Consider the following 132,403-nt stretch of genomic DNA (forward strand, 5'->3'; position numbering starts at 1 on the left):
TGTTCTCCCTGCAGGTGGGAACAGGGATCTCAAACCTGGGTCCCTGTGCACTGTAACATATGCGCTCAACCAGGGGCGCCACCACCCAGTCCCTAATTATTATGTTTTTATTTCCACCAGACTATCGCTGGGGCTCAGCACTGGCACTAGGAACCCCCCACTCCCAGTGGTCACTTTTCCTGTACGTTTTTTCTTTCTAATTTTCATTAGGACAGAGAAAAAGTGAGAGAGGAGGGGAAGTGAGAGGAGAAAGAGAAAGACATCTGTAAACCTTCATTTACCCCCACACCCCCCAACAGCTGGGGAGTGGGGGCTTAAACCTGGGTCCTTGCACTTAACTGGGTGCACTTAACAGTGTGCATCACTACCTGGCCCCCTAATTCTAAAGAAATAAAATTGGACTGTGGAGATAGCATAATGGTTATGCAAAAACACTTTCATTCCTGACACACCAAGATCCCAGGTTCAGTCCCCAGCACCACCATCAGCCTGGGCTGAGCAGTGCTCTGGTAAAAATTAATTAATTAATTAATTTAAAGCTTCAATGCTTCACATTCCATTATTTAAAAAAAAATCTAATTATTTGTTTATTTGAGGGAAAGAGAGAGAACCAGGGCATCATGCTGTCACATATGATACCAGGGATGAACTCAGGAAGTCACATTTGAGAATCTAGTGCCTTACCCACTATGCCACCTCCCAGCCACTCAACACTTTTCAAGAGCTCACCAGCCATATTTACTCGTGATTGTCACAGGGCATGGCATAGGCTACAGGACACTGCTGTCACCACAGGAAGTGCCGCTGGATGGGGTCAAATCCAAACATTGCTTTACAAAGAATTACAATTATTCTTCAGTTGGGGTGGGGCGGGGGCTAAGACAGCCTGAAATTTATTTATGTGTTTATTTATCTATTTCTCATCACCACTTCAAGTCAACTTTTCCAGACAGAGACAAAGAAGTGTCTGATGGTGGTATACCTGGTAGAGCACACATGATCTCTTACACAAGGACCCAGGTTCAAGTCCCCAGTGCCCACCTGCAGGGGGAAACTTCATGAGTGGTGAAGCAGTGCTGCACATGTCTGGTTTTTCTCTCTCCCTCTCTGTCTTCCCTTCCCTTTCAAATTCTCTCTACCAACAAAGAAAGGGGAAAAGAAGAGAAAAAATGATTGTAGGGAAAGGTGGATTCATTGTGCAGGCAGAAAACCCCATCAATGACCTTAATGTTGAGAGAGAGAGAGAGAGAGAGAGAGATGCATCACAGACAGCACCAAAGCCTTCCCCCAGGGGGCAGAGCTGGACTCTGGGTCAAGTGTAGATAAAGTAGGTTTACTATCCAGCGAGCTATCTTCTCAGTCCAGTCTAAAGCATTTTTAAATTTGCACTTTTTACTTACTTCACATGAAATAGATCTAGCTCTCAAGCATTCCATGAGTGAGAATCCAGAGCATCATTTTAGTAAGGGTGGTGCTGGGGGTCAAAATAGTAGCCTGGAAGCATAGGAGGTGCCACAGAGGGTGGAACATAAGACTTGTAAGCAGGGATCCTGAGTTCCATCCCCAGCACCACATATGCTGGAGTAGGTACTGGTCTCCCAGTTCTCTCTCTCCTTAATAAGTAATTTGTTTAAAGAAATGGAGCAGAACCTTATTAAAGTAAGGAGAACAAAAGCTGAATAAGGGCAAGAGGCTGGCATACGTTAATGATGATTCTTTAGTCACTATCAGGCCACCCCATCAGCTGGGGCCCTAGTCGGGGAGTCCTGGGATTCCCACACAGACATGATGGGCCTAGACCTTTAACAGACCCCTCTAGACACTGTCACTGGTCATCTCCATCAGAAACAGCACAATGGGCCCCTTTGGGGGCCCCTATAGGACCTTTCCCTCAAGGTGGATCAACAATGGTAGAGAATGTTCCATCCTCCCAAAGGAGGTTGGATAATATACTCTATCTACCACCTGAGGAAGATGGGTCCTGAAAGTGAGGCAGCTTGGAACGTTCCTACTCATGACCACAAAATGTGAGCTCAGACCTACAGGGATGCAGAGGTCACATAGGCTCCTAAGCTGAATATGGGCCCCAGATCAGATCAAATCAATGGGGTTTACAGTCAACAATATTTATACACCTTTCCGACATTTGGGAGCTACTCTTACCTGATCCAGCTTTCTAGTCCTTTGCCCAGCCATGGCATCATCTCCCCAGATAATAACTTGGGTCTACCTGCATATCAGATGTCAGGCTCAGGAAAAAACCTAGTATAGCCATGGGCCCTTTGGAATATAACTAAAACAGACCTACTGTCTCCAAAACAAAGACCCAACATCTTCAATAAATATCTTCAATATTCTTGCCTTTAGGTTCATGATTAGTCAACAATTTATTTGGCTTTATATCTTACCTCTTTTTTCAGCTACCAGGTTCCAGATGCTACCATGATGCCAACCAGACTTTCCTGGGCAGATGACCCCACCAATGTGTCCTGGAGCCCCACTTCCCCAGAGCCCTGCCCCACTAGGGAAAGAGAGAGACAGGCTGGGAGTATGGATCAACCTGTTAACACCCATGTTCAGTGGGGAAGCAATTACCGAAGCCAGACCTTCCACCTTCTGCAACCCATAATGACTCTGGGTTCATACTCCCAGGGGGTTAAAGAATAGGAATGCTATCAAGGGGAGGTGATGGGATATGGAGTTCTGGTGCTGGGAATTACATGGAACTGTACCCCTCTTATCCTATGATTTTGTCAGTGTTTCCATTTTATAAATAGAAATTAAAAAAAAATTGGAACAGGACCAGGAAATAGCTCCCTTGGTAGTGAACACACTTCACCATGTGCAACAGCTCAGGCTTGAATCCCTGGCCATCGCATGGGAGCACCATGCAAAGGAGAAGCTTCACACACAGTGAGTCAGTGCTGTGGTGTCTCCTCTCTCTCTCTCTCTCTCTCTCTCTATATATATATATATATATATATATCAGGAAGAAAAGAAAGAAAGAAAACAAGTCCAACAGGAGCAGTGGAATCACACAGACACAAAGCTCCTTCAGGAAGGAAGTAAGAAAGGAAGGACAGAAGGAAGAAGGAAAGGTGAGGGGACAGAAAGGAGAGGAAGTGAGCAGTGGAGAGGGGAGAGGAAGGGAGGAGGGGGAAACAAAATCTGGAAAAAAAAAAAAACAATAGCAGCAGCTGGACTGCTCACACCCCCCCTCTCCCCAGCCTGTGCTGCTCCAGCCTGACTTCCCTCCTGCAAGGCCCAGCAGAGCACCTGTCACCGCCCCACTCTACAAATGACACACAGTGGCCGCACAGGGGAGGGGACCACGCAGACCCACACTGAGAGCAAGAGCTTGGCTCTGCCCCAATCCAGTTCTCCTGGGAATGGATCTGCTTACTTGAAGGGATGGAAGGAGAGACATCTTCCAGTGGAGTTCTGACTCAGCTCACAGTCAGAACAGTCAGGATGGAGAAAGAACGAAAAAACGGAACTCAGGCCAGTGAGGCCAGAGGTAGGTGGAGACCAGGAAAACAACCATGAGGGCAGATAATGGGTGTTTTGTTTTGTTTTGTTCTTTGCTTTTTATCACCAGGGTTTCACCACCACGGGTCAACTTTTTCCAAACAGAAAGGGGAGGGGGAGCTAGCACAGCACGAGATCTGCCCCCAGTGCCCCAATAGTCCCATATGCTGTGCCTGGGCTCAAATCCAGGCCTCATGCATGACAAAGCAGGTGCCCTCCCAGGGAGCTTGCCAGCAGTCTAAAAATATGTTTTCTTTTTTTTCCTTTTTCTTCTTCAACCAGAGCACTGCTTAGCTCTGGCTTACGGTGGTGCTGGGGCTTTGGAGTCTCAGGCATGAACGTTGTTGTACAGAACCATTATGCTATCTCCCTTACTCTGGCATTTTTTTTTAAATTTGTTTTATTATTTTTTTCTTTTTTATTTAAGAAAGGATTAGTTAACAAAACCATAGGGTAGGAGGGGTACAACTCCACACAATTCCCACCACCCAATCTCCATATTCCACCCCCTCCCCTGATAGCTTTCCCATTCTCTATCCCTCTGGGAGCATGGACCCAGGGTCATTGTGGGTTGCAGAAGGTAGAAGGTCTGGCTTCTGTAATTGCTTCCCCGCTGAACATGGGCATTGAATGGTCAGTCCATACTCCCAGTCTGCCTCTCTCTTTCCCTAGGAGGGTGGGTCTCTGGGGAAGCGGAGCTCCAGGACACATTGGTGGGGTCTTCAGTCCAGGGAAGCCTGGCCGGCATCCTGATGACATCTGGAACCTGATGACTGAAAAGAGAGTTAACATACGAAGCCAAACATATTGTTGAGCAATCATGGACCCAAAGCTTGGAATAGTGGAGAGGAAGTGTTAGGGGGGTACTCACTGCAAACTCTAGTGTACTTCTGCTTTCAGGTATATATTTTGCAGTAGTTTACGGATACGTGTGAACATATGCTCTCTCTTACAGAAACTGGTGTCTATCTAGGTTTTGGGACTTTGTTAGAAAGTGAACCACCTGAGATGGAATTAGAGTATACTATGAAAGGAAAGGTCTCACCCGAGTAATGAAGCTGAAGGGTTGTCATTCCACACATGAAGTCTCTGGATACAGTCTGAAGTGAAGCATGTTGAGGTGGCAATCATTGTGTTGGTTAGGTTGTGATCGGCAGATGCAATATTATTTGATATGGATTGGGAGAGGCATACGGGAAAGTGGGCCCTATCCAAGGGTTCCAGGACTGGAGGAAGTAGAGGCTCTATAGTGGAGATGTGAGGTTCCTGCTGTCTTAGGGTTCAAAAAGACAATTGATAGTTAATGTTATCATCACATTATTTGGTAATTGAGTTAACTCTGAAAAGTCCTTTTGTTAGGGTTTGCTGTACAGTACCCAGTATTTTGTATATAGCTGTGCTATTGGTTGCTTCTGATCTACTTGGTCTAGGCTTTTGAGAGAATCTGCATATCAATTACACAGCCTATATATTAAAAAGATTCAGTCTGTGTTTTAAAAAACTTCGAGGCATACAATTAATTTCCCCCCTCTCATATTAATTAACTAGTGATTTTTTTTAAAGATTTTATTTATGAGGAAGATAGGAGGAAAGAGAAGTAACCAGACATCACTCTGGCACATGTGCTGCCGGGGATCGAACTTGGGACCTCATGCTTGAAAATCCAAAGCTTTATCACTGTGCCACCTCCTGGACCACACAATTAACTAGTGATTTATATGACTACATTTTACTAGGAGTGTACATAAACACCATTCCCACCACCAAAAGACTGTGACCCATCCCCCCCACCCAGTCCCACCCCCCACTGGCCCAGGAAGCTGCATGTCTACCCCTCACCACAGGGTTTTTACTTTGGTGCCCTACTTATAATTTAGTCAGGTCCTGCTTTTAGTTTCCCTTTCAGATCTTCTTACTCAACTTCTGTTGATGAGTGGGATCATCCCATACTCATCTTTATCTTTCTGACTTAGCTCACTTAACATAATTCCTTCTAGCTCTGTCCAAGATGGGTCAGCGAAGGTGGGTTCATTGTTCTTGATAGCTGCATAGTATTCCATTGTGTATATATACCACAGCTTTCTCAGCCACTCATCTGTTGTTGGGCACCTGGGTTGCTTCCAGGTTTTAGCTATTATGAATTGTGCTGCTATGAACATAGGAGTACACACCTCTTTTTGGTTGGGTGTTATGGAGTCCTTGGGGTATAACCCCAGGAGAGGAATACTGGATCATATGGAAGGTCCATGTCTAGCCTTGTGAGAGTTTTCCAGACTGCTCTCCACAGAGGTTGTACCAATTTACATTCCCACCAGCAATGTAAAAGGGTTCCTCTGTCCCCACAACCTCTCCAGCATTTGTTGCTGCTGTCCTTTTTGATGTATGCCATTCTTACAGGAGTGAGGTGGTATCTTAGTGTTGTCTTAATTTGCATTTCTCTGACAATCAGTGACCTAGAGCAGTTTTTCATATGTTTGTTAGCCTTTTGGATCTCCTCTGAGGTGAATGTTTTGTTCATATCCTCTGCCCATTTTTGGATGGGGTCATTTGCTTTTTTGGTGCTAAGTTTGCTGAGCTCTTTATATATTTTGGTGATTAGTTTCTTGTCTGATGTATGGCATGTGAAGATCTTCTCCCATTCTGTGAGGGGTCTCTTTGTTTGTGTGATAGTTTCTTTGGCTGTGCAGAAGCTTTTCAATTTGATGTAGTCCCATTGGTTTCTGCTTTAGTCTTCCTTGCAATTGGGTTTGATTCATCAAAGATGTCCTTGAGGTGTATGTTGGAAACTGTTTTACCAATGTTTTCCTCTAAGTATTTGATTGTTTCTGGTCTGACATCTAGGTCTTTGATCCATTTGGAGTTGATTTTTGTTTCTGGTGAGATAAAGTGGTTCAATTTCATTCTTCTGCATGTTACAACCCAGTTTTCCCAGCACCATTTATTGAAGAGAGCCTTCTTTTTCCATTTAATCCTTTGGGCCCCCTTATCAAAGATTAGATGTCCATAGGTGTGGGTACTCTGGCATTTAAAAAAAATTTATTTATTTATTTATTCCCTTTTGTTGCCCTTGTTTTATTGTTGTAATTATTATTATTGTTATTGATGTCATCGTTGTTGGATAGGACAGAGAGAAATGGAGAGAGGAGGGGAAGACAGAGAGGGAAAGAGAAAGATAGATACCTGCAGACCTGCTTCACTGCCTGTGAAATGACTCCCTTGCAGGTGGGGAGTTGGGGTTCGAACCGGGAACCTTATGCTGGTCCTTGCGCTTTGCGCCACATTCTAGCATTTTTTAATTAGTGTGTGTGTGTGTGTGTGTGTGTGTGTGTGTGTGTATTCATTTATTTATTTATTGCTAAAGGAAAGAAGAGGAAAAAGCCAAAACATCATTCTGGGGGTTGAACTGCGTACTTCCTGCTTGAGAATCCAACACCCTACCCACTGTGCTGCCTTCTGGTTGCATTTTCTAAATTATATACACGGAGGAAATAGTCATCTGGCTAGACTGCTCCCCAATATGTCACTGATACCTTATCTGATCAAACCCCAGTGCCCCCCATCTCCACCCCTGCATGAGATGGACCCACAGACCTTTACTCTCTTACCCACTGGAACCCTTCTCATGGCGATTTCTCTCCTCTCCTCTCCTCTCCTCTCCTCTCCTCTCCTCTCCTCTCCTCTCCTCTCCTCTCCTCTCCTCTCCTCTCCTCTCCTCTCCTCTCCTCTCTTCTCCATTCTTTTCATGGAGTTGGGGCCTCAAACATGCATAGTTTCATGGCTCCCAGGTGGCTTCTTCATTCTAAGAGACAGAGAGAGAGAGACTTCAGAACACCAGAGCTTCCCTTGCTGTGGGGCCAGGAAGATAGCTTATTTGTTATGCAAAACACTCTTATGCCTAAGACTCTGAGATCTCAAGTTCACTTCCAACATGGAACCTCTGTAGGCCAGAGCTGAGCAGTGCTAGGATATGATGATGATGATGATGATGACAACAGTAAGAATAGCAAAGAAACAAAATGCTAATACTGTTGTATTATAAGACTGCCAGTGAGCCAACTAGGAAAGAAGTAGTAGAGGCCCAGAAGCCAACAGGAGAAGGTAAATAATCAAAATCAGAGCAGAAAATAATGAAATAGAAACCAGTAAGCTGAATCAAAGGATTAATGAATCCAAGAGTTGTTTCTTCAAAAGGATAAATAAAATAAACCAATTGACTAGACTTCTCAAAAAAATTAAAATAAGAGAGGAAGAGAGAGAGAAAGGGGAAGTTTTGAGAAAAGCAATCAGGAATGAGAGAAGTAAAACCACAATGGAAGATGGGGAGATACAAAGAATCACACAAGGCTACTTTGAACCCATCAATTCAAATAAATTTGACAATCTCGATGATTTCTTTTCTTTTCTTTTTTTGCCTCCAGGATTATTGCTGGGGCTCAGTGCCTGCACTACTAATCCACTGCTCCTGGAGGCTATTCTTTCCCCTTTTGTTGCCCTTGTTGTTGTTATTATTATTGTTGTTATTGCTGTCATTGTTGTTGGATAGGACAGACAGAAATCGAAAGAGGAGGGGAAGACAGAGGAGGGGAGAGAAAGACAGACACCTACAGATCTGCTTCACACAACCCCCTGCAGGTGGGGAGTCGGGGGCTCGAACCTGGATCCTTACTCTGGTCTTGCTCTTCACGGCATGTGTGCTTAACCTGCTGCAATACCACCTGGCCGGGAAAAGGATGAATTTCTAAAATCATACCACCTGCCAAGTTTAACCCAAGAGGAAGTTGACAGCTTAAATAAGCTAATATCTAATACAGAAATTAAATCAATAACCAAAAATAGAAGTCCAAGTCCAGATAGTTTCACAAATGAATTCTATAAGACTTTTAAAGAACTAATACAATTGTCCTCAAATTGTTTCAGAGAATTGGAGAGGGGCGACTGTTTCCAAACACACTCTATGAAACTAATATATTAATCCCTAAAGCAGGAAAAGATTCTATCAAAAAAGAAAACTACAGACCTATCTCTTTGAACACTGATGCAAAAAAAATCTCGACAAAATCTTGGCAATTGAACTCAACAACGTATAAGAGAATAATTCACCAAGATCAAGTGGGATTCATCTGTGGGAAACAGGAATGGTTTAACATCCAAAAATCAGTTTAGAATTGTACCCCTCTTATCCTATGGTCTTGTCAATACTTTTTATTTTATAAATAAATTAATTAAAAATGAAAAAAAGAAGTTAAAGACATAAATAAACATAAAGACATTTTGCATAAAAAAGAAGAAAATCAGTGTAACCCACCATGCCAATAAAAAGAAGGATGAAAACCACATGATTATATGAACTGATGCAGAAAAGGAATATGACAAGAGCCAACATCAATTTATAGTAAAGACCCTCCAGATATAAGAACAGAGGGACAATTCCTCAGCATTATAAAGTCCATGTATAGTAAACCCATGATTAACATCATCCTCAATGGGGAAAAACTGAAAGCTTTTCCCCTAAAATCTGGAACCACACAGGGTGTCCTCCATCACCATTGTCATTCAGCATAGTCCTGAAGGTCCTCACCACTGCAAGCATGCTAGAAGGAGACATCAGTGGTACAAAGATTGGAAAGGAAGAAACCAAACTATCATTATTTGCTGATAACAAAGACGTTAGTAAAAATAAATAAATAAATAAATTCAGTAAAGTAGCAGGATACAAAATCAATACCTGTAAGTCTGTGGCATTCCTATATACAAATTATGACTTAGATGCAGGGAAATGAACTTAATCCCATTTACAATAGAACGAACAAACAAAAAGAAAAAGCAACCTGTAACACCTCAGAGTGAACCTCACAAAGGAGGTGAACAATCTTTACAAGGAAAAATATAGAACATTGATAAAAAGAAAAAAAAAAAAGAGGACACATAGAAATGGAAGGACATTCCTTGTTCCCGGACTGGAAGATCAAACATTATTAAAATAGCCACTCTACCAAAAGCAATCAACAATTGTATGGAGGCCCTATCAAGACCTCAATGGCATTTTTCAAGAAAATTGAAAAAATTTTCCAAAAAAAAAAATCTGTGTAGAGCCACACCAAAAACAAACAAACAAACAAACAAACACGATTAAATAGCCACAGCTCTTTTGACAAAAAGGATAAATGGAGGCATCATGTTCCCCAACTTCAGTTTATGTTACAAAGCAACAGTGATTAAAACAGCATGACACTGGAGTAGAAACGGGCCCCGGGATCAATGGAACAGAACTGGAAGTCCAGAACTGAGCCCACACACGTGAAGTCATCTAATATGTGGCCAAGGTGCCACAGCCATACAATGAGGGAAATGAAGGCCTCTTCAACAAATGGCGCTGGGACAGCTGGGCAGCCACATGGAGGAAATAAAGCTACATCATCGGCTAACTCCATACACCAAAGTCAGGCCAGAATGGAGCAGAAATCTAGATATTGGGCAAGAAACTATTTTTTTTTAAAGAAAATGTATTAGTGATTTACTAATGATTAACCATATTGTAAGGTAACAGGGCTACAATTCCACACAGTTCCCACCACCAGAGTTCCTTATCCCATCTCCTCCACTGGGAGATTCCCTATTCTTTATCCCTCTGGGAGCGTGAACTGATATCAAATATCCATAAAGAGCTGCTACATGGACATGGGGGCACAGTCCTTTGGTGACGGGAGTGGGGAAATACATAAAGAACTGGTACAGTTCAACAAAGAAAAATAATAACTCAAGAAAAAGTGGGACAAAGAACTCTATAGACAGGGCAGGTGGTGGCACACCTGGTTGAGCACACATGTTGCAATGCTCAAGGACCCAGGTTTGAGTCACCAGTCCCCACCTGTAGGCGGAAAGCTTTTCGAGTGGTGAAGCAGGGCTGCAGGAGTTTCCTTGTCTCTCTCCCTGTCTTCCCCTTCCCTCTCGATTTCTGGCTGTCTCTATCCAATAAATAAACAAATAAATAAATGTTATTAAAAATAAAATTAGCTAAATAGCCAGATTTTTAAAAGCTTTTTAAAAATATTTTTTATCTTTATTTATTTATTTATTGGATAGAGACAGCCAGAAATCAAGATGGAAGTGGGAGAGGGAGAAAAGAGAGGGAGAGAGACACCTGCAGCCCTGCTTCACCACTCTTGAGGCTTTTCCCCTGAAGGTGGGGACCAGGGGCTCCAACCGAGTCCTTGCGCATTGTAACATGTGCCAGGTGTGCCATCGCCTGGTGAGCCACCGCCCGGCCCCAATAGAGAGATTTCTAAAGAAGAGATACACATGGCCCACAGAAATGTAAAGGAATGCTCCACATTACTTATCATTAGAGAAATGCAAGTCAAAACTATGCAGAGATTCCACCTCACGCCTATGGGTTACATCAGCAAAACAGGGAACGACAGGTGTTGGCGAGGACGTGGAGAAAAGAGGACTCTGTTACTCTGTTGGTGGGATTGACTGCAAACTAGTACAGCCCCTTTGGTAGACAGTATAGAGAATCCTCAAAAAAATAAAAACGAAGTTACTGTGTCACCCAACAATACCACCCCTAGGCATTGACACAAAGGAAATTTTCTGGTGGTTATCTCTGGGACATGGGAGGTGGGAACACAGAATTCTGGTGGTGGGTGTGGTGTGGTGTGGAACTATACGCTTTTGGGGTGGGGGAGGGGGGGTGCCAGGCACGTGCAAGGTGACTGCAAAGAGCTTATCACAAAGCCCAGCGATAGCTCACCTAGTGGGGCGCCTGCATTGACATGTGCATGGCCTAGGTTCATTGAGCCCAGGCACCACAGGGAAATGCCACAGTCCTGGGGGGAGTTCCAGTGCTTGAGTGTCCGTCCTTTCCTCTTGGCCTCTATTTCTCTCACTCTTTGTGATATTTAGGGTGGGGGCCAGGCGGGGGCCGGGCAGTGGCGCACCGGGTTAAGTGCATATGGTGGTTGATGCCGTGAAGGGCAAGGACCTGTGCAAGGATCCCAGTTCAGTCCCCCACTCTCCACCTGCAGAGGGGTTGTTTCCTAAGAGGTGAAAACAGGTCTGCAGATAGATGTCTCTCTTCCTCTCTCCCTCTCTCCTCCTCCTCTCTCAATTTCTCTCTGCCCTATCCAATAAAATTAATACCAGGAGCAGTGGACTCACAAAACCCACACCAAGCCCCAGTGATAACCCTGGAGGCAAAAAAGAAAAGAAAGAAAAAAAAGAAAGAAAAAAAAGAAAAGAAATATTTAGGGCCAGCAGAATGGTTCCCTCCCTTTGGTGGTGCATTGCTCTAACATGAGTGCAGCCCAGGTTCCAGCCCAGTCCCTATGGCATTGATGAAAGCTCTCTTGCTCTAAAAAAGGAAAAAGAGGGAGTCGGGCTGTAGCGCAGCGGGTTAAGCGCAGGTGGCACAAAGCGCAAGGACCGGCATAAGGATCCCGGTTCGAACCCCGGCTCCCCACCTGCAGGGGAGTCGCTTCACAGGTGGTGAAGCAGGTCTGCAGGTGTCTATCTTTCTCTCCTCCTCTCTGTCTTCCCCTCCTCTCTCCATTTCTCTCTGTCCTATCCAACAACGACAACAACAATAATAACTACAACAATAAAAAAAACAACAAGGGCAACAAAAGGTAATAAATAAATAAAATAAATATTTTTAAAAAAAGAGTAAAAAGGAAAAAGAAAAAAAGGAAAATATTTAGTAACTCTCATATGTACTACTTTCCTCTCACTCTCATTAGATTTACACTGTCCTCCTTTAATGAAATGAATCTTGTGTGGTCTGAGAGGGTGGCACAGTGGATAAAGCACTGGATTTCAAGCATGAAATCCCGAGTTCAATTCCCAGCAGTACATGTACCAGAGTGATGTCTGGTTCTTTCTCTCTCGCCTCCTATCTTTCTCATGAATAAATAAAATCTTTTATAAAAAAATGAATCTTGTTCTCACATTTAACCAGTAAAGAATCTATGCCTCTACTTTGCAAAATAATCACCGAAGAGTAGAAAGAATCCAACTGTATTAACACTCATCATTATTTTAGTGTTTTTTTTTTTTTTTTTTTTTGCCTCCAGGCTTATCTCTGGGGCTCAGTGCCTGCATTATGAATCCACTGCTGGTTCTGGAGGCTATTTTTTCCCTTTTGTTGCCCTTATTGTTTTAGTTATTATTACTATTGTTATTGCTGTCATTCTTGTTGTTGGACAGGACAGAGAGAAATCGAGAGAGGAGGAGAGACAGAGGGGGGAGAGACACACAGACACCTGACCAGCTCCCCCATTGTGAAGACCTCCAAGGCAGGGAGGTGGTTTTGCACTGTGGTCCTACATGTGGTGATGTGGCGCTGAGTTGACTGTGCCGTCACCCAGCCCCAAAACTCAATTATTAATTATTATCATTGTTCTTTTCTTTTTTTCTTTTTTTTTTTTTTTTTTACCAGAGCACCACTCAGCTCTGGTTTATATTGTTGCTGGGATTGAACCTGGGACTTTGGAGCCTCAGGCAGGAGAGTCTCTGCAGAACCACAATGCTGTCACCTGTTCCTCTTTGCTGTTTTCTTATTCAGTCAGCAGGGTTGTCTCTGGGACTTTGTGCCTGCAGTGCCACTGCTGTGCTGACTTTTTTTTTTTTTTTTTTTTTTTACATCCAGAGAGAGGGAGCAAAAAGAGGGAGGGAGAGGAGAGGAGAGGAACCTGTAGCCCCCACCCCCAATCCCTATAGGTGCCAACTGGGCTGGAACCCTGGGCCTCAACATGTGAGTTGTAAGAAGCTCCACCACCCAACTCTACATGTGGAATATTTTTCTTTCTTTCCTCCTTTTTTTTTTTTTTCCTCTTTAGAAACAAGAGAGTGTTGGGGCTGGGTGGTGGCACACCTGGGTGAGCACACATGTTACAGTGCCCAAGAACCTCGGTTTGAGCTCCTGGTCCCCACCTGTAGGGGGAAAGACCTGCGAGTGGTGGAGCAGGTCAGCAGGTGTCTCTCTGTCTCTCTCCCTCTCTATTGCCCCCTTTCTTCTCAATTTCTGGCTGCCTCTATCCAGCAGATCAAGTAAAAAAGAAATGAGAGAAAGTGGCGCCAGCACCAAAGTGCTAAGTTTTGCTTCTGAAACCATACCTATTACATACTGAGACCGACATAGGAAATAGATGAAATTGAAGTATTTATTCACACAAGCACAAAGAATAGCCATTATTACAAACTTACACATATAAAGACACAGAAACTGACAAAAACACACACAGGGACCTCAGGGAAGCTCAGGGGTCCGTCTCCCCCCCAAGCAGGAGTGTCAGAAGTGGCCCCTTTGCTTCAGAGAGAGAGCCCCAGAATTCTCAAACTCATGTCTACTTATAGTGGTCAGGAACAGGATGGTGACTCTTTTTAAAAAATATTTATTTATTTTCCCTTTTGTTGCCCTTGTTGTTTAACATTGTTGTGGTTATTGATGTCATTGTTGTTGGGTAGGACAGAGAGAAATGGAGAGAGGAGGGGAAGACAGAGAGGGGAAGAGAAAGATAACACCTGCAGACCTGCTTCACTACCTGTGAAGTGACTCTCCTGCAGGTGGGGAGCCAGGGACTTGGGATTCTTACGCTGGTCCTTGAGCTTTGTGCCACGTGCGCTTAACCTGCTGCGCTTCCACCCGACTCCCAGGATGGTACTCTTAGCAAGCAGAAGCCAGCATGACTGAGTTATCTTAAAAAGCCAAAATAAATAAATAAATAAAGAAAGAAAGAAAGAAAGAAAGAAAGAAAGCCAGTTGGGCTTTTAGCAAGAGGGAGATTCTCAACATTTGAAGAGCCAGTTGGCTTTGGGCGTTCAGCAAGGGGGAGTTTCTCAACATCTGAAAAAACAGGTGGCCTCTGCCTGTAGCTGCCTGACTCTAAAAGTAGAGAACTTTTAAAATGAGAGAGCTCTGAGAAAAACATCTGGGTTTTTGACATCAATTTAAAATGCAACATTTTCAAGATGTTATGTATTACCTATCACACACCAATTAGGAGAGAGGGAGTGAGAGAGAGAGAGAGAGAGACAGAGAGAAGGAATGACAGGATTTCTTGCTCAGACTAAGGACAGAGGAACTCAGACATCACTAAACTAGGCCCTGTGCACTGACCCACCTCCACAGACACCAGAGACCTTGGAAGCAATGAGGGGCTGGCTCAGAGCCTTTCTGGGTCAACAGCAGTAAATAAATAAGTCCCCTTGAAAGATTGCTGCTTGTGTGACCTCCACCCTAGTGCCTCAGTCATACAAGCCTGGTGCTTTGCCCAGTCAACTCTGTCTCCTGCCTCTCTCTAGCTCCTGGCCAAGGAAGCTGCCAAGAACAGATCCTGCGAACAGACTGCAAACACCCTCCCCACATGAACACTCAAGGGGAGCAAAGCATGCCCACCAGTAACACTGCTGTGAAATGTCGCCGCCTTGTGGACATGAGTAGAATGCACCTGAAGGGAGTCTAAAGCCAAGCCAAGGGCTCCTGACATACCTCGAATATTCTCTTCATTTTCTCTTTCTCACACACATCCAGTGAGAAAAACACACAGAAACACACCACAACACCACTCAACTCAAGCTCAGGATGGTGCTGGGGATTGAGATTGAGTTGGCAGGGGAAGATAGCGTAAAGCATATGGAAACAGATTCTCATGCCAAAGTCCCAGGTTCAATCTTACACCCTATTATAAGACAGAGCTGAACAGTACTCTGGTAAAAAAAAAAAAAAAAAAAAAATCAATCAAACAAACAAAGAAAGAAAAAGCTGGGTCTTGAAGCCCCAATTGTGAAAGTCTTAGGAAGAACTCCACTCATACCTCCTAAGCCCTACTTCTTCTTATTTTAAATATTTGCTTTGTATTGAAGTGTATTAAATGTAGCTACTGATAGAAAAATAGAGAATGTTGCTAGCTAGTAAGCTGGCTCCCAGCCCATGGAATTCTTTTTTAAATATGTTTATTTTACTTTGGTAGTAACTTTAGTAATGAGAGATAGGCTTTTTTAAAACTAATTTTTCCTATTTATTTATTTCCTTTTGTTGCCTTTATTTTTTTTTTATCATTGCAGTTATTATTCTTGTTATTGGTGTCATCGTTGTTGGATAGGACAGAGAGAAATGGAGAGAGGAGGGGAAGACAGAGGGGGAGAGAAGGACAGACACCTGCAGATCTTCACAAGCAGTGAAGCAACTCCCCTGCAGGTGGGGAGCCAGGGGCTCAAACCGGGATCCTCACACCGGTCCTTGCACTTTGCGCCAAGTGTGCTTAACCCTCTGCGCTACTGCCCAACTCTGGAGAGATAGGTTTAAACAGAGAAGGATAACTAAGAGGCAGTTGCTTCTGCCCAAGTTCTTTCTGATTTACTATTTCATCTTATTTTATTTTACTGTTATCTTTAGGAATGAGAGCTAGAGACCCATGAGAAAGATACAGAGACACTGACATGGGCAAGGGCAGATATCATAATGGTGACACAAAGAGACTCTCATATCTGAAGCTCTGAGGTTCTCACAGCTACATGAGTTGGGGTTGATCTAGGTATTGGTAAAAAAAGAAAAAAGAAAAAGAAAGAAACATTCCAGATTGAGGACACACCACTGCTTGGATCACACTTACACTGGAGAGCTGGGAATTGAACCTCAGGTCTTTGGACATCAAGCATAGAACTTTTAATGTCATCATTATGCTATCTCCACAGCCCCTAAGATGGTCTTTGAACCTGAGCCCACAGATTGTTGATTCAGGCCAAGAGTGGAGCAGCCTGCCAGAGGGCTCAATGCAGGTCAGAGATTCTCACATCTCAGAGCTCAGTTTGATTCCCTGCCCTTACCAGGCCTAACTGTTCTGATCCCCTCTTTACTGGCTTGGCTAAATACACAAACCTGTTTTCCCCCTGAGAAAAGTATGAATTCCTGGGCAGCACACAATGTAAAATCTCCAGATCCCTGGACAAAAAGGAGACCTTTGTTGGGCATTACGCCAGCTTCCCCCCCCCCCCCTCCATGCTGCATTGCTTGATGCTGTGGTCTATTTACATAATCATTGTTTTGCCTGAGACCTGCCCTGCCTGCAGGGTATTATTTAATTCCACTGGTTAGAACCTTTTTCGAAACAGCTGTTATGGAAGCTTTCTACCTTCATGCTCTTTTCTCCACCCCCTTTCCTAGCCATTTTCTCTTCTGATTTGCCACTTCCAGTTTCTAAGATATAAAGGCATAGTCTCTGATCAATAAAGGATTGCATTGTGTTCCCAATCCACCATGAGTTCCTGGTCTCTCTCCCATGTCACTGAGTAAGCAGCAGCTCAGGTTGGCTCCGGTCGAGTTCTCTCCAACCCAGAGAGCACGTGCCCGGGAAGAAACGCCTGCGAAGCTAGCCCAGCAACCTTGACTCACATCCCTCTTGTAGTGGACAAAGTTCTGCTCCTGCTAGGTGGAGTTTCCATTTTCCTAGCACTGAGCAATCCCCAAAGCCAACTGGATTTCCATCCCCCCTCCCCAGGCCTCCCCCCCCCATCTTTTCTGTAAAAATGCCACCCATTGTGGGCCGGGTGGTAGCACAGCGGGTAAGCGCACATGGCACAAAGCACAAGGACTGGCTTAAGGATCCCAATTCAAGCCCCCATTTCCCCACCTGCAGGGGAGGTCATTTTTCTGGCAGTGTATCAGGTGTGCAGGTGTCTATCTGTCTCTTCCCCTCTTTGTGTTCCAATCCTCTCTGGATTTCTCTCTGTCCTACCTAACAACAATGACAGCAATAACAACAGCAATAATAACAATAACAACAACAATGATAAACAACAAGGGCAACACAAGGGATAAAATGACCTCCAGGAGCAGTGGATATGTTGTGTAGGCACCGAGCCCCAGCAATAAACCTGGATGCAAAAATAAATGACATCAATTTAGAATGCAACATTGTAAAGTGTACCCCGGCAAGGGGTGAAGGGGCCTTGAACCCAGATCCTTGCATGAATCATGTGCTTAATACTATATGCACTTAACTGGGTGATCCACCACCTAGTCCTCCCACATTTTCTATACATTTTAGACTTTCTGGTCTAATGTCTAGATTTTTGACACATTGATCTTATTTTGGTGCAGGTTACTAGGTGATGATCTAGTTTTATTTTTCAACATGTGTCTGTCCATTTGTGTCAGCACCATTTGTTGAAGAGGCCTTCTTCTCCCAGGTTGTTAATTTCCTTGAAAAATGCCATTGGAATCTTGATAGGCATCACATTGAAATGTTTTATTGTTTTTGGTAAGTAAATTGGCCATTTTAATAGTGTATATTCTTCCAATCTGGGAACAAGGAATGTTCTTCCATTTCTGTGTGACCTTCTCTAATTCTCTTATCAGTTTTCTACAGTCTTCCTTATAAAGGTCCTTACCTCCGTTGTGAGGTTCACTCTGAGGTATTTTAGTGTTTTTTAGCTTTGATTGCACATGGGATAAAATTCTTTGATTCTTTTTTCTCTAATTTGTCTTTTCTATATAAAAATGCTACCGATTTATGGGTGTTAGTATTTCATCTTGCTACTTTACTGAATTTATTGTTCCCAATAGGCTTTTTTTTTAGCGAGCAAAATCAAACCACCATCCACTGCAAGGAAGCAAAAGATGTTTATTCACGAATTGCAATCCGGGCCGAGATGGTGACTGGTGTTAGTCTACCAAGCTCGACCCTGAACAAGGCTCAAACCACACAATTTATAGGAATTCAGACTCCACTCAGGGAGGGGGGAACACATCACCTTATTAGCCTATAGCCAACCATTTCAAACTTATCAATAGCCTGATCCATTCAGAATAAAGCATGGGCTAGTTCTAAACATCACACCAGACCAATAGGTCCCGGCCAAAGTGGGAGGGGGTCACCACATTCCTTTGCTCTTTGTTGGGACCACCCGGCCATCTGTTTGTAATTCATCAGGCCATCTGTTTGAACTACCTGGTGACAGTATCCCTATGCAAAGGTCATGAGGAGGTCTGTTCACTGCAGGGTCTGTTAAAATAATTGATGGCCTTTTAAGTTCTGTTGAGGGGAAAAGGGCAAGGAATTTCCCACCTCACTGGGCAGGAGGGCAAAAAGCAACTATATTTAAACTATTCTTAAAACTCAAAAGCGATTATACTTATAACTATTCTAAACTATTCTTAAAAAGCGATTATACTTATAACTATTCTATAGTTACTGCCTCTAACACTTTTGAGTGGAGTTTTCGGGATTCTCTAGGTGTACCTATCAGGCCATTCGCAAATAGTGATAGCTCTATTTCTTCCTTTCCAATCTGTCTAACTTTGTTGACCCTTTCTTGCCTGGTTGCAGTGGTGAGGACCTCCAGGACTACATAAAATAACGATGGTGATAGTGGACATTCTTGTCTGGTTCCAGATTTTAGAGGGAAAGCTTTCAGGTTTTCCCCATTGTGGGTTTTATTATATATGGACTTCATTATGCTGAGAAGTTATCCTTCTATTGCTACTTTTTTTTTTTCTGGAGGGAGGGACTTTATCATAAATAGATTTTGGATATTGGCAGATGCATTTTCTGCCTCAATCCATATGACCATTTTATTTTTATTTTTCTTGTTGATGTGTAAATTATATGGATTGACTTACAAATGTTGAACCAACCCTGCTTCTCAGCCCCACTTTGTCTTGGTGAATTATTCTCTTGATAGGTTGTTGAATTTGATTTGCCAAGATTTTATTGAAGATCTTTGCATCAACGTTTCTTGTAACTAAAAGAAAAGGACTTGCTGCTGCATGGCACGTAAGGAGGTGACTGCGGGGCAGATGAGGACCCGTTTAAACAAGTGTAGGCTTTATTAAGGTGATATAGGGGTAAAGGGCAAACAGTAGCAGCATATGGCTCAGATGTCCAAGCCTCAGTGGAGGCCCTGGCCCCTCTGGCTGGGTCTTCTCTGTTCCAAACACAGGCTGCTTCCCCTGCCTAAGAGTCACCTTTTCTCCCCTCCCTCTAGTGCTGCCTTTCTTTTCTTTCTTTCTTGCTCTCTCTCTCTCTCTCTCTCTCTGTCTCTCTCTTTTTTACCAGAGCACTGATCAGCTCTAGTTTATGGAGCTCTGGTTTATGGTGGTGCAGGGGGATTGAACCTGGGACTTTGGAGCCTCAGGCTTCACAGTCTGTTTGCATAACCATTATGCTATCTACCCCTGCCCTCTTTCTTGCTCTCTCTTCTTAAAATTATTTTCCTTTGATGAGAGAAAGATACAGAGAGACCAGAACACTGCTCAGCTCTGGTTTATGTTGGTGCTAGGGATAGAGCCTGGGACCTCAAGCCTTAGGCATGAGAGTCATTTGCATAACCATTATGCTGTCTCATTTGTCCCCAGTGCTGACTTCTGCTTGAGCCTCCAGCTCTCCACCTGCAGGGGAGACATCTCACAAGCAGCAGAACAAGTCTACAGGTGTGTATCTTTCTCCCCCTCTGTCTCCCCCTCCTCTCTGTGTCCTATCCAATAAAATGGGAAAAAAAAGGCTACCTGGAGCAGTGGCTTCATAATGTCAGTACTAAGCCCCAGTGATAACTCTGAAGGTCAAACAACAGCAACAACAAAAACTAGTACCAATTTACCTCAAAATGTTCCAGAAAAATCAGTGAGGGGGAACCACTTCCAAATACATTCTAGGAGAGACTGATGACACATTAATCCCTAAAGTAGAAAAAGACCCTACCAAAAATAGAAAAAAGCAGGGATGGTTCAACATTTGCAAATCAATCAGGACCTCATGCTTGAGAGTCCAAAGCCTTATCCACTGTGCCACCTTCCGGACCACACCACCATACATATTTTTTCTTTTTTAAAATTATCTTTGTTTATTGTATAGAAACATCCAGAAATCAAGAGGAATGGGGGCTAGAGAAGAAGAGAGACACATGCAGCCTTGCTTCACCACTCCTGAGGCTTTACTCCTGTAGGTGGGGACCAGGGCCTTCAACCTGGGTCCTTGTGCACTGAAATGTGTGCACTCAACCACGTGCTCCACTCCTCGGGCCCACAAAAAAAATTTTTTTTTAAAGATTTTATTTTAATATGAGGGATAGATATATAGAGAGATCAGAGCACTGTTCAGCTCTGGTTTATGAAGGGGGTGGGAATTGAACCTAGGATTTTAAAACCTCAGGCAAGAAAGTCATTTTGCATAACCATTATGCTATCTCCGCTACTCCCATATAAAGATTTTTTTTTTTTTGCCTCCAGGGTTATCACCGGGGCAAGGTGCCTGCACTATAAACTACAAATTCACTGCTCCTGGAGGCAATATCTAGGTAGGCTAACTCTATACCACTTAGGGGATGATTCTTTTGGCCTCTGGCCACAGATTTTTCTTCTTCAAGTTCCACTGATAAGTGTCTTAGGCCCAGGCCCTCGTCTAGCTGGCTTGTGGCCACAGGCTTTACTGCTAATTCCAATGGAGGGTGGTAAAGCCAGAACCCAGAAATCTTTTTTTTTTTTTTTTTAAAGATTTTATTTTAATATGAGAGATAGATATAGAAAGAGATCAGAGCACTGTTCAGCTCTGGTTTATGGTGGGGGGGATTGAACCTAGGATTTTGAAGCTTCAGGGAGGAAAGTCTTTTTGCATAACCATTATGCTATCTCTCGCAAGGGACCCCTGGTTGCTGCGAGGGGCCCCCGGGTGCCGCGAGGGTCCCATACATATTTTTATTTATTTTTAAATATTTACTTATTTGTTTATTCCCTTTTGTTGCCCTTGTTGCTTTATTGTTGTATTTATTATCATTGTTGTTGTTAGGACAGAAAGAAATGGAAAAAGGAGGGGAAGACAGAGAGGAGGAGAGAAAGATAGACACCTGCAGACCTGCTTTATCACCTGTGAAGTGACTCTCCTGCAGGTGGGGAACCGGGAGCTCGAACCGGGATCCTTGTGCTTTGTGCCAAGTGCCCTTTTTTTTTTTTTTAAGATTTTATTTTTTATTAATGAGGAAGATAGAAGAGAGAAAGAACCAGACATCACTCTGGCACATGTGCTGCTGGGGATTGAACTCAGGGCCTCATGCTTGAAAGTTTAGTGCCTTAGCCACTGCGTCACCTCTCAGACCACTTTTTTTAAAAAGAGATTTTATTTATCTATTCATGAGAAATGATAGGAGAGAGAAAGAACCAGACATCACTCTGGTACATGTGCTGCCAGGAATTGAACTCAGGACCTCATGCTTGAGAGTCCAAAGCCTTATCCACTGTGCCACCTTCTGGACCACACCACCATACATATTTTTTCTTTTTTTTTTTTAAACTGTCTTTATTGGATAGAATCAGCTAGAAATTGAGAGGAATGGGGGATAAAGAAGGAGAGAGACAGAGAGACACCTGTAGCCTTGCTTCACCACTCCTGAAGCTTTCCTCCTGTAGGTGGTGACCAGGGGCTTGAACTTGTATCCTTGTGCACTGAAATGTTTGCACTCAACCAGGTGTTCCACCCCCCAGGCACATAACTCTTTTTTTTTTTTTTAAAGATTTTATTTTAATATGAGGGATAGATGTGGTCCGGGAGGTGGTGCAGTGGATAGGGCATCAGACTCTCAAGCGTTAGGTCCTGAGTTGAGTTCCTGGCAGCACATGTACCAGAAAGATGTCTGGTTCTATTGGTATGTTTCTATTTCTGCTTCTGGGATCCCTTCTGTTACATTGCTTGACGTTGTGGTCTATTTACATGGTCATTCTGTTACATTGGTTTGGTCTCACTCCCCTGCCTCAGGGAGATTTTGGTTTAGTCTTTGCCTTTTCGCGCTTCTTGCTTCTCCCCGCCCCCACCCTAGGTACTTCCTGGGTTCCTGATGCTGCCGCCGGAGGAGGATGCAGGACAGATTTGGGTTATTAGATTAGATTAGTTTTTTGAACCGTTCGCTTGTGAATAAAGAAATATTGCTTCTCCGGTCAGCCTTGTGTCCCTGCTTGTCTGTCTACTGCCGTGAAGCTAGCCCGGCCTCTGGTGCCGTGAACTCTGACGACATGGTTCTTTCTGCCTCTCCTCCTATCTTTCTCATTAATAAATAAAATCTTTAAAAAAATATGAGGGATAGTTAGAGAGATCAGAGCACTATTCAGCTCTGGTTTATGGTGGTGGGGGCAATTGAACCTAGGATTTTTGAAGCCTCAGGCAGGAAAGTCATTTTGCATAACCATTATGCTATCTCATCTACTCCGATATACAGATTTTTTTTTCTGCCTCCAGGGTTATCACTGGGGTACAGTGTCTGCACTATGAACTGCAAATTCACTGCTCCTGGAAGTTATTTTTCCCATTTCTGTTGCCTTTGTGATTGTTGTCATTGCTGTTGTTGTTGGACAGGACAGAGAAATCTAGAGAGGAGGTGAAGACAGAGAGAGGGAAAGAAAGATAGACACCTGCAGACCTGCTTCACTGCTTGTTAAGCCACCCCTTTCCCCCCTGCAGGTGGGGAGCTGGGGCTCGAACCAGGATCCTTATGCCCGTCCTTGTGCTTTGCACCATGTGTACTTAACCCACTGCACTACTGCCCGGCCCCCAACAAATCTTTTTAAAAAATTTATCTATTTATTTATTTATCTATTTTGTTATCATCATTATTATTGTTTACCACAGCACTGCTCAGCTCTGGCTTCTGGTAGTGCAGGGCATTGAACCTGGCACTTCTGAGCCTCAGGCATTAGAGTGTCTTTGCATCACCATTTGTTATCTACTCCATCCCCTTTTCTAGTTTGGATACCACAAGGTGGATTGCTGAGGCTCTTTGCCAGCACTAGGAACCAAGGGATGCTGATGGCTCACTCCCCTCTCAACACCTAACCACCTCCCATTTGTTATTTCTCTCTGACTTAAAGTTCAATGAGAAATTGAGTGGAAGGGGTGAGATAGAGATGTGGAGAGAAAGAGAGACCCCCGCAGACCTGCCTTACCTCTCCTCCTCATGCAGGTGGGGAACAACAGGGCCCCAACCCTGCTCCTTGTGCATGGAAGTCTGGGAACTCCATCAGGTTCCTTACCAAACAGCAGCCCAGAACAGGCTCTCAAATCTTTTTTCCCCAGAAGGTGGTTGGAGCAGTGTAGGAGACAGATGGGGACTGACTCATGGCAGGGATGGAGGAGCAAAGGTAGAGTTCCAAGGCCCTTATCTGTCTCTGTGGCCACCCCACCAGGCCAGGGAACCTGGAGCCTCACCCACATAAGCCTGGTGCTCTGCCCAGTGAGCCCTGTCTCCTGCCTCTCTCTAGCTCCTGGAAAGGAAGCTTCCACAAACAGATCATGGGAACAGACACCCTGCCCAAAGTAACAACTAGTCCACACCAAGGGGCAGTGCAGTGGGAACAAGGCCCACACAGCAGGGGCCCTTCTGGGTTATGTCGCTGCCTTGTGGACACAGAGCAGAATGCACCTTATAGTAAACTAGAGCCAACCAAAGGGCTCCTGTATTTCTCCCAATATTCTCTTCATTTTCTTTTCCTGACACATTTCTGGGGAGAAAATCACACAGAGAAACACCAGAACACTTCTCAGCTCAAGCTAAAGGGGGTGCTGGGGAACTGAAACTGGGTTCTTGGAGCCACAGGCATGAAAGTCTTTGGCAGAACTTCTAAGATAGCTCCTAAGCACAAGGTCTTTTTATTTTATTTTATGAACTCATAAAGTTTCATACCACATTCAAATATAGGTCACACAAGGTATGCTTCTTCTTCTCCTTCTCCTTCTCCTTCTCCTTCTCCTTCTTCTTCTTCTTCTTCTTCTTCCTCTTCCTCTTCCTCCTCCTCCTCTTCCTCCTCCTCCTTCTTCTTCTTCCCAGGATACTGATCAGCTCTGGCTTATGGTCATGTGGGAGTTTGAACCTGGGATCTTGGAGCCTCAGGCATGAAAGTATTTTTGCATAACCATTATGCTATCTACCCCTGCCCTCTTATTTTAAATAGCTATATTTTATTGTATTATTATATTTAGCTATGGAGAGAGAGAGATACAGATGTCCAAGCTGTCTCCCAGCCCAGGGGCTTCTTTTAAATACATTTTTTATTTTTCATTACTTTTTAAATATCTTTTGTAATGAGAGATGGGTCCTTACCTGCAGGGGGAAGGCTTCACGAGTGGTGAAGCAGGACTACAGGTGTCTCTCTCTGTCTCTCTCTCTCTCACACACACACACACACACAAATAAAATAAGTAAATCTAGTTAAATACTAAGAAAATTCCATTGCTCTGAGAAAGAAATTAGAGACTCACAGATGGGAATGGAAGACTTTGCCTTCCCTTTTCTGAGGCTCCTCTTGTTCCCTGGAATTGCCTTTCTGGTCAAGAAGATCAGGACCTGAAGAGATCTCTTGAGCAGAAGTTCCCCATGAAGGCTTGCCTTCATGCAGCCATCTTGGCTCTGTGCTTGGGGATGGGAGGCTTTGCTCTCTCTTTTCTGTGTGATCTTGGACGAGATATGTGGTTTCTTTGAATTTCATTTAATGAGAGCTTGGCAGCTGGTGAGGTGACTCAGCAGGTAGAGCACAGGACTTGCAGGGGTGAGGGCTCTAGTATGCCTGGTAGCACATATGCCAGAGTGATGCTCTAGCTCTCGCGCTCTCTCTCGTGAATTAATAAGTCTTTTTATTTATAATTATTTTAAAAAGATTTTATTTATTTATTTATTTATTTATTTATTTATTAATATGGGGGGTCAGAGCATTACTCAGGTACATGTGATGCCAGGGATAGAACTCAGGACCTCATGCTTGAGAATATATCTCCTGTACCATTATTATTTTTGGTATTTATTCTTATTTATGTATGAGAGGGAGGAGGAGGAGGAGGAGGAGGAGGAGGAGGAGGAGGAAGGGGAGGGCAGGGGAGGAGAGACTGAAAAATAGAGAACCAGACCATCACTCTGGCATATGTGGTGCCAGGAATTGAATTTACCACATGCTGGAGAGCCCAGTGGCTTATCCACTGTGCCATCCCCCATGCCACAATGAGAGATTGCAGCTCTTTTCATTAAAGAGCCCCTCCCCCCAGCCCCTGCTTGAAGAATCAGGAACATCTTCAGTCACTGGTCTACAGCCAGGTATGCTGGGGGTTTCTGGTTCCTTGGTATTTGTGACAAACAGAGGAAGACAACCCAGTTCATCCTTCCTTCCTTTCTTCCCTCCCTTCCTTCCTTCCTTCCTTCCTTCCTTCCTTCCTTCCTTCCTTCCTTCCTTCCTTTCTTCCTTTCTTCCTTCCTTTCACCAGATCACTGATCAGCTGTGGCTTCTGGTGGTGTGGGAGATTCAACCTGGGTCCTTTGGAGCCTGAGGCATGAGATTTTGCAGAGCCATTATGCTATCTCTCCAGCTCTGTTCTTTAGTTTAGAGTGAAATACAGAGAGTGTGAGAAAGGGAGAGGAGACGACAGACAGAAAGGAGATGCACCACTCCACTTTCCATCGAGTTCCCCTGGGCCACTCAGCTGCTCTTTAAGGCTCGGCTCAGCTGTTCTCTCCTGCAGGAAGCCCTTCCTGACTGCCAGTCCAGGTCAGGTACCTCTTGAGGAGGGAGGCGAGCCGAGACACCCCAAATACCTGGAGGGCTCTTAGGTGGATGCAGGCATCCTTCATTCTTTACTTCTTGACCTGTATGGTTATTGGATATTTGGAGCGCTAGCTAGCTAGGCCAGCTCTCTACCACTTAGAGGATGACTTCTTTTGGCCTCTGGCCACAGGTTTTTCTTCTTCAAATTCCACTGATGGGTGTCTTAGGCCTAGGCCCTAGTCTAGCTGGCTTCTGGCTACAGATTTTACTGCTAATTCCAATGGAAGGTGGTAAGGGCAAAAGTGGGTCTGTGAGGGCAAATGGGGAAAGAGGGGGGAGAGGGGGAATCCTTTCATTTCCTCCCTCCCTCCCCTCCCCTCTCCTCCCCTCCCCTCATTCCTTTCCCTTATTTCCCTTTTCTTCTTTCTGTTTTTCCCTTTATTTCTAGTGTATTATATATAACAAAGGGAAATTGAGAGGGTAGGGGGAGTTAGAGAGGGAGAGACAAAGACACCTGCAGACCTACTTCATTGCTTGTGAAACATCCTCCCAGGTGGGGAGCAGGAGCTTTAACCTGGGTCCTTGCTAGTGGCAACATGTGTGTTCAACTGGGTGTGTCACTGTCTGTTCCCCCTTTCCTCCTTTTTATTGGTGATTTAACAAAGTTCTGCAAAATTATAAGATTTTTAGGCGTACAATTTTATACCCATACATAGAAAATGTAAGTCATGGTACCTGCCATAATAGTTCTGTGTCTCACCCTCCCCCCAAGACCTCTCCACCCCCTCATTTTGCACAAACTCCAAGAGACAAGTTTTTTACTTACTTACTTTATGTATTTATTGTCACTAGGGTTATTGTATGGCAAATCCACCACTCCTGATGTCCATTTAGTTTATTTTTATATTTTCTGTCTTTTATTTGATAGAACAGGAAGGAATTGAGAGGGAAGGGAAAGAGAGAGAGAGAGAGAGAGAGACAGACAGACACCAGACGGTGGTATATATATCACAAAGTCCAAGGAACTAGGCAAGCTTCACTCTCCACCTGCAACAGTGATACTTCAAGAGCAGTGAAGGAGGTCTTCAGGTCTCTCTCTCTTTCTCTCTATCCCTCCCCTGTCAATTTCTCTTGGCCCTGTCAAATAAAATAGAGAAAAATGAAGGCAGGGTGGGGGGGATGGCCTTTAGGAGCTGTGGATTCATAGTGCCAGCATGGAGCCCCAGCAATAACCCTGGTGGCAATAAATAAATAATAAATAATAAATAAATAAATAATAAAAGAGAGAGAGAAAGAGACCTGCAGCACTGCTTCACCACTACTGAGGCTTACCCCCCTGCAGGTTGGGGACTAGGAGCTTAAACCCAAATTGTCATGCTCTACTGGGTAAGCTATCTACTTGGACCTATTTATATATCCTGATGGTACTTTTTCTCTGGAGAACTCTAATACAGTAATTGTCACCTTGGAGTTAGATTTCAAATGCCTTTTCATGATATTGAAGGTATCCTTGTTCCTCTGTCTAGTCTAGTCATGTGAGAAAAGTATTACTTTTTTAAAAAAATTACCTTTATTTATTTGACAGAGACAGCTAGGAATTAATAGAAGTGGGGAGATAGAGAGGGAGAGAGACAGAGACACCTGCAACCCTGCTTCACCACTTGTGAAGCTTTCCCTCTGCAGGTGCGACCAGGGGCTTGAATATGTGCGCTTAACCATATGTGCTACTGCCTGGCCCCAGAAAAAATGTTACTTTTTAAAATGGGGAACTGATGTTAAGTCTGAGAACTATGTTCCTGGATGTGGGGAACTGTGAGGATGGGTTGAGCATGGTGGGACCTCCCATTGAAAGATGGGTGCCTGGAGGGCACGACCATCCTGTTAGTCTCTCTCTATCAGAGATCGAGCAAGGAGGGAAATGACCCCCAGAATCTGCTCCCTCGCCCCCGTCAGTCTCCCTGCCTCACAAGGACCCTACACTCCCTAACACAGTAGCCCACTTCCTCGTTCCTAAACCAGATGGTCTGCTTACTCAGAGGTTACTAGAAGTTCACCTCCTTTGATCATGTGTGATCCATATATCATTGTTCTGCTCTGTCAAACAATAACTTCCAGACCTCACCCTACTTCTCTACCCCCTCCATTCCTTTGATCATACATGATCCATCTTCTCTCTGCCGTCAGGACCCCTTTCTGTCTGCTGGTCATTGATAACCCTATTTCCTCTTTCTTTCAACCAATTAACCCCCTTGCTCAACAGTCACTGATCAAACCCTGACCTTTTCCCAACTCCTAACAACTTCCTTGTTCCTTAATCACTCACCAGAGAAACCCTGACCCCCTCCAAACCCCTTGCCTCCCTACCATATATGGAATATACATGTTACTTCCTCCTGCCACCCCTTAAAAACCCTGCTTTTCTGTTCAATAAATGGACTGTTAGCAAACACAGTACCTGGGTCATCTTAAGTCGTGCCACTAGCAGCGGACACTAAGAGAGTCTTGTAGTACTTGCCACTGCTGCCCTGAAGAACATCCTTCTTGACACCTGTTTCTGGTGTGCAATAGAGAGGGCCTGTCAGAAGGCCTGTACCCAGGAGAGGTTCCCCCACGAGTACGGCACCTGGAAACTTCTAGAGAAACCAGTTCTAGACAAGTAGCTGCCCAAAAGGAGATAAAAGTAGCTGCCCACAGAACACAGTTTCTTATTATGGTGTGTTTTGTTTTTTATCACTTTGGCATTTGCTGAGTTAGACAGTGACCAGAGAGCCAAGGGAACTTCAGACTCTGTGTGCAGCAGATAGAAGGTCATCAACCTTAAAGAGTGAAACAGCTCGGCCCCAGAGGGTTGGTCCTGGGTTTCCTCAGAGGAAGCAGTTTCTAGGAAAGGTTTGCTGAGACTCCAGACCTTGCTCCCAGAGTTCTTAAAGGATCTTCCTGTAGGCAGGAGACAATGCTAGGTCCAAGTCACTGTTTCACAAAAGAGTTTTTAGTGAGTTAAACCCACACATGTAAAGTCCTTTTCTTCTTCCTGTGTATATTAAAAGACTTAACTAATGAATTCAGAAAAGCCTCTTAAATGTTGTGAAGCTGAGGATCTCTCTTGCTATTCATGAAGTTATGAGAGATTTAGCCACATTATCTGGCAGCTTATATATATTTTTAAACAATTTTCCACAGGCTTCCAGAAACTTCCTCACAGCTATGGAGACACTGTCTAGAGTGGAAGCACCTTAACCTCCTTTTGTTCTTGCTTTCTGACAAACGGCTTTCATCTAACATTTCAGTACTGTTTCCAATTAAAAATTAAATATCTGTGGCCAGCAAGGTGGCTCAGAGGTAGAGTGGATTCTTTAAGAAATGGTTTTTATTATCAGTGATTTAACACTGGTTTACAAACTAACTTTACATAATAAAAAAGTGCTAGAACTAATCAGATTTAATTGACACAGTAAGTTGATGGATCATATGGGAAGAGTTAGTTGTCAACTGAGAAGAGATGCTTGGGTCTTCCCGGGGTCACCTGCGTACAAGGACGAAGCTATTGGAGCGCATGTTTCAGAGGCTGTGTGCTCTATGAGAAGCCACTGGAGACTTGTCAGTGCTCTCACTGGACAGGATATTATTTTGCCATTTATCAGCCTTGGTGCTGCTTTTAATTGATTTGACATGACTGTAGTATTCTTTTTTGTATTTGCAGTTATTGGAGAATGACATGATTACCTTTGTAGCATATGTTAATATACATGTGCTGGGGGCCAGGCAGTGGTACACCTGGTAGAGCGCACATGTTACAATATGCAAGGAGCTGGGTTCAAGTCCCCAGTCCCCACTTGCAGGGGAGGAGGCTTCATAAGAAATGAAGCAGTATTGCAGGTGTCTCTCTCTCCCCCCCACCATCTGTTTCCCCTTTCCCTCTTGATTTCTCTCTCTTTCTGTCCAATAAGTAAATAAAAATGCCAAATGCCAAATATATATATAATTATATATACATATACACTGGGCTAGAGAGATAGCATAATTGCTATCAAAAGATGCTCATGCCTGAGGTCCCAGATTCAATTCCAGCATCACCACAAACCAGAGCTGAGCAGTGCTCTGGTTCTTCATTCTCTGTCTCTCTTTCTCTCTCTCTCTCTCTATAAATATAATATTAAATATATATCATGTATATGTTTATATAATATGCATCATATATATTTATGTATTATATGACATTAATATATTAAAACAAATAAAACAGTAAAATATGCATGTGCTTTTGACCTATTGTGGACTCATCAAATCTTTTTTTTAATATTAATTTATTTATTCCTTTTTGTTGCCCTTGTTGTTTCATTGTTGTAGTTATTGTTGATGCCATTGCTGTTGGATAGGACAGAGAGAAATGGAGAGAGGAGGGGAAGACAGAGAGGGGGAGAGAAAGATAGACACCTGCAGACCTGCTTCACAGCCTGTAAAGTGACTCCCCTGAAGGTGGAGAGCCAGGGGCTCAAACCGGGATCCTTACTCCAGTCCTTGCGCTTTGCACCATGTGCGCTTAACCCGTTACGCTGCTGCTGAACTCCAGACTCATCAAATCTTATACTTAATATTGAAATGTTTGTCTTGTCCCAGTATGCCAATAAGCCGACTTACCATCTGAAGTTTTTGTTCTACAAGGCTTATGTTCACCCTCTCTTTTTTCCTTTATCACTCCCCCCCATGTTAATTTTTTTTTTTTTTTAATGAAACCTCAAAGCAGGAAGTAGCTAGTACAAACTAGTCTTATCTGACTTTGCCAGGAAGACTTCAGGGCTGATCCAAATGAAAGCCCAACAGTGTTTCACATTGATGTATTTGAACAGCAGCTCCCACCACCACCCAGGGGAACCACCAGTGGTGCTGTCCTGAGTAGTGTCCTGTCTATAGTGTCCTGTATCCAACCTCATCTGGCCTCTGACCTTCACTTTTTGAACTCTACAAACATGCTCAAATGTGCATGTGGCTGTGCTTCCTGAAGTTACCCTGCCCATTTTACTGTTGCCCCTGTCTGAAGCCTCACTTGCAGTTTTACTCCGTCAACACTATAGTCCCGAGTAGATAGATACTTGCCACTCTGAGCAAATGATGCTGTGGCTCCATGGCAGTGGTCTTCCTGCTCAGTACTTGGCCTCTGGAGAGCAGACTGTGAACTCTGTCACTAACACTGAGCCAGAGGGATCTGGAGTGAGTGTGTTTAGTTTGCAGCAAAGTGAAAGCATGGATTTTGGTCACTCCTGCATTTAGATCTTGACTCTGTCACTTGTTACAGAGAGATTGTTTATCATCTTGAGACTGTTCTATAGGACTTTAAAAATAATTAAATTATCGATATTTATTAGATAGAGACAAAAAAGAGAGAAATCAATAGGAAAGCAAGAGACAGCTGCAGCACTGCTTCACTGCTCTTGCAGCTTCCCCCTCTGCAGGCGGGGGCCAGGCACTTGAACCCGGATCCTTGCACATTGTAACATGTATGCTCAACCAGGTGCACTACCACATAGCCCTGGATTTTTTTTTTCTTTTAGAAATAAATGGAGGGGGCCTGGTGGTGGTGAACCTGGTTAAGCACACATGTTGCAATGTGCAAGGACCCGGGTTCAAGCCCCTGGCCCACACCTATACCGGGAAAATTTTGCAAGTGGTAAAGCAGTGCTGCAGGTGTCTCTTGTCTTTCTCCCCCTCTATCCTCTATCTGAGGAGACAGAGAGGGAAAGAGACAGAGAGACACCTGCAGCCCTACTTCATCACTCATAAAGTTTTCCCCCTGCAGGTGGGGCCCAAGGGCTTGAACCTGGGTCCTTGAGCACTATAATGTGTGCTCTTACCAGGTGTGCCACCACCTGGTCCCTGCTTCTGGAGTCTTATTTTACTTCTTCAATTCTATTTCTAGTAGTTTGGAAAGCAACCTCCCATGACCCTGGCATTTGTGGTCCACATCAGCCTTGTAAAGAATCTATTGGTAAATATTCCTCACAGCAAAAAGAAGACTGAACAGTTACAAGAGGAAGAGGGTGTAGGCAGTAGAGAAAGAGTAGAGTGCTTCAGAAGCTGTAGGATCTAAAGACTCCTTCCCAGGTTTTTCCTCCAGTCTTTAAATCTTTGTCCATAATGGGTAATGTTCTGAGCTCTTCCACCAGTGTGCATATGTGTGTGTGTGTGTGTGTGTGTGTGTAATATTCACTCTCCTGATTGAGACAATTGGGGATGGGGAGGAAGACTTAGGGTTGGATGGAAGGAATTAGGAGGGGGGGGTAGTAGCCAGAGTCAAACACCAGTTACATGTCAATGCTGGGGTCTTTGCTCTAAGCCTTAAAAAGTCAGTGCAACGAGGACCTCTTTTATTGATTTAGTTGCTATGTTTACTGTCTGAGACAATGGTCAGACTGAGCCAGCACTGAGAGAAGAGGGAAAGGGCAGTGTGCAAGGGTGGGCAAATCTCAATTCTTGCTCTATGGTCGGTACTTGCACAGGAAATGTTGGCGCTTGTTGCATGGTCTGCTGTTCCAAGTTAGAAAATCTGTAAGAAAATGAACAGAAATTCAAATCATTCAGGTTCTAGGTGGGATTTCCCAGTGCTCTGTGACATTTTGCTTAGATCCATTGACCAGGTACTATCATGGTTATTTTTATGTGTCCTGTATTTACGATATAGTGTCCAGTTGTATGCTTAAGCAGCAATCTAAAATTTTGTCCTGAAGGTATTTGTGGATGTGATTAATTTAAATTGGCAGACTTCTGGTAAGACAGGTTGCTCTCCAAAATATAGGTTGCCATCCAATCAATGAAGGCCTTAGGGGATAAGGCTGAATTTGTGAAGAAGTAACTCCTCCTCCAGAGAATCTGCAGACTCAAAACTGCAAGGCTAACTTTTTAGCAGAAATGTTTAACCTGCTGACATGCTCACCAGATTTTGACTCATCAGCCTCAATAATAGTATGAACCCATTCCTTAAAATAAATCACTGTCTATATGTCCAATAGCTTCTCTACTTCTGGAAAGCCATGACAAAATAGGCACTAATGTTGCTAGAAGAAAGAAGGGTGGGCTACAGCTCAGACAGGAGAAAGTGCTAAAAAGCTTGTAAGCCATATGCTCTCTTGTTTTGCCGTTATGGGGGTCCCATTATTTTTGAAAACAGACCATGCAGCTATGTTTACAAGCAAACAATTTAAAGATTTTTGTTCCCTCTGGAATATTACTCATACCACGGGCATTCCCTACAATCCATAGGGACAAGGCATTGTCGAGAGGGCCCATCAAACTCTGAAGGCTCAACTAAATAAAGATAAAGGAGGAACATATCCCCCCAATATCCAGCTAGCAAAAGCTTTAACTACGTTAAATCTCTTTAATATTTACAATAACTCGGCCTTACCCCCTATTATTCTTCACTGGCAAACACCATCTACCCTCCCATCTATTAAGGTCAAATGGAGAGACCCAATCGATAAAATTTGGAAAGGGCCTGACCCATTATTGACCATGGGAAGGGGTTTCGCATGCATTTTCCCTCAAAATTTCTCTAAACCTGTCTGGGTTCCTGCTTGCCATGTCCGACAATACCCGCAGGATGGCGCTGTTATTCCTGAAGAACAAGAAATACTGCAAGAGGACCAGATGCAGGATACATCCCAGGACCCGTAATACGACATGGCAGAACCTACAAAATCTGGCTCACAGAGACCTCTCTCCTACCCTTTCCCTGTATGTCTTATGTTATAACTGGCCAGTTGTTTTTGTGAGTGAGTGTGTTGAATGAGAAAAAAAAATTTTTTTTTGCATGATCCATCTGCTTGGAGTACTCTAAAAGGTAATTGGCTTTATATAAAAATGCTGGACGCAGCCAAAGTTTCTGGAGATGTCCAGAAACATTCCAAAATTTTTTTTCTTTCTCCCTCTTTTGATTTTTATATATAGTTTTGTTATATATGTAAATGTTTAGTCTTAAACTGTGTGACTAATGACAGATATAAATTTGTTTTTAAATAATGTGTTTTTATAACAAAAGTTCTTTTTCCTCCAGTTTGTTATAACTAAATGTTTATGGGTATGTCTCAAGTTTGGTAACACTAACTTAACGGTCAAAAGTGTAACCCTACAGCTACACTTTTACCAGACAAGGTAAAAATTAAATTGTTAAGGTAGCTTACTATTTAGGTAAAAGTCTAAATGTTCAACGTGACTATTCATTCCCAAAACTAAACTATATAAATTTTATATACAGGACACCTTTGAAGGGCCCCCAAAGGTGCCCTGTAAACTATCTTGTGGAAATTAATCCACAACAGATCTGGCATCAATCTGGCACTGTAAACGTTAAAATCATTGTCACGAATATGCATTAACTCTCTAAGCAATTTGAGTCTGTTTAAAATACATATTTTAGCTAAAATTGGTCTCAAGATCCTGCAGTAGAGGCTGCTACAGGAGGTCACATTAGATGACCTTTAAATAAAATCATAAAGAGATTTTAAACCAATTATAATCATCAAGGTATCAACTATAACAAACCTATAACTTGTTACAAGTTCAAATTAACCACGAGAAGCAGATTGTGTTTTTTTCACAGGAATCCCGGAAAAACCATCTGAACCCCTGCACACCCTGACGTCACCCACTAGATGGCACGACTACCGTGGCACACCCCCTGAAACCCTAGCTGTCACTCAACGCTATCTGAAGAACCTGATACACAGACTCCAAGGACAGAACTTTCTTCATGCCTGGTTGCCGTTCCTGCTTCTGACCTGCCTGTCACGTGTTGGCGGTTCCAGCTGGCTATCTACAGAAAAGCAACATTCCAGCGGCTGACCTCCCTCAATTCCAGCGGCTGACCTCCCTCATGCAGCGTCGCATCCCCTGCCAATTCTTCCCCTAGCCATCTACTTCGGACTGAGACTTGTATCGGACTTTCTGACATACCCTATATACATTTTACACAATTTTGAAGCAGCTTATTTCCCTTCACGCTGCTGGTTTTTCATAGACTGATCCTGAGTAATTCATAGACTTTACAGACTGTTGCCTTGAGGACTATACAATGCCAAATAGCCCCTCTGTTTGGTGGGTCATGCCCTCCCGCCTCCCCCTCTTTATGTACCCTTGCCCTTCCCCCACTGCAAGCAGGGAATGTTCCTTTACACACCAATCCTTCCCTTCACACCACACTGGCTTTTACTACTCCCCTACTTGTCCCTTCCTGTTTTGTTATATCATTTAGGCTTATGCCCAAAAGGTTTCTGCTCCATGATAGTCTTTTACAGACTTTGTACATCTTATGCAATTACTAGATAGAAAGATAAAAAAGATGTAGAGATATTGTGAAGAGATGGTTGAGCAGGCTGCGCTTAAACCTATGAGATGAGTCTCTCCAGGTAAGTCTCTCTCTCTCTAAAGAGGGGTTGAGCACAGGAGGACACATAAATCTCACAAGGTTCACAGCCATTTAAGCCTTCCCTCCTCCACAGAAAGTCCTACATCTTCCCACCTGAGCACGGCATTCCTCTAAAACATTTAAGCCTGCTCCATTCCGTTTTTCTTTACTGTGTCCATTTAGATATAAAGGGATAGGAGGAGATGTTGCTGAGGAGTTATTATGATGCAGTCTCCACCCCCAGGTTTTACTACACCCCGTGAAATCCTAGCAGTGCCCCCTTCAACCAATCCTGGCCCTACACGTCATCCCTGGTTGTCGCCCAATAAAAAGCCCCCTCACCCCCCCCCTGGGCTCTCAGCTCTCCCTCTCTGAGATCTCGCCCCCTGCTCTCCCCCCGTGGTCAGGTAGTGGGGACGGCCATTGCCGGCTGGCCCCACGTGGTCTGAACCAAAACCCCCCTCATCCTATAATAAAGATTTGTGTACCCCTTTGCTCTGGACATCCACTCTCTTCTCCGCGGTGCAGCCCAACACCAGACTGCCACAACAACAATAGGTTGCCATCCAATCAATGAAGGCCTTAGGGGATAAGGCTGAATTTGTGAAGAAGTAACTCCTCCTCCAGAGAATCTGCAGACTCAAAACTGCAAGGCTAACTTTTTAGCAGAAATGTTTAACCTGCTGACATGCTCACCAGATTTTGACTCACCAGCCTCAATAATAGTATGAACCCATTCCTTAAAATAAATCACTGTCTATATGTCCAATAGCTTCTCTACTTCTGGAAAGCCATGACAAAATAGGCACTAATGTTGCTAGAAGAAAGAAGGGTGATTGCAGAAGCTTCATACCAGAACTGCTACTGAAAGAAGATGGGTTTGATATAAATCAGTTGAAATGAAGGGCTATTTCATGATCAAAGTGGCCCTCTGTGAGGAACTGAGGTAGAGTCATTCCTTAGAATTGTGACAAGAGTGTTTTGGTGTTCTGTTTGTTTATTATTTTTAATTTGATAAGAAAGTGAGAAATTGAGAGTGAAGGGGAGACAGAGAGGGAGAAAGAGACACCTGTAGCGTGGCCTCATTGCTTGTTAAATTCCTCCCCTGCAGGTGGAGACTGTGGGTTTGATACCTCTTAAAATTCTCTAAGTAGCTCCTGTTGAAAAAACTTGAGGCTGTTGAGCCAGGAATGATCTAGCAATTTGTTCATTTATGAAGAAGTACTGAGAATAAGAAGCAGGTGATCTTCTAGAGCATTGAGGATTTCAAAGGAGAAGGCCCAGTTATTTTCTTTCCAGAAACCTAGTTCCAGGGAATCACTTGTCATCCTAGGGTGTTTGCTGCAGAGTGATGGATTGCTCACTAGTTAGATGTTTGCCAGAGCTCTGATCTGTAGGTCCCAATACCATTAGCACATGCAGCCATGGAGACAGAAACCCAAATGCAGAGGCCATATGACAGAAACAAAGATAGTGGACATCTGACATAAGGCAGCCTGTCTGTAGGTGGGGAGACAGTATAATAGTTATGCAAAAAGACTTTCATGCCTGAGGCTTCAAAGTCCCAGGTTCAATCCCCTGCCCCACTATAAACCAAAGCTGATCAGTGCTCTGGTAAAAATAAAATAAAAAGAAAAAAAATTACGAGAGAGAGAGAGAGAGAGAGAGAGAGAGATAGAAAAGACTGCCTATCTATGACCTATGGCCTGATGGAATGCCCACCCACATTTGCTTTTGTGAACTATAAGGACTGAGACAGCCTCTACAAATACAAATTGCCCAGTCACAAACCATGAAGAATGAGAACTAAAAAAGACTTTATAAACCTAGATAACTCTGACCTCCAGACATTTTGCCTTTTTAATGCTGATCACCTTCTCTTTCTTAGAAGAAGGGAGGTGTACTATCTTTTAACAACTTCTTCTTCTTCTTTTTAAAATTTTCTCCCCCCCTCCCTTCCTTTCCCTACCTCTTCTTCCCCTCCCCCCTCTCCTCTTTTCTTCTCTTTATTGCCACCCAGGTTATTATGAGACTCAATGCCTACATGACTAATTCACCGCTCCTTGGAACTATTCCCCCTCTTCCACCTCTTTCCTTTATTTGATAGGAAAGAAAGAAATTGAGAGAGGAGAGGAAGCAGAGGGAGAGAGAAAGAAAGATACCTACAGCACTGCTTCACTGCTTGTGAAGCTTCCCCCTTTCAAGTGGGGACTGGGGGGCTTGAACCTAGGTCTCTGTGCATTGTCCCAAGTGTGCTCAACTGGATGTGGTACCCTTGACCCCTCCCTTATTCTTTAAAAAGAAAAATCCCAGTTTTCACACTTAGCCTAGGTCTTCCTCCACAATCATGCACCAGGACCTGAAAGTAGCCCCCCCCCCTCAGTAACCCCTCCTGAGTCCTTTACTTTGGGGCAATACACCAAACTCCCTTATTTATTTTTTTTTTAAATAATTTTTCTCTTAATATGCTGTCAATCTCTCACCTCCTGTGCTTGATAAATCTTCCATTAACATGAGTAAGGATTTGGAAGGCCTAGAAGGGGGATCTGAATTCCACCAAAAAAATGCCCATATGTTTTTGGTGGATGAGATGAGCGTTCTGGAGGATAAAGGGTGTAAGATGGCATGCTGGCGCAGTCAGGCAAAGGAGGAAAGGTATGACCCTCCTGTTGTAGTTCTCAGGTAGTATAGAGATGAGTCTTACCCATGCCTGCACCCACAGATCCCAGAGCTAGGGTATCAGAGTATAAGTGTCAGGCAAGTGACATATTTGCTAGGCTACAAACAAAGGGTAAGAATGCAGCAAGCTGACCACTGAGTACTATCCTACAGAGATTTCTTTTCTGGTTCCATTCTTCCCTCCTCTAACACAGAGGAGTAAGTATAGAGAGGACAACACCAAAGAAACTATGGTCCCAAGGGGTCTAGTAGTGCATCAGGTTAAGCGCACATGACGTGAAGTGTAAGGACCAGCTCATGGATCCCGGTTTGAGCCCTGGCTTCCCACATGCGGGGGGAGGGTGTCACTTCACCGGCAGTGAAGCAGGTCTGCAGGTATGTCTTTCTCTCCCCCTCTTGGTCTTCCCCTCCTTTCTAGATTTCTCTCTGTCCTATCCAACAACAACAACAGTAATGACAACTATAATACAGTAACAATGACAACAAGAACAAAATGCAAGAAAAAAATGGCCGCCAGGAGCAATGAATTTATAGTGCAGGCACTGAGCCCCAGAGATAACCCTGGAGGCACAAAAGGAAAAAAAAAAAAAAGAAAAAAGAAAAAAAGAAAGAAAGAAAAAGAAAACCTCCAGGTCAGGAAAGCCATGGACCTAGCCTGCCTGAAGATCTACATTTCACATATTTTAAAAATGATATGGTACTGTTACTTTCCTCCTCTTACAGTGAGGCATCTGAGGCACAGAGAAGAAATGTGCTCAAGCTCACACAGATGAAAAGGAAAGCCATCTCAAAGACTTGGTATTCTCAACACAACACTAGATTTCTGGTTTCCAGCAATACAACAGAAGCAGTTTCATGGTTTGGAACTTAGCTGATATGAATGTGGACTGGCAGGGGAAAGATTTTCTTTGAAAACTCTGTCCAGTTAAAATGTCAGGACTGTGGGAAGAACTTTGTAAAGCATCTGGCCTACTGCTTTCCCAATGTTGGTTGAGTCTTGAGCCCTAGAGATTCTAACACTGTACATATGAAACAATATTTGGAATTTTAATTAATTAATTAATTGTCATTCTACCACTCCAGGCCTCCGTTTTCAGATAGAGAGATACAAAGACAGATAGAAGAAGAAAGGAAAACACATAATAGCACCTAAGTTTTTCCAGTATAGTGGGAGCTAGGCTTGAATCTGGGTCATTCACATGGCAAAATAGCCACCTTCTTATGTGAACTGTCTTGCTGACTTTGAACTCTCATGTTCCTTGGTGCTTTTTTGAATGCTGCCACCACAATATCTACTTTTACTTGGTTAATTCTTGTAATAAGCTTCTCATTATTTCCTTGTAGTTCATACTATTTTTTGGACAGTGCTAACTTCAAAATTTTTTTCCATTGATTTATGTGGGACTATGTGAAAGCTTGGGAGAGCTTAGGGACGCTCTCCCATCCTTGGATGGAGGTCTGGAAAGACAACCCACTTGTTAGCATCTCTCCTTATAGAGATGAGCCAAGAGGGAAAAGTCTCTCAGACTCAGTTCCTCCTTGTTAGTCTCTCAAGCTCACAGAAAGCCTACAAGCCTCTCACACCTAGTTTTCCCCACTAGCAGCAGGCTAAATGGTTGCCTGCTTTAGGGTTCACTCAAAGTTCACACATCTACTTCACCTTTTGATCATATAGGAGAACACACTCTATCATACAACCTGGCAGTGAAACCCCAACTTCTATTTCCTTGTGCCCTTTGATATCTGTGATTTACATCAAGTTTTGTTTTTCCTTTTCTCTACCTCACCTTACTGGTTAAACCCCTATGCTTCTCTCAAATGCCTTTGGATAATTAACCTGCCTGCATCATGGAGACCAATCGTTTTGACCTTTATGTATTGCATCAATTCTTGTCATACCAGCCCCCTACCATAGGGGCAAGCTGACGTTTAATAAACCTGTAATTTCTGACATATGTGAAAAATGTTCTTTGTTTAACTCTCTATATAAACCTGTACCCATCTCCAAATAAATGAGTGTTCTACCAGAGTACTCCCTGATGCCTCCTTTCTGAATCACGTGGTCCCTAGGAGCCGGTGAGGTAGGGTTGGAGACTTACCCCCTGGCTGGATCCACTCCACGGGAGTGCCAGCAGATTTAGGTAAGATTCATATTTTGATAGCTTCTGGATATTAGCCTTGGCTATGTTACTACATGTGAGTTGGGGAGCCTTTGGCAATAGCAATTGTGTTCAATTAGAGTTTCTGCAAACATCTGCAATAAGGCTTTATCTCTAAACACCTTCTTAGATTCCCAAGAGGGATTTTCTCCTCTTGTCTACCACTCATTCTTTGCTATTTGAAAGGTTTCTTGCTCTTTTTTTGGGGGGGAGGGGCGAGCTTTATTTCTCAGACAACAGTCCCCATTTTCCCTTCCTCCCAGGACCTATCCAGGCTGACATTTCCTACTTGGGAGTCCTGGGGTCACTATGAAAGCCTTTTAAGCTGAAATGAAGTAGGAATGCCAATTTCAACTGTATTAAAATTATTTTAAAATACAAAAAAAAAATAAACCTACTGGAATGCTCTTTTCAACCTAAAGTGTCCTTTTCATTTTGAAATTCAATTTTCTTGTTTTACAACTAAAATCTTTCATACATATTATTTAAAAAATTTTTTTGATAGAGACAGAGATACAGAAAGGCAGAGAGAGAAACTGAAAAAGACCACATCACCAAAGCTTACTTTAATGTAGTGGGGGGCTGGGCTGAAACCTGGGTTCACATATGGTAAAACAGCACACCACCCAAGTAAACTATTTCACCAGCCCTCATATCACTTACTATTTGAGGTTCTCCTCCAGAAGTTGTTTAGCCATGCCTGGAGACATTTTTGGTGGTCACAATGTGTGTGTGCGTGTGTGTGTGTTTGTGTGTTTGTGTTACCATCATCTATTGGCAATAGACCATGGTATGCTAAACTTCCAATGTATAGGTCAACTCTCACACAAATGATTATCCAGTCTGAAATATTAGTACTAAGATGGAAAGCCCTGTTTTAGATGAAGTGAGGAGACTCAGGTCTTGTTTGCAGCCTGTAGCTGAGGTTCAGTCCACCATATTCTGGGCATAAAACTCAGGAACACAAGCTAGAGGACAGGGTCACCCTCAAAGTGATGGCATGTCATAGAATTTAAAAATAAACGTACAAAAAAGTGAATATATATATATATGGAGAGAGAGAAGGTGATGGAGCTGTGATTTAGGGAATAAGTGAGAAGGGGGTATTATAACTTACTGCTTTTGTAGTTCATTTCAGCACAGTCCTTGTCCCTGTCCACAGACCTGCCCAACCAGGCTTTGTATGAGTACTCAGAGCCATCAATCCACTCCCACTGTTGCTTCTGTGAATGATAGGAGAGGGAAGACAACATGTAGAGATTGGTTACCTAAACCTTCCACTGCCCAGGGGAGTCCCCTCAGGCCTCTGAAAAATATAGCTTTCCTTTGTCAATGTTCAGAAAGAAATGTGTGAAGAAGGAAAAAATATAAAAGTTGCTCTAATTAACTATGAACAAGAAAATGTTACTAAGGTCAGGGGAGATAGCATAATGGTTATGCAAGCAGACTCTCATGCCTGAGGCTCCAAAGTCCCAGGTCAGTGTGTGAGTGTGTGTGTGTGTGTGTGTGTGTCTATATAGCTGGTTTCTGCTGTTAATTATACAGTTTGATCCATGCAATTAAATGTCTACTAAAATAATTGTCTAACCATTCATTCATTTAATGGATAGGCTGTGGTGAAACAATCACATTAATGACACCAGGCCACAGTAAAGCAATTGTACTGCCCCCCCTCTTTTTAATAAGATCATTGCTCAGCTTTCTTGCTTATCGTGATGTGAAGGATTGAATTTTGAGGGGTTTTGGAGTTTCAAGCATGAGAGTCTCCTTGCATAACCATTATGCTATCCATTCCCACTTATATTGCCATTTATTTATTACCAATGCCTGGCTTGCCTGGTTTGATCTTTATGCTAATACATAGTTATGGATTCCTTTTTCATCTATATTTATTTTTTTCTTATTTTCATTACCATCAAGGTTATCTGGGTTCAGTGCCTGCACAAAACATCCACCGTGCCAGGAAGCCACTTTTCCCTTTTTATTAAATAGGATGAAGAAAAATTAAGAGGGGGAGAGGTAGTAGAGAAGTAGACACTCGCAGACTTGCTCTGCTGATCCTTGAAGCTTTCTTTCTGGAGGTAGAAAGCGGAGGTTCAAACTTTGGTCCTTATTGCATGGTAATGTGTGTGCTCAACCATCTGGCCTTCTATTTAATGAAGTCTATTGCTAGAATTATGTTTAACACCTACAGTGTTTGCGTTATGTAAGACAAACTGATGTAAGGTCTGACAGAGAAATCACCTTGTAAACAGAGGAGACATCCATGAACAGGGGACAACTGTTAAGTGTATCTTTTTTTCCCTTAGGGGTTTAATACCTTTCTTTTAAAAATTAATTAATTAATAGATAGAGACAAAGAGAAATTAAGAGAGAAGGGGGAAACAGTCAGGCAGAGAGACAGAGAGAGATTTGCAGCACTGCCTCACTACTTGTGCAGCTTTCCCCCTGCAGGTGGGGACCAGGAGCTTGAACCTGGGTCCTTGAGCATTGTGCAACCTGGGTGGTTGAGCATTGTGTATTCAACAAGGTGCTCCACCAGCTAGTTCTTTAATGCTTTTCTTCATGCATTGTTTTCTCTATCTCACTTTATTATATAAGTACAGTGTATTGTTGCTAAATATTAAAATCTACAAAACATGTATGAATCGACTGTTGATGACAGTAAGGTTTCCAGGAATTTCAGACATGAAAAAATTTTTTTTAGATGGAGACAGAAAGGGGGGGGGGAGAGAAGGAGAGAGAGAAAGAGACTATAGCACTGAATAATCTTTCAATTACTGGGGGCTAGGCTTGAATCTAGGCCACTCACATGGCAAAGCAGTGCACTGTCCAAGCAAGCCATCCCACCAGCCCAGATGCAGGCTTAGTGATGTTCTTGAGGAGAAAAAGGAGTGTGGGTGTCCCAAACCTGCTGTTGTTCAAGGGTGTTTATGAACATGCCCAAACATACTTATATAACTTTTTACTGCCAATAACTCTGCAGAACTATGTGTTTATTGCCAATAACTCTGCAGAACCTTAGAAGATCATAAAATAATGCCACTGAAGTCACACCCTCCACTAGAGCCCCTGACCTTGAGGCCTGAGGCTCATTCAGCTGGAAACACTACCTGCACCCCTTATCAGTATGTTTAGGGTTAACTTCCTGAGTGAGGCTTCCTCCCTGGCTTGCCCACAGGGGGCATTTGGAGGTCAAGTCTGAGGTTACCTTTTGCGGGTCATGGAGGCCGATCCACACAGGCCTGTTTTTCTGGTAGCCACTGATGAACATAGCTAGGGTTTTGGCTTCCTTTAAATTATGAACGGAGGCCAGGTGAGATCCACTGCCGTAGGACTGACACTCGAGCTGTGGGCAAGAGGCTATGTTAGTACTGGGTGAAGTTTTTTTTTTTTTTAATTTCATTTATTTATTTTCCCTTTTGTTGCCCTTTTGTTTTTTTATTGTTGTTGTAGTTATTGATGTCGTCGTTGTTGGGTAGGACAGAGAGAAATAGAGAGAGGAGGGGAAGACAGAGATGGGGAGAGAAAGACAGACACCTACAGACCTGCTTCACCACCTGTGAAACGGCTCCCCTGCAGGTGGGGAGCTGGGGGCTCGAACCGGGATCCTTACTTACACTGGTCCTTGCGCTTTGCGTCAGGTGCGCTTAACCCTCTGCGCTATTTCCTGGCTCCCCTGGGTGAGGTTTAAAAGCACTGTCCCTTATGTCAGGGCCCTAGTGTGCCAAGAAAGCTGTGATCTGAGCTTCAGGGGAAATTCATTGACACCATGGAAGTAGAAGACTCCTTTAAATGTTACATCTCAGATGAAGAAACAATTGGAGGCAAGTTGTGGACTTTTTAGTGTCTGAGAATTCTGGTTTGTGACCTGATAAACCACTTCATCTTTCAGAGGCTCAGTTTTCTTTTCTGCAAAATCTGATACAAAAGCTACTGCCTCTTAAAGGGACTATTGTGAGGATGCTGTTGATATGATTATGTCTTGTAATAATGAATGCACATCAGCAAACTAATGGAATTGCTGGTTGAAGAATGTGCTACTATTTATGCCCAAGAAAGAAGGAAAGGAAAGGAAAGGAGAGGGGAGAGAGAGAGAGAGAGAGAGATAGAGAGAGAGAGAGACTGTCACTTAACATATACTACACTGTTAGTAGCGTCCACCCAATTTCAGAGGTGTAAAAATGTGAGTTTCAGCAGCTCAGGAGGTGACACAGTGTTAATACTCTGGACTTCCAAGCATGAGGCTCTGGGTTTGAGTCCTAATACCACACATGTCAGAGTGATATTCTGATCTCTCTCTCTCCCTTTTACTCCCCTTTCACTCTCCCCCATGAAATAAATATAGTTCTCTCTCTCTCCCTCTCTTTCTTTCTTCTTTCTCTAACTCAAGAAAGTGAGTACCAGGGACCTGGAAATAGCTCACCTGGTAGAGCTCACATTTACTACACCCAGGGAACTGGGTTGAAGCCCCTGGATATCACATGGGAATACCTGCACAGGAGAAGCTTTGCAAGTGGTGGAGAGGTGCTGTGTATTTCTCTTCTCTGCCTTTATCCCCCCATGCTTTCTTTGGTTATCCTCTATCTTAGAAGAGAGAGAGAGAAAGAGAAAGAGAAAGAGCCTGCTAGTAGTGGTGTAATTGTGCAGACGTGGAGTCCCCCATTGATAACCCTTGTAGTAAAGAAATAAAAATAAATAAATAAGAGATAATAATAAATAATAAACTTTTAAAAAGGGTCAGCAAAATAGTCCACCTGAGTAGTGCACCTGCTTTACTAAACATGTGATCTAGGTTTGAGTCTGGTCTCTGCTTCCAAGCTCATTGCTCTCTATGAAATTTTTGTCTTTTTTTTTTGCCACCAAAGTTGTGGCTGAGGCTTGGTGCCTGCGTGACTCCACCACTCTTGTCAGACATATATATATATATATATATATATATATATATATATATATATATATATATATATGGAGAGAGAGAGAGAGAGAGAGAGAGAGAGAAAAGAGGAGAGGAAAGGAGAGGAGAGGAGAGAAGAGAAGAGAAGAAGAGAGAGCGAAAGAGAGAAGGAAAGACACTTTCTATCACTAGTAAAGCTTCCCCCTACAGGTGGAGACAGGGGACTTGAACCCAGGTCCTCACATGTGGAAATAAGTGTGCTTTACCAGGTAAGCTGCCGTCTAGTCTTCCCCAGTATTCAGTTTGTTAAATAAATACCTTCTTTGATCATGTGTGTTTGTACATGTGAACAAGTCACCAGTTATCACACAAGAGTGACTTAACTACTCCTGGATTCACTTTTTAAAAATTATTTTTATGTCAAAGAGATAGAGAGGAGGGAAAATACCATAGCCCTAGACCTTCCTTCCATGGAATCCCCATGTGGTGTTGGGGTTCCAACCTAGGCTGTGTGTATGGCAAGGCATGCAATGTACTAGGGTTGAGCTACCTTCTGACCCCTGACTAGCTTTCCTTTTTAAAGTTCACACTGGTTCAGAAAAATCACCGCATTAGGGCAGACTTCCTTAGGTTTTCTACTATAATTAATCTTGGCATAACTTTGGGGAAGTTACTTGTGCTCACACAGCTCTGGAATTTTTTGTTTCAAGGCCAAGCTCTTGTACTAACTATGAACTTTCAAAGAGAAGACTTTTGCATCCTCTCAGAATATTATGTTTTGGGGCCAGGTGATGGCACACCTACTTAAGTGCACTTGTTACAATGTGCAAGGACCCAGGTTTGAGTCCCTGGTCCCCACCTGCAGGGGGAAAGCTTTGCAAGTAGTGAAACAATGCTGTAGGTCTCTCTCTGTCTCTCTCCTCTATCTCTCCCCTCCTGATTTCTGGCTGTTTCTATCAAATAAATAAAGATTAAAAGAAAAGATATTATGTGTTATGTGCTCTGTCATTGCTGAGGTCTTTATAGAATCTGAGGTTGTTCTGGGTCCACAATATTCCCATGTAGTTTCCTGCCTAACCAGTCACAATCTGGAGACATGGTAACTGTGTCTTTCATACCTTTCTGAGGTGATTTCTGATGCCTACTCTGTGAGTATCTCTTGAGCAAAGCCATGGTGAAATAAAGCCAACACATAGGTTGGGCTGTGTGAAGCAAACCAAACTTTCATTTGTCTCTCTGAAGGGCTTCACTTGCTGTCAGGTAGCTCTGAGGCCTTTGCTCCAGGATCATCTAATGCACCTCTTACTAGTGTCACTTGTCCAGCACTTCAGTGATACAGTCTGTTAGCTACACATCTCCTCCTTCTCATTGCCTGTGAGATTTCTAACAGGGAGATTCCTGGGGAAAAGCTGTTTTTTGTCCATCCTTCAGTCTTGGTAGCCTATAGTCGATTCATACACCTTCTCTCTCAGGCTCTCTCACCCCAGGGAGTTGAACATACATCTTTTCCTTGATTTTGGCTTTAGAGAAGTCAGTCCAAACCCAGATTTCTTACCTCAGCATCAGGCCAGCTCCTCAGCTTCCGGAAATATCCATAGCAGTTGGACTTGTAGTAAAACCATCCAGTGGCACAACTGGGTCTCATGATGATGTCTACACAAACAAATCGTTACAAGCACAATGGCAAAATTAGTAAATCCTCAGGCTCCTTAAATGCAGGAGAGGCTAGATTCTGTCAAAAATCTTTGCACTGATAATCTTTCTCCCAGCCTCCTCCAAAGGGGACTATGGCCTTTTACCAGGGCAGCTGTGAACTGGAGAAAAGGTAATAATCAGATACACTGGGGGTTATCAGACACTGGCTCTGAATACCCCTGGCTCCAGAGAACTTCTCTTCCCCTCCCAAAAAAAATCACTGTGACCCACCAGTCAGAATAGGAGCTGAAGGAGTTCAAGTGACTGATGGATCACTTGGTGCATTGCCAGCTGAGCCAACACTTCATTTCCTCCCATTTAGCTAGTCCCATTTAGCTAGTTTCTGGCTCAGTTTTCCTCTCTTGCTTTCTCTACTAGGAGATTCTAGGACAACACTTCCCATTTTGTGTACATATTGTAGGAGCCATCTCCCCAACTAAGAAGATTAGACTTTTACCCTAGTTGTTAATTGAGCTCTGTAAGTTCCGTGTACATTGGAATTCTAATAAACTATTAGGTGTCAGTTTTAATACAGACATTCTTCCCCTTCAATAAAGTTGCAAAGCAATTTCTATCTATAATTGATGATTTAACTGTGGACTACAATGATAGCAGGTTGAAATCATTGTGGTTCTCAAGCCCTGTCACATTTGTTTTAACCACATTGTCTTTTATCCCTGTCTGAAACATATGTTTCCTGCAATGCCTAAGCATTATTTGTGTGAGTGGATGGCTGTACCAGTATACCATGTGAACACTGGCTGTTGTGTAGGCTCAGGCTTAGAAAAGTGATGGATACTTACACCCCAGGACTTCAGTGCTGGCTACACAGCTCAGTAGCAGAAACAACCACTTGCTTCTGGAAGCCATCTCCCTCTTCCTGAAGATTCAGTTGTTTCAGAACCGTCTGCTCATGGGTCTGGAAGACCTTGTTTATGTTTTTTTGGATGCCCCCAGATTCACCTATATCTGTAATCTGAACATATTAGCATTGCTTAGAGGGACCCAGGAATTTTGATGATGCATCCAAGTGAAGGAAGTTCATCTACGCCGATGACATCTGCTGTGCAACTCAGGCATCCAAGTTCGACATCCTCGAGGAAACACTCACGAAAGACATGTCTCTGATATCTGATTACTGTAAAAAATGGTGACTAATCCCTAGCACTGCAAAAACGGTATCATCTGTTTTCCATCTACACCATGCCTCGGCTTCGCATGAGCTTAATGTGCAGCTTGGCGATACGAGAATCCGGCATGAAGCCCAGCCAGTCTATCTTGGCGTTACTCTCGATCGCACTCTGTCATTTCACAAACATCTCATAAAAACTGCAGCAAAGGTGGGCGCGAGGAATAACATCATTGCAAGACTGGCCAGCTCCTCATGGGGCGTGAGCGCTTCCACACTACGATCATCATCTCTGGCATTATGCTATTCCACTGCAGAATACTGTGCCCCAGTATGGTTCCGTAGCCCCCATGTCCACTTGGTCGATTCCAAATTATATTCCTCCATGAGGATAATTTCTGGAACCATCCGTTCCACCCCGGTTCCATGACTGCCAGTTCTTAGCAACATCGCCCCGCCAGATATTCGTCGGGATGTGGCATCATCTAAGTTCATTTCCCACGTCTACGCTCGACCGGACCTGCCAATATACGCGGATATCTTCACCCACCCTGTTCAACATTTGACGACTCGTCACCCAATCTGGTCCCCTACGCCTACACTGAACTTCTCTGTTCCAGTCTCTTGGAAACAGAGTTGGCAGTCAGCTGAGGTAAAGAACAAACACCTCATCACAGACCCCTGCAAGCGTCAACCCGGCTTTGACCTAGCACGTTATGATTGGGCCCTCCTCAATTGCTATCGAACAGGCCATGGCCGGTGCGCCGCTATGTTCCATCGCTGGGGAGCCAGAGACGACCCGAACTGCCCCTGCGGCTACAGATAGACTATGACCCACATAGTCAACGACTGCCACCTCTCCAGATTCAAAGGAGGTCTTGAAACTTTACATCAGGCTCAACCTGACGCTGTTGACTGGCTACGGAAGAAGGGCAAACGCTAGAAGAAGAAGAAGAAGTGAAGGAAATATTTTTTCCTGGCTAGAGACTACATAGTAAAAAGAATGTCTAAGTGTAGAAAATATCCTAAGGGACTTTTAAAATTGTATTTTATTACTGAATTAATAATAATCAACAAGACTGTGGAATAAGAGGGATACAATTCCCAGCACCACAGTTCTGTATCTCATCCCTTCCATTGGAGGTTTCTCTATTCTTTATCCTGGGAGTATGGACCAAAGATCTCCATGGGGTGCAGAAGGTGGGAAGTCTGACTTCTGTAACTTCTTCTCCATGCCTAGGGGATTTTTATCTTCATGCACAAGGCCTGGATGTTACGTAACTATTCAGAACTGAAATGAAAGTTTGAATGAAGTGATTGATGTATTGTGGAAAGCCCTCACCTCTGCTATTCCCAGGACAGCCAGAAGAAAGTACCCAAGACACAGTTTCTTCCAGATAAGACTAGTAGATATTCCCTGCCCCACCCTACGTAAAACTTAGAATATCAGTTTACTGAGAAGATGCTGATTTACAGGGTTCTTGTTGTCACAAAGGTATGCTTCCATATTTCCCCTAGATGTCAGTATCATCAAACTATCCTCCATCATCACCATAGGGCACTAGATCCCCAAAGCAACCCCCCTCAATTCACTCTGGATCTCTCCAATAGACCACAGTCTATTGAGGTTTCATTCTGTATTTTCCATTGCTCTATTCTTAGATACCATCAATGAGTGAAATTATCCAATACTCACCCTTTTCTGTCTGGCTTATTTCAGTCACCACAAGTCCCTCCAGTTCTATGTTGTGGGAAAATAGATAATTTCATCAATTCTTTTTTTTAATCTTAAAAATATTTATTTATTCCCTTTTGTTGCCCTTGTTGTGTTATTGTTGTAGTTATTATTGTTGTTGGATAGGACAGAGAGAAATAGAGAGAGAAGGGGACACAGAAAGGAGGAGAGAAAGATAGACACCTGCAGATATGCTTCACTGCTTGTGAAGTGACTCCCCTGCAGGTGGGGAGCCTGGGGCTCGAACCAGCATCCTATGCTGGCCCTTGCGCTTTGTGACACCTGCACTTAACCTGCTGCGTTACTGGCTGACTCCCTATTTCATCAATTCTTATAGCTGATGAATACTCCATAGTGTATATACACTACAACTTCCTGAACCATTTATCTGTTTTTTGACACGTGTTTTTTTCCAGTTTTTGATTATTATTTTTTTCATTTTTAAAAATATTTATTTAATTTATTTATTCCCTTTTGTTGCCCTTGTTGTTTTATTGTTGTAGTTATTATTGTTGTTGTCGTTATTGGATAGGACAGAGAGAGAAATGGAGAGAAGGAGGGGAAGACAGAGAGGAGGAGAGAAAGATAGACACCTGCAGACCTGCTTCACCACCTGTGAAGCGACTCCCCTGCAGGTGGGTAGCCGGGGTTCAAACCAGGATCCTTATGCCGGTCCTCGTGCTTTGCGCCACCTGTGCTTAGCCCGCTGCACTACAGCCCGACTCCCTGCATATTTTTTTAATGCTAGAATTAAAATCAAATATATGGTCCAAAGCCCACTTTTTACAGTTGAGCAAACCCAAGGTCCATGGGTATGAAGCCACTCACTTGTTGTCACACAGCCATATGAAGACTACTGATGTTATCCCTCTTTCTTTTAAACTTAATGTTGTCACATTTTTTTTTTTGCCTCCAGGGTTATTACTGGGGCTCAGTGCCTGCACCATGAATCCACTGCTCCTGGAAACCACCCCCCCCCATTTTGTTGCCTTTGTTGTTGTAGTTATTATTGTTGTTGTTGATGTCGTTCGATGTTGGATAGGACAGAGAGAAATGGAGAGAGGAGTGGAAGACAGAGAGGGGGAGAGAAAGATAGACACCTGCAGACCTGCTTCACTGCCTGTGAAGCGACTTTCTTCAGGTGGGGAACCGGGGGCTCAAACTGGGATCTTTCCGCTGGTCCTTGCACTTTGCGCCACATGCAGTTAACCCTCTGCACTACCGCCTGACCCCCTATGTTGTCACTTTTTTTAAATAAAGAAAATAACTTTGTTATCATCCCTATTGCCAAATAACTTGTGAATATTAGGAGAGAAATAGCAAATTCCATCTCTCAGAGATAAGCAATTTAGAGTATAGGTTAAGCAAAGATAGACAAGGAAACATCATGCTGGGGAGACAGAATAATGGTTATGCAAACAACTTTTATGACTGAGGCTTTAAGGTCCTAAGTTCAGTTCTTAGCACCACCAAAAACCAGAGCTGAACAGTGCTCTGGTCTCTATCCTTGTATCTTTCTTTTATTTATTTTTCCTTTGTCTCTTCTTTTTTCTTTCCTTTTTTTTTTTTTTTTTAACCAGAGTACTGTTTAGCTCTGGCTTTTGGTGATGCAAAGGACTGAACCCTGTATCTTTCATTCCATCTCTGTTTCATTAAAACAAACAAATAAGAAAGTTAGATGTCTTTTCATGAGTATCTGTGCATAAAATTTCATGTAAATAAGACCATATGGTTAGTTGTACAACCTGGTTTTGTGTCACAGAAACAGATACTTGGCCAGACTTCCTCCATTCATATAATATGTATGCAGCTTTGATTCTCTCTTTAGAAAAGATTCACATCTGCAGTTTTTCAGCATCACAGAACATGCATCTAGTCATCCTGACACCTCAACTAAAATGTCTTTTGAAAGAACTATGCCATATTTTCACAGCAGTGCTTGGAAAGGCTGGCACGCAAGTCCTACACTACAATAAATATTTCATTTTTCCAGTGTCCTTCCCCCTAGCTAATCTTAGTATAGTAAAACAACAACAACAACAAAAAAAAAAACATACAATTCTAGTATCAACAAATCTAATAACGAAGTTGAAGATCTCTTTATATAAGATGAGTTTTTTAGATATCCTTAGTGAATCGTCAGTTTCCAGCTTTGCACGTATGGCCTTTACTCTAGTGCATATGGAGTTGGGTTCAAAACAATTTCCCCAAATAGTTATAGTTAATATTTTCATTAATGGAGCTTGAATTCTCTGAGCCAATTTTTTTGATAGGAAGACAGAGGGAGAGAAGGAAAACTGCCACAGTACTAAAGTTTCTTCCAGTGTGATGAGAGGGCCAGGCACTAACCTGGGCCATGCACAAGGAAGCACAGGTGTACTATCCAGGTGAACTATCTTGTCAAACCTGTCCAAATAACTATTAAGATGATTACATTTATTGAGTGATAAAATAAACTTACTTTGTGATCCCCAAAACCAGGATACATCTCTTGTAAGTACCATGTGCTAAACTGATTGGGCCACTGGAGCTACCAGGATACATCTCCTAATGCTGAAATAATTGAGTGCTTAAGGGAAATGACAGGCTATAATATTTGAAGCAGAAAATTTCCTGGAAAATCTGAATATTCAATTCATGTTAGGTGTACCCTAACATTTTGAGATGATGTTACTAAAGAGAAAAATCACAAGGGTCAGCGTGTAGTACTTTGATGATGCCTCCACTTATTATTATTGCTTATAACCATGGAACCAATCCTACACTCCTCTGAAAAGCTTCCCTTCTAATGCATACTGAAACCTTAAAATACAAACAGTAGGGACTTATCTGTCTAGTCTATTCTTTAGGGGAAGAGAATCTAGGGATGTTTTTGAACACTGCACAAGTAAATCTTAAAGCCCTAACACTCACTGAATGGCCCCTGGCTGTCAGATTTAAACTTCAGAACTAGGCTGCATTTGCAGGTACAATTAGCTTACAAGCAAAGGCACTGAAAGTTGCAGAGATCAAGTACTACCCCCCAGGTTTCACAGCTGAGAGACTGTAGAACCATAATGTAATGCTATACCATTTTTTAACACTACATTTTTTGAATTATTTGCTTAGATGAAATGGAAAGAAACAGAGAGGGAGGGGGAGATAGATAGATAGATAGATAGATACCTGTGGCACTGCTTCCCCATTTGTAAAGCTTCCCACCCTGCAGATGGGGACCAGGGCTTGAACCCAGGTCCTTGCACATGGTAATGTGGGCACTCAACTGGGTGCACCATTCCCTCAGATCTTCCTTACATACCATTTTATGCCAAAACTACTTTTTCCATCCAGTTCAAATGAAACAAAGAGCTACACAAGCCATGATTAACATTATTTCACTACAATGTATCATTTAGAATCCAATTAATAGCTGGAAGAGTAAAATAGATGTACAGAAAAAATGATGCCCACTGCCCTTGGGTCAGAGAAGTAGAGCAACCATTTTGCAAAAGCTTTTCATGGCTGAGGCTCCAACTTCTCAGGTTAGCACCACCATAAGCCAGAGATGATCAGTGCTTTGGTTAGAAAAAAAAAAAAGCCCACTGCCATCAATTACAGTAAGGATTACCCACCTCCCTGGGAGCCAAGGTTCTGACAATTCTGCCTTTTTCAGCGTCCTCACAAATCCCAGTCAGTTTCTGGAAGTCTTATATCTCTTTGCCTTAGCAGTCATATGACATTTTTTAAATCATAGATCAACAATATTACAAATAATCATTAATCCATAAAAGCCTTATCAACTGTTTATGTAGACTTAAACAGTTGATAAAACTGTGTGAGAGATGGCTTTAATTTAAGTTGTGTTTTAAAAAGCCAGGGGAAGAACCTCTCCCCTTAAGCAAATAGAATCTTTTCCCTACAGCCACTGTTGTTTGAAACTTGGCAAATTGCTGTGATCTGTCATAAATCCATCTTCTGCTCACCCTGTTTACTTTTCCTTTTTTAAAAAAGTTTAATTTATTTTCATTTCATTATATTTGATAAGACAGAAATAAATTGAGAGGGGATATGGAACAGGAGAACAAGACACCTGCAGCACTATTTTTACTGCTTGTGAAGCTTCCCCCTTCTTGCAGGTGGGGGTCAGAAACTTGAACTTTAGTCTTGTGCATAGTGACATGTGCATTCAACCCAATGTAGTGTCACCCAACCTCATGTCTCTCTTTCCCTCCCTCCTTCCCTCCCTCCCTCCCTTCCTTCCTCTCTCTCCCTCCCTCCTTCCCTCTCTCCCTTCCTTCCCTTCTTCCTTCAGTTCATGATGATCAGGGTGTTATTTTTGCTGAGATTTGCAGCTAGTGCTGGCTGTGGATTCTGTGCCTGTGTTCTGTGCTCAAAGAGTACACAGACTCTCCTATCAAATCCATCACCTAAGTATGCACCTGGTTCCTTGAATAGCTAGCTGAACTCCTATTAAGAGACAAGGCACCGAATTTTGTTCCAAATATGAAGCAATTTTGTCAAAAATAGTTTATATTGGGGCCAGCAAAATTGCTCACCTGGACAGTGCACTTGCTTTGCCATGCATGGGGCCAAGGTTTGAGCCTACTTCCTAGAGGAAGTTTCAGTGCTGGACCTATCTGTCTATCTATCTATCTATCTATCTATCTATCTATCTATCTATCTATCTATCTATCTATCATCTATCTATCTATCTATCTATCATATATCTATCTCTCACTTCTCTCTCTCCCTCTCTTTCTATCTGAAAAAAAAAGTGGCCGAAAGCAATGAAGACCCAACAACAGTAGCAGCAACTAAAACTTAGCTAAACATTAATATAATGTTTTACAGTTAAGTGTTTTTACACACATGAGCAGATGGAATGCAACCAAAATTCTAGAGCACGAATCAAGAAACTAAGTGATAAGGAGATTAAGATGTCTACCCAATTCTGCTTCACCATACATATGACCCAGGTTTGAACCTAGCTCCATTGCATTGAAGGAAGTTTTGATGCTGTGATCTTTTTAAGTCTTTCTAGTTTTCTTTACCTTCCTGTCCCCACACTGGTCCTGTGTCCTGAAACCCCACCTCCCCAGAGCCCTACCCCACTAGAGAAAGATAGAAACAGGTTGGGGGAATGGATCAACCTGTCAAAGCCCATGTTCAGAGGAGAAGCAATTACAGAAGCCAGATCTCCCACCTTCTGAACCCCATACTCCCACCTTCTGAACCATAGGTCCATACTCTTAGAGGGATAAAGAATAGGAAAGCTTCCAATGGAGGGGATGGGATACGGATCTCTGGTGGTAGGAAGTATGTGGAATTGTACCCTTCTTATCCTATTGTTTTGTCAATCATTATTAAATTGACAAAAAAAAAAAAAAGGTTTACCCAGGATCAACACTAAATCCAAGCCTTCTCCTCCTCCTCCTCCTCTTCTTCTTCTCCTTCTCCTCCTTCTCCTCCTTCTCCTTCTTCTCCTTCTTCTCTTTCTCTTCTGCATGTTTTCCTAATTAACATTTAAGATATCAAAGGTCAGAAATCACTGTATAACCTGTGCTGCATATTCTATTTTAGGAAGTTTAATTCTATGACTACAAATTTATAGGGGTGTACATAAACACCATTCCCACCACCAAAAGACTGTGTCCCATTCCATCCCCCCTCCTTCTCCCATCCCCACCTTGAAGCTGAACATCCATCCTCACCCTCAACCCTGGGTTTTTACTTTGGTGTTCTACTCCAAGGAAGTTTAATTCTAAACTGAGTAGCAACCTAAGAAAAGATTATCTACTTACCAATCTGACCTTTTTTCCCTTTGGTGTTTCCATCTAGAGGATAAGAAACTCATGTCTTTTTTTTTCACATGAACATATGTTTCACATGATATTTTCTTGGTGTTGGTGTAAAGGAGTTGTTCATCTCTTTCTCAGGAATAACTTTTGTTTCCTCTCTTGAAAGAGTTCATGTTGTGTGCTGTGTGCTCCCCTTGAAGCATCTTTTCATCTGTGCAGTGATTCCTCTTGGCTTCTTAAAAATCCTTCCAGTGAGGCTAGACATGGACCTTCCATATGATCCAGTAATTCCTCTCCTGGGGTTATACCCCAAGGACTCCATAACACCCAACCAAAAAGAGGTGTGTACTCCTATGTTCATAGCGGCACAATTCATAATAGCTAAAACCTGGAAGCAACCCAGGTGCCCAACAACGGATGAGTGGCTGAGAAAGCTGTGGTATATATACACAATGGAATACTATGCAGCTATCAAGAACAATGAGCCTACCTTTGCTGACCCATCTTGGACAGAGCTAGAAGGAATTATGTTAAGTGAGCTAAGTCAGAAAGACAAAGATGAGTATGGGATGATCCCACTCATCAACAGAAGTTGAGGAAGAAGATCTGAAAGGGAAACTAAAAGCAGGACCTGACCAAATTGTAAGTAGGGCATCAAAGTAAAAACCCAGTGGTGAGGGGTAGACATGCAGCTTCCTGGGCCAGTGGAGTGTGGGAGTGGGTGGGAGGGATGGATCACAGTCTTTTGGTGGTGGGAATGGTGTTTATGTACACTCCTAGTAAAATGTAGTCATATAAATCACTAGTTAATTAATATGAGAGGGGGAAAATTAATTGTATGTCTCAAAGTTTTTCAAAACACAAACTGAATCTTTTCAATATATAGGCTGTGTAATTGATATGCAGACTCTCTCAAAAGCCTAGATCAAGTAGATCAGAAGCAACCAATAGCACAGCTATATACAAGATACTGGGTACTGTACAGCAAACCCTAACAAAAGGACTTTTCAAAGTTAACCCAATTACCAATTAATGTGATGATAATATCAACTATAGATTGTCTTTTTGAACCCTAAGACACATCTCCACTATAGAGCCTCTACTTCCCCCAGTCCTGGAACCCTTGGATAGGGCCCACTTTCCCGTATGCCTCTCCCAATCCATATCAAATAATATTGCATCTGTCGATCACAACCTAACCAACGCAACGATTGCCACCTCAACATGCTTCACTTCAGACTGTGTCCAGAGACTTCATGTGTGGAATGACAACCCTTCAGCTTCATTACTCGGGTGAGACCTTTCCTTTCATAGTATACTCTAATTCCATCTCAGGTGGTTCACTTTCTAACAAAGTCCCAAAACCTAGATAGACACCAGTTTCTGTGTGAGAGAGCATATGTTCACACGTATCCGTAAACTACTGCAAAATATATACCTGAAAGCAGAAGTACACTAGAGTTTGCAGTGAGTACCCCCCTAACACTTCCTCTCCACTATTCCAAGCTTTGGGTCCATGATTGCTCAACAATATGTTTGGCTTCATATGTTAACTCTCTTTTCAGTCACCAGGTTCCAGATGTCATCAGGATGCCGGCCAGGCTTCCCTGGACTGAAGACCCCACCAATATGTCCTGGAGCTCCGCTTCCCCAGAGACCCATGCTCCTAGGGAAAGAGAGAGGCAGACTGGGAGTATGGACCGACCAGTCAATGCCCATGTTCAGCGGGCAAGCAATTACAGAAACCAGACCTTCTACCTTCTGCAACCCACAATGACCCTGGGTCCATGCTCCCAGAGGGATAGAGAATGGGAAAGCTATCAGGGGAGGGGGTGGGATATGGAGATTGGGTGGTGGGAATTGTGTGGAATTGTACCCCTCCTACCCTATGGTTTTGTTAATTAATCCTTTCTTAAATAAAAAAGAAAAAAAATCCTTCCAGTGAAAACATGGATGTTACATTTTTCTATAAATAATTTGTTCTTGAAGAGAAATTATTTAAAACTGCCTAGATCTACACAAAGGGTTATTTTTTTGTTGTTGGAAAATAAGTATATGAACTTTTGGCATCTATCTGCAAATATTCAGGCTCTGATCAATTCATGACATGCTAGTACCATTTGATAATGGAATGTTTTAATCTGTGCTATAATGTACTAGCGCTGGAATTCAGTGAAGATGATAGTTGAACTCTAAATCTTCCTTAATTTTTGTCAGTTAAACTAGCTACACGTAGTCAATGACTATTAAAGTGGACAGCACAGATCAAGAAGAATGGAGTATATGGATTTCTCATAGACATATTGATGTGACATAAAAGAGAAACTGATTCCATTGTTGTGGGGAAGCTTGACAAACTTAGTTATGCCACATAGTGGTAAACTTTGTAGAGATAAATCCCTAGAACTTAAAAGGATGTGCAAGGAGTTTAGGGAGAAAGCTATAGAACTGGAGTTTTAATTTAACTTAATTGGATGTCCATGTGGAAATGTCAATCTAGCAAACTGAAGTTCAAATGACAGTGATCCTTTTGCCTTCCTGTTCAAATGACTAATGCATTTTTTAAGGCAAACAATAGAGCTTCTTATTTTTTTTGAGGTCAAGAATAAATGATCTTCAACTTAAATATGATAGAAACTCAATACTAATTTTAACCAATGGTCAGGCTCTAGTCTACTGTATGTATCTATTTTAAGTTCACTGAAAAGGTCAATTATGATTATTTTTTAAAATCAGAATATGTCAATACATCCGATTAGCATGGAGAAAAGAACTTCAGGAGGACAAGAACAAAGGAAGGGAACCACTTGAAGGAATAAGTGTGAGAAAACTATCGAATGAAAGGTGACTCAAGAGGATGTAAAAAACAAAGTCTGGCATAGGGAAATTGGGAAAATCTGAGGTGACTGTATGAGGAGAGTAGCACAGATTTTTTTTTTAATTCTAGATCCTAAGAAAACAGTATAGACCACACATTATTTATTAGAGACTGTTGAGTTCCTCCTTCTTCGCTGGGTGAACATTTTTATAGTCTTGGACTTTGTCCACTCATATTTGACAGAGATATTGACTGTGAGCACTGATGTAAGCAAGCCCTGTAACATCCCATGCTACAAGAAAACCCTAACATCTGGAGAGAGGAAATGAGTCACTGAGTTCATTAACTTTTACAGTCATTCTGGATAAATACTTATCTTGGGGACAGTAGAGTCTATGCCCACTTACTCTGTCCCCAAATGGGGGACAGGTGGCATAGAGAAACCCTTTCTTTCCCTACATCTATTAACTATATTTATGGAGAGCTTTGCCTAGTAGAAGGAATAACCAATTTTCTCAAAAGGAGCAATGAAAGTTAGGCCACAGATATATAAATTGAGAGTCTATACATGATTTATGCTCGTCATCCTTTAAAGTCGTTTCATCTGCTATAAGACTTCTATCACAAACTAGCCCATCCTCTGTAATCACATTCTTATTTTATATGAAAATTATTTGTTTATGGCCTTGCTCCTTTAAACAAAGTATCATTCTAAAGAACAAGGTTTTAATTTTTCATTTCTGTCTGTATGCTTGATACCTAGATGGTATACAATATGTTTGCTAGGCCAACAAACTCAATATATTGTTTGTCTCAGTACAGTGCTTGATACGAATAATAGACAATACATGTCAGCTCTCATTTTCCTTTCTTTATTCCTTTCTTCTTTTATTCCCCTGAAATTTAAGTCATTTTATTCTTACTGTATTATTTTTTCTTCATCTGATGTGTCTTATTATATCACACCCTAAAAAAATGACTAGGTCTAAGACTTTGTGAGGGTGATTGAGGACACCAAACTGGTGGTGACTGTGGTGTGGAACTGGAGAAACAAACCCCTATTACCTTATAATCTTGTAAACCACTATTAAATCATTAATATAGTTTTTTGTTTTTTAAAGAAATAGCTAGGTGAGGAGATGAAACCAAGATGACTGAATAGAGTGGACTTATATTTTCCTTCTCCTGCATGAACAGTAAAGCCCCAGTAACTCATGGGAATAGAAACTCATAAATAGAAACAGACCTTACCTAAGAAGTGACAAAAGTTCAGTATCCAGACAACAGAGACACTGAAAGATATGGGAAAATAAATAATTAAATAACTAAACAAACAAATAAGAAAACATAAAAGCTTTTTTTTTGTATGGTGCTCTTTTGGGTTATTTAAAATTGGCAGACTTTTATTGCACCAAAGTAGGAGATTTAGGTGGGGAGGGTAGATTTTAAGGTTCATTGTGTGTGTGTGGGGTGGCGATAGGGACACAGTCCTTTGATGATGGGAATGATATTAAACTATACTCCTATTAACTTATCACTATTTATTTAGTTTATCAGGGGAAATATATTGAATGTATCAAGTTCTTTAAATGCACAGATTTCAGTTCTGAGTATATATTCCTTTAGTCTAAGCACGGGGCTTAAATTGTTAAAGAATTTTTTAAAATAATAGTTTTTTCAAATACTAAATTATTTACGATCTTAGACCAAGTATATCAGAATCAACTGGTCCTGTCAGTATCTAAGACAGAGGTATTTATAAATAGCATTAAATGACATAAATCATGCTAAGGTCATGTACAATACGGTAATTCCTAACTATGGGATTATTTTATTTTATTTTATTTAGCCCCTTTTGTTGCCCTTGTTGTTTTATTGTTGTAGTTATTATTGTTGTCGTTGTTGGATAGGATAGAGAGAGAAATGGAGAGAGGAGGGGAAGACAGAGTGGGGGAGAGAAAGATAGACACCTGCAGACCTGCTTCACCGCTTGTGAAGCGACTCCCCTGCAGGTGAGGAGTTAGGGCTCGAATTGCTTTGTGCTACCTGCATTTAACCTGCTGTGCTACAGCCTGATTCCTGTAACTATGCAATAAGTAAACCAAACTCCCAAATAACTTGGTTATAATAATAATAATAATAATAATAATAATAATAATAATAATCTTCAACTCTAAGACAGCAAGGAACTTTCCCTATTCTCTTTAAAATCCATATTTCTCCCAGTCCTGGAACCTCTGGAACTTGTTTGTATTTCTTTTTTCTTCTTTTTTCTCTTTTTATTGATTTAATAATGATCAACAAGACCATAGCATAAGAAGGCTACAATTTCATAAATTTTCACCACCAGAGTTCCGCATCCCATTTCTTTCATTGGAAGCTTTCCTATTTTGCTGCCTTTTAGCCTCCAATCTGCAAATGCTACTATTATTCTATCCTGGCTTCCCTGGGCAGATGAACTCACCATTGTGTCCTGAAATCTCACCCCCTACCAGAACCCTACCCCACTAGGGAAAGATAGAAACAGACTGGGATATGGATCAACCTGCCAACACTCATGTCTAGTGGAGAAGCAATTACAGAAGCCAGACCTTCCACCTTATTATTTATGGGGTCATAAATAATTTTGGCCCACACTCTCAGAGTTAAAAAGAATAGGGAAGCTTCCTGTGGAGTGGTTGGGACTTGGGGACTCTGGTGGTGGGAACTGTATGGAATTATAGACCTGTTAGCTTACAATCTTGTTAATCATCATCAAATCACTAGTAAAAACTTAAAAAAATGGCAGCTGTTTAGTTACTTAAAAGCTGCATTAATGGAATAGGAAAAGTAGGAAAAGGCTTAACCAGCCATGGGGCTCAAGTCATGAGTCTATAATCAGCCATTCTTTAGCCATCAGCTTCTAGGAGAAAGGAGGAAAAGCAGACAAGCTGTATATCCAAGAGAGCAAAGGGACAGGAGCAAGCAAAGACACCAAAAGAGATCAAGAGACCAAAAGACCAGTTTCTGCTAGATGTCTTCTTAAGTCTCTTCAGTTTTCACACAATTACATCGTATGCTAATAATATCTAATAATTATGCCTATGTGGCCCAAGCTCCAAACTTCCTTTTTGTTTACAAGCACAATACATCATATATCCCCAACAGAAAGACAGCCTCTCTCATGAATAAAACACCATGTATGTGGTAGCAAGTTACCATCCTGAATTGATCTCTAAAAGAATTCTATAGAATTTTAAAAAATTTATTATCTTTATTTATTTATTGGATAGAAACAGTCAGAAACCGAGAGGAAGGGAAAGACCTCTAGAGAGGGAAAGAGACAGAAAGACACCTGCAACCCTGCTTTATCACTTGCAAAGCTTCCCCCCTGCAGGTGGGCTCAAACCTGGGTCCTTGAGCATTGCAACATGTGCGCTTAACCAGGTGCACCACCACCCGGCCCCTAGAATTTTTTTTTTTATTTTAAGATATAGACTCTTAATCTGGTAGATAAGTTGCAGTAGCCTTCTACCAACCAAATTCTATACAATTCAGTTTCTGCAATTTTACAACATGAAAAGGTAAATTACAAACTGTAAACCAGATGAGAGTTGTGGTGCAGCTTCTTGAGTACCTTCTAACTTTTTAAAAGCAGGCTTGGTGATGCCATATCAGATTACAGTATTTATAGTAACACACCCTGGATGCAGATTCAGGGAGGAGTGCTTGCCAACTCAATCTGTCTGATATTGTTCCCTGCTAGCCCCAAAGTGGTCACAGCACTGTCACTGTATGTACAGTACAAACCACATATTAAATCTGACCCCCCACCTGCAGATATATAGGCACTGAGTACTTGTAACCTCAAACTCATGTCTGTTACCAAGGCTCACACACAGATTCCCAGACCTAGGTTCTCAGAGTGCACCAAACATAAGACAGAGTAAGATATCATACTCTTGGGCCAAGACAAAATCTTTGAGGTAAAACTCAAAATTCAACAGAACTCTACACATTTCCTAAAGAAGACATCAAAGCTATGATCATATGGATGATCACTGAAATGAAAAGTTCATAGAAGAAAACTTCAAAAAGTTGGAGAAATAATGAAAGAAATTGTAACAGAAATCAGAGAAATAAGGAACACAGTAGCTGAACTTTGTAATATATATATACATAGTATATATTAGCTAATATCTATCTATAGACATATTTGATGTCTCCCTCATAACCTTCAGTAGAAAGACACAAATCAAAGGCCAGAACAGTGAGTGAGAAAATAAGGCAGAGGAAGTTACTCCCCCACCAAAAAAAAAAAAAAAGAATTAAAATTAACATAATATAAGAGGGACAACTTTCACATCATAGGATTGCCAGAAGAAGAAGAGAAAGAGAGTTAATATTTGAGGAAATGTAGGCAAGAATTCCTGAAATTGAAGAGAGAGATAATCAGATTTAGAAAGTTTTAAGAGTTCCAAACTAAGTGAACTTGAACTGACAAAACTCCAAGAAAAACAATAATCAAAATAGAACAAAGATAAAGAATTTTAAAAGAAGCATGAGAAAAATAGAAGCAAGAGAATTCCCAGTAAGACAATCAGCTGACTTCTCAACAGATGCAGTGTAGATGAGAAATGACTGGCATAATATGTTAAAAATTTTGAATGAAAAAGACCTTCACCCAAGAACATTTTTTTGAAATTGAGAGGATTAAGTTTTCAGTTTATAGTAAAACACAGTAGTTTGTACCTGTGTAACAATTCTCAGTTTTTTTAAACTTCTTTATTGGGGAATTAATGTTTTACATTCAACAGTAAATACAATGAAATGTACATGCATAACATTTCTTAGTTTTCCACATAACAATACAACCCCCACTAGGTCCTCTGTCACCCTTCTTGGACCTGTATTCTTATCCACCCCCGTCCCCCCAGGTCTTTTACTTTGGTGCAATATGCCAATTTCAGTTCAGGTTCTACTTGTGTTTTCTCTTCTGATCTTGTTTTTCTTCTTTTTTTTTTTTTAATAATTTATTTCTTTATTGGGGAATTAATGCTTTACATTCAACAGTAAATACAATAGTTTGAACATGCATAACATTCCCCAGATTCCCATTTAACAATACAACCTCCACTATTTCATTCATCATTTTTCATGGACCTGTATTCTCCCCACCCACCCACCCACCCCAGAGTCTTTTACTTTGGTGTAATACTCCAATTCCATTTCAGGTTCGACTTGTGTTTTCTTTTCTAATCTTGTTTTTCAACTTCGGCCTGAGAGTGAGATCATCCCATATTCATCCTTCTGTTTCTGACTTATTTCACTTAACATGAACTTTTCAAGGTCCATCCAAGATGGGCTGAAAACAGTGAAGTCACCATTTTTTAAAAAATTTATTTCTTTATTGGGGAATTAATGTTTTACATTCAACAGTAAATACAATAGTTTGTACATACATAACATTCCCCAGTTTCCCATTTAACAATACAACCCCCACTATGTCATTTATCATCCTTCATGGACCTGTATTCTGCCCACCCACCCACCCCAGAGTCTTTTACTTTGGTACAATACGCCAATTCCATTTCAGGTTCTACTTGTGTTTTCTTTTCTGATCTTGTTTTTCAACTTCTGCCTGAGAGTGAGATCATACCATATTCATCCTTCTGTTTCTGACTTATTTCACTCAACATGATTTTTTCAAGGTCCATCCAAGATCGGCTGAAAATGGTGAAGTCATCACTTTTTACAGCTGAGTAGTATTCCGTTGTGTATATATACCACAACTTGCTCAGCCACTCATCTGTTGTTGGACACCTGGGTTGCTTCCAGGTTTTGGCTATTACAAATTGTGCTGCCAAAAACATATGTGTACACATATCTTTTTGGATGGATGTGTTGGGTTCCTTAGGATATATCCCCAGGAGAGGAATTGCGGGATCATAGGGTAGGTCCATTTCTAGCCTTCTGAGAGTTCTCCAGACTGTTCTCCACAGAGGTTGCACCAATTTGCATTCCCACCAGCAGTGTAGGAGGGTTCCTTTAACCCCACACCCTCTCCAGCATTTGCTGCTGTTACCTTTTCTGATGTATGACATTCTCACAGGAGTGAAGTGATATCTCATTGTTGTCTTTATTTGCAATTCTCCGACAATCAGAGACTTGGAGCATTTTTTTCATGTGTTTCTCGGCCTTTTGAATCTCTTCTGTGGTGAATATTCTGTCCAAGTCCTCCCCCCATTTTTGGATGGGGTTATTTGTTGTCTTGTTGTTGAGTCTGGCAAGCTCTTTATATATGTTGGTTATTAAACTCTTATCTGATGTATGGCATGTAAAGATCTTCTCCCATTCTGTGAGAGGTCTCTTGGTTTGGGTAGTGGTTTCTTTTGCTGTGAAGAAGCTTTTTAATTTGATGTAGTCCCATAGGTTTATACTTGCCTTAGTCTTCTTTGTAATTGGATTCGTTTCATTGAAAATGTCTTTAAAATTTATGTGGAAAAAAGTTCTGCCAATATTTTCCTCTAAGTATTTGATAGTTTGTGGTCTAACATCCAAGTCCTTGATCTACTTGGAATTTACTTTTGTATTTGGTGAAATACAGTGATTCAGTTTCATTCTTCTGCATGTTTCAACCCATTGTTACAACGCCATTTGTTGAAGAGACTCTGCTTTCCCCATTGAATAGTCTGGGCTCTTTTGTCAAAGATTAGATGTCCATACGTGTGGGGCCTCATTTCTGGGCTCTCAATTCTATTCCACTGGTCAGTGGAAGTCACCATTTTTTATAGCTGAGTAGTTTTCCATTGTGTATATAGACCACAACTTGCTCAGCCACTTATCTGTTGTTGGACACCTGGGTTGCTTCCAGGTTTTGGCTATTACAAATTGTGCTGCTAAGAACATATGTGTACACAGATCTTTTTGAATGGGTGTGTTGGGTTCCTTAGGATATATCCCCAGGAGAGGAATTGCAGGATCATAGGGTAGGTCCATTTCTAGCCTTCTGAGAGTTCTCCAGACTGTTCTCCACAGAGGTTGGACCAATTGACATTCCCACCAGCAGTGCAGGAGGGTTCCTTTGACCCCACACCCTCTCCAGCATTTGTTGCTGTTACCTTTTCTGAAGTATGCCATTCTTACAGGAGTTAAGTGATATATCCTTGTTGTCTTTATTTGCATTTCTCTGACAATCAATGACTTGGAGCATTTTTCCACATGTTTCTCAGGCTTTTGGATCTCTTCTGTGGTGAATATTCTGTCCATGTCCTCCCCCCATTTTTGGATGGGGCTATTTGTTGTCTTGTTGTTGACTTCGGCAAGCTCTTTATATATTCTGGTTATTAGCTTCTTGTCTGATATATGGCATGTAAAGATCTTCTCCCATTCTGTGAGAGGTCTCTTGGTTTGGGTAGTGGTTTCTTTTGCTGTGAAGAAGCTTTTTAATTTGATGTAGTCCCATAGGTTTATACTTGCCTTAGTCTTCTTTGTAATTGGATTTGTTTCATTGAAGATGTCTTTAAAATTTATGCGGAAAAGAGTTCTGCGAATATTTTCCTCTAAGTATATGATAGTTTGTGGTCTAACATCCAAGTCCTTGATCTACTTGGAATTTACTTTTGTATTTGGTGAAAGCTAGTGGTTCAGGTTCATTCTTCTGCATGATTCAATCCATTTTTTCCAACACCATTTGTTGACGAGACTCTGCTTTCCCCATTTAATAGTCGGGGCACCTTTGTCAAAGATTAGATGTCCATAGGTGTGGGGGCTTACTTCTGGGCTCTCAATTCTATTCCACTAGTCAGTGTGTCTATTCATATTCCAGTACCAAGCAGTTTTGATGAGAATGGCCCTATAATACAATTTGAGATCTGGGAGTGTGATGCCTCCAGTTCTATTCTTTCTTCTCAAGATTATTTTGGCAATTTTAGATCTTTTCTGGTTCCAGATAAACATTTGTAGCATTTGTTCTATTACCCTAAAAAATGTGTTTGAGATATTGATGGGGATAGCATTAAATTTGTAGATGGCTCTGGGTAGTATATTCATTTTGATGATGTTAATTATTCCAAGCCATGAACATGGAATATCTTTCCACTTCTTTGTGTCTTTTTCAATTTCCTTGAGTAGTGACTCATAATTTTCAGTATACAAGTCTTTCACTTCTTCTTTGGTTAGGTTTACTCCTAGATATTTTATTGTTTTTGTTGCTATAGTAAAAGGAATTGATTTATGGATTTCAACTTCTTGTAACTTAGTGTGTGCATAGAGGAATGCCAATGATTTTTGCATGTTAATTTTGTAGCCTGACACCTTACTGTATTGCCTGATGATTTCCAAAAACTTCTTGCTGGATTCTTTAGGTTTTTCTGTATATACTGTCATGCCATCTGCAGATAGGGAGAGTTTGACTTCTTCTCTTCCAATCTGTATCCCTTGAATTCCTTGTTCCTGTCTGATTGCTATGGCAAGAACTTCCAACACTACGTTGAACAGTAATGGCAATAGTGGGCATCCCTGTCTAGTACCTGATCTGAGGGGAAATGCTTCCAGTTTTTCACCATTGAGTATGATGTTGGCTATAGGTTTGCTATATATAGACTCGACTATCTTCAGGAATTTTCCATCTATTCCCATTTTTTGTAGTGTTTTGATCCTAAAGGGATGTTGTATTTGGTCAAAGGTTTTCTCTGCATCTATTGATATGACCATGTGGTTTTTGGTCTTGCTTTTGTTGATGTGGTGGATCACATTGATTGATTTACTTATATTAAACCAAACTTGCATGCCTGGGATAAACCCCACTTGGTCATGATAAATAATCTTTTTAATATATTACTATATCCGGTTGGCTAGAATTTTGTTCAATATTTTAGCATCTGTGTTCATTAGAGATATTGGTCTGTAGTTTTCTTTTTTGGTTGTGTCCCTGTCTGCTTTTGGTATCAAAGTAATGTTGGCTTCATAAAAGTTGGAAGGGAGTATTCCAGTGTCTTCTATCTTCTGGAAGACTTTTAAAAGTAGAGGTATTGGGAGTCGGGTGATGGAGCAGAGGGTTAAGAGCATGTGGCGCAAAGCATAAGAACCAGTATAGGGATCCCGGTTCAAGCCTCCGGCTCCCCACCTGCAAGGGAGTCGCTTCACAGGTGGTGAAGCAGGTCTGCAGGTGTTTATTTTTCTCTCCCCCTTCTCTTAGGTCTTCCCCTCCTCTCTCCATTTCTCTCTTTCCTGTCCAACAATGACAACATCAATAATACCCACAACAGTAAAACAAGGGCAACAAAAGGGAAAATAAATAAATATTAAAAAAGAAAAAAAGTAGAGGTATTAGCCCTCCTTTGAAAGTTTTGTAGAATTCATTTGTAAAACCATCTGGTCCAGGACTTCTATTTTTGAGAAGATTTTTGATAACTGTTTCAATTTCATTAGCTGTGATGGGCATGCTCGGGTTATCTACTTCCTCTTTACTTAGTTTTGGAAGTTGGTAGGTATCTAGGAAATTGTCCATTTCTTCCAGGTTCTCTAGCTTGGTGGCATATAGTTGTTCATAGAAGCCTCACATGATATGTTGAATTTCTGCTGTGTCTTTTGTAATATCTTCTCTTTCATTTATTATCCACTTATTTGAGTCTTCTCCCTTTTTGGTTTTCAATTTTGTTCACTCTTTCAAAGAACCATCATTTACTTTCATTGATCTTTTGTATGATTTTCTTATTTTCAATGTTATTTATTTCTGCCCTAACTTTAGATATTTCTGTCCTTCTTGTTACTGTAGGGTTCCTTTGTTCTTCTTCTTCTAGGTCTTTAAAAATGTGCCATCAGGCTGTTTATTTGTGCTTTTTCTTTTTTTGCTAATGTGTGCTTGTATGGCTATGAACTTCCCTCTCAGTACTGCCTTAGCTGTGTCCCAACTATTTTGATAGCTAGTGTCTCCATTTTCATTGAACTCTCAAAACATTTTGATTTCTTCCTTTATTTCCTCTTTGACCCAGTAGTTGTTAAGGAGTATAATGTTGAGCTTCCACATTTTGGGACTATTACTAATCTTCTGTTGATTGTTAAGTGTTAGTTTAATTCCACTGTGGTCTGAGAAGATGCTTGGGATGATTTCAATGCTCTCGAATTTGCTGATGCTGTCTTTGTGGTCTAACATATAGTCTATCCTTGAGAATGACCCATGTGGACTTGAGTAAAATGTATATTCCAGTTTCTTGGGATGAATGACTCTGAAAATGTCCAATAGTTCTAGTTTATCTATCTCCTCATTTAGCTCCCTCATGTCTTTATAGATTATCTGCCTGGATGATGTGTCAAGTTGAGAGAGTGGGTTGTTGAAGTCCCCTACTATGACTGTGTTGGTGTGAATATATTGCTGTAGCTCTTTCAGTAGAAGTTTGATGTATTTAGATGGCTTCTCATTGGGTGCATAGATATTAAGAATAGTTAAGTCTTCTTGATTGACTGATCCACTGAGCATTAAGTTGTGTCCATTCCTATCTTTTAAAATTTTATTTACTTTAAAGTCTATCATGTCAGATATGAGAATAGCTGTTCCTGCCCTTTTTTGCAGGCCATTGGCCTGTATGATAGATTTTCATCCTTTCACTTTGAGTTTGTGTTTATCTTGTTGAGTTAGGTGGGTTTACTGTAGAGAGTATATTGTTGGGTTGTGGTTTCTGATCCATCTTCCTACTCTGTGCCTTTTAATAGATGAATTCAGGCCATTGACATTTATTGCTATCAAAGATTGAAGATATTTGTGTATATCTATGTTCATAGTAGCAGAATTTGTAATAGCTAAAGCCTGGAAACAACCCAGGTGTCCAGCAACAGAAGAGTGGCTGAGCAAGTTATGGTCTATATACACAATGGAGTACTACTCAGTTATTAAAAATTTTTTTTTTAATCTCTGGTTTACAAGTGTCTCTCTGTTCTTTCCACCATAATGCTAGGTTTTTATTTTCTGTTGTAGCTTGGAAAATCCAAGCTGTAGTCTGTTCATTCTTTTATTGCTTCCTTATAATATTACATTGAATGACTATATTACAGTGTATAAATGGATACCTGTTTCCAGTTTTTGTTATTACGAACAATGACTGTCATATAAACCATTTTGTGGATACATGTTTTAATTTTTCTTAAATAAATGTGTAGTAATTACTGAGTCATAGGGAGTAGTTTTATAAGAATTAGTCATAATCTTCCTAAAGTGATTAAGCTATTTTACATTCTCACCACTAATGAGAACAGCTTATTAAACTACCTCTAAGTGGAATTCTTTATATATGTGATATTTTCAAAGAAGAGACAGAGGTTTGAGTATAGGATACAGGCACAACTTCACCTCTGCTATAATAACCATAAGTTTCATCAAATAGGTAAATTGAGTGAGGACTGTATGAGTTTCTGTCAGGCCACCAGGAGTTACTCAAGTTAGCAGGGAATCCTAGTATGCCCTAGGATTAGTAGTAGTGAAATGCTTTCTAGTGAGTCATTGCTCCTGTGCTTATGGAGCAGATAAATATGTTTTTTGTTCCTTCCTGGAAATACTTGAAGATAAGACTGATCAAACAAAATGATAAAATATGTGTAGAAATCTAGTTTTTGGTAAAGTTTAAAAGAGATGAGGGTAGGATTAATGAAATGAAGCGGCCAGGGAACATCAAATTTAAGCTTGCGGGGCACAGTATGAAGTCAAATGCAGGTGGTTCTCTGAAAAAAGTCACTGACATGATTGTGACCTCTGAGGTTTCTGAGGTGAGTTCTTGTTTATTTTTTTTCTAGTATAGTCCATATGCTTAGCTGAGAAAGTATCTCCATATCTCTTTGAATGATGATGTTCTTTTCCAACAAATCTCTAAATATCCTTTAGATAAGAATTTTATGAGCATCCTTCAGAGGGTTTGGCTCTAAGATTAATAAATCTTATGATTTTATTGCAAAGTCTTGTCTTATTTCCTTTTAAAATTTATAATATGTAATTTTATAATATGTAAGCTTACTAGCCTTCTCCTCCCTTTATGTACACATCAAATGAGCAAACATTTGACCATGACACAGATGGCCATTGGGTTGGTTCAGTATTTATAAGTACAACAGTCAGAGTTTCTTATCTGAAATAACTCTTAGAAATGTCTGGGCAGACTAGCTAGAAGGGGTTTAACTGTCTATGTGCTTCCCAAAGCAAAATAGATGAAAAGGAATCAAAACTTCAAAATGTCAGGACCAAAGTTTATAGATCATTGGAATCTTCTCCTTATTTTTAAGGAAGATAATAGAATCAACATAGGGATTGATGTAATTTCTGTTTTAACTGCTCACTGGAGACTTTTGATTAAGATTTTGTCATGAAGGAAAAATATACTCCAATCAGCTCAAATTCTGGGGAACTCCCCCCCCTTTTTTTGAAAGACTAAAGAGGCACCTGGCAGAAACCAAGCGTTGTAGGGTCTTATGAGCTCTGAATGGGAAAATGAAAAGCCTTGACTAGCTAAGGCAGTGTCTGAATCTAGAATGGTATTGTAAGTGGTTTTCTTGAGCATTCATCATACTTTCTGGCTTCTAGGTCTGGCATTCTTTGTGTATTGCTCAACAAAAACTTAAACATGGTTCTTGACTCTAGTTTGTGACACTCTGCATCTAAAAGGGAGCAGAGTCTGGACAAGGATGTAGGCTAACAGGAAGCTCATTAGACTTAGGACCTCTTTCAAGCTAAGCTGTGCCTTTGGAGCTCAGTAGGGTGCTTGCAGATTATAATGGTATGATCTATTTTCTAGAAAATAGATATGAATCTGGCAATGTCATGGATAGTTCTGAGAGACAGGAGACCTGGACCTTCAGTTAGCCAGGACTGTCCAAGTCTATGTCCACTTTGTTTTGTGTTATCAAATGTTTTCCTTTACCAGTGAGAAGAACTTAAAGGTAACATCAGAGAAGGAGAAGGAAGTGTTCTTGAGAGAACAAGGAAAGTACCTTTATACCATGGGAAGTATTTTTGAAAGGTAACCACACCGGAAACACAGTAACCTAGTAGGAAAGACAGGTGATCTCAGTGGACCAATGGGAAGCTGTCGTCAAGTGGGACTAGAACTGGGAATTTGAGAGAAGGAATAGTGACAAGAGTATTCAATGTATTGACTGTGGCAGTGATTTTATGGTACATACATTGAGAAATAACTGAGTTTTAGACTATCTTGTTTTTTGATAAATCTAACTTAAGTAATTAAATTACAGGGTTAAGTTCTTAAAAAACTAAAAACACATGTACTAAATTATACTGTAATATTTAACCATTTTATATAGTGACATATAAAAATCTGCACACAGATATTTGCAGCATCTTTATTCATAATTGGGGGGTGCAGAAGGTAGGAGTTCTGGCTTCTATAAGTGCCTCTCTGTCGTTAAGGTTCAGGGCTCCAGCAGGCCGGGCTAGCTTCACGGAGGTAGACAGAGACAACCAGAGACACATGGCTGGGCAGAGAAGCTTTATTCATGAGTGGGCAAACATGTGCTCTCCTGTGTCTTTCTGCTCTGGAGGCAGAGAGAGACCCTTAAACTAATCACCACACAGATCTATCCTGCATCTGCTCACACAGCCGCACCAAGAACTCCTGCACTACGTAGCATCGGGGCGGGAGAAAAGGAGGCGCAAAACTAGCAAGGGCCAAACCAATTCTCCTGGCGGGGGGAGAGCGAGACCAAACCAATGTGAAACATACAACACTTCTCCACTGGATTTGGGGATTGGCAGGTCAATCTGTACCTCTAGCCCATCTCTATCTTCCCCTAGTGAAGTAGAGCTGTGGAGAGGCATGGTTCCAGGACACATTGATAAGGTCATCTGCTCAGAGAAGTCAGGATGGAATCATAGTAGCATCTGCAATTTGGTGACCATGTGCGCTTAAGCCTGCTGCACTACCACCCGGACCCTCAATTATTATTTCTACTAGGTTACTTCCTATTGTTTTTGAATGTTAGTAGTAAAATAATTCTGGCATATAAGGCTGAAGTATATAGAATAAATATTTAATGCATTTTATAATTTTGTGCAAAAAAGAAATTTTTAAATTTTATTCATTTAGAAATTCATTACAGTAAGCACAAGAACAAGAATTATGATTAATTTAGTCTTTTAGTACCACTATTATCTGCTGGATGGGTACTGAGAGATGCTGTTGAGGCAAAAGAATGTGGCCTTTGGATCATTAGATATGCTCAGAATGTTTTGAGTTAACTGAGAAAATATGAGTCTCTCCTAATTTTTCAAGTTAATTTTTGTGAAATTGACTCTTTATAGCAGAGGTAGATAGTCATTGAAGTTTATCACACACACTTAGAGTTGTGCTTGATATCCCTCACAGTAAAAGAGGAATGCAGGAGAAAGAAATCATTAAGGAGATTAGATTTTAGAAGACATGATAGGACCTTTCCCCCTTTGGCTTGAGTGAAAAAAATTGCTCCATTCATTGGATCATTCAGGGACGTAGGTTTACAAGAAATAAAAAAAAAAAAAAAAAAGGAAAAAGGAAAAGAAAAAGAAAAAGAAAAAGAAACAAGGGCTCGGGAGACAGTATAATAGTTAACACAAAAAGATTGTCATGGAAGTCGGGCTGCAGCACAGCAGGTTAAGCACAGGTGGCGCAAAGTACAAGGACCGGGATAAGGATCCCGGTTCGAGCCCTGGCTCCACACCTGCAGGGGAGTCACTTCACAAGCGATGAAGCAGGTATGCAGGTGTCTATCTTTCTCTCCCCCCTCTGTCTTCCCCACCTCTCTCCATTTCTCTCTGTCCTATCCAACAACTATGACAACAATAATAACTACAACAATAAAACAACAAGGGTAACAAAAGGGAATAAATAAATAAAATAAATATAAAAAAAAAAGATTATCATGCTTAAGGCATTCCCCATACCACCTTAAGTCAGAGCTGAGCAATGTTCTTGTTGAAAAAAAAAAAAAAGAAAGACAGTAGTAACAAGCAGAAAAGTGTAATCTATATACTATATTTTAATTCCAAACTTAAAATGCTTCCTAATAGCATCATGATAGAAATTTAGGTTTCTCTATAGAATTTTAACTATTGGAGGAAAATAAAAACAATTACTTTAAGAAAGTGTTTATGTTTAGCTATATTTAAATCTTGTGTAAACATATCTATACTATCCATAGTTCTAAGAAAAATTATTATGCAAAAAATAAGATATTTTAAAAAAACTCATGCATTATAAGCAAGCATAAAGTTAAATATGTTCCACCATATATTTTGATACCAACATCCTTTTTTATGTGTTAATAGGCTCTAGAGAATTATACAGAAATGACACAATTATGAAATGCAATAAAAGGGGAGTCATGATATAAGTTATGTCATTGTTGAGGGTAACGAGAAGGAAAAGCTTCTCCAGCCTTTAAACAGATGGCAATATTTCCATGCAGTTCATTCTTTTCATCTTCTGAAGCATCCCCATGTCATCACTGTGGCATTTGCTTGCAGTTTCTGTACACAGAATTAGTATGTAGACTGTAAATTGATGAAGACCAGGAGCTCATCACTGAGCCATTCCCACCACTAACATGGGCCCCACATCAGATCAAATCAATGGGGTTTACAGTCAACAATATTTATATACCTTTCCCATATTTGGGAGCTACTTTCTTCCCTGATGCAGCATTCTGGTCCTTTTTCCAGCCATGACATCATCTCCCCAGACAATAACTAGGATCCACTTGCATATCAGATTTCAGGCTCAGGAAAAAAAAAACTAGTATAGCCACAGGCAATTTGGAATATAACTAAAATATGCCTACTAGCTATCTACAGAATGGAGACCCCCATTCTGCATCTGCACTATTCCAGCCTTTAGGTTCATGATTAGCCAACAACTTGTTTGGCTTTATTGGTTAACTCTCTTTTCAACCACCAGGTTCCATATGCTAGCATGATGCTGACCTGACTTCCCAAGACAGACAACCCCACCAATGTGTCCTGAAGCTCCGATTCCCCAGAACCCAGCCCCACTAGGCAAAGGCAACTGTCAATGCCCATGTTCAGCGGGAAAGCAATTACAGAAGCCAGACCTTCCACCTTCTGCATCCCACAATGACCGTGGGTCCATATTCCCAGAGGGTTAAAGAACAGGAAAGCTATCAGGTGAGGGGATGGGATACAGAGTTCTGGTGGTTTATCTTATGGTTTGTCAGTGTTTCCTTTTTTTATAAATAAATAATAAAAAACTAATAAAATAAAATAAAATCTAGAGTGTCTCTCTCTTCTTTTCTAACCCCCTTCTTACTAGAGTACTGCTTTGCTGTGGTTTATGGTGGTATGGGGGATTGAACCTGGGACCTCAGAGCCTTAGGCATGAGCGTCTTTTGCATAACCATTATGCTATCTTTCACACCTGAAATTCAGAAGCTCTTTAACGGAATGATTTTCATTTAAACTATTGAAATGTACATTTTACCACACATGAGCATCGTTACTTTATAACTTAATATAAAAGCTGAGTGTCACTATTGTAAGTTGTACTTATTGATAGACCACTCAAGTTCTATAATTTCTTATATCTCCAGTGAATGTGAATAAGAAAAGGAATTTCTGATGCTTACCTCTTTAGAGTATAATGCATGGATCATTTGATGGGATATTAGCCTGAAGTTGTTGACGTGTTTGTACTAGTTTTCTCATTTCCTCCTCTATTCTTCTTTGATGTGCTTCAGCCTCTTGCTAAAGAGTGAAAAACAAGATTATAGAGTTTAACATAAAGTCATGTCAATATTATGATTGGGGAAAAAAAAGAATAGGGAAGCTTCCAATGGAGGGGACAGAACATGGAACTCTGGTGGTTGGAACTGTATGGAACTGTACCCCTGCTATCTTACAATCTTGTTAGTCATTATTGATTCACTAATTAAAAAAGAAGAAGCATTGTTATGTGGAAAACTGAGAAGTGTTATGCATGTACAAACTATTGTAATTACTGCCAAATGTAAAACATTAATCCTCTCCCCCCCCACACACAAAAAAACCTAGAATATGAGGGCCAGGCAGTAGCACAGCGGGTTAAATGCACATGGTACGGAACGTAAGGACCAGTGAAAGGATCCCGGTTTGAGCCCAGGCCCAGCTACTCACCTGCAAGGGGATCGCTTCAAAAAAAAAAAAAAGAAGAAGGGTAATATAGTTTAATAAGGTTATTTTTGACTTCAGAAAGAACTTTTTGGAGCAATTAACAAGATAAAAATTATAATATGGGTTAGAAATGTTTTGTATTTTATTTAGCAAATTATAATTCCCAGTCTGTGCCAGTTAACAGTCTAAATACAAGTATAGCCTCACTGAGTCATTAAAACAACCTCATAAGTTTGGTGATGGTGTTGCTACTATCTCCACCTTCACAAGTGGAAACTAAGGCAGAAAGGAGATAGATAATTTGTTGAAATCATATAATTAATAAGAAGAGGAGCTAGGATTCTTGTCCAGTCAGTCTGACTACAGACTCATTGTCTTGAGCTAAAATGTTATGCTGCCTCTTCTCCTTGGCCACTGATTCATGCTCTTATGAAGACAGAGAAGGGAAATATTACTAGCACTCTGAGAGGAAATATTTGATAAATACCTGAAGTCGACGTTCCATAGCCCTATTTGCTTCTGCTATTTGTCTTTGTCTCTCTATCTCCATTTGCCTCACTTGTTCCAAATGACGTCTTTCCCTCTCCTCCATCATTAATTGGTTCTGCCTTTGAATTTCTTGCAACCTTTGTGCTTCAGCCTGTGCAGCCAGTGCTCGCTGATGTTCCGCTGAGAAAGAAGAAAATGACAAGTCCTGAAAGAATCATGTTAAGCAAGATCAAGCCAGAAAGAGAAGGAAGAATATGAGATGATATCACAGACATCCCATTAGACAGAAGTTGAAAAATAAGATCAGAAGGGAAAACACAAAGCAGAGCTTGGACTGGATTTGGTGTATTGCACCAAAGTAAGACTCTGGGGGTGGAGGGAGGGTTCAGGTCCTGGAACATGATAGCAGAGGAGACCCTAGTGGGGATTGAATTGCTACGTGGAAAACTGAGGAATGTTACATATGCATAAACTATTGTATTTTACTTTACTATTGACTGTAAACCATTAATTCCCTAATAAAGAAATTACAAAAAATAAAAATAAAGAAAATGACAAGTCCTCCTGAATCTATCTATATCTATCATCTATCTATCTATCTATCATCTATTATCTATTTATTTATCTATCACCACTGGTTTTATTGTTGGGGCTAGGTGCTGGCACTATGAATTCACTGCCCCTGGTGGCATTTTTTTCCTCTCCCTCTTTATATTTTACTTGATAGGACAGAGAAATTGAGAGGAGAGGGGGAGATATAGAGGGATAGAGAAAGAGAGATACCCACAGACCTGCTTAACTATTGGTGAAGCATCACCCCTGTAGGGAACTCCAACCCAGGCCCTTGAGCAAGGTAAACTGTGCACCCAGTTGGGTGCACCACCACCTTCTTAAATTAAAATATGTCCCCTTTCTGTCTCCCACTCTTCTTTCTTATTACTATTACTGCAAACAAAGCATTCTCTGGGGCCATTTTTTCCTTTCAGGTAAACATACTGTAGCTGAGAATACATGCCTTACTCAGACACAGCCAGAAGAGCTAAGAATCATCTTTTTGCATTTCTGTTCTAGGTTAATAGTCTCAGGGGAACTAGACCAAATTAACTTAAGATGTGTAGACAGTTATTGATGCATTTATTTTTTCACATTTTATTATTTATTTTTTAAAATATTTATTTATTAATTCCCTTTTGTTGCCTTTGTTGTTTTATTGTTGTATTTATTATTGTTGTAGTTGATGTTGTCGCTGTTGGATAGGACAGGGAGAAATGGAGAAAGGAGGGGAAGACAGAGAGGGGGAGAGAAAGATAGAAACCTGCAGACCTGCTTCACCATTTGTGAAGCGGTGCCCCTGAAGATGGGGACCTGGGGGCTCGAACCCTGATCCTTATGCTGGTCCTTGCACTTTGCACCACCTGTGCTTAACCCACTGTGCTACCACCCGACTCCCTTTATTATTTGTTTTTAAAATTTTATTTATTTACTGTTGGGTACAGACAGAAATTGAGAGGGGGGAAATAGAAAGAGGGAAAGAGACAGAGAGAAACTTGCAGCCCTGCTTTATCACTTGTGAAGTAATCTACAGATTAAATCTACAAGTGGGGACCAGGGGTTTGAACCTGGGTCCCTGTGCACTGTAATGTGAGTGCTTGACCAGGTGCTCCACTGCCTGGTCCCTAGATGCATTTCTTTACATTTTATTCTTACCTTCCATCTCCTTTTCCTTGGCTGTAAGGGTCAGGTCTGTCTGTAAAACAGCATTACTCATGGACTCCTTGGACTGTAAATATTCCTGCAGAGTTTCCTCAGCCTAGGAAACTCAAAAAAAATGTAGTTAAAAGTAGAAAATAGTGATGGGAAGGGTTGGAAACACCAATATTTCCTTTTCTTCCTACTACCTTTTCTTCCTCAGAAGTGGTCAGTCTATACTTGGTAGAACTATCAATCAAGTCTCTGTTATAATGGTGGATACTAGCTCTGGGTGCCCAAGGTCACTAGTTACAGAGTATTTAGATACAGATGGAAAAATAATTCAACTTGAGTGTTTTAAAGACTGTTATAGATAATGGAAAAGATGCTGTCTGGCCACTGAATCCAAAGGTAGAAAGGACTCATTATGTTTCGAGTTATCATCTTTGCTCCCATGAGGATGTGGAGAGAGTCATCTAAGAATAAAGTCAAGAGTGATTAAAACAGATCAGAAGATTGAGGTGGGTTTGGAAAAAAAAGAAGTAAAGCAATTGATGATGCTATTTCAACTCTTTAACACAACTATACTTACAAAGACATTTAAAGTTTTACTTTTAGTTTATGTAAGCCAAGGAATTATCATTTTTCCTTAACTTAAAATGAATTATTGGTATTCTGTCTTATATAATACCCCCTCTAATATTTCTTTGCTGCGATGAATGCTGATTAATTAAAAACCATAGCTATCTTTAGAATCTAAATAGTTCTATAGTGATTTTTCAAAGAAGGCCCTTCAACATTTTTCATGATACCTTCATTCCCTTCTTGGGCTCCTGATAGTACTTTGCCTTCAGCTCTTCTCTCTTTTGAATGAAGAGTTTATGCCCTCCTGGTTTTGCATAAATACCCTGCTTCACATCATCTTCCAGAGGATCAAAGATTTTCTGAAGTAAAGCTGAACAATGATCTCTTGATGCTTTCAAGTTCTGTTTACAAAAGTCATTCTGTTTTGCTTCTAACAACATCTTCAAAGGAACAAAGATGCATGGAAAATATATTAGTACTTCCAGATTTCTAGAAACAATACTCAGAAGGAGACATTGTAGTTTTACTGCTCTCTAGAAGGCTATGAGAACTTGGCACTAAAGGACTAAGTACTAAGTATGATGAACTATGGAGAGTGTGATTTTTCTTGTGTGCTTGAGGTTTCTTGAAATCACTTTTACATGACATATCTCACTTGGATGTGTTCTTTAGATCACAAGTGTCCATCTCATCTCATACTCTAATTTTAAATGCAGCCAACTATTTCATAACCATTATTATTTTCTATATTATATTGGGCCTGGGGTTACCTATAAGGAAGTCAAATGGAAAACTGACTAAAATGATCTAAGTTATGTTTTTAAACCTGGAGACATAATCTTTTTTCAGACCAAAGTGTCCAATGCTATATGCATATCTGTGTTCTTTTTTTTTGCTCAATTGAGTCTTTTTTTCCCCTCCAGACAACAGTATGCTTTATTAACAAAAGAAAGTTATACTTACAAATGCAGTTTTTAAAAGAAAATTCCTCTTAGAAAATCAGTTCAAGGGTGTAATGTGGCTAGGTAAGAGTGTGAATGTTTCAGAACTTATAGGACACAGGATTGTTTGTTTTTAGGATAGCAGTGAATATTATTATATACGATTTTTTTTTTTTGCCACAAGAATTATTGCTGGGGCTAGGTGCCTGCACAATGAATCTACTGATCCCCAAGGACGTTTTCTCTTTTTAATTTGATAAGACAAAGATAAATTGAGAGGGAACTTGGGAGATACAGTGGAAGAGATATATATATAGACCTCTGCAGTCCTGTTTTACCGTTTGTAAAGCTTCCCACATATAGGTGGGCACTGGGAACTTGAACCCATGTCCTTTCACATTGCACTGTTTGCACTCAACTGGGTGTACCACCACTGAGCCCCAGCAGCTAGCTTTGTAACATAAGCAATAGTCATTATTTTCCAATCTATTGAGATAATTTTTGTTAATTAAACCCCCCATTTTGTCTATCATTGCAATCCTTTGCCCTTTTAATTCCTGTAAAACAAATGAACTAAAGCAAAAATACAGTAACAATTACCTCTAATTCTTTCTGGTAAGTCTGGTCCTCATCCCTAAAAGAGATCTTCATGAAGACTTCAGTGGCCTCTCTCTCACTGACTCTGTGCAGGTCCAGCAGCTCCTCGAGGGTTTCTGTGGGCAACTGTACCTTCTCTTTCATCTGATGATCATAGTGGGCAATAGCCTTTTGCACTGCTTCGGTATTTTTGATTTGGGCCAAAACCAAGACTGAGTTTTCTGTGCAGGGCAGATCCCCATGGTTGATGGCATCAACATAGGTCAGCACCAATTTTTCTAGATCTTCATAGACAGAAGAAATTTTTGTATGATTTGATGAGAAAGACTGCACATGCTAAACTGGGTAATTCTGAGAATGTTAATTTAACAATTCTTTGTCTGAAAATTTTAAACATTCTGCTTAGTGTTCTAGCCTAAATAAATTTCTTTAGGAAATTGTGACTAAGAAACCAAGTATTTATTTCATTGGAAGAAAGAAGCATTCAAAGATGAAAACTCAGTATCTACGTGATCATTTTTTTCTTGGGAAATGTAGAGGTGGTTATATAAAACTATGCATATTAATTTAATTAAATTGATTCAGACCTTTTGTCTTTTTAATCTCCCCTTTCTTTCAGTCTGCCTTGGTTTCTATTCCCTTCAGAATTCCCTCTTCTACTTGAGCATGTATATCTGGTACGTGTGTTATATATTGTTACAGCATAAAGTTAGCAAATTAGATAATGCTGCTTTTACTTGTTATTGGAACATTTTTTTTCTTCTGTGTTTCCTGTATTCTTGATATTTCTTTTACTCAGTTCCCTCTAGAGTAAGAATATTTTACATTTGTTCTGAGACATACAAACTTTGGGAAAAAACAAGATGTCTGCTTAGTGTTTTCTTTTGGTTCTAGAAAATCTGGATTTCTATTTGTTTAGCATTTGTATCTAATAAGTTCCATTTTTAAAAAGTCTATAAGAGTCTTCCTCCTTTTGTGCCTAAAAAGCAGTGACACATAATTTCTATCCAGTAATGGGAGAGCAAACGCTATGAATAAATTCAGGTGAAGTGAAGCTGATTCAACAATAGACCACTAATACATGCAACTATTTTAACTTTACATTTTTCTTAACTTATATCACACTTGGAGGTATTAGTAAAAACCCCAAGTGAAATATTTTGACACCTACTGGAATTTAATAAATCTAGTACACATGGCTTTCTTGTTCATAACTCACTGCATAACTCAATGCATTCATAATGCAACACATTTTCAACTGACAGTGGAAGTAGAAACTAGTAACAGTAAGCCTACTTCATGTATAAAGTAAAAAAAATCCTAAATGATGTGCTTACCGGGCCCATTTACTATAATGCCTTTTGGAAGAGTTTTAGTTTTGGAATTGCAGAAAATATAGGAACAGAAATCTGTTATTTGTTGCACAAATTCAGGATTCAGATCATTATTATGCAGTGTCTCAAGTCGGGAAAGATTTTTCCTGTGACTTGGAGAGTCAAAAATAAAACATTTCTTGTTTGGAAAAAATTTCTGTATACACAGACGAGGCAAATTGAAATTGTGAAGTCTTTGATCCATATCTAGGGAAGAAAAAAAAAACCAGGATGTATCTAGCACAGTATTGTCATTCCTTTAAGTCTATTTCCTATTGGTGAATGCACCTTTCACTTGAAGTCATTCATTTCAAAACATCATCCCAAATTTTAAACAAAAAGTTAAAAGGTAACCAGTTATGGAAAAGGAAAAGAGCAAGTTGCTGAGATGATATATAGCAGAGGAGGTAGTGCAATTTAATATTGAAACAATTAGTTCATTTTAGATTAGTGGTATTCATTATTTATTTAGTTGTTGCTTAGGTGAGTAAATATTAGTACTTAAGGTAAATAAATGTTATCTAGAAATTTATCATTAGTATACAAGAGGTAACTTTTTTGTGTTACTTTCTATAACTTAAGTCCCTGTTACCTTCTTTTGGCATGACTGAATTCTTCAGGTATTCATCTGCTGTAATAGGTTTTCCATCTACTTCTAAGTTTAGGAAAAAATCTCTCAGCGTCCACACTAAGTCTGGATAGAAAGATGTGGCATCTTCAACCTTATCATGTTCAGGTGAGGATACTGTCCTGAGCAGATCTGACAGTTCTGTCACATAGCTGAGGTACAATTGAGGAAAACTAGTAGAAATAGGATTACACTTAATTCTATGCATTCTTATATTTTTAGATTCCTTTAGAGTTGTAACCATTTTTTTAATCAGTATATTTAAGGACTTTTTCCTTATACCTTAAGGGTTGTCTATAGTTGGATGGTTTTGGAAAACTGAGGATTGTGACAGGCTGATACTGGAAAAATTGCTCTTGCAAAAACTGAAAGTAAAATATATATCTTTCCTGCTCAGAGAATTTAGAATTTAGGGGGTTTCTCCCCCTTTGTCCCCCTTTGCCCATTTCTTTCTCTTTTGCTCTCTCCAGTTAGCAAGAAACCCTGTGTGTGGATGCCAATCAAGGTGTGACATGCCATGTACTTGCCATATGTGTAATCACATAATTTAAAAATATTTATTTATTTATTTATTCCCTTTTTGTTGCCCTTATTGTTTTATTGTTGTAGTTCTTATTGTCATCATTGTTGGATAGGAAGGAGAGAAATGGAGAGAGGAGGGGAAGACAGAGAGGGGGAGAAAAAGACAGACACACCTGCAGACCTGCTTCACCGCTTGTGAAGCAATGCCCCTGCATGTGGGCAGCCGGGGGCTTGAACTGGGATCCTTATACCGGTCCTTGTGCTTTGTGCCACCTGTGCTTAACCCGCTGAGCTACTCCCTGACTCCAGTAATCATATAATTTTAAAGAACCACAAAACGTATAAAATTGAAAATCTGCCTTTGGTCAAGGACCAGAAGTAAACTCACTTCCTGCTGACAGCCTCAGGTGTTCTGCCTCTCTTTTTCTGTAACAATCACACTTCAATTAATGTGTTGGAGTTACAAGAGCTTTTTCTTTTCCTTTTCCTTCCTTTTATTTTCCTTTCCTTTTCCTTCTTTCTTTCTTTCTTTCTTTCTTTCTTTCTTTCTTTCTTTCTTTCTTTCTTTTCCCTACTAGGGCTTTCACTAGGTTTTGGTGCCTGCAATGAGAACTCTATTACAGCCAGTGGTATTTTTTTCTAATAGAGACAGAAATAGGTATATGTGTATGTGAGTGGGTGAAGTGGGAGAGAGAGCGCGCACACCTGCAACACTGCCCACAGTTCATGAAGCTCCCCCAGGCAGGTGGGACCTGGGGGCTTGAACCCAGGTCCCTCCTGCTTGGTTACATATGTGCTCTACTGAAATGTGCCACTACCTGGCCTGAGTCACAACAACTCTTAAACAGCTACATGAATAGAGAAGTTCTCTCTGGTTTTGGTGCCATCCTAGGCCAAAAAGGATACTGCAATAAGTCAATAGATCTCTGGTCAATCTTGTTCATAGTATTATATACAAAGGTGCTACTCAGTAGTATGGCCAGTGCAAAGATCTGTGTATCATTTTCCTTGTCACCCTAGAAGTCAGAACAAATTTAAATCCGCATTATGACATTTCCTGTGGAACACTCATTAGGAATAGGTGCCTGACCAATAAGTGTTAAACAAAAGTAACAAAAATGATTGTTAGAAATCTACGAACTTTGAGTAGACCTGCCATTAGTACTCTAGTAAAGGTGGCGTACAAAGGGATTTCCAGGTGTAAAGAATGTTCAGAAATTAGGAGGTTAATTAAAAGGGAATCCTGGTTCCTTACCTTCTCTACATCTCCCAGTCCCTCTGTGTCAAGCAGAACTAAGGTGTGATTTGGCTTGTTGGGATGAGGCATGCACCACATCCAAATACCCTTGGTGTGAGAACGCACAGTAGATCCAACAGAGAAACCTGCAAAGGGGAGAGGAAAGGTAAAGATCTTCAAGCTGAGGTATTTTTGTTAATTGAGCTCGGCTCTAATATCCAGTCAAAATATATTATAATACATCCTGATAAGTAAGGAATGTAAGATAAAGAGATGACAGAAAGTATAGACAGTAGAGATTGGAAATACTGATTTATGGTATTTCCTCAGGAACACTCATTAAAAATAGAATAAGAAAGTAACAATATCAAGTTGTGATGCTTTTTTTTTCAAGACTATCATGTTACCAATCTTAGTCCTCATATTGGAAAATATTATGCTTGTACTAGTGAAATACGATAGAGAGAGAGAGAGAGAATATTAGGGACAGACTTCTGCCCCTTTTCTCCTGGAAAATGATTAGCTAGTTGTGGTCCAAACACTAGCTTTTATTCTTTGTATATATATATATATATATATATTTACAATTAGAGCCGTGTGTGTATGTGTGTGTGATCTGATTTAGGTTGCATTTTCAATAAGATAGAAACAACAGGAGAAACAGAGAGACAAAGAGATAGAGAGAGATACCACAGCACTGGAGCATCCTATAGTGTCATAACACATTCTGTGTGGGGCCAGGATTTGAACCTAGAAAGACCTTTTATGATGAGTGACCTATCTTTTTGGCCCCACCAAATATTAGCTTTCAATATTTCTCCTCGTCTGTAACTTGCTCTCTTCATCTCATCCTACTCAGCATTGTTTGTGTGGATGCACAAACGGATCACTCACCCTTGTCCTTCCCTGCTAGTTTGTTCATCAGGTAGGATTTGCCTGTGCGGTAGAGACCCACGATGGCCACCACATCAACAGGCTGGGTGATGGTTGACAAGATCTTTAAAGCTTCTTGATTAACCAGCAATTTCCCTTCAATGTTCTCAATAAGGCTCATGGGGTCTGGCATTTGTGTTTCTGAGACCATGTTCAGGGTGTTTCCTTATCTGGAAGAGAAGAAATAGATGAAGAAGAAATATTCCCATCCCTTAGAAGAAAGTACTTTTGCTTCCTAAACCTGGAAACATACTATTCACCAGAGTGACCTAAATTTGTATATGGAAAAAAATAATAGCCAAAAGGATCATAGTAAAAAGTCCTAGACTTGGGGCCGGGTGGTGGCACACCTGGTTGAGTGCACAGGTTACAGTGCATAAGGAACTGGGTTTGAGCCCATGGTCCCCACCTGTAGGAGGAAAGATTTGCAAGTGGTGAAGTAGGGCTGTAAGTATCTCTCTGTCTCTCCCTCTCTATCTCCCCTTTCCCTCTAGATTTCTGTCTCTATCCAATAAATAAAAGTAATTTTAAAAAAGAATAAAAAAAGTCCTAGACTCTACAAAGATGTAATCTAGGCTACTCCCACTGGTTCTTAAATGTTTGGGAGTAGGCATATAGCCAAATCATCACCATCATCTTTTTTTTTTTTTTTTTAGGTATGATGTAACTCTAATGTCCTACTCTATAAGGATCAGTGATCTTTTTTTTTTTTTAAATAATTTATTTCTTTATTGGGGAATTAATGTTTTACATTCAACAGTAAATACAATAGTTTGTACATGCATAACATTCCCCAGATTCCCATTTAACAATACAACCCCCACTATATCATTCATCATCTTTCATGGACCTGTATTCTCCCCACCCTCCCACCCACCCCAGAGTCTTTTACTTTGGTGTAATACTCCAATTCCATTTCAGGTTTGACTTGTGTTTTCTTTTCTAATCTTGTTTTTCAACTTTGGCCTGAGAGTGAGATCATCCCATATTCATCCTTCTGTTTCTGACTTATTTCACTCAACATGATTTTTTCAAGGTCCATCCAAGATCGGCTGAAAATGGTGAAGTCACCATTTTTTACAGCTGAGTAGTATTCCATTGTGTATATATACCACAATTTGCTCAGCCACTCATCTGCTGTTGGACACCTGGGTTGCTTCCAGGTTTTGGCTATTACAAATCGTGCTGCCAAGAACATATGTGTACACAGATCTTTTTGGATGGATGTGTTGGGTTCCTTAGGATATATTCCCAGGAGGGGAATTGCAGGGTCATAGGGTAGGTCCACTTCTAGCCTTCTGAGAGTTCTCCAGACTGTTCTCTACAGAGGTTGGACCAATTGACATTCCCACCAGCAGTGCAGGAGGGTTCCTTTGACCCCACACCCTCCCCAGCATTTGCTGCTGTTACCTTTTCTGATGTATGACATTCTCACAGGAGTGAAGTGATATCTCATTGTTGTCTTGATTTGCATTTCTCTGACAATCAGAGACTTGGAGCATGTTTTCATGTGTTTCTCGGCCTTTTGGATCTCTTCTGTGGTGAATATTCTGTCCAAGTCCTCCCCCCATTTTTGGATGGGGTTATTTGTTGTCTTGTTGTTGAGTCTGGCAAGCTCTTTATATATGTTGGTTATTAAACTCTTATCTGATGTATGGCATGTAAAGATCTTCTCCCATTCTGTGAGGGGTCTCTTGGTTTGGGTAGTGGGTTCTTTTGCTGTGAAGAAGCTTTTTAATTTGATGTAGTCCCATAGGTTTATACTTGCCTTAGTCTTCTTTGTAATTGGATTCGTTTCATTGAAAATGTCTTTAAAATTTATGCGGAAAAAAGTCCTTCCAATATTTTCCTGTAAGTATCTGATAGTTTCTGGTCTAACATCCAAGTCCTTGATCCACTTGGAATTTACTTTTGTATTTGGTGAAATACAGTGATTCAGTTTCATTCTTCTGCATGTTTCAACCCATTGTTTCCAACACCATTTGTTGAAGAGACTCTGCTTTCCCCATTTAATAGTCTGGGCACCTTTGTCAAAGATTAGATGTCGATAGGTGTGGAGCCTCATTTCTGGGCTCTCAATTCTATTCCACTGGTCAGTGTCTCTGTTCATGTTCCAGTACCAAGCAGTTTTGATGACAATGGCCCTATAATACAGTTTGAGATCTGGGAGTGTGATGCCTCTGGTTCTGTTCTTTTTTCTCAAGATTGTTTTGGCAATACTAGGTCTTTTCTGGTTCCAGATAAACATTTGTAGCATTTTTTCTATTCTCCTAAAAAATGTGCTTGGGATCTTGATGGGGATAGCATTAAATTTGTAGATGGCTCTGGGTAATATATTCATTTTGATGATGTTAATTCTTCCAACCCATGAACATGGAATATCTTTCCACTTCTTTGTGTCTTTTTCAATTTCTTTGAGTAGTGACTCATAATTTTCAGTATACAAGTCTTTCACTTCTTTGGTTAGGTTTACTCCTAGATATTTTATTATTTTTGTTGCTATAGAAAAAGGAACTGATTTCTGGATTTCAATTTCTTCTAACTTAGTGTTTGCATAGAGGAATGCCACTGACTTTTGAATGTTATAGCCTGACACCTTACTGTATTGCCTGATGATTTCCAAAAGCTTCTTGCTGGATTCCTTAGGTTTTTCCATGTATATTATCATGTCATCTGCAAATAAGGAGAGTTTGACTTCTTCTCTTCCAATCTGTATGCCTTTAATTCCTTGCTCCTGCCTGATTGCTATGGCAAGAACTTCCAACACTATGTTGAATAGTAATGGTGATAGTGGGCAGCCCTGTCTAGTAGCTGATCTGAGGGGAAATGCTTCCAGTTTTGCACCCTTGAGTATGTTGTTGGCTGTAGGTTTGCTATATATAGACTCCACTATCTTCAGAAATTTTCCATCTATTCCCATTTTTTGTAGTGTTTTGATCATAAAGGGATGTTGTATTTTGTCAAAGGCTTTCTCTGCATCTATTGATATGACTATGTGGTTTTTGGTCTTGCTTTTGTTGATGTGGTGGATCACGTTGATTGATTTACGTATAATAAACCAACCTTGCATGCCTGGGATAAACCCAACTTGTTCATGATGAACAATCTTTTTGATATACTGCTGTATCCAGTTGGCTAGAATTTTGTTCAATATTTTCGCATCTATGTTCATCAGAGATATTGGTCTGTAGTTTTCTTTTTTGGTTGTGTCCCTGTCTGCTTTTGGTATCAGGGTGATGTTGGCTTCATAGAAGCTGGCAGGGAGTATTCCAGTGTCTTCAATCTTCTGGAAGACTTTTAAAAGTAGAGGTATTAGTTCTTCTTTGAAAGTTTTGTAGAATTCATTTGTAAAACCATCTGGTCCAGGACTTTTATTTTTGGGAAGATTTTTGATAACTGTTTCAATTTCATTAGCTGTGATGGGCCTGTTCATGTTATCCACTTCCTCTTTACTTAGTTTTGGAAGTTGGTAGGTATCTAGGAAATCATTCATTTCTTCCAGGTTCTCTAGCTTGGTGGCATATAGTTGTTCATAGAAGCCTCGCATGATATGTTGAATTTCTGCAGAGTCTGTTGTGATTTCTCCTCTTTCATTTACTATCCGATTTATTTGGGTCTTCTCCCTTTTTTGTTTTGTGAGTCTGGCTAAAGGCTTGTCGATTTTGTTTACTCTTTCGAAGAACCAACATTTACTTTCATTGATCTTTTGTATGGTTTTCCTATTCTCTATGTTATTTATTTCTGCCCTAACTTTAGTGATTTCTGTCCTTCTGGTTGCTTTAGGATTCCTTTGTTGTTCTTCTTCTAGGTCTTTGAGATGTGCAATCAGGCTGTTTATTTGTGCCTTTTCTTGTTTCCTAATGTGTGCTTGTATAGCTATGAACTTCCCTCTTAGGACTGCTTTAGCTGTGTCCCAAATATTTTGATAGCTTGTGTCTTCATTTTCATTGAACTCTCGAAACATTTTGATTTCTTTTTTGATTTCCTTTTTGACCCAGAAGTTAAGAAGTGTACTGTTGAGCTTCCACATTTTGGGACTGTTACTAATCTTTTGTTGATTGTTAAGTGTTAGTTTAATTCCACTGTGGTCTGAGAAGATACTTGGGATGATTTCAATGCTCTTGAATTGGCTGATGCTGTCTTTGTGGCCTAACATATGGTCTATCCTTAAGAATGATCCATGTGGATTTGAGTAAAATATATATTCCAGTTTCTTGGGATGAATGACTCTGAAAATGTCCAATAGTTCTAGTTTATCTATCTCTTCATTTAGCTCCCTTATGTCTTTACTGATTTTCTTCCTGGATAATCTGTCAAGTTGAGATAGTGGGGTGTTGAAGTCCCCTACTATGATTGTGTTACTGTTAATATATTGCTGTAGCTCTTTCAGTAGAAGTTTGATGTATTTAGATGGCTTCTCATTGGGTGCATAGATATTAATAATTGTTAAGTTCTCTTGATTGACTGATCCTCTGAGCATTAAGTAGTGTCCATTCCTATCTTTTTAAATATTATCTATTTTAAAGTCTATCATGTCAGATATGAGAATAGCTATTCCTGCCCTTTTTTGTGGGCCATTGGCTTGTATGATAGTTTTCCATCCTTTCACTTTAAGTCTGTGTTTGTGTTGTTGAGTTAGGTGAGTTTCCTGTAGACAACATATTGTTGGGTTGTGTTTTCTGATCCATCTTCCTACTCTGTGTCTTTTAATAGGTAAATTCAGGCCATTGACATTTATTGATATCAAAGATTGAAGATATTTTAACGCCATTCTTGTAGAGTTTTAGAGTGTTTTGATATATGTCCTATTTGTGGTGGTCTGGTTGTTTATAGGAGACCTTTCAGAACTTCTTTCAGGGCAGGCTTGGTGATGGTTGCTTCCTTCAACTGTTGCTTGTCTGAGAAGGTTTTGATGCTTCCATCTAGTCTGAATGACAATCTAGCAGGATATAGTATTCTTGGCTGAAAGCCTTTCTCATTGAGCACTCGATAGATATCTTGCCATTCTCTTCTGGCCTGTAGTGTTTGTATGGAGAAGTCTGCTGCTAATCTTATGGGTTTTCCTTTGTAGGTGACTCTTTGTTTTTCTCTTGCAGCCTTGAGGATCCTTTCTTTATCATTATTCCTTTCCATTCTAAGTATGACATGTCTTGGTGTCTTTAGGTCTGGGTTAATTCTGTTTGGGACCCTCTGGGCTTCTTGAATCTTTATGTCTTTGGTGTTGTCTAGAGTAGAGAAATTTTCAGCTATTATGGCCTGGAGAATGCTTTCTTCCTCTCCTTCTCTTTCTTCCTCTGGTAAGCCAATAATGCGTATATTGTTTCTTTTGAAGTCATCCCATAGGACTCTGTTGTTGTTTTCAGCATCTCTTAATCTCTTTTTGAGAGCTCTTACTTCTTTTCTAGTTGTCTCTAATTCATCCTCAATCTTGCTAATTCTGTCTTCAGCTTCATAGATTCTATTCTCTCTGCCCTCTACTGCTTTCTGGAGTTCATCTATTTTGTTGCCTTGCTCTGATACTGTTTTAGCTTGCTCAGCTAGTTGCCTTCTTAGCTCAGCAATTTCAGCTTTCAGCTCTCTAATAACCATGAGATAATTAGAATTTTCTTCCATATTCTCATTTGTTGTTCCTGCATTTCTGATTACAATTTTTTCAAATTCTTTACTCACTCCTGTTATTATTTCCTTAGCTAATGTTTGGATGTTGAACTCGTTGTTTTGTGCTTCACCCTCTGGAGGACTTTTAGCTGGACTCTTGTCCTGGTTCGAGTCTCCAATATTTTTTCTTGTTGTTTTAACCATTTTATATATTATGTTATGAGTTCCCTTTATCAGTACTTTTCAAATTATTGATCACTATTGCCTGGATTGATTTGTGTCTGAGTAATTTAATTAAAGGGTTTACCGTGGTGGAAGTTAACAGTTGTTTCAATCCCTGAGTTGGAGCTCAGTGGTGTAAAAGCCTCTTTTTTTTTTCTTCCCTGTAGGCTATGGGAGCCTGAGGGCTTTTAAACTACCAGTAGGCTTCTTAGCTTAATCACTGACTCCTGACCAAGAGATAAAGCAGGGTGTGGCAGAGATAATCCAGTGGTTATGCAAAGAGACTTTCATAGCCCCTCAGCCATGCCACCGAGGTATAGGTCTTCTCCTGAGTTTCCCGGTTAGATCTCTGTCCTCTGGTGTCCCTCCCTGTTGCTGCTCCAGATTCTGAGGGTAGTAGCAATGGAGACTCAGAGTTGCACTTGGTGAGTCTCTGGGGAGTCCTTTCCTCCCTTCAGCTGTGCCCTTGTTGTGGAGCAGACTGGAGGTGGTGTCTCCACTGATAAACTGTTGAACTGTTAGCAGTCACTTAATCTCTTCTTAGGCCCCTCTCTCCTCTCTGCCACCAGCTACGCGTGTTTGTACTCAAGGGTGATTTACTGGGTTCCTGTGGTCATTCTAGTCCTGTCTTGTTTTGGTCCGGGTGGTCTCCTTTGGTATTCCTAGTTGATCTGGGAGAGGAGAGGAGAGGAGAGGAGAGGAGAGAAAGTGATCTGCTGCTCGTAGCTCCGCCTTCAGAAGTCTCTTTTTTCAGGGTCAGTGATCTTAATCTAAGTTATTTTTCCTCTACTCTCTCACTTCTTTTTTTTTTTTAATTTCTTTATTGGGAGGGTTAATAGTTTACAGTGAACAGTAAAATACAGTAGTTTGTATATGTGTAACATTTCTCAGTTTTCCACAAAACGATATAATCCCCTCTAGGTCCTCATGTTCCAGGACCTGACCTGCCTCCTCCCCAGATTCTTTTACTTTAGTGCAATACACCAACTCCAGTCCAAGTTCTGCTTAGTGTTTTCTCTCAACTTCTATATAAACAATGGTCTATATATACACAATAGAATGCTACTTAGCTATTAAAAATGGTGATTTCATCTTTTTCACCCAATCTTGGGTAGAACTTGAAGGAATCATGTTAAGTGAGTTAAATCAGAAGTAAAAGGATGAATATGGGATGATCTCATTCATAGGCAGAAGCTGAAAAACCAAACCATCTTTTAAGTATAATCTATTGCATATATTTCTTAGCTTCCCCTTGCCTGAATTCTCAGATGGAATCTTTATGGTAATTAAAGTGTTAGTCCACTAAGTATAGCATTATACTTCCTGTTTTTATTCTACATTAGCTTTTTCCTCTGTAATTTAGGGCTCTAATATCCAGTCAAAATATATTATACTAATCCTGATAAGTTATATGTAACATTATCTAACAATTAATTGCCATTTACTTATTAAGCTATACTTTAAAAATATTTCTTGATTAATTTTAATGAGAGGGACACAGAAAGACAGAAGGAGAAGAAGAAAGAAAGAAAGAGAGAAAGAAAGAAACAAAGGAAGGAAGAAAGAAAGAAACAAAGGAAGGAAGAAAGAAAGAAAGAAAGAAAGAAAGAAAGAAAGAAAAAGAAAGATGGGGAGATAGATACCAAAGCACTGACTTTGGTGGTACTGGGGAATGAACCTGGGATGTTAGAGCCTCAGGCATGAGAGTTGTTTACATAAACATGTTATTTTCCGAGCCTGTTCAGCTGAACTTTTAAAGATTTTTGTTTAGCTATTTATGTGTCTTCTTTAATCATAACCTTAATTTATGATCAGCTTATGTATAAGGAAGTGAATAGAAATACTTACTTAAGTAATAGTCACTAGTTTTCTTACTTCTGGGCATCAGTTCCTTTAACCTGATATCTTTCTTTATACTCAGAATTCCTGATAAAACATTTTAAAGCTATTGGAGGGTCTGGAAGATAGCCCAGTAATAGTGGTAGCACATAGGACTTGCATGAGACCCCCGCGTTTCCAGGATCAATAATATCACAAGTAAATTTGAGCACTGTTCTGATCTTTATGTCTCTCTTACAAAATTAAATAAATAATATCTTTAAAAGAGCTGCCTGAGAAGGGTAGGGGGATAGCATATGGGCTATACAGGGTGCCAGGGCAGTAGCACAGTGGGTTAACAGCACATGGCGCAAAGAACACAGACCGGTGTATGATATGATAATCTGACAGTGATTAGTTACAAATACAAATATTGAGCTCCTGCAAGCCCTGGTGTCTTGGAATGATGTCATCTGGATTTGCATTACATTCTTTGTTCTTTCTTATGAAAAGAATAGTTTTTTTAAAAAACTTTTTAGTTTTGAACTGCCACCAGGGTGTTGCTGGGTTCTGTGCTGGCACTATGTATCACTATGAATTCACTACTCTCTGCAGCTACATTTTCCCTCCCCCCTCCTTCTTTCTTCCTTTCTCCTTCCTCCTTCTTCCATCTTCTCTTCTCTCTCTCTCTGCCCTTCTCTTTTCCTTCCTCCATCCATATTCTCTCTCTCTCACTTTCTTTGAGACAGGGAGAGAGAAAAAAAATAAGACATCTGCAAATCTGCTTCATCACTCATGAAATGTTTGCCTTGCTGGTAGGGATCTAGGGCTCTAACCTGGGTCCTTGACCATGGTAATGTGAGTATTGAACTGTGTGCCACTGCCTAGCCCTTACAGAGTTTTTTTTTTTTTGATACTTGTGAACTGTAGGTTGATTTAAATGTATTCAGTTTTTAATCAATGGTAAGTATAACTTCATGTGACAATTATGATTCCCAAAGATCATAAGGTAACAACTGAAGAAAATTAATATTAACAGGACCCCCTCTGTCTGTTGGTTATTAATAACCCTATTTCATCATTCATTAACCCCCTTGCTCAACAGTCACTGATCAAACCCTGACCTTTTCCCAATCCCTAACAATTTCCTTGTTCCTTAATCACTCACCAAAGAAACCCTGACCCCCTGCAGACCCCTTGCCTCCCTACCATATATGGAATATACATTTACTTCCTCTTGTGACCCCTTAAAAACCCTACTTTGCTGTTCAATAAATGGATTGTTAGCAAACACAGTCCCCGGGTCATCTTATGTCGCGCCACTAGCAGTGGACACTAAGAGAGTCCTGTAGTACTTGCCACTGCTGCCCCGAAGTACATCCTTCTTGACACCTGTTTCTGGTGCGCAACAGAGTGGGCTCGTCAGAAGGCCTGTACTGAAGGTTCCCAGAAGATGGCGGACTGAGAAGCTGCTAGTGGCTTGAGCTCTGACCACATCTTCTGGAAACGGTAGGATTTTCTGCCTTTAGTAGGCCAGTCAATAAGGGGTCCTAGCAGTGACACCAAGGAGGTGACTATAACTTAATTTGGGTTAAGAAATAGAGTAGAAAAAAAGGGGGAAATTTTTTTTTTCCGTTTAATTATAAAGCACACCTCCTCCCCCTCCCCACCCCACCATAACCAGTCCCTGGGGACCAGCTCCTAGCAGGCTCCCCTGCTGAGCTTCTGTCTTTACCAAAATCCTGTCCCACCAGGGAGTATCATTCATTCTAAGTCTATACCCTTCTGAAACCTCTGGCCTTTTTTTTCTTTCTAAGTAGCCAACCTCCCCACCTCACTCCACATAGCTAATTAAATAATTAAAAATAAATAAATAAATAAATCTTTCTTTCACTGCTCTTTTATGACTGTTCTTTTTCTTATCTTTTCTCTCTCTCTCTTTTTTCTTCTTTTTATCATTCTTGTCATCCTTTCTTCCTTACTCCTACAGCTTCCAAAGCCACAGGCCCCAGCCCCCACACCACCAAACAGTGTGCTTTTTTGAATTCACTGATACACATTTGGGATTTATTTTGGGGAAGAATTCTGACTCAGTGTGGACTCTCACTGCGAGTGTCTCTGCTCAACTTCCCTTCCTCCTTTAGCCACCCCTAGAATATACAGTGGATAGTAGATTTGCATAACTGTCTATTTCAGCCATCCTTGTCTAGTCCTGAGGGTTTTTTTCTTTTCACTGCTCTTTAATTAAAGCTCTTTTTCTTCTCTTTTCCCTTTTCTCTCACTTGTCTCTTTTTTTCTTTTTCTTTTTCTTTTTTTAATCTTGTCATACACTTCTTCCTTCCTTCTTCTTTGCCTTTCTGAGTTTGTGAATTATTTTGGGAAAGAAATCTGACTCAGAGTGGACTCTCTATGCCTGTATCTCTGCTCTAGTTCCCTTTCCCCTCTTGTTACCCCTAGAATATACAGTGGATAGTAGATTTGCATAACTGTCTATTCTTGCTATCCCTTCTTTCTTTTCTCTTTCTTCTTCACTGGGATTTGGTTACTATTTCTTCACGGACTGGAGAAATTGTTTGGCTAACTGGTAGTGATTAAACTGCTTCAATACTTGCTTCAGTTGCTACTGTAATTCCTGAGGTTGGTGAGTGCAATTGTCATAAAGATATTTAGTACAGTGTTGCTTGTGCTCAAGACACAACAACTGAGGAACACCAGAGCATAAAAAAAGAAACACATAAATCAAAAAAATGGGTAGATCAAAAACAAATAAAATTGCTACTCCAATGAATGAAGACAATAGCCCAGAAGAAACTACAAATCAGCCAGAAGTAACCATAGATAAGAAAAGTATGCAAGCAATAATAAACTTATTAATCACAGAAATGAAAACAACATTGGAGGAAAGGAATGGCAGTATTAGGGAAACAACAGTTGAGACCCCCAAGGAAAATACTGATTATCTTGAGGCAATTAGAGAACTGAAAGCTGAAATAGCTGTAATGAAGAAAGAAGCTGAGGCAAGGGAAAGCAGACTAACAGAAGGAGAAAACAGAATTAGTCAGACAGAGGATGAGTTAGAGAAAACTAAGAAAGAGGTGAAAGAGCTTAAAAAGAGATTGAGAGACACTGAAAACAACAACAGAGACATATGGGATGATCTCAAAAGAAGTAACATTTGCATAATTGGCCTGCCAGAGGAAGAAAGAGAGGAAGGGGAAGCAAACATTCTAGACAAAATAATAGAAGAAAATAATAGAAGAAAACTTCCCTGAGCAGATCACTTTCTCTCCTCTCCTCTCCTCTCCTCTCTAAAAAAAAAAAAAAAGAAAACTTCCCAGACCTGAATAACAGAAAGGACATCAAGATTCAAGAGGCCCAGAGAGTACCAAACAGAATCAAACCAGACCTGAAGACACCAAGACACATCATAGTCACAATGAGAAGTAGTAAGGATAAAGAAAGGCTGCAAGAGAGGAACAAAAAGTCACATACAAGGGAAAACCCATAAGATTATCTGCAGATTTCTCCACTCAAACTCTAAAAGCTAGAAGAGAATGGCAAGATATCTATCGAGCCCTGAATGAAAAAGGGATTCAACCAAGGATAATATATCCTGCTAGACTTTCATTCAAACTAGATGGAGGGATCAAAACCTTCTTAGACAAACAATAGTTAAAGGAGGCAACCATCACCAAACCAGCCCTGAAAGAGGTTCTAAAAGACCTCTTATAAATAAGAACATCACTATAATACTGGCAATATATCAGAGCAAACAACAAAAAATTTTTTTTTGAACAATGGCACTACAATACATTAAATCCATAATATCAATAAATGTCAATGGTTTAAGCTCACCCATCAAAAGGCACAGAGTTGGGGGATGGATCAGAAAACATAATCCAACCATATGCTGCTTGCAAGAATCCCATCTGTCACAACAAGATAAACACAGACTTAAAGTGAAAGGATGGAAAACTATCATACAGGCTAATGGACCACAAAAAAGGGCAAGAACAGCCATTCTCATCTCAGACACGATAGATTTTAAATTAAATAAAGTAATAGAAGATAGGCAAGGACACTACATAATGATTAGAGGATCAATCAGCCAAGAAGACTTAACAATCATTAACATCTATGCACCCAATGAGAGACCATCTAAATACGTCAAGCACTTACTGAAAGAATTTCAAAAATACATCAATAGTAATACAATAATAGTGGGAGACTTAAATACCCCACTCTCACACTTAGACAGATCAACAAAGCAGAGAACCAACAAAGATACAAGAGAATTGAATGAAGAGATTGACAGACTAGACCTCTTGGACATTTTCAGAGTCCTTCACCCCAAAAAACTGGAATACACCTTCTTTTCAAATCCACGTAACAGATACTCAAGGATAGACCACATGTTAGGCCACAAAGACAACATCAATAAATTCAAGAGCATTGAAATCATCCCAAGTCTCTTCTCAGACCACAGTGGAGTAAAACTAACATTTAACAACAAACAGACAATTATTAAAAGTCACAGAATTTGGAAACTAAACAACATACTCCTTAAGAACCACTGGGTCAGAGATTCACTCAAGCAGGAAATTCAAATGTTCCTGGAAACAAATGAAAATGAAGACACAACCTATCAAAATATTTGGGACACAGCTAAAGCAGTACTGAGAGGGAAACTTATAACCATACAATCACATATTAAACACCAAGAAGAAGCTCAAACGATCGACCTTACTGCACACCTCAAGGACTTAGAGGAAGAGGAACAAAGGAACCCTAAAGCATCCAGAAGGACAGAAATCACTAAAGTTAGAGCAGAAATAAACAACATCGAAAATAAAAGAACCATACAAAAGATCAATGAAGCCAAATGTTGGTTCTTTGAAAGATTAAACAAAAGTGACAAACCCCTAGCCAGACTCACCAAACAAAAAAGAGAGAAGACTCAAATTAATAGAATTGTAAACGATGGAGGAGATATTACAACTGACACCACAGAAATCCAGAGAATCCTGCAAAACTTCTATAAAGAACTATACGCCACCAAGCTAGAGAATCTGGAAGAAATGGAACAATTCCTAGAAGCATATGCCCTTCCAAAACTGAACCAAGAAGAACTACAAAATCTAAATGCACCAATCACAGACAAAGAAATTGAAACCATTATTAAGAACCTCCCCAACAACAAAAGTCCTGGACCAGATGGCTTCACAAATGAATTCTACAAAACTTTCAGGAAACAGTTAGTACCCATACTTCTTAAGCTTTTCCATAAGTTTGAAGAAACAGGAATACTCCCTTCCACCTTCTATGAAGCCAACATCACCCTGATACCAAAAGCTGATAAGGACAGAACAAAAAAGGAAAACTACAGACCAATATCTCTGATGAACATAGATGCCAAAATATTAAACAAGATCTTGGCCAACCGGATACAGCAACATATCAAAAAGATTGTTCATCATGACCAAGTGGGATTCATCCCAGGAATGCAAGGCTGGTTCAACATCTGTAGGTCAATCAATATCATTCACCACATCAGTAAAATCAAAGCCAAAAACCACATGATTATTTCAATAGATGCAGAGAGAGCCTTTGACAAAATCCAACACCCATTCATGCTCAAAACTCTACAAAAAATGGGAATAGATGGGAAATTCCTCAAGATAATGGAGTCTATATATAGCAAACCTACAGCCAACATCGTACTCAATGGACAGAAGCTGAAAGCATTCCCCCTCAGATCGGGGACTAGACAGGGCTGTCCACTGTCACCATTACTCTGAAACATAGTATTGGAAGTTCTTGCCATAGCAATCAGGCAAGAGAAAGAAATCAAAGGAAGACAGATCGGAAGGGAAGAAGTCAAGCTCTCACTATTTGCAGATGATATGATAGTATACATAGAAAAACCTAAAGAATCCAGCAGAAAACTACTGGAAGTTATTAGGCAATATAGAAAAGTATCAGGCTACAAAATCAATGTACAAAAATCAGTGGCATTTATTTATGCAAACACTAAATCTGAAGAAGAAGACATCCAGAAATCACTCCCGTTTACTGTTTCAGCAAAATCAATCAAATACGTAGGAATAAAGTTGACCAAAGAAGTGAAAGACTTGTATACTGAAAACTATGAGTCGCTACTCAAGGAAATAGAAACTGATACCAAGAAATGGAAAGACATCCCATGCTCATGGATCGGAAGAATAAATATCATAAAAATGAATATTCTTCCCAGAGCCATATACAAATTTAATGAAATACCCATCAAAGTTCCACCAAGCTTCTTTAAGAGAATAGAACAAACACTACAATCATTTATCTGGAACATGAAAACACCTAGAATTGCCAAGACCATCTTGAGGAAAGGAAACAGAAATGGAGGCATCACACTCCCAGACCTTAAACTATATTATAAAGCCATCATCATCAAAACAGCATGGTACTGGAACCAAAATAGGCACAAAGACCAGTGGAACAGAATTGAAAGCCCAGAAATAAATCCCCACACCTATGGACATCTAATCTTTGATAAGGGGGTCCAAAGTATTAAATGGAAAAAGGAGGCTCTCTTTAATAAATGATGCTGGGAAAACTGGGTTGTAACATGCAGAAGAATGAAATTTAACCACTTTATCTCACCAGAAACAAAAATCAACTCCAAATGGATCAAATACCTAGATGTCAGACCAGAAACAATCAAATACTTAGAGGAAAATATTGGTAAAACAGTTTCCTACCTATACCTCAAGGACATCTTTGATGAATCAAACCCAATTGCAAGGAAGACTAAAGCAGAAACAAACCAATGGGACTACATCAAATTGAAAAGCTTCTGCACATCCAAAGAAACTATTAAACAAACAATGAGACCCCTCACAGAATGGGAGAAGATCTTCACATGCCATACATCAGACAAGAAACTAATCACCAAAATATATAAAGAGCTCAGCAAACTTAGCACCAAAAAAGCAAATGACCCCATCCAAAAATAGGCAGAGGAAATGAACAAAACATTCACCTCAGAGGAGATCCAAAAGGCTAACAAACATATGAAAAACTGCTCTAGGTCACTGATTGTCAGAGAAATGCAAATTAAGACAACACTAAGATACCACCTCACTCCTGTAAGAATGGCATACATCAAAAAGGACAGCAGCAACAAATGCTGGAGAGGTTGTGGGGACAGAGGAACCCTTTTACATTGCTGGTGGGAATGTAAATTGGTACAGCCTCTGTGCAGAGCAGTCTGGAAAACTCTCAGAAGGCTAGACATGGACCTTCCATATGATCCAGTAATTCGTCTCCTGGGGTTATACCCCAAGGACTCCATAACACCCAACCAAAAAGAGGTGTGTACTCCTATGTTCATAGCAGCACAATTCATAATAGTTAAAACCTGGAAGCAACCCAGGTGCCCAACAACAGATGAGTGGCTGAGAAAGCTGTGGTATATATACACAATGGAATACTATGCAGCTATCAAGAACAATGAACCCACCTTCTCTGACCCATCTTGGACAGAGCTAGAAGGAATTATGTTAAGTGAGCTAAGTCAGAAAGATAAAGATGACTATGGGATGATCCCACTCATCAACAGAAGTTGACTAAGAAGATCTGAAAGGGAAACTAAAAGCAGGACCTGACCAAATTGTAAGTAGGGCACCAAAGTAAAAACCCTGTGGTGAGGAGTAGACATGCAGCTTCCTGGGCCAGTGGGGTGTGGGAGTGGGTGGGAGGGATGGATCAAAGTCTTTTGGTGGTGGGAGTGGTGTTTATGTACACTCCTAGTAAAATGTAGTCATATAAATCACTAGTTAATTAATATGAGAGGGGGGAAATTAATTGTATGTCTCGAAGTTTTTTAGAACACAAACTGAATCTTTTCAATATATAGGCTGTGTAATTGATATGCAGACTCTCTCAAAAGCCTAGACCAAGTATATCAGAAGCAACCAATAGCACAGCTATATACAAGATACTGGGTACTGTACAGCAAACCCTAACAAAAGGACTTTTCAAAGTTAACCCAATTACCAATTAATGTGATGATAATATTAACTATCGATTGTCTTTTTGAACCCTAAAACAGCAGGAACCTCACATCTCCACTATAGAGCCTCTACTCCCCCCAGTCCTGGAACCCTTGGATAGGGCCCACTTTCCTGTATGCCTCTCCCAATCCATATCAAATAATATTGCATCTGCCGATCACAACCTAACCAACACGATTGCCACCTCAACATGCTTCAGCTCAGACTGTGTCCAGAGACTTCACGTGTGGAATGACAACCTTCAGCTTCATTACTCGGGTGCGACTTTTCCTTTCATAGTATACTCTAATTCCATCTCAGGTGGTTCACTTTCTAACAAAGTCCCCAAACCTAGATAGACACCAGTTTCTGTGTGAGAGAGCATATGTTCACACGTATCCGTAAACTACTGCAAAATATATGCCTGAAAGCAGAAGTGCACTAGAGTTTGCAGTGAGTACCCCCCTAACACTTCCTCTCCACTATTCCAAGCTTTGGGTCCATGATTGCTCAACAATTTGTTTGGCTTTGTATGTTAACTCTCTTTTCAGTCACCAGGTTCCAGATGTCATCAGGATGCTGGCCAGGCTTCCCTGGACTGAAGACCCCATCAATGTGTCCTGGAGCTCAGCTTCCCCAGAGACCCACCCTACTGGGGAAAGGGAGAGGCAGACTGGGAGTAAGGACTGACCAGTCAACGCTCATGTTCAGTGGGGAAGCAATTACAGAAGCCGGACTTTCTACCTTCTGCAACCCACAATGACCATGGGTCCATGCTCCCAGAGGGATAGAGAATGGGAAAGCTATCAGGGGAGGGGGTGGGATATGGAGATTGGGTGGTGGGAATTATGTGGAGTTGTACCCCTCCTACCCTATGGTTTTGTTAATTAATCCTTTCTTAAATAAAAAATAAAAAAATAAAAAAAAAATAGAAGGCCTGTACTGGGAGAGGTCCCCCCACAAGAGCCCAGCAGTAATCAGATATTTATTTTTATCACTATGATAGATAGCTTTAAAAAGATAGGAAACGAGAGGAGTCCAGAGTGCACATCAGCCTTTCATGCCTGAGGCCCAACCAGGGACCTCCAAATGTCAGGTCCAGTCCTAGAACCACAAGTCAGAGCTGAGCAATACTCTGGTATCTCTCTCCCCCAGCCCCCTTTAGTAGAATAAATAAATACATCTTTTTGTTTGCTTGTTTGTTTAATAGGGAGAGAGGCAGGAGAAAAAAGGTATTATGAAGAGAAATGCTGAGAATGGAAAAAAAAATAGAAGTGCTAATGTGGTGTTTCTAGAATAAAAATTCCTTTCAGCTATGTAAGCCCAGTTGAATTTGGGATTATTTTTGTTCCTTCTGCTTATTTTGGTTTGTGCTCGGTGTCTGTTTAGAGGAGGAAGAAATGTTTCTTGTAAAGACAGCAAATAAAAAATCAAAGGAGATACCTAAAGCAGGTACTATGGTATAGGAGAGAAAAGTTCCAATAAGTAAAATTGTTGATAATATAGAGGTAACAAGTTGAGCAACTATTAATTAGGTAATTGTAAAAGTAGAGGCCACAGAGTAATAAAAGCAAAACACAATAATAAAGAACTTAAGGAATGACTGGGTGTCAAAAAGATCAAGGCTAATATCTAATGTCTTTGGGAATGGGGGTAGCTCACCCTGTAGAGTACTTATTTTGGGGGATTCAAAATATATCTATTTTCAAAGTGTGAAATTATGACAGAAAATGTATAATTGTTTTCAGGAAACTTCTTTATTGGTCTCTCTGGTTTCCCACTTTATTTTTTTGTCCTTAAACAAACAAGTTATTTACACTACTTCTCATTCATTGTTAGCCATTGCTCTTATGAAAATAATACATAGAAGCAATCAATGGCACAGCTATATACAAGATACTGGATACTGTACAGCAAACCCTAATAAAAGGACCTTTCAAAGTTAACCCAATTACCAAATAATGTGATGATAACATTAACTATCCATTGTCTTTTTGAACCCTAAGACAGCAGGAACCTCACATCTCCACTATAGAGCCTCTACTTCCCCCAGTCCTGGAACCCTTGGATAGGGCCCACTTTCCCGTATGCCTCTCCCAATCCATATCATATAATATTGCATCTGCCGATCACAACCTAACCAACACAACGATTGCCACCTCAACATGCTTCACTTCAAACTGTGCCCAAAGACTACACGTGTGGAATGACAACCCTTCAGCTTCATTACTCGGGTGAGATCTTTCCTTTTATAGTATACTCTAATTCCATCTCAGGTGGTTCACTTTCTAACAAAGTCCCCAAACCTAGATAGACACCAGTTTCTGTGAGAGAGAGCATATGTTCACACGTATCCGTAAACTACTGCAAAATATATGCCTGAAAGCAGAAGTGCACTAGAGTTTGCAGTGAGTACCCCCCTAACACTTCCTCTCCACTATTCCAAGCTTTGGGTCCATGATTGCTCAACAATTTGTTTGGCTTCGTATGTTAACTATCTTTTCAGTCACCAGGTTCCAGATGTCATCAGGATGCTGGCCAGGCTTCCCTGGACTGAATACCCCACCAATGTGTCCTGGAGCTCCGCTTCCCAAAAGACCCACCCAACTAGGGAAAGGGAGAGGCAGACTGGGAGTATGGACTGACCAGTCAACGCCCATGTTCAGCGGGGAAGCAATTACAGAAGCCAGACCTTCTACCTTCTGCAACCCGCAATGACCCTGGGTCCATGCTCCCAGAGGGATAGAGAATGGGAAAGCTATCAGGGGAGGGGGTGGGATATGGAGAATGGGTGGTGGGAATTGTGTGGAATTGTACCCCTCCTACCCTATGGTTTTGTTAATTAATATTTTCTTTAATAAATTAAAAAAAAAGAAAAAAAGAAAATAATACGTAGTTCTTGATACTTGCAGGACATAGGTTGAACTAGCTATATCAGTTTTTATCAGACAAGATAGTTTTATGTAGCAATCATGATTCCCCACGGAGCATAGGTGACAAGTGAAGACAATTAATATTAAGATATTTCATACTCTCAGTTTAATATCCATACATTTTTGAATCTTGTTCAGCCATAATCAAAAGTAACTGGCACTTAATGTATTTAATTTTTAATGACATTTGGTGGCCCTTATCAGGCTCAGTTGTTAATTAACTCTTGGGTAGAAGGTAAAGGATCCTGACCTTTGCAAATATTTTTCCACCCTTGCCCCCATCTTACCTTAACTGTAAAATCAGTAGCAGAGATCTATTAGAGTTGAGAAGAAAGTTGCTTCAGTGAGAAGTTGGCAAAGGATTTGTCAAAACCGTTATTTAGCTGTGCAGGCTTCTAATATACTCCTTCTCCTTCTCCTTCTCCTTCTCCTTCTCCTTCTCCTTCTCCTTCTCCTTCTCCTTCTCCTTCTCCTTCTCCTTCTCCTTCTCCTTCTCCTTCTCCTTCTCCTTCTCCTTCTCCTTCTTCTTCTTCTTCTTCTTCTTCTTCTTCTTCTTCTTCACCAAACCCTGAGGACTTCTTTTGTCTCCAACTTCCTTCTCCTCAGGGCAGAATTTAAAAACTTTAAAAACGAAACTGAAACCTCCAGACAAGCTCAGTGATTGCTCATTTTTATATAAGCAGAAACTTCCGAGTACTGCCTGGTGGACAGGCTAAATATAGTTGGCCTGATTTCTCAGAAAATGCATATTGTTAGTAAAAGAAAACTTAAAGAACATCCAATATCTTCTCTACTACAAACCATCATCAGACCTGTCAGAAGTCATAGACCCACAGTTATAGTGATCACATTACCCTCCAAATTCTTGAATTATGGGAATATATCATTTTTACTTGTTTTTTTTTAAATGAGTCCACCACTCCCAGACCAACTTTCTCATTCTTTTTACATCAGATAGGAAGACATGGAGAAATAAATAGAGAAAAAGACATAAAAGTAGACAAGAGCAGTAGAGTTTATACTTGTTCCAGGTATTCCCACTTTGTATGGAGGTTTGACCCTAAGCTGTGTGCATGGCCAGATAGTGACCAAAAGGGCCATCATTAAAGTGTGGAGACTGACATACTTTATGATGAATCTTTTGGTCACTACCAGGAAACTCCTAGTTGGTAGTTTGGTAGATACCAGGGTCCTAGTCTGGGAATCCTGTGATTCCACATAAATATGATAGGCCTAGAACTCTTAACAGGTCTCTCTCCCCACCACCACTGGTCATCTCCATCAAGAACAACATCATAAACCCAGCTGCGAGTCTCTACATGACCTTCCCCTCAATGTAGAACAATAATGGTAGGAACTGTCCCACTCTCTGAAGGGAGGCTAAGTCAATATACTCTACCAATCAAGGAAGACTGGTCTTGAAATGAGTGCAGCCCACAATGTTCCTAGACAAGACCATGGAAAGAGATTTCAGACTGACAGGGATGCAGAGTTTACACAGGCTCCTGTGCTAAATAAGAATAGACATGGGTCCTAGGTCAGATGAATTTGGTTTATAGTTAACAGTACTTATATACTTTTCCTGGATTTGGGAGCTACTCTCTGCCCTGATCCAGCTTTCTAGTCCTATTCCCAACTCTGACACCATCTCCCCAGACAACACTCTTAGCCTACCTGCATTTTAGTTGTTAGGCTCAGGCAAAATTTAGTAAAGTCATGGGTCCTTTGTAATCTACCTAAATTAGACTTCCTAGCTTTTTCCAAAATGGAGACCCCCAAATCTCATCTGCTATATTCTTACTTTTTTCCCCCTGATTATTCAACAATTTGTTCTGCTCTTTATCTTAATGCATTTCAGTCATTAAGTTGCAGTTGCTACCATGACGCCAGCTTGATTTCCCTGGGCAGACAACCTCTTGTCCCGGAACCCCATCTCACCAGAGCCCTATCCCAGTTGGGAAAGATAGAAAAAAGGCTGGGGGTATAGCTCGACCTGTCAACACCCATGTCCAGCAGAAACAATTACAGAAGCCGGTCTTCCCACCTTCTGCACTCCATAAAAATCTTTGGTTCATACACCCAGAGGGATAAAGATTAGAGACCCTTCCAGTGGAGGGGAGAGTATATGGAATTCTGGTGGTGGGATTTCTGTGAAACTTTACCCCTCTTATCCCACAATCTTTTCCATTTTTCTCTGTCCTAACAATGATGACATCAATAACAACAACAATAAAAAACAACAAGGACAACAGAAGGAAAAATAAATAAAAATAAAAAATAGAAATGTATTAACAATTTAATCCCAGTATTAAATTTCAGTTAGGTTACCAATTTGAAACCTTAAGTGCTTTGATTGAAAGCATTTATGCTCAGAACTGGGCTCTGTGCATCAAAAAATTGAGACATTCTATCTACTTTTTCCCCTCTCATATTGATTAGTGATTTATAAGATTATAAATTAATAGGGGTGTATATTAACACCATTTCTACCACCAAAGATCTGTGTCCCTACCCCTATACCCTGTGCCCCTAAAGTGGAGCAGAAAATCTACCCTTCCCCCTCTTCCCCCACTCCCAGTTTTTTTTTTTTTTTTTTTTTTTTTTTTTTTTTTACTTTGGTGCAATACTACAAACTCAGTCAATTTCTGCTTTGCATTTCCCTTTCTATTCTTCTTTCTCAACTTCTGTTTATGAGTGGGATAACCCCACACTTGTCTTTCTCTTTCTTACTTATCTCACTTAACATAATTCCTTCTAGCTCCATCCTAGATGGGTCAGAGAAAGTGGGTTCATTATTCATAATAGCTGAGTAGTATTCCATTGTGTATATATATCACAACTTTCTCAGACATTCATCTGTTTTGGGGCACCTGGGCTGTTTACAGGTTTTGGCTATTGTGAACTGTGCTGCTATAAACATAAGTATACACATACTTTTTGGATGGGTGTGTTTGACTCTAGGATATATTCCTAAGGATATATTCCTAAGAAAGGAATGACTAGGTCATAAGGAAGGCCCATTTCTAGCCTTTTGAGGGGTCTCCAGACTGTTCTCCACAGGGGTTGGATTAGTTTACATTCCCATAAGCAATGCAGGAGGGTTCCTTTTTCCTCTCAACCTCCCCAGCATTTGTTGTTTCTGTCCTTTCTGGTGTATGACACTCTTATAGGGGTGAGGTGGTATCTCGTTTTTATTTGTGTTTCTGACAGTCAGTGACTTGGAGCACTTTTTCATATGTCTGTTGGCCTTCTGTATCTCTTCTGTAGTTAATATGCTGTTCATATCTTCTCCCCAATTTTGGGTTGGGTCATTTGATTTTTTTGTTGCTAAGTTTGGTGAGCTCTTTATCTATTTTAGTTATTAGCCTCCTGCCTGATGTATGCATGTAAAGATCTCCCATTCTGTAAGGAGTCTCTTCATTTGGGTGATGGTTTCTTTTGCTGTGCAGAAGATTTTTAATTTGATGTAGTCCCATTGGTTTATTTCTGTTTTAGTCTTCCTTGCAGTTGGGTTTGTATCATTGAAGATGTCCTTGGGATTTAGATGGCAGTGTTCCACCAATATTTTCCTTGTTTCTGTTCTAACATCCAGGTCTTTGAACCATTTGGAGTTGATTTTTTTCTGGTGAGATAAATGGTTTTAATTTCATTCTTCTGCATGTTTCAACCATTTCCCCAGCACCATTTATTGAAGAGACCCTCCTTCTTCCATTTAATATTTTGGGCCCCCTTACCAAAAGTTACATGTCCATAGGTGTGGGGATTCTTATTTTTTAACCATAAGTCCAGTACTCTTAGCATATTTTCCAGAGCTTTGTGTCTTGGCTTTACCTACAACTATCAGATCACTCAAGAAGAATTAATTTTCTAAGAATGCAATCAGTTGTGATAAAGAATGTGTCATGTTTCATTCCCAAGTGGAAGAATTCACCAGGAATAGAAAACCACTGAGAAATTTGCACTGCAAAATTAGCTGGGTTAGCTTCTTTTGATTTCCTGAAGGTGGTGCTGTGACCGTGCAGTTGAAACTCTGCTTTGTTTATATGGTTTGGTGGGAAGCAGGAACTCCAGGAGGGAGGGACAGATGCCACAGCTATCTTGATGCTGCTGAAGAGTTGGGGGGGGGTGGGGGGCTGGGTGGAGAGACCTGCACAATGCAGGTTTATTGGGAGAGCTCCCCTTGGCCTCCTGTAACCCCCTAACATAGTACTATATTTGCCTCATTTCTCCTATCCCTATGCATAACAGAACTGAGTTAACCTATGTGTACACGGGCCACTGTTCTCTTTTGTAGCAGTGGTTTTCAGACTGACTGTTTCCTGAAGCAGGTAGAGAAAGGAACTCAACCAGGTTAGCACTGATAGGTTCAGTCACCAAGTTTGGTTTAGTTCTCTTCTGTTCCAATCTGTGCCCTGCCAGCAATACAACCATTTGACCCCTGGGGAAATTCACTGAAGCACACAGCTAAGTGTCTGAGGTCTCTGTCCGTCTCTAGAAGGATATATTCTGCAAACAACAGTAGTGACTGGAACATCACAGTGCAAGTCCTTGTTGAGTGTGTCTACTCCACCCTGAAAGAGACCATAGTACCAAAGTTTCCTTCAGTGCTGTAGGGGCAGGACTTGAACTTGGGCTGCTCATGTGGCAAAGCAGTACACTATTCAAGTGAACTATTTCATCACCCTAAGTATTTATTTTCTTCTTCAAGTCATGTTCTCTCAATGAACTCTAGTGAAGGAATATATACTTTGCGGTGATGTGGTATACCACCATTTATTTATTTGTTTATTTATTTATATTTTACCAGAGCACTGCTCAACTGTGGCTTATGGTGGTACAGGGGACTGCACCTGGATTTTGGGGCTTGAAAGTCTTTTTGCATAACCATTATCTAATCTGACCCTAGCAACATAATTTGAAGAAATATGACATTATACTTCTAACACTTCTATAGTCTCATTAGCCAAGGTCATCTCAAAAATAAGTAAAATTAGGTAAAACAGTTTCAGACGTCACATTTTTGTTTTGCCAGAATGAAAAAGCATCTGATTTCCTAGAATTGAGACAACTGGAAATATGTAAGCTTTCACTTTCAGTTTGAATTTACTTTCCTGGAAATGCAATTTCATGGAGCCTTGGATCGACATAGAGATGTTTATCAGGTTGAAAAATATTTTTTGCTAGGTCATTTTAAAGCATTTATCCTGGAGTGCACACATTTTTGGTGGCACTGAGGAGAAAGCCTTCCTTCTTCAAGTTTTGGCAGCGCATATATTTACAATTTAGCTCTTTTAAATCATTCTACAAATAGTCTGTTCAATGCATGAACTGCAGGTAGGCTTGTTAAACTTTCCTTTTAAAAAAAAGGTTTTTTCTTTCTTTCTTTTTTTTTTTTTTTTCCCTCCAGGGTTATTGCTGGGGCTTGGTGCCTGCACTATGAATCCACTGCTCCTGGAGGCCTTATTTTAATTTTAAATTTTAATTTATTTATAAAAAGGAAACACTGACAAAAACCATAGGATAAGAGGGGTACAACTCCACATAGTTCCCACTACCAGAACTCCATATCCCATCCCATCCCCTGATAGCTTTCCTATTCTTTATCCCTCTGGGAGTATGAACCTGGGGTCATTATGGGGTGCAGAAGGTGGAAGGTCTGGCTTCTGTAATTGCTTCCCAGCTAACATGGGCATTGGCAGGTCGATCCATACTCAGTATAGTCATGGGCTCTTTGGAATTTTTTCCCTTTTGTTGTCCTTCTTTGTTGTTTACTGTTGTTGCTATTGCTGTCATTGTTGGATAGACAGAGAGAAATTGAGAGAGGATGCAGGGAAGTGGGGGTTGGTGGCTCGAACCGGGATCCCTACGCTGGCCCATAGGGATGTGCATTTAACTAACCTCACTACCACCCTGCCCCCTGGTTAAACTTTCATGCCTGAAGCTTCAAGGTTCAAAGTTCCGTATTCTACTCCTCAGTCCCCACCCCACATTACCATATTAAACCAGAGCTGAACCCCTTCTCCAACTCCCCCCCCAACCCCACCACCTCCACCCTACCAACACACACACACACACACACACACACACACACAGCCATCTCTTCCATCCTTTGCCCACTAGTCAATTCCCAAACCTCTTTAAACTTTAAGGTATTCGTTGCAGCTTTTACATGTTAAAATCTGCATTAATCTTTGTTGTTTTCCATAACAAAGTAACACTGACTGAATGACTTAGCTAGCAGGTTATTCTCTCACAATTCTGGAAGCAAGTTGTCCAAAATCAAGATACCATTTTTTTTTTCTTTTTCTGAGGTCTGTTTGTGAAGAATATTATTCAGGGCTCTCTCCTTGGCTTTAAATAACTTTCCTCTCAATGTTTCTTCTTACCTTCTTTATTTCTTTATCTCTTATTTTTTCTTTTTACATTTTTATTACCTTTATTTATTATTTATTGGATAGAGACAGCAAGAAATTGAGAGGGAAGTGGGGGACAGAGAGGAAGAGAGACAGAGACAGAGAGACCTGCAGTACTGCTTCACCACTTGCAAAGCTTTGTCCTTGCAGGTGGAGACTGGGGAACTGAACCTGGGTTCGCCTTCTCTCCCTCTCTCTCTGGATTCCACTTGTTTCTGCTCCCTGTACCCAGTAACTCCACCCATCCAGGGAACCCTTGTCCTCTACTGTGGGGCTCAGGGAGGGCCCGGCCTGTGTGCCAGATGTGTGGCTGCAGCAGGAGGGGATAGGGTGGGGTTAGAGGGGGCAGGAAGAGAGGTCGAAGGTGAAAAGTGAAAGGGGGAGAAGCAAGGGGCTATCCAGGGGTTCCCCCCCACATGCTCTGTTGTTCCCCTCTAATATCTCCAGCGATAAGGGTAGGTTTTAACAATGGCAAGGAATCAAACGCCTTCTGTGTTGTTTGGTAAACCTTCATAAGCCTGGACCTGAGTCCTAGGCTCTGCATCAGTCTCAGCAGCAACATAGAAGTGCCTACTATGTGCCACAAAGGTACTCTGCAACGACACTTGCTGGGATGCCCCTGGACATGGAACTTGCAGTGTTAAAAACGGGACAGATATGAGCAAACTGGGATAGCTGGTCACCTCAGTGATCAAGAAGGTCAGTGGAAGATCTGAGAGATAGCTCACCAGGAAGGGTATGTGCCTCATCATTCATGCGGTCCAGGTTCAAGTCCTAGCACAACATGGGAGGTGCTATGGCAGCAGGAGCAGCCCTGGTACGGTGGTGCCCTCCTCTCATTTCTCTCTATCCCTTTATCTGAGTGGAAAAGTCCCCTGGGGATGGTGGAATATACATGCAGGAGTCCCTAGCTCTACAAAAAGGAGGAGGAGAAGGAAGAGGAGGAGGGGGAGGTGGGGAAAGTGGAGGAGGGGGGAAAAGAAAGAAGAGAAAGAAGAAAGAAGAGGATAGGATAGGAAGAGGGAAAGGGAGGAGGAGAAAAACAGAAAGAAGAGAAAGAAGGAGGAAGAGAAAAAAGAGGAGGAGGAGAGGGGAGGGGGGACTTCTGGGCTTCAGTCTTCTAAAATCTCTCCTCATGTGACCAGGCAGTGGCACACCTGGTAAAGCACACATATTACAATGCACAAGGCCTTGGGTTCAAGCACCTGGTTCACTCATGGGGAAGGGGGGCAGGAAGGAGGAGCATCATGAAGCAGTGATTCAAAGTCTCTCTCTCAGTGTCTCTCTCTTCCTTCTTCCCTCTCAATTTCTACATCTCTATCCGAAATAAATTTTAAAAACATGAAATATTAAGAACAAATCAGTAAAATCTCCCCTCCAGCAAACATGTAAGCTTGCTGGAGTCCTCGTAAGCCCCTTGGCCTCAACAGGGACTCTTAGTCTTAGTGGCTTTTATGGACAGGCATAGCTCCTCACATGAAAGAACAGAGGCCACGAGTTGGAGCTGTTTTCACCCATCAGATAATGGTGAATGACTATGGGGTCTAGAGGAGAAACACTGACTTTGGGACACAGAGTTTGCCAGGTAAGCCTAATGCTAGCTAAAAATGCTTGGCTATACTAGTTATTTCTTTTGTTTGTTTTTATTTTTGCTGCCATGGCGTCACTAGGACTTCAAACCTGAGTCTACCACTCCTGACAGGCTTTTTATTCTTCCCCCACAGTATTTTTTTCGGATAGAGGGTGAGAGACAGAGTGAGGAAAGACACCATAGCACTGCTCCACTGTTCATGAAACTTCGCAGTGCTGGTGCTCTCATATGGCAGCCAGAGGCTCCTACCAGGTTCCTCATGCATGGTTAAGCATGTGCGCTACCTACTGAGCAATCTCCTGACCTTCTGAATGGTTTTATTTATTTATTTATTTATTTATTTTTCATCAGAGCACTGCTTATCTCTGGCTTATAATGGTACTGGGGATTGGACCTAGGACCACTGGTGTCCCAGACATGAAAGTGTTTTTCAATATACATTATGCTATCTTCCCAGTTCTTTATTTTTATCTTTTGTTTTTTTCCTTAATTTTTAGTTCTAAAATGGAAATATTGACAAGACCATAGGATAAGAGGGGTACAATTTCACACAGTTCCCACCACCGGAACTCCATATCCCATCTCCTCCCCTGATAGCTTTCCTATTCTTTATCCCTCTGGGAGCATGGACCCAAGGTCATTGTGGGATGCAGAAGGTGGAAGGTCTGGCTTCTGTAATTGCTTCGCTGCTGAACATGGGCGATGACAGGTCGATCCATACTCCCAGCTTGCCTCTTTCTTTTCCCAGTGGGGCAGGGCTTTGGAGAGGTGGGGTTCCAGGACACATTGGTGTCATCATCTGCCCAGTGAAGTCAGTCCTTTATTTTTTTTTATTTTTTATTTTTTAAAATTTTTTATTTAAGAAAGGATTAATGAACAAAAACATAAGGTAGGAGGGGTACAACTCCACACAATTCCCACCACCCAATCCCCATAACCCACCCCCTCTCATGATAGCTTTCCCATTCTCTAGCCCTCTGGAAGCATGAACCCAGGGTCGTTGAGGGTTGCAGAAGGTAGAAGGTCTGGCTTCTGTAATTGCTTCCCCGCTGAACATGGGCGTTGACTGGTCGGTGTCAGTCCTTTATTTTTATAAAATTCTTGAAATTAAAAAAGTTATATATATATGTATATATACACATGTATATGTAATTCTATGTAATAGATGTATTGATATATGAAGGGCCTGGGATATAGCACAGCAGTAGTGCACAAACAGGGTTTGTGTATGGAACTCCCAAGTTTGACCCTCCACAAACACCAGCAACTGCCAGAGCTGAGTAATACTCTGGGAGAAGGAGGGAAGGAAGGAGGGAGAGAAAGAGGGAGGTGAGGAAGGAAGATTCACAGAGATGAAAAACAAACTAGCTGTTGGGGACAAAGGAAGCGTGTGGGCGGAATCAGGTAGGAGAAGCCATTTCCCCAGAGGCCTGCTCCACTAGGGAAAGAGAGAGGCAGGCTGGGGGTGTGGATCGACCTGTCAACACCCATGTTCAGTGGGGAAGCAATTACAGAAGCCAGACCTTCCACCTTCTGCATCCCACAATGACCTTGGGTCCATACTCCCAGAGGATTAAAGAACAGAAAAGCTTTCAGGGGCCGGAGGGATGGGGGGATGGGATAGGGAGTTCTGGTTGTGGGAATTGTATGTAATTGTATCCCTCTTATCCTATGGTCTTGTCAATATTTCCATTTTATAAATAAATAAAAAAATATATTCCTTTATGTGCCTGTCCCCCTGCCACCCCACTTCCTGGGAGAAAGCCTGTACCTCTTCTCCAATCTCCCAGGGTCCACACATCCCATCAAATAAGAAAAACTTGCATTAGCTCTTGTCAGAAGCCCTTTCCTAGAACTTGACCCCACTCCCCACCAAAGTGGTGGGACCAGGAGGAGACCTCTAGATGCACTGAGGCCTGTTGGATCCCCTACAGCCCAAGGATGAAGGGCTGCTAGCTGACTGCTGTTGCTGTGGTTTTTTCTTTTCTCTCCTCCCCACCTTTTCTCATTTTATTTCCTAACAGAGACTATGAGAAATAGAGGAGAGAAAGATAAACACCTGTAGCACTGTTTCATTGCCTCTGGAGATTACCCCCTGCAAATGGGGACTAGGGGTTCTAGCTTAGACATGGATATACCACTCACTGCCCCTTTTCTCAAACAAACAAACAAACAAACAAAAACTGCTCAGTTTTGGCTTACAGTGGTACCAGGGATTGAACTTGGGACCTGGGTTCTTGGAACCTTGACTGTGTAAGTCTGTTATGGAAACCACTGTGCTATCTCCTTGATCCTCCCCACCTTTTCTTTTCTTACTTTTTTTTTTCCCCCCCTTAGTTTCTTTGATAGGACTGAGAGGAATTGAGAGAGAAGGAGAGATAGAGAAGGAGAAAGAAACCTGTAGACCTGCTTCACCACTAGTGAGGAGTCCCCTCTGCAGGACCAGGCTTGAACCTTGATCCTGGAGTGTAGTAAGACAAAGACTAGTATGGGATGATCCCACTCATAAACAGAAGTTGAGAAAGAAGAACAGAAAGGGAAACTCAGAGCAGAACCTGACTGAGTTTGGAGTATGGCACCAAAGTAAAAATCTCTGGGTGGAGGGTGAGGCTAGATGCTCAGCTTCACTGGAGGTGGGGGAGTGGGGGGTTAGGGGGGTGGGGGGGACAGACCTTTGCTGGTAGGAATGGTGTCTGGGGAGGTGATGTCATGGCTGGCAGAAGGACCAGAAATCCGGATCAGGGAAGAGTAACTCCCAAATATGAGAAAGGTGTATAAATATTGTTGACTGTAAAACCCATTGATTTGATGTGATCTGGTTCCCATATTCAGCTTAGGAGAGTATGTGACATCTGCATCCCTGTAGATCTGAGCTCACATTCTGTAGTCATAAGTAGGAACATTCCAAGCTGCCCCAATATCAGGACCCATCTTCCTCAGGTATACCATAGAGTATGTTGTCCAGCCTCCCTTGGGAGGATGGAACATTCTCTACCACTGTTGACCCAAGTTGAGGGCAAGGTCCTTTGGGGATCCACAAAGGGGTCTATTGTGTTGTTCCTGATAATGACTGGTAACAATGGAGAGAGCGATTTATTCGAGGTCTAGGCCCATCATGTCTGTTTGAGAATCTCAGGACTCCCCAAGTATGGCCCCAGCTGATGGGGTGGCCTTATAGTGACTGAAGAGTCATCGTTAAAGTATGCCAGTCTCTTGCCCTTATTCAGCTTTTGCAGTTCTTGCTTTGATAAGGTTAGCTTTGTAGTGAGTGAGAGACTGTAATAGGAAGTAGGTGAGGAGGGTATCTAAGTCTTAAGTAGACACTATTTCATTATGAACTGGATACTGACTCACTACAGACTATTGTGTATTTTTGCTTTCAGGTATATATATTTGCCCTAATTTATGGATACATGTGAACATATGTTCTATCTTATGGGACCTGGTCTATATCTAGGTTTTGGGATTTTGTTAGGAAGTGAACCTCCTGGAATGGAATTAGAGAATACTATGAAAGGAAAGGTCTCACCTGAGTAATGATGGTGAAGGGTTGACATTCCATGCCTGATGTCTCTGGACACAGTCTGAAGTGAAGCATGCTGAGGTGGCACTCCTTGTGTTGATTAGGTTGGGATTGGTGGATGCAATATCATTTGGTATGAATTGAGAGAAACTTGCAGGAAAGTGAGCCCCACCTTAGAGGTTTCAGGACTTGGGGAAATATTGTCTCTAAAGAGGAAGCGGGAGGTTCCTGCTGTCTTAGGGTTTAAGAAGGCAATAGATAGTTATTGCTATAATCACATTATTTGGCAATTGAGTTAACTTTGAAATATCCCTTTGTTAGGATTTGCTGTATCATACACAACATCACCATAATTTATATCCTTTGACATTATTTGTATATGACTGTGCCACCAGTTGCTTCTGTTCTCCCTGGTCTAAGCTTTTAAGAGAGTCAACATATCAAAGCCTCAGCCTACATATTAAAAAGAGTCAGTCTGTGCTTTAAAAAGTTTGAGACATTCAATCAATTTTCCCCTTCTCATATTAACTAAATAATGATTTATGTGACTACAAATTGATAAGAGTGTACATAAACATCATTGCCACCACCAAAAGACTGTGTCCCATCCCATTCCTTCTCCCCCCCCCCCCCCATGAAGCTGAACATCCACCCTCACCCTCAACCCAGGGTTTTTACTTTGGTGCCCTACTACAAATGTTAATCCATTTCTAATAATGACTTGTCTTTGAAATATTAAATATCTCCTAAAAGCATAGACCAGGGAGAACAGAAACAACTGGTGATGTTATTTTATAAGATATAGCTATATATAAATAGCATAAAATGACATAAATCATGGTGAGGTCTTGTATGATACAGCAAATCCTAACATGGGATTTTCAGTGTTAACCCAGTTGACAAATAATATGTTTATAGCAATAAGTATCTATTGCCTTCTTAAACCCAAAGGCAGCAGGAACTTCTTTCCCCTCTCCCCTCCCCCTTTCCCCCTTTTCCCCCCTCCCCCCCACTTAATTTCTATTATAAGTTAAATACATGTGTCTCTAAGAATGGTCTAAAATAACAACAGGAAAGAATTAAAATTTAATTTATATGTTCTTATATTCTGGTTTCTGAACATACATATTTCTCTCATCAATTTGCTTAAAAACTGTACAGTGGCAAAGTAGATGTCTGCAAAACAAGAGACTGGCACACTCTAATGATGGCATGTTTGATCACTGCCAAGTCACCTCATCATCTGGGGCCCTAGTCAGGGAATCTTAGGATTCCCACATAGATATGACAGTCCTAGATGTCCAATACATCCCTCTCTCCACTGTCACTGATCATTTTCATCAAGAACAACATCATAAACCCTCTTGTTGGCCTCTGTAGGACCTCCTTTCCCTCAATGTAAAACAACCATGGAAGAAATTGTGTCACTCCCTGAAGGGGGCTGGGTCAACATAGTCTGCTTCTCAGGGAATACTGCTCTTGAAATGAGTGCAGCCTAGAGTGTTCCTCACTTTCTTCTCAGAAATGGCCCCAATCAGATGACAACAGAGAGAGAGAGAACAAGAAGAAAATTCTTACTAATTAATGTTTCTCAGCTTTGACTGCATATGAGTATCACCTTGGGGGATTTTTTAAAAGAATTTATTTATTTATTAATGAGAAAGATAAGAGAGAGAGAGAGAACCAGTACATGTGCTACCAGGGATTGAACTCTGGACCTCATGCTTGAGAATTCAATGCTTTAGCCACTGTGCCACCTTCCGGACCATCAAACACACACACACACACACACACACACACACACACACACACACACACACGGGGGGGGGGGATTGGTAGAAACATGAATTAAGAATAAATATATTTAAAATGTGTGTATATTTCAATGTGGTGGCATGCTTAAAACCATTAATTCACTTCACAGGGCTGCAACTGTTGACAAAATTCTGAATGAAGTTATGTTAGTCAATTCTTCTTCTTCTAGCGTTTGCCCTTCTTCCGTAGCCAGTCAACAGCGTCAGGTTGAAAAGCTGTCAGGAGCTGCTTGTTGCTGGCTTTGAAAGTGACTGGGATCCATGTGGATTCAGTCGGCTAGGAAGGATCGTCAGTTTCCCCAATGAATGGGTACTCACGGGATGCACCACGAGAAGGTCGATCCAATGCATCCCAATGAGCTTTGACATTTGCCAAGCCAGACCTTTCTTCTCAGCAGCTAAGAATGAAAAAGGAACATACTAAGACTATGTATGTAAACATGAGTCTGAGGCTCTGAAGTCCCAGGTTCAACTGTCAGCACTACCTTCAGGCAGAACAGAGCAATGCATTAATTATCATCTAACATCTGTTTAGCTATCTTTATCATCTATCTTCTATCATCTATTTATCTAACTGAATAATCTATCATCAAACTTCTTTCTATCTCTCTTATTAATAAATAAAAACTATTTTAAAAAAACTGTATTAACAAACAACTCCTTGACATTTTGATAGTATATTTTTTTTGTTTTTATTTATTTTTATTTTGGGGGGTTCATAGTTTAAAGTACAGTTGTTGGCACATGGGTATAATTTCTCACCTCATCAAAGTAGATGTAATGTTTCTTACATTGTGGTACAGCAGTACTGAATGGTATTACTTAGGTACAGCAAAATAAGCAAAGTGGCAGAGATGAGTTTAGGCTGGGTCCATTGAGTCCACATATTAGTTACCAGAGTTCAGCTACATGTGTACAGGTCCTGGGAGAAGCACCCATGGAGGTCCTTGGGGATGAGAGCAGGTACATGGACAGAGCAAAGTAAGAGAGAAGCAGGAAAAGAGAGCCCAGGTAAAAAGGCCTCACTTCTGGAATTTAAATAGCTTCCAATGTACCCACAATCCCTTATGGGTTTGCGTAGTTCATACTATGTAGGCTGACATTAGCCATATGCTAATTACATTCTTCAGCCTCAGCCATATGCTAATTACATCCAAAATCTGTGCTGTGTCTTTACACAATTCCATACAATTCCCACCACCAGAGTTCTGCATCCCATCCCCTCCATTAGAAGCTTCCCTATTCTTATCTTACCTTTCTTATCTCTCTAGGAGTATGGACCCAAATTCTTTTATGGGGTGCAGAAGGTGGAAGGTCTAGCTTCTGTAATTACTTCTCCACTGAGCATGGACTTTGATAGGTCAATTCATACTCCCAGCCTGTCTTCCTCCCTCCCCTATGAGATAGGGCTCTGGGAAGGTGAGGTTCCAGTACACATTGGTGAGATCATCTGCCCAGGGAAGTCAGGATGGTGTCATGATAGCATCTTAAACTTTGTGCCTGAAAAGCAGTAAAAATATACTGCAGGACAATTTTTTAATAATCAGGAATCTGAAGTTAAGAATAAAGAAGATGGAGCAAAGGGTCTTTGTGTGGGAAGAAGATAGAAAGTCTGTTTTAGGTATATTCCAAGGAACCCATGACTCTAGTAATTTCTGTCTGAGCTTGATAGCTAACATACAGTTGCCCATATTAATTCATATTTGGCACAAGAGCCTGTGTGACCTCTGAATCTCTATTGGTCTGAGCTGGAAGCCCATAGTCATAGCTGAGAATGTTCTAAGTTATGCTAATTTTTAGATCAGTCTTCCTCGAGTAGCAGGGGTAGGATGTCCCAGCCTGCTTTGGAGAGTGGGATAGTCCCTACCATTTCTACTTTATAAGAAGAACAAGTTCCTGGTGTGGCCCACAAGAGGCTTATTTTGACATTTCTGAAAAATGTGACCAGTGATGGTGGAGAGAGGGATCTATTAGAGGTCTATAGCCTGTCACTTTGCAACTACTACTTAATGTTCCCAAATGGAGGAAATGAGACTCCCTAAAATAAAATAAAATAAAATGCCCTCCTATCTATTTCTCAGTTCTCACTTTGAACTTGAAATCAAAGCTTAACTTCAAAACTGAGTTGCTTGTAAAAGATGAACATACTTGGTCACCTGTATCATGGGTCTAAGAATAGCTCTCAGCGGCTGAGATAAGTATAAATTATCTGCCTTAAAATTAATGCAAAAGACCAAAGTAAAAGACCCTGGGGTGGGTAGTGGGGGAGAATACATATCTAAGAAGGATGACAGAGGACCTAGTGGGGGTTGTATTGTTATATGGAAAACTGAGAAATGTTATGCATGTACAAACTATTGTATTTACTGTCGAATATAAAATATTAATTCCCCATAAAGAAATTAAAAAAAATTAATGCAAAAGTTAAAAAGACTTGCTATTTTATGTTATATTTAGCAAACAGAACTTGACAATAGTATGACAGATTTGACAATTTAAAACCTGATATAAAATTCATATTCTTACTTAAGATATCAGGACATAGATAAGGTCAGTGAAAATAATTAGCATATCACTAGAATTTACATTGTAACTAAAGTTTATCTAAGAAGTTGCACAAGACCTCATCAATTCTACCCGTGTCTATTTCTTCTTGCCTGCTTTCAGTTTGTCTGATTATTATCTTGTAAATTTTTGGGCCTGAAGTTTATCCTAACCTTCTTGTGAAACTAAAATTCTGATGTCAATTTCAGGCTAAAAGTTGGCACTGTGTTTTCTGTTATAAAATGAAGTTGAAAGTGAAAGTAAACCAGGGATGACTGAAAAATTGAGCTAATGCCTGGAAATCAGCTGCTTTTACTTCTGGCCAATAAATACTTTGGTTATGTTAGAGAGTCAGAAACCACTATAGGGAAAAAAAGATTTTTTTTGTGTGTGTGAAATCTATGAAATGATTTTTTTTTTTATTATTTAAGAAAGGATAAATTAACAAAACCACAGGGTAGGAGGGGTGCAACTCCACACAATTCCCACCACCCAATCTCCATAGCCCACCCCCTCCCCTGATAGCTTTCCCATTCTCTATCCCTCTGGGAGCATGGACCCAGGGTCATTGTGGGTTGCAGAAGGTAGAAGGTCTGGCTTCTGTAATTGCTTCCCTGCTGAACATGGGCATTGACTGGTCAGTCCATACTCCCAGTCTGCCTCTCTCTTTCCCTAGTAGGGTGGGTCTCTGGGGAAGCTGAGCTCCAGGACACATTGGTGGGGTCTTCAGTCCAGGGAAGCCTGGCCAGCATCCTGATGGCATCTGGAACCTGGTGACTGAAAAGAGAGTTAACATACAAAGCCAAACAAATTATTGAGCAATCATGGACCCAAAGCTTGGAATAGTGGAGAGGAAGTGTTAGGGGGGTACTCACTGCAAACTCTAGTGTACTTCTGCTTTCAGGTATATATTTGCAGTAGTTTATGGATACGTGTGAACATATGCTCTCTCTCACAGAAACTGGTGTCTATCTAGGTTTTGGGACTTTGTTAGAAAGTGAACCACCGGGGGTCGGGCGGTGGCGCAGTGGGTTAAGCGCATGTGGCGCAAAGCGCAGGGACCAGCGTAAGGATCCCGGTTCGAGCCCCCGGCTCCCCACCTGCAGGGAAGTCGCTTCACAGGCGGTGAAGCAGGTCTGCAGGTGTCTATCTTTCTCTCCCCTTCTCTGTCTTCCCCTCCTCTCTCCATTTCTCTCTGTCCTATCCAACAACGAATTGCGTCAACAAGGGCAATAATAATAACCACAGCGAAACTACAACAAGGGCAACAAAAGGGGGAAAAGAAAAAAGAAAGTGAACCACCTTAGATGGAATTAGAGAATACTATGAAAGGAAAGGTCTCACCTGAGTAATGAAGCTGAAGGGTTGTCATTCCACACGTGAAGTCTCTGGACACAGTCTGAGCTGAAGCATGTTGAGGTGGCAATCATTGTGTTGATTAGGTTGCGATTAGCAAATGCAATATTATTTGATATGGATTGGGAGAGGCATATGGGAAAGTGGGCCCTATCCAAAGGTTCCAGGACTGGGGGGAGTAGAGGCTCTATAGTGGAGATGTGAGGTTCCTGCTGTCTTAGGGTTCAAAAAGACAATCGATAGTTAATGTTATCATCACATTAATTGGTAATTGGGTTAACTTTGAAAAGTCCTTTTGTTAGGGTTTGCTGTACAGTACCCAGTATCTTGTATATAGCTGTGCTATTGGTTGCTTCTGATCTACTTGGTCTAGGCTTTTGAGAGAGTCTGCATATCAATTACACAGTCTATATATTAAAAAGATTCAGTCTGTGTTTTAAAAACTTCGAGATATACAATTAATTTTTCCCCTCATATTAATTAACTAGTGATTTATATGACTACACTTTACTAGGAGTGTACATAAACATCATTCCCACCACCAAAAGACTGACCCATCCCTCCCACCCACTCCCACCCCCCACTGGCCCAGGAAGCTGCATGTCTACCCCTCACCACAGGGTTTTTACTTTGGTAAAATGCCCTGTGAAATGAATTTCTTGCTTACATTGCAAAACCAGACCAAATAGATTAGTCATTTATTGCCTGCAGATAAACTTGCAAAAGTTGGTCACAACAATTTCATTTGGGGATATGTAATCTGTTTTTTAGAAGAATTTATTTATTTATTCAAGAGAAAGAGGCAGAGAGAGAAAGAACCAGACATCACCCTGGTACTTGTGCTGCTGGGGATTGAATTTAGAACCTCATGGTTGAGATTCCAGTGCTTTATCCACTGCGCCACTTCCTGGACCACTTAAATCTATTTTTTTAAACCTTGTCAGTCAATACTATTTGTAGTAGGTAGGGTTCAGAAGGTGACTTAATTATAGAGTATGTGCCTTGCACATGTTAAGTCCTGGTTCAATCCTATGCAGTGATGAAACAGTACTCTGCTGCTTCTCACTTTCTTTTTTGCAATAAAAATAGCTTAAATGTGCATAGATATAGTAAGTCATTAATATATAGATAACCCCTAAAAGGATAAGTGCACTAAAGTTAGCAGTAACTACAGTCAGTGAAAGGACCAAAGTTTATTATTTATTATTTTTTTATAGTTTTGTGTTCCTTAAAAAACTGTTGGGAGTTGGGTGGTAGCACAGCAGGGTAAGCACAGGTGGTACAAAGTGCAAGGATGGACACAAGGATCCCAGTTCGAGCCCCCAGGCTCCCCACCTGCAGGGGAGTCGCTTCATAGGCGGTGAAGCAGGTCTGCAGGTGTCTTTCTCTCCCCCTCTCTGTCTTCCCCTCCTCTCTCCATTACTCTCTGTCCTATCCAACAATGATGACATCAATAACAACAATAATATTAATTACAACAATAAAAAAGGGCAAAAATGGAATAAATAAATATTTTTAAAAATTGTTAATGAATGTGAATTATTTTTAATCACAGAAATACACAATTATGAGAAAAAATATTTTCACTTTGAAAAACAAAATATTTTCTTTCAAGTAATACTATATCTGTGACTTGCGTGTATCAGATTCTGCATTTGAAATTGTTGCTAAAATTATCAATAAGCACTGACAACATGCAAAGTGCTGTTATAGATTAGGACTCAACTGCTTCACTGTTCTATAATTGCAAAATACTTACCTGGAAAAATAATCATCAAAACACTGACAACTCTCAAAAAAATATATGTGTGTGTCTTTCATTCTCTAGACATCATTATAATCATTTATTTCATAATTATGTACCTAGGTATGAAGTTTTTTTTTTTGGCTTGGGATTCACAATTACTTTTGGCTAAAGAAGCATAGTTTTGAAATGAAAAATCCATAGGCTGCTGGTGTAAGGGGTTGCTACACAAGGTTAAACAAGCTATTCTTTAAAATTTTTTTTCTTTAATTAGAAGCCTCCCATCTAGCATGTGTCTACTAAAATATAGATAAAATTTAAAGCAGTAAAGATTATTGAGCAAAGCCTTTTCAGTTTAAACAAGTAGCTTCCACTTAGTGTGTGTCTCAGTTTTACTAAACTAATGAGTGAGGCTAAAGGTAGGTAGAAAGAATATTGATATGTAAGTTTTCCAAAAACCTTTTAAAATTAAAGAGGAGGGGGGACAAACTTGGGGGTGGGAATGCACAATGGTTATGTTAATGAATTTCATGAGTTCAATCCTCCAACTTGAAACAGAGCTGCATATATTTCCACTTCTCACACTAAGAGTAAATAAAGATTATTTAAAAATCAATTTAACTAAATTCTTATGTTATAACATTACTGTTCATATCCACAGGTTGACATGTTATATACGTATATAGGTTATCTGCCTTGTTTCAAGACACTGTCAAAGATTTATTCTTCAATAAATTAAGCTGGTACATCTGATCTTATAGAAGATGTAATGTCTGGAACATTTTCACTTGGTAAAATTAATTATTTAGTCTGAAAATGGTATTTTAAAGTGGTATAAAGCGTAGTTTTCAACATTTAAGCTGTATTAGATTTACTCTTGCCTCTTAAGTTACGAGATCAGAGTTTTTTTTCTTTTTTTAAATTTTTTTTTATTATTTAACAAAGGATTAATTAACAAAACCATAGGGTAGGAGGGGTACAACTCCACACAATTCCCACCACCCAATCTCCATATCCCACCCCCTCCCCTGATAGCTTTCCCATTCTCTATCCCTCTGGGAGCATGGACCCAGGGTCATTGTGGGTTGCAGAAGGTAGAAGGTCTGGCTTCTGTAATTGCTTCCCTGCTGAACATGGGCGTTGACTGGTCGGTCCATACTCCCAGTCTGCCTCTCTCTTTCCCTAGGAGGGTGGGTCTCTGGGGAAGCTGAGCTCCAGGACATATTGGTGGGGTCTTCAATCCAGGGAAGCCTGGCCAGCATCCTGATGGCATCTGGAACCTGGTGATTGAAAAGAGAGTTAACATACGAAGCCAAACAAATTGTTGAGCAATCATGGACCCAAAGCTTGGAATAGTGGAGAGGAAGTGTTAGGGAGGTACTCACTGCAAACTCTAGTGTACTTCTGCTTTCAGGTATATATTTTGCAGTAGTTTATAGATACGTGTGAACATATGCTCTCTCTCACAGAAACTGGTGTATATCTAGGTTTTGGGAGAGATCAGAGTTTTTAAAATGTATGTTTTAATACAGTGTGCTGAGAGATCTGCCTTAACTTAGCTATAGTTACTGCATGGGTGTTATGAAGAAAGTAAATACATCAGAGATAGGATATAGCTAAATGAAAAAAAAATATAAATGGGTGAATAGATAAAATTAGTAGTAACAAGTTATAAATGATTTAGAAAATTTTAGCAAAGAATTATAAATTATTTGGTCTAAATATTTAGAAATTTTAAATATACTGATTGAGTTCTAATACTGTGCTTAAATTGTTTAAACATCTTAAAAATATAATACCTATGATGGTAATGATTTTATCCTGTCAAAGTCTTAAATACTGATCTGAAGTTACTATAGTGATATGCCTACTTATTAATAAAGATATTTTAAGATTATGTAAAGCATATTAGAATCAAAATATGTTTAAGTCAATTCTAGCCATAGGGTTATCAAATAATGTAAACTCCTAATTTAGTTCAAGTTCTTATTTATCCTGGCCTTGGTATTGCTGAAACCTGTGTATTTCTTGTTGGTCACAAGTGAATGAATGCTGTTTGTGCTGTTGTGACAATCTCCTGAGGAGTCAATCTTCACCTTCTATGTGGTAAGATCTTTCTTAATATAAGGGACACCAATCCCTAGTCCAATTTCACTTGTGTGTGGGTGGTTTGTTTTTCCTTTCTTTATAGCAATTCTCTTACATTTTGTTTGGGGGTGGATACTACCCTTATTTTTATAAGTTATTGGCAAGTAAGTGCTTAGTGGTCCTATAAAGACTACCTTTGTGAACCCTCCTACACTGCTGGGAATGTCAGTTGCTCCAACCCCCGTGGAGAGCAGTCTGGAGAACTCTCAGAAGGCTAGAAATGGACCTACCCTATGACCCTGCAATTCCTCTCCTGGGGATATATCCTAAGGAACCAAACACACCCATCCAAAAAGGATTTGTGTATACCTATGTTCATAGCAGCACAATTTGTAATATTCAAAACCAGGAAGCAACCCAGTTGTCCAACAATAGATGAGTGGCTGAGAAAGTTTTGATGTATATACACAACGAAATACTACTCAGGTATTAAAAATGATAATTTCACAGTTTTTAGCCCATCTTGGATGGAGCTTCAAGAAATCATATTAAGTGAAATAAGTCAGAAACAGAAGGATGAATATGGAAGATCTCACTCACAGGCAGAAGCTGAAAAAGAAGATCAGAAGAGAAAACACTAAGCAGAACTTGGACTGGAGTTGGTATATTGCACCAAAGCAAAAGACTCTGGGGTGGGAAGGGGGTGGGGGAGAGTTCAGGTCCTAGAACATGATGGCAGAGGACCTAATGGGAGTTGTATTGTTATGTGGAAAACTGAGAAATGTTATGCATGTACAAACTATTGTATTTACTGTTGACTGTAAAACATTAATTCCCCAGTAAAGAAATGATAAAGAAAAAATAACTACCTTTGCTTTGTTGGAACTTATACTTAAAAGGAGCTTTAGCAGTGGTGTGTAAAGGATTTATTGCTGGGTGCTAAGAATTGGTTTAAGCAATTAGAGGCTTTATTTGGGTGATACAAGGGTAAAAAGCAAATATCTAGGTACAGCAAAATAAGCAGCTCCATTTAGAATTAAGCAAAAAGAAAGGTTTATTCAATAAAATCCCTAAGAATGTGAGTGGGGAAGTCTAGCTAGGAAAATAGGCAAAAGTCCAAAGTCCACAAACTAAGTTACTCAAGATCTCCACTTGAAAAGACCAGGATCAATCTGGAGCCAAGGCAAATGGAGAGTCCATAGTGAAGGTAATCTAATTAAGAGAAGGAGCTGTTGCAAGTTCTTGCTTTTATACATTCCCTTGTGTGTCCTTGCCTCGGGCTGACTTTATTCGTATGCTAATTGGGGTAACAACATTGCTTCTTTAATCTTAGTCTCTAGTTAATCTGGCAGGATTTTAGCATGGTCACCACCTGCTAAACTTTAGCATATAACCTTGATTTACATTGAGTTTTCCACATGTCACACATCAAACAAGAGGCCAACAACCAAAATATAAAGAACTCACTGAACTTAGCAGCAAGAAAACAATTGACCTCATCCAAAAATGGGAAGAGGATATGAATAGAATATTCACAAACAAAGAGATCTAAAAGACCAACAAACATGAAAAAATGTTCTAAGTCAAAGGTATCTTAGGAACAACATTGTCTTTTGCCTGGTGTGCATTTGTTAGAATAGCTTTAACTATTGGTTCTTGGCCTCTTGTTTGATATGTGACATGTGGAAAGCTCAATGTTAATCAGCCTCTCTCCCTTTCTTTATCTCTCTCTCCCTCTCATGCCCTAACATGTATATGTTTTCTAATAAAAGGTTTCATATACCTGTGTCATGAGCAAAGGAATTAGAGCAAGGACTTACTCTGAGAGTGTGTTGGGGTTAAGCAATAATTTTTTTTTACTTATTTTTAGATGTCAGAGAAAGGTCACACAATTCACACAGTCACATAGTCAACCCGATACCCTCTCCTAACTTAATAGCTGTTCACAGGCAAGGCTCACAATGCAATCACCACCCATTGAGTTCCTGATTTTTTTTGTAGTGTTTTGATCATAAAGGGATGTTATATTTTTGTCAAAGGCTTTCTCTGCATCTATTGATATGACCATGTGGTTTTGGTCTTGCTTTTATTGATGTAGTGGATCACATTGATTGATTTACGTATATTAAACCAAACTTGCATGCCTGGGATAAACCCCACTTGGTCATGATGAATAATCTTTTTAATATACTGCTGTATCCGGTTGGCTAGAATTTTGTTCAATATTTTAGCATCTATATTCATCAGAGATATTGGTCTGTAGTTTTTGGTTGTGTCCCTGTCTGCTTTTGGTAACAAAGTGATGTTGGCTTCAAGGAAGCTGGAAGGAAGTATTCCAGTGTCTTCAATCTTCTGGAAGACTTTTAAAAGTAGAGGTATTAGTTCTTTTTTGAAGGTCTTGTAGAATTCATTTGTAAAACCATCTGGTCCAGGACTTTTATTCTTATGAAGGTTTTTGATAACTGTTTCAATTTCATTAGCTGTGATGGGCATGTTCATGTTATTTAGTTCCTCTTTACTTAGTTTTGGAAGTTCATATGTATCTAGAAAATTGTCCATTTCTTCCAGGTTCTCTAGCTTAATGGCATATAGATGTTCATAGAAGTCTTGCATGATATGCTGAATTTCTGCTGTATCTGTTGTGATATCTTCTCTTTCATTTATGATCTGATTTATTTGTGTCTTCACCCTTTTTTGTTTTGTGAGTCTGGCTAAAGGTTTGTCAATTTTGTTCACCCTTTCGAAGAGCCAACATTTACTTTCGTTGATCTTTTGTATGGTTTTCTTATTTTCAATGTTATTGATTTCTGCCCTGACTTTAGTTATTTCTGTCCTTCTGGTTGCTTTAGGGTTCCTTTGTTCTTTTTCTTCTAGGTCTTTATGATGTGCAGTCAGGCTGTTTACTTGTGCCTTTTCTTGTTTCCTAATGTGTGCTTGTATGGCTATGAACTTCCCTCTCAGTACTGCCTTAGCTGTGTCCCAAATATTTTGATAGCTTGTGTCTTCATTTTCTTTGAACTCTTGAAACATTTTGATTTCTTTTTAAATTTCCTCTTTGTTAGTAGTTGTTAAGTAATGTACTGTTGATCTTCCACATTTGGGGACTATTACTAATCCTTTGTTGATTGTTAAGTGTTAGTTTAATTCCACTGTGGTCTGAGAAGATGCTTGGGATGATTTCAATGCTGTTGAATTTGTTGATTCTGTCTTTGTGGCCTAACATACAGTCTATCCTTGAGAATGACTCATGTGGACTTGAGTAAAATGTGTATTCCAGTTTCTTGGGATGAATGACTCTGAAAATGTCCAATAGTTTTAGTTTATCTATCTCCTCATTTAGCTCCCTCATGTCTTTATTGATTTTCTGCCTGGATGACGTGTCAAGTTGAGAGAGTGGGGTGTTGAAGTCCCCTCCTATGACTGTGTTGCTATTAATATATTGCTGTAGCTTTTTCAGTAGATGTTTGATGTATTTAGATGGATTCTTATTGGGTGCATAGATGTTAAGAATAGTTAAGTCCTCTTGATTGTCTGACCCACTGAGCATTAAGTTGTGTCCATCCCTATCTTTTAAAATTTTATTTACTTTAAAGTCTATCATGTCAGATATGAGAATAGCTGTTCCTGCCCTTTTTTGTAGGCCATTGGCTTGTATCATATTTTTCCATCCTTTCACTTTGAGTCTATGTTTGTCTTGTTGAGTTAGGTGTGTTTACTGTAGACAACATATTGTTGGGTGTGTTTTCTGATCCATCTTCCTACTCTGTGCCTTTCAATAGGTGAATTCAGGCTATTGACATTTATTGTTATCAAAGATTGAAGATATTTTAATGCCATTCTTGTAGATTTTTGTTGGGACCATGTGTAAGCCTGATAGAATTTAGGGAGAACCACCCCCATCTTTGGATGGAGGTCTGAGAAGATAACGTCTTGGTAAGTCTCTCTCAACCGAGGTGAGCATAAGGGGGGAAACTCAGACTTGGTTCTTTCCTTCTTGACTCTCAGGCCCACAGAAACCCCAATACTTCCCTCCATTAACTGCAGGCCACATGGCCACACATTCACTTATTCAAAGTCACCTTCTGATCACAGAAGAACACACCTTATCACATAATTCATCACACACCTCAGACCCCAGACAAGAGAAATTCCAAACTATATGGCCTTTTGATATCCATCTTCTCTCTGTTTCACCCTACAGGTTTAACCCCTATGCTTCTCTCAAATACCTTTGGATAATTAAGTTGCTTGTGTCATGGAAAATAACTGTCTTGTATCTCATCAATTCCTGTCATACCAGCCCCCTACCTTAGGGGCATGCTGACTGTTAAGAAACCTATAATTTCTGACATATTTCAACAATAATTACCTCCATTGCTTTTCTATTTAACTCATGTCCACTTTGCTAATAAACGGACTCTAGGATTCTGGGACTCTAGGACTCAGATTCTAGGCATGCTAAGAGTCCCCTGGTGTCTTTTACTTCATGTCACCCCTGTCGTGAGAGAGAAAGAACCAGCCTGTTACCTTTCCCCTGGAGACCACCCCGCCAGAGAGGGAGAGAGATACCCCAAAAGATTTTTAGAGTTTTCTGATCTTTGGCATATTTATGGTGGTCTGACTGTTTATGGGAGACATTTCAGAACTTCTTTCAGGGCAGGCTTGGTGATAGTTGACGCTTTCACCTGTTGCTTGTCTGAGAAGGTTTTGATTCCTCCATCTAGTCTGAATGACAGTCTAGCAGGATACAGTAATCTTGGTTGAAATCCTTTCTCACTGAGCAGTTGATAGACATCTTGTGATTCTCTTCTGGACGGTAGTATTTGTGTGGAGAAGTCTGCTGCTAATCTTAGGGGTTTTCCTCTGTAGGTGACTCTCTGTTTTTCTCTTGAAGCCTTCAGGATCCTTTTTTTATCCTTATTCCTTTCCATTCTAAATATGATGTGTCTTGGTGTCTTTAAGTCTCGGTGAATTCTATTTGGGACCCTCTTGGCTTCTTGACTCTTTATGTCTTTGATGTTGTCTATAGATTAGAGAAGTTCTCAGCTATTATGTCCTGAAGAATACTTTCTTCCCCTCCCTTTCTTTCTTCCTCTGGTAAGCCAATAATGTGCATATTATTTCTTTTGTAGTCATCCCATAGGTTTCTGTTGTTGTTTTCAGTATCTCAATCTCTTTTTTCTTACTTCTTTTTTTGTTGTCTCTAATTCATCCTTGATCTTGCTAATTCTGTCTTCAGCCTCATTGATTCTATTCTCTCTGCCCTCTACTGTTTTCTGTAGTTCATCTATTTTGTTTCCCTGTTCTGATACTGTCTTAGCTTGTTCAGATAGTTGTGTTCTTAGCTCAGCTATTTCAGCTTTCAGCTTTCCAATAACCTTGAGATAATTAGTGTCTTCTTCCAGGGTCTCATTCGTTGTTTCTGAATTTCTGATGACAATTCTTTCAAACTCTTTACTCACTTCTGTGACTTTTTCCTTAACTAGTGTTTGGATGTTGACCTCATTATTTTGTGTTTCAACCTTTTGGGGGGGCTTTTAGCTGAACTCTTGTCCTGGTTCATTTCTCCAATATTTCTTCTTGTTGGTTTAACCATTTTATATAGTATGTTATGATGTCCCTCTCTCAGTACTTTTCAAATTACTGATCACTATTGCCTGGATTGACTTGTGTCTACGTAAGGTACTTAAAGGGTTCACAGTTGTAGAAATTGACAGTTGTTTCAATATTATTTTAATCCCTGAGTTGGTACACAGTGGCTTAAAAGTCTCTTTTGTTCTTTTTCTTGCCTGTAGGCTATGGGAGCCTGACGGCTTTTAAACTATGTTTCTTTGCTTTATCATTGACTCCTGACCAAGAGATAAAGCAGGGTGGCACAGAGATAATGCAGTGGTTGTGCAAAGAGACTCTCAAAGCCCCACTGCTAGGCTCCAAAGGTATAGATTTTCTCCTGAGTTTCCTGGTTAGTTCTCTGTCCCCTGGTGTTCAGCACAGGGCCTCCCCACCGCTGCTCCAGATTCTGAGGGCAGTAGCAATGGAGACTCACAGTTTCATTTAGTGAGTCTTAGGGGAGTCCTCTCCTCCCTTCAGCCATTTTTTTGTTGGTGAAATAGAATGGAGGTGGTGTCTCAACTGGCAAACTGCCGGATTATTACCAGCCACTTAATCTCTCCCTAGGCTCCTCTCTGTCCATGAGCCACATGTGTTTGCACTCACTGGTGATTTGGCGAGTTCCTGAAGGTGTTCTAGTCCTGCCTTGTTGTAGTTCCAGGTGGTCTCCTTTGGTATTCCTAGTTGACCTGGGAGAGGACAGGAGAGAAACACAGCTACTACTGCTTGTAGCTCCACCTCCGGAAGTCCCCACCCCTGTCTATCTTTTATGTAGAAAAACGCCACAGATTTGTGGGTATTGATTTTGCAACCTGCTACTACTGCATTTATTATTATTATTTTTTTGGCAGAGGTTATGTGTTGAGTCATTAATTTTTTCTGAATTAATAAGATTATGTAATTCTTATCTTTCTTTGTATTGATACAGTGGGTTTCATTGATTGGCTTGTGGATGTTGAACTATCTTTTTTTCCCAGGGATCAATCCCACTAGTCTTGGTGAATTGATCTCTAAATATGTTGTTGGATTTGGTTAGCCAAGATTTTGTTGAGTATCTTTGCATCAATGTTTATCAGGGAGATAGATCTATAGTTTTCTTTTTTGGTGAAATCCTTTCTTGCTTTGAGGATCAGTGTGATACTAGCCTTGTAAAAGGTGTTTGGAAGTATTCCCTCTTCTATTTTCTGGGTGAGTTTGAGAAGAATGTGTGCTATTTCTTCTTTAAATATTTTATAGAATTCATTAGTATAGCCATCTACACTGAGCTTTTGATTACTTTTTCAATCTTTGCACTGGTGATTTGCCCAGGAAGTTATTTACTTTTTCTTTCTTTCTTTTCTTTCTTTCTTTTCCTCTTCCTTCTCCCTTCTTCCTTCTCCTTACTTCTCCTTCTTCTCCCTCTCCCTCTCCCTCTCCCTCTTCCTCTCTCTCTTTGTTTTTTTTATCAGAACTACTCAGCTCTGGTTCATGGTGGTGTGGGGACCTGAACCTGGAACTTTGGAGCCCTAGGCATGAGAGTCTTTTCACATAACCATTATACTATCTACCTTCACCCAATTTACTTTTTCTTGTGCCAAGGTTGGCAGTTCCTATGACTATAAGAATTTTTCCATTTCTTCTAAGTTGTTGAATTTATTTCCATATAGATTTCCATAAAAGTCTTGCATTATCCTTTGTATCTATGCCTTATCTGTTTTAATATCTCCTCTCTTTTCTGAGTGATTTTTACTATAGTTTCTCTTCTTTTTTTTTCCCTTATTGAATGTAGCTAGTGGTTTTTCTATTTTATTAATCCTTTCAAAAGCCAGCTCTTGGTTTCATTAATCTTGACGATCTTCTTTTTTCCATTTTGTTGATTTCTGCTCTGATTTTAAGTATTTCTGGTCTCCTACTAACTTTTGGATCCCTTTGTTGTTCTGTTTCTAATTGATTCAGTTGGATTGTTAGATGGCTTATTAGTGATTTATCCTCTTTATTAATGTGGACTTATATTGATATAAATTTTCTTCTCAAAGCTGTTTTTGCTATGTCCTATAAGACCAGTTTCATTGATATTGAAAACATTTTTTGATTTCTTCAATGATGCATATGTTATTTAAAAGCATGTTGTTTAGTCTCCAGACTTTGAGGAAATTTTTCTTTTTGTGGTTTATTTCTAGTATCATACCATCATTTACTGAGAGGATGCATTTTATCATTTTAATATTCACATATTTGTTTAAGCAGTCTTTATAACCCAGCATATGATCAATCCTTGTGAATGATTCATGTATACTCTCCACTGAGAAGAATGTGTATTAATTTCTTTTGGGATGGAAAGTTTTTTTTTGCTGTGAGTGGCTTTTTATGTATGATCTCCTATTATTATTGTGTTTATGTCAATTTCTCCCTTAAGTTCAGTGAATACTTGTTTTATGTATTCAGGTACATTTAAATTTGGAGCCTATATATTTATAATGGTATGTCTTCTTGTTGGATTGATCCTTTGACCATTATGTAATGTCCCTTTCTACCTCTATTTACTTTCTTTACCTGAGAGTGTATTTCTTTTTTATTTTTTTAATTTATTTATCTGAGAGTGTATTTTATCTGTCAACACAATTGCTATTCCTGCCCTATTTCTGCTTTATTGGCTAAGCAGAAAATATTTGATTAAGTAATTTATAG

The 132,403-nt window shown here is 40.5% G+C and overlaps 2 protein-coding genes across 4 annotated transcripts; both read right to left on the minus strand.

Moving 5' to 3' along the window:
- Positions 1-32,348: 32,348 nt before the first annotated feature.
- On the minus strand, positions 32,349-53,524 carry REG4 (regenerating family member 4). Of its 2 annotated transcripts, XM_060200994.1 has the most exons (7): positions 53,338-53,524; positions 49,688-49,732; positions 47,666-47,838; positions 46,723-46,820; positions 43,482-43,619; positions 41,388-41,493; positions 32,349-32,576 (listed from the first exon to the last, which is right to left on the minus strand). In XM_060200994.1, the coding sequence occupies exons 3-7, from the start codon at positions 47,730-47,732 to the stop codon at positions 32,509-32,511; spliced, it is 477 nt and encodes a 158-aa protein (XP_060056977.1). In that variant the 5' UTR covers positions 47,733-47,838; positions 49,688-49,732; positions 53,338-53,524; the 3' UTR covers positions 32,349-32,508. The 2 variants fall into 2 exon arrangements, with proteins under 2 accessions (XP_060056977.1, XP_007524719.1); XM_007524657.2 differs by lacking the exon at positions 49,688-49,732.
- Positions 53,525-71,777: 18,253 nt separating this feature from the next.
- LOC103114942 (guanylate-binding protein 5) lies at positions 71,778-103,694 on the minus strand. Of its 2 annotated transcripts, XM_060202020.1 has the most exons (12): positions 103,341-103,678; positions 84,396-84,604; positions 83,520-83,647; positions 83,171-83,280; positions 81,707-81,894; positions 81,079-81,321; positions 79,745-80,025; positions 78,431-78,643; positions 77,637-77,739; positions 75,928-76,109; positions 74,918-75,035; positions 71,778-73,805 (listed from the first exon to the last, which is right to left on the minus strand). In XM_060202020.1, the coding sequence occupies exons 2-11, from the start codon at positions 84,583-84,585 to the stop codon at positions 74,922-74,924; spliced, it is 1,752 nt and encodes a 583-aa protein (XP_060058003.1). In that variant the 5' UTR covers positions 84,586-84,604; positions 103,341-103,678; the 3' UTR covers positions 71,778-73,805; positions 74,918-74,921. The 2 variants fall into 2 exon arrangements, 1 of the variants encoding a protein (XP_060058003.1); XR_009552606.1 differs by lacking the exon at positions 75,928-76,109 and having other exon boundaries at positions 103,341-103,694.
- Between the last annotated feature and the right edge of the window lie 28,709 nt (positions 103,695-132,403).

The sequence above is a fragment of the Erinaceus europaeus genome, chromosome 11 (genome assembly GCF_950295315.1).
Source record: "Erinaceus europaeus chromosome 11, mEriEur2.1, whole genome shotgun sequence".
In the NCBI taxonomy this organism is placed as follows: domain Eukaryota; kingdom Metazoa; phylum Chordata; class Mammalia; order Eulipotyphla; family Erinaceidae; genus Erinaceus; species Erinaceus europaeus.

What these genes read in the sequence shown, in the direction of transcription:
- REG4 (XM_007524657.2), bottom strand. Translation starts at nt 47,732, where the DNA reads ATGGCTTCCAGAAGCAAGTGGTTGTTTCTGCTACTGAGCTGTGTAGCC. An exon ending in GGAGCTGGCCTGATGCTGAG is followed by an intron (nt 43,620 to 46,722) that starts GTAAGAAATCTG and finishes TCTTGCCCACAG; the next exon opens with CTCGAGTGTCAGTCCTACGG. An exon ending in GCCTCCATGACCCGCAAAAG is followed by an intron (nt 41,494 to 43,481) that starts GTAACCTCAGAC and finishes TATCATTCACAG; the next exon opens with AAGCAACAGTGGGAGTGGAT.
- LOC103114942 (XM_060202020.1), bottom strand. Translation starts at nt 84,585, where the DNA reads ATGGTCTCAGAAACACAAATGCCAGACCCCATGAGCCTTATTGAGAAC. An exon ending in CAAGGAAAAGGAGATGGAAG is followed by an intron (nt 76,110 to 77,636) that starts GTAAGAATAAAA and finishes CTTCTTTCTCAG; the next exon opens with CGGAACATCAGCGAGCACTG. An exon ending in CTATGGAACGTCGACTTCAG is followed by an intron (nt 75,036 to 75,927) that starts GTATTTATCAAA and finishes TTCACTCTTTAG; the next exon opens with CAAGAGGCTGAAGCACATCA.